The sequence below is a fragment of the Cibotium barometz genome, chromosome 10 (assembly GCF_041138505.1).
Source record: "Cibotium barometz isolate CiBa-2024 chromosome 10, ASM4113850v1, whole genome shotgun sequence".
In the NCBI taxonomy this organism is placed as follows: Eukaryota; Viridiplantae; Streptophyta; class Polypodiopsida; order Cyatheales; family Cibotiaceae; genus Cibotium; species Cibotium barometz.
The window spans coordinates 5,401,871-5,534,988 of record NC_141055.1 but is presented as its reverse complement, the minus strand read 5'-3'; the positions used below and the strand labels follow the sequence as shown (position 1 = coordinate 5,534,988).

The following is a 133,118-nucleotide window of genomic DNA, read 5'->3' as shown; positions in this document are numbered from 1 at the left end:
TCCCTACGTTCAAGATTCCATTAAGGATCTATAAAAACGCCACGTTCAGTATTATGAAGAGATAAATTTGTTAATGCAAAGAAGACTCAAATTGAGGGTGTTGGTAACAAAAAGTTTTTTTGGAATGGAGGTCACTATTATGTCATTAAAGAGCAACACAAGGAGAAAGTTTGGGTTATGTAACTTATCACAACACCAAATCATCCAAGTTTTACTGAAAATGAAAGAGCAACACAAGAAGAAAGTTTGGGTTATGTAACTCATCTCACAACACCAAATCCTCCAAGTTTTAGGGAAAATGAAAGCTCTTACATTATGTACAATTGATTTTGATCAAAGGCTTTAAAATAAATATGAAATCGGACTTTTGTACCTCTCCTTTTTTCTAAGCATGTTTTTGCCCTTATTGGGGTGTTATTTTTGTTACCAACCGAATGTATGATTATAGAGTTTTGCATAATCCTCTTGCTAGAAATCAAATCTAGCCATACTATAATTTCATGGTGGATCCAATTCACAGCATAAGAAATAAAATGCAAAAGATATCATGTGAAATCATCATGGATAACTTTTATTTAAAAAATTGAAGATAGCCAATTAAACATAAAAGTGTTCCAGGACACTTTTATGTGATGTTACCAAACTAGTGTTTAAAGGGGCCATCTACCATGAGGTCCAAAAGTTTCACCACTTATTAGGGCATTCTAAAACTTGATGGGGACCTTGATAGTGGTAACATTGAAGAGGCATTCTTTTTCCCCTTTACATTGATGTCCCGACCCCTTCCCACAGCGGCAAGTTGGTAAACTGGCTCGACTTCCCCTCTCCCATCCACTACATAATAGTCATAATGAAGCTCCATGGGTCCTCAAAGAGGTGTGGAATGGGTTTGACATCCACCTCATATTCTTGGTAATTAGGAGGCTCCTCAAAGATTACTCGATTAAGAGGTGTCACCCTTGGTGGAGGTAGTTATGGTCCTATTAGAGTTGACCAACCTTTTGAGAAATGGGGCTTAGATTTCATCGGGCCAAAAAGTACACGTGTCGTTACACATGCATGCTTCATTATGGTCACCACACTAATTATGTTACTAAATGGGCTGAAAGAAGAGCTTCAAGGAAATTAAATGCCATGGTAACGACTAAACTTCTTTATGAAAACATCATTACACGCTTTGGATTCCCATTTGAGTTAGTGAGTGATCAAGGTAAATACTTCATATGATGTCATCAAACATCTCACTAATTGCACACTCACAAGCTAATGGCCAAGTGGAGAGCACCAACAAAGTCCTTATTTCAATGTTGACTAAGATTATGGAGGCTCAACGCATTGATTGGGAGTCTAAGCTCACCATAGCTTTATGGGCCTATCACACCTCTCGTACAAGTGCAATTGGATGTACGCCCTTTAAGATGGTGTATGGACTAGAGGCAATAATGCCTTGGGAGTTCATGATTCCCAACTTGAGAGTGGATACTGAGACGCTTGATGGTAATGAACTAGCTGAATTGCAAGAGATATTCTTGACATAAATTACAGAGAGAGACATTTCACAAGTTAGGGTATGTTGAATGTAAGAACATGGATACAATGCACCATTCCTACTTAATAAGCAAAGTGGGTGGCCCATTTTGTGTGTGTGTGTGAGAGAGAGAGAGTTCTACTAATGTTCATTTGAAAAAAATGCCCTCTATTTTTTGGTATTAAAACTCCGACATCATGAGACAATGATCTCCTTATAGAGCCCACCATGTGCAATGATGCTCCAGGTCTACAACTATAGAGAGCCAACCTCCACTATCTTCCTTTACAAATACAAGGATATATTCAATACAAGTGAAAATCCTAGTTGTTCACTGCAACATGGCATAAACAGAGCTTATATTACAAGTAGGAGGCCATAGCTACAAGTAGGACCCATAGCTAGCAAGAAAAAAATATCCATTATAGAGATAGAATCCTAGTCCCATAAAACCTAGCATATAAAAGACACGTAGAAACCCTTTCGACTAACAAGAGATGGTAAATTCTTGATTGCAGAGTATAATACGACAACTTTTGAGGTTTAACAAACAAAGGAATATATAGAAACACTATATAGTTTTTGGAGGCCTAAAGGAGAAGGGAAACATTTCTATTGCAAAGTATAGCCCTAGCCATTTGATGTGCTCTTGAAGAAAGAAAAATGTTCAATATACAAACCCTAACCATTTTTAGTGTTTTGACAGGAAGACAAAGTTAGAAACCCGATCCATTTTCTATGGCCTAGCAAAAATCCCATCCATGTCTAGTTTTCTGCCACCAGGAATAGCCATTTTCAATGGCATCACAAAAGCCCTAGCCACTTCTTGGTTAAAATAAGAACTTTCAAGTACCAAGACTAGAACACAAGCCATTTTTGTCCTCCGACACTTTAATTTTTGGATTTAATACAACACTGATTACTTTTATAATTGATATTTTATATGAACAAGTTGTGTCATCTATTCATTGTGCTGATTATCCATTGTTAGTTTATTTCTAAAAATCTAGTGTGCAATTGTCAAGTATTCTACTAGGTTTTCCAAGTGGAATGTATCAAGTAAAGTATCCAAACCAAGCTAGTACTTTCCCTCTAGAGACTTACTTTCTATCCTAGTTTACTCTCCTAAGCTATGGCCACAAGGTAGTTGGTAATCTTGGATGTGATTAATGCTCTCTTACCCGAGGTAAAATCTAAATATCATAAAGAAGGTGAGGACTCGAAACTAGTCATAATCAACAACACTAACACAACTAACACAACTAACACCAATCGATATCAGCAAAAACAATCTTGCTTATCCATTATTCTCAACTCAACCAAGTTGTGTCCTCAAACATGCCACCAGCTACTTGTAACTATTGTAGCATAGATCATTAGATTAAGGACTGCTCCAACAAGATTGTGTTGGCAAGTCACAGACATGACCCATCATCACACCACTAAACATGATTGGATAAGTAATCAAACCCAAAGATAGATCTTGAAGAATCTAAATCCCACACCTTTGAATGCTATCACCCGACTATAAGCTCAGAATCAACATGTTCTTGAACAATGATATGTGGCCTTAATAATAGAGTCTAAGAAGAAGAAGGGCCATAGGAGAAAAAAGTCGATTAAGAAAGGGAAAACAAAAGAAACCAAAAACACAAATCTGGGAACGCATCAAGAGCCAGTCTTCAATCGGGACTTGGACTCCTTGAGTACAAGGGCCGATTCTAAACTTGGCAAGGAGATACCACCCAAAACCAGGAGCACGAGAACCTGTGATTCCTAAAGCCAAATCACACATGATGAAACTTGGCTCTTATCTTGACCCTCAGAAGGAGATTGAGCAAGTCCAAGAATTTAGTGATTTAATCAATGAGGGAGATCTTGTACTTATGTAAGGAGTCCACAACTAAAAAAAGAAACTAAAGTATACAAGAAAAGGACCATTTCTAGTCTGTGTAACACCTCAAGGTACCATGCATGTTGAAACCCTTGGCGGGGTTGAAATCGTAGGCTTCCTTAATGGCAGTAAATTCAAAAAAGTATTATAGTTCTCTTATCGAGAAAGCCTTTCTGCGGGTTGTACGTGATAAAAAAAAGTAGCTAAGGGAAAAGTGGAATTAAAGAAAGCTCAAGCTCGACAAGAAGCTAAAGAAAGCTCAAGCTCGACAAGAAGCTAAAGAAAGGAAAATATGACAACAGCAATGACAAGAAGCTATCCTTAGATTCGCACAAGGATTTGTGGGAGATGTTGAAAGGAGACACAAAGGAGCCCATAGCACCTCTATGAACGTTCATTCCATTGCCTAGCCCTTATGTTAAAGGGCTCTACAATGCATTACTTGACATGAGGGCTAGTCACAATTCAATTTCCTTCACTGCATGGAACCATTGAGAAAACCTCAACTCGTAGATACCTCTTTAAAGGTGAAAGGGCTCTGACATGAGGGCTAGTCACAATTCAATTTCCTTCACTGCATGGAACCAGTTAAGAAAACCTCAACTCGTAGATACCTCTTTAAAGGTGAAAGGGCTCTAACATGAGGGCTAGTCACAATTCAATTTCCTTCACTGCATGGAACCAGTTGAGAAAACCTCAACTCGTAGATACCTCTTTAAAGGTGAAAGGTATCCATGGTAGAAATACCAAGGTTCTTGGGCTACTACAAATAGAAACATATTGTAATAGCAACAAGCACTTGGTGGGAGACTTCTTGGTTATGCCTGCAAACATTACTTAAATCGATAATACTTGGTCGTACATGGATGAAGGCTGCTACTTGCTGGATGTATGATTGATTGGTCAATGGGGAGTTTTTTTGGGTGAAACTATGTCTAAACATTCTACTCACAAACCCCAATCACCTTGCACTCTTGTTGAGAGTCACAACAATGAGGAGGAACCTTCAACATCAACCAAAGCTAAGGAAACCCCCTCCACTTCATCGTCCACTATTCACGGAAATCTCGATTCCTTTACCTCCACATGGAAACACCTCCATGTTAGAAGGATGAACAAATATGACGGGCTAAAAAGTGACAACCCATATCTACCTTAAAATGGGTTCCCAAGATTTCTTCTTTTTGTACCACCTCAACCAAGCAAGCAAAGAAGGCTTCAATATAATAATCGGTGTGTAGGAAGTCCAATTTACAAGTTACTCCAAAATGGATACCTAAATGCTTATTGAAAGCTCAAGTTTAATACAAGGGTAACTGTTCTATTTGGATCCTAGAACATAAATGTATACCACTAGCCCCATTGCATACCGATTCCTCACATTCACACAAAGGGAAGAATATTGTAGGAGAACCTTCACCATCAACACCCAAACAAGTCTAGATCCCAAAGAGAAACCCTATCACAAAGGACAAGGTGATTTATGGGGAAGCTTCTACATCACAAAATTTTACAAAACCATTATTAGTTATCCAAGGCCAAACCCCATTAGTTTTCCTAGTGCGACCCACTACACAAATAGAGGTTGTCTTCTCGCATAAACTGTTAACTCCATTGCTCATCTATAAGGGAGAACCCATAAGCTCCATCCGGTCTTATAAAATCCTCTCACCGCCCTTAAAGTTTGAGATTGATATGCCGCATAACAAGTAACAAAGGACACTCCTAGCCAACAAACACTGGATGGAGTAAAGTTGGAAAGGATGGTTACATAGAACCTAGAATACCTTCCACCCGTGAAGTCAAGGTATGATAGGAAGCAAGAAGGGAGGATTTATGATGATATCATTACTTTTATCCCCAACAAATTTTATGTCCATATTAGGAGGGAGCTTGTTGGAAGAAGCTAAACCCATAACAATATGGATTGCACCAACATGTATAATGTTAAAATTACAGCAATGTGATGAGCTATGGTGGATCAAATGCTAGAATCAACATCATTAACAAAGTGATTAGATGATAATTAAGATGTGATTAGTGAGCAATTAACTAATAGCTTAATGTAGGCATGGATAATCAAAAACCAGCAAGTTCTCATTAGGCCAATGCCTCAATTTATAGAGTTTACATCCAAGCATCTAATCCCATTGATTTCTCCTTGATTCACTCCACCTCTTTTGCTTGATTCTATCCATCTCTTCACTTTTCCCAGAATATCTCCACACTTCCTAAATCTTCTCATGCTACCCTTTATTCTCTCCTAGTAGATTCTTCTCACCTTTTCACAGGTTCTCTCACATTTACAGATTATCTTTTACAGCCTCTAGCCAAGGGCTTGTTCCCGCACACACCCTATTCACTTGTATATTTCAACACCTCCCCTCAAGTGAATACTCCTAGCACACCTGGATCCTATACCAAGTTTCCCTCTTACTTGATAGTCCGCGACCAGTGCCTCAAGTCCCTAAACTCATAGTCCTTGACACACTCTCTCTCTATGTGTCCAAGGCTACTATAAGTGCCCGTGACCTTGACTAAAGTGCTCACACATACATCTACCACATGGCCTACATCATCGGTGGCTCAGAGGTGGTTTTAATTTGTTGGGGCAGGTTACATTGGGTTGTGGGGTTTCTCTCTCTCTCTCTCAGAAAAGATGATCTGACTCCTCTTCCTTAGGAGCCTTCATGAAGTTTACCGATGTCGTTCCTTCTCCACTGGGTTTGTTGTAGCAGTCTCTTGCCATGTGTCCTCGCTTTCCACAGTTGTGGCAAGTGAAGGTCCTTCCTCCTACTCTGCCTCTTCCTCGTCCTCGTCCTCGTCCTCGAGAGAATCCTCCTCAGGTGAAGAATGCTTTTTCCCTCCTGCTGTTGAGTCGAGCCATTTCTTCTCTTTGCCTCTGCTCTCTTGCTCTAGTAGAGCTCCTTCTATCTCGTGTAGCTTCAATTCAGGTACATTCTTTAGTGTTGCTACAATGTTTTCATATTCACCTTTGTTCACACTCTTCAGAAGCACTGCTAGTGCCTCATCATCTTCTACCTTTTTGCCAATAGCCGCGCCAGTTGTTGCTTAATGCTTTTATATCTTCTTCAAGTGTGTGATTAAAGGTTCACTTTCCTTCATATCCAATTTGTAGAATTTCATTAACAGATTTATCTTTAAATTTTTAGCTTGTGTGCCAAATAATTTATTAAGTTCATCCCATGCATCTTTTGCCCATTGTATCCTTGTAATGTGATGAATGATTTCATCCTTTAAACTGAGTGCAATAAGTCCCAATGCTTTTTCATTCCTGATCTTCCACTCATTTTTTCCTCTCACCTCTGGGAATTCATCTCTTCCCTCAACTAGCCCCCATAGATTTTTCCTCATGAGTAGATACATGGTTTTGGTCCTCTCCATTAAATTTGGCTATCTCTTGTGCTGTACTCATGAGTGATGATGTGAAGGGGGTCTTACCACTTGATCAAATTTCAAGATTCAAGGGCAGTGTCTACCCTTTTACAACTCAATCTGGTGTTTAAGAGATGATTACAAGAGATTTATCAGCACCAGAAATTACATTAAATCAAGGATAACCAATTTATTTGTACGGAATGGTTGGAGTATCAAACCATCTCCAAATTGTAATCTGAAGTTATAGGAATCTGTATCAGATACCTAATGGTTAATTTAAATCCTCAATTATATCAAAATATAGTGATTAGTACTCATTAATCATCGATTAACAAATTAATCCTCTGTTTTACGTGCAAAAAATAGAGTATGCGGGGAGCTCAGATCTGAGGCCTTAGAGTTCAAATGAGCTCAAATCCTTTCAAGGCCATCAATAGCAATTAGTCTAGTAGAGGATTAAGCCAAGAAACATAAGATTTGACCAAACATTGAATGCTTAATCTCTGTTTTACCAAGAGCTTAAATCTCACTATAGACTTGATCAAATCAAATTCTGACTTCACCAGCTTGTAGAGCATGCTTGAAAACCCCTGGGGCTAAGAGGAATTAGACCCACTGCAACTGGAGAAGACAAGATGTCAATTTCTTTAGAAAAAAGGCGCCTGCAAATCTATGAAAATCGAGAGCTGTAATCGGCGGTTTGCTGCGCTGACTTGATGGGCTGGAGCACAACTGAGTTAGCTATGTTGGGCTAGAAGCATTTGAGCTAATGTTGAGCCTACAAGGAGAGGGAGCTCCTCCACTGGCTGGGGGAGTAGAGGTTAGTTGAAAAAGAGGTGAAAAATATTAATTTTCTACTAATCCTAATTAGTTAGGTGATTAGCAAGATAATGGGCTCACAAATTAATGGATTCTAGGCTGGGCTCTGATACCATGTTAAAATTACAGCAATGTGATGAGCTATGGTGGATCAAATGCAAGAATGAGCATCATTAACAAAGTGATTAGATGATAATTAAGACATGATTAGTGAGCAATTAACTAATAGCTTAATGTAGGCATGGATAATAAAAAACCAGCAAGTTCTCATTAGGCCAATGCCTCAATTTATAGAGTTTACATCCAAGCATCTAATCCCACTGATTTAAATTGATTCACTCCACCTCTTTTGCTTGATTCTCTCCACCTCTTCACTTTTCCCAGAATATCTCCACACTTCCTAAATCTTCTCATGAAATCTTCTCATGCTACCCTTTATTCTCTCCCAGTAGATTCTTCTCACCTTTTCACAGGTTCTCTCACATTTATAGATTATCTTTTACAGCCTCTAGCCAAGGGCTTGTTCCCGCACACACCCTATTCACTTGTATATTTCAGCATATAACAATATAGTTTTTTATTTTTGCACATAAATTAGGCTTTAAATTTAATGAATTAGGTGAAATAGACCTTAAAATTGGTTTTGAGACATAGGGTTTACGTTAATTTTGACTCCTTACACAGAGAAATTGGGTTAGAAACAACAATTTGGGGTAGGATTTGTAAACCAGATTAATTTCTATGTTTTGTAAAAATTATGAGTTTTTGCATTAGTACTAATTATGCAGATTAGTCTAGCTTACTCCACTTGTAATTTGGGCCAAAAGTTGCAAGTCTTTTGGCTAGCGGCATTTAATGCATGCAAGCTTTAGGCCCCAAATAAAAAGGAAACCTTGGAAAATCCAAAAACCTTGACCACCCCTTTTCAAGTAGTTGTGGTGAAACCGAAAACTGTGAACCACAAACCGAAAACCGAAAATCGAAAACCGTAAACCACAAACCAAAAACCATAAACCACAAAAGTAAAAAGTAAAAAGCAAAAAAGTTAAAAAAAAAAGAGAAGGTAAAAGGGAAAAGGTAGGCCAACGGGCCCAAAAAAAGCCATTATATAAATTTTTTGAAAAGTGCACACACAAACTTGCTTATTTATAGGTTTTCGGCTATTTCGGTTAGTTTGGAACACTTTACACAAAATAAAAAAAAATTACAATTTCCAATCTTAACAAGATACCATGTGGTCGGCCTATAAAAAGTGCATGCACAACCCTTCCCAAAGTGTTTAGAACTGTTCGAAACCCATTTTGGACAAGTTTCTCTAACAAAAAAAAACCAACAAAACCAAACTTTGAAACATCCCCTTGTCCAAATAGCCTACAATGATATGCAGTTATGATCTGGGAGAATTTTAGAGACAGATTTAGAGGAAACCATTAGACTCTTATTAACCTATCTTTGTCTCAAGATCCTCTTTAGGAAAGAGATTCAATGTGGCACAGGGCCTGAGACTCTCAACAAGTAGTGATGCTTCCTTCGATATGGAATTGATGGGGAAGGGATAAATGCTAGAGCCACCACTAGCTTGATAGGTTGCATGACAAATTACTTCAGGGATTCGGCTTCAATTGCTACCTTTACACTTAACCAAGCGGCATATCAATTTGGGGATAGCTCCAAGGGGCCACACCTAGTGTTGCCTTACATGCATGTTGAAATCCCTGTCCACATGGGACCAATCTTGACCGAAAACCTGGTGCCTATAGACCAAAACCTCACCCAAACCTTACTACCATATGGCAGGACAAAAGAGGAGGTGCAAGAAGTAGAAGCCCTAATACAAGCTATTAGTCGAAAGAGGAAGAGACCTTACGCCAAGCCCAACAATGATTAGTAGCCCAAACCACATTGTAAGATTCCTCCCCAGCCTCTCAAGATGTCCAGCATCTTCTCCTGTAATCAAATCCCTCTTTAGAAATATAAAAGATCTTGTTTTTACCTGTTTTGGCCTAGAGAGAGAAAATGTTCTAGAGAGAGATTATTCAGATTTTGAATATTTTTGGATGGAAAAATATCTCTTCTTATTAAAATAAGTTCCCCAAAAACAAAAGTTCAAAAAGATTTTGAGAAGGTGCATTAGAAATCAAGTATAATCTATTCAAGAGGCCTTATCCTAGGGGTCTAGATTTTCAAAAAAAATTAAATTAAGGTTTTGAGGGGCCAATCAGATTCATCCAAATGTGTGGAGAAGATAAATAGAAGAAATAAAGAAAATCCCCTCCCAAAAATGAGTAAATACTCACATAAGATGAAGAGTGGACTAAGGACCAAAGGAATTACTAAAAAAATGGCTTTTTGACGCCTCACAATGGGAATTTCTCCCTCATGAAGGATGCGCCTACTTCACATGTGTGGTAGAGTTTGAAATTATCAAAAATTGAGGTATTTCATCTCTCCTCTCTCCTAATTCAAGTCTAGTTCCAAAAAGTAAGCTAAACTAACATAAAAATGGTCAAAAATTGACCAAGCTGATCTGGAAAATTCTAGAATCAGTTTGCTTGGTTAGAAGCTCACTTTTTTCTTTAAATAGAAGCCTCCCCCTTTGTTGAAGCTTAATAGTGTTTTATGCACTATTACTCTGCTTCTCCCAAGAGCCAAGAACTGTGAATTTCTTAATAATTCACTAGTTTTTGACCATTCCCTCTTCTAAAGAATTGGTGGCCACTCTTGTTGCAAACAAGAGTAGATCCCTCAAACCATCAAGCCAAAGGAAAGCTCCCAGAATTTCATGTAAGTAAGAAACCTTACTTTTTCTTATTCTTTTAATGGTTTTGTAAATTGTTTGTTATCTTAAAATGATAAACAGATGCTATGCCTTCTTGGAAAGGCTTTAACCCTCTCATTCTTAAAATCAGCCCTTCTTTATCCTAGTTAAGTGATCTAATTGTTGGAATTAAACTTTTCATATTGTTTCTCTCTTAAAAGTGAAAATTGATTAGTTTAGAGTGCTTAAAACCAATTGGGGATAATTTTTAAGTAATTTTAAGTTAGGAAATTTTTAAAAATGGTCAGCCATACAAAGGAGGTTATGGCAAAATTTTCTAAAAATTGGTGAAATAAGTTTTATCTTTTATTATCCAAAAAGAGTAATCCCCACCAATTGTGTATTCTAAAAGTGTAATTTTTATTTTATGCATACAAAGATGCATAAAGAAATTTATTTTTATTTCAAAAGAGTTATTCTAATCAATTTTCATTTTATGCATAGAAAGATGCATAAAGAAATTTATTTTTATTTCAAAAGAGTTATTTTCATCAATTTTCATTTCATGCATAGGAAGATGCATAAAGAATTTATTTTTATTCCAAAAGAGTTATTCTCATCAATTTTGACTTTATGGATAGAAAGATGCATAAAGAAATTTATTTTTATTCCAAAAGAGTTATTCTCATCAATTTTCATTTTATGCATAGAAAGATGCATAAAGAAATTTATTTTTATTGCAAAAGAGTTATTCTCATCAATTTTCATTTTATTCATAGAAAGATGCATAAAGAAATTTATTTTTAATTCAAAAGAGTTATTCTCCTTAAATTGAAATTATGCATAAATAGATGTGTAAAGAATCTTTATATCAAAAATAAGGATTCTCTTGCTTTCTAAGAATAGATGTGATGCGGATCAAATAGATGAGAATGAATGGATGGATAGATGTGATGAGAATGAGAGGTAAATAGATGTGATGAGATGGGATGCGAATCAGATAGATGAGAATGAATGAATGGATAGATGAGAATGAATGAATGGATAGATGTGATGAGAATGAGAGGTAAATAGATGTGATGAGATGGGATGCGAATCAGATAGATGGGAATGAATGGATGGATGGATGTGATGTGATGTGATGTGAATCGGGATGTGAATGAATGATAAGGGATGTGAATGGATGTGATGTGATGAGAATCGAGATGTGAATGAATGATAAGGGATGTGAATGAATGATATAGGATGTGAATGAATGATAAGCGATGTGAATGGATGTGATGTGATGAGAATCGAGATGTGAATGAATGATATAGGATGTGAATAAATGATAAGGGATGTGAATGGATGTGATGTAATGTGAATCGAGATGTGAATGAATGATAAGGGATGTGAATGGATGTGATGTGATGTGAATCGGGATGTGAATGAATGATAAGGGATGTGAATGGATGTGATGTGATGAGAATCGAGATGTGAATGAATGATATAGGATGTGAATGAATGATAAGGGATGTGAATGGATGTGATGTGATGTGAATCGGGATGTGAATGAATGATAAGGGATGTGATGTGATGTGAATCGGGATGTGAATGAACAATAAGGGACATGAAGGAATGTGTTAGCATGTGAATCAGGATGTGAATGAATGAGATGTGATGAGAAATGAATGTGATAAGATGCGATGTAAACTGGATAGATGTTAATGTATGTGAAGTGATGAGATATATGGGTAGATGCAAGTGGGTGAGATCTGATGAGGATAAATGAGGAAATAAGTGATGAGATAGAAAAAGATGTGATTAGATGAGAATGGGAATGCTTATGAAATGAGGAAATAAGTGATGAGATAGAAAAAGATGTGATTAGATGAGAATGGGAATGCTTATGAAATGAGGTGGATTGATGTGTGGATAATGTGGATTGATGTGCATGGATGTTTGAATGATGTGGATTGACATGTGGATTGATGTGGATGGATGTATGGATGATGTGGATTAATGTGCATGGATGTTTGGATGATGTGGATTGACATGTGGATTGATGTGGATGGATGTATGGAAGATATGGATGGATGTGTGGATAATGTGGATTGATGTGGATGATGTGGATTGGTGTGTGTATGATGAGTGAAGGATGTGGATTGAGGTGGATGATGTGGATTGGTGTGTGTATAATGAGTGAAGGATGTGGATTGATGTGAATGATGTGGAGGATTGGTGTGTGTATGATGAGTGAAGGATGTGGATTGATGTGGATGATGTGGAGGATTGGTGTGTGTATGATGAGTGAAGGATGTGGATGATGTGGATGGATGTATGGATAAGGTGGATTGATGTGTGGATAATGTGGATTGATGTGCATGGATGTTTGAATGATGTGGATTGACATGTGGATTGATGTGGATGGATGTATGGATGATGTGGATTGATGTGCATGGATGTTTGGATGATGTGGATTGACGTGTGGATTAATGTGGATGGATGTATGGAAGATATGGATGGATGTGTGGATAATGTGGATTGATGTGGATGATGTGGATGGATGTATGGATGAGGTGGATTGATGTGTGGATAATGTGGATTGATGTGCATGGATGTTTGAATGATGTGGATTGACGTGTGGATTGATGTGGATGGATGTATGGATGATGTGGATTGATGTGTGGATGATGCGATTGGATGTGATTTGATGTAGGAATTATGTGATGTGATAGGGATCGATGATGAAAATAAAATTGTGATAAGATGAAAAAAAGATGGGATCTAATGTGAAAGGATGCGGAGTAATGAGAAAAGATGGAAATATTGTTGGAATTGTATTTGTTTGTGAAATCTATTTTTAAATGATTGTTTTATGTCAAGAATGCTGGGGAAGTATTTTGACCATCTTGTGAATGAGGTCGTGGAGACCTATTTGTTAAAGTTGCAACTGACGGAGAGTCATTGGAGGACGTCTCGCGTAGCAAGGTCGGCCAAGGTCTTGACCAGCCTCGGTTTGATTAAATGGTGAGCTTCCGGTACAGTGGATGAGGGACCAAGGAAGCGGCCTATGAGTAAAGCGCTAGGTGACCTGCGAAGGATCCTAGAGAGCGTTGACCATACGGTGCTCAGGCTCTGGGTCGCCAAAGATACCCACAAGTAAATCGGGGAAGATATTGGAACAAGGAGTAAGAGTTGGTTTCTGAATTCGGGCATGGATCTGGTTGATTGACGTTGCTGGTCCTCAATGAGTCCAAGGCTCTTTTATATGGATCTGTTGGTTGATCTTGCTGATCTTCAACAAGGATTCCATCTAGATATTTTTATGTGATTATATTGTCGGGTACTATGAGCTAGGAACTATTGAAAAGACCCCTGAGTGAACAGGTGGTGAGCGTTCTGGTTGCCAATGATGCCATAGGTACAACGATGAAGGAAGGAATTGGAAACTAGGATTCAACTGGATAACTGGAGGATTATGATGAGTAACACTATGGTTTCATTAAATGATTGTTTTAAAGATTGTTGAATCTGTGAAAAAAGCAAGTTCATATTGGGTGTGTAAGTGGTGTGACTAGTTTTATGTTTGCATAAATATCTGGCTAGGGGGCCTGGGAACTCTTTTCCCTGGTACCCGAGACAAAACCTAACCAAACTCCCATTAGTTTGGTAACCATGGTTGCAGTAGTCTCCCTACAACAATGGCTCTATGCTTAGTTAATAAATCCATATTTTTTGCTAGGGCCACAGAAGGAGGAACCTTTACCCAAAATCCTCGATTTCTTACATCTTCCTCTATTTTGCCAATGCAACCTAAAGAAAGGGGGACATCCTCACAGATGACTAGACCAGTGACACCCTTAGCTCATATGTTATCGGTACCTATGGGAATTTTGATATGACCCCCCACCTATCGGACTTATGTTACTCCTCCGAGAGTGTGTTTTTTGAGGGAGCTTGGTGGAGGGAGTTTTTAATGGTAACTCCTCTCTTAAAAATGTGGACATTCTCTCTCCAATCCCTCCACCACTACCTCTAGCCCAGTCCACCACTACCTCCTACAACCTCCACCACCACCTCTCAGCCCAGTCTACTTTCTTCCCTCTAGTCCGATTTACCTCCTCCCTTATATATATATACATATCCCACTCTCTTCCCAATCTCTCTCCCTCTCCCACCTCCTTCCCCCTCTCACTCTTTCTCCCTTATCCACCCTCCCCCCCCTCTCTCTCTCTCTCTCTCTCTCTCTCTTGCCGTCTCTCCTTTCCTCTATCTCTCTCCCAACCTATTACCTTTCTCTCTCATTCTCCCACCCTCTCTCTCTCTCTCTCTCTCTCTCTCTCTCTCTCCCTCTCTATGCATATTCTCTCCTCGTCTCTTCCCTCTATCTCTCCCTCTCCCTATGCATAATCTCTCTCTCTCTCTCTCTCTCTCTCTCTCTCTCTCTCTCTCTCTTTGCAAAATCTGTTCTCTCCTCTTCCCTCTATCTCTCCCTCTCTCTATGCATAATCTCTCCTTTCCTCTCTCCCTCCCTCTCCCTCCCTCCCTCCCTCTTTCTCCCTCTCTCTCTCTCTCTCTCTCTCCCTATGCATAATCTCTCCTTTCCTAATTTGAACACTCTCTCTCCCTCTCCCTATGCATAATCTTTCCTTCCATCTCTCTCCCTATGCATAATCTCTCCTCTCTCTTGCTTCTGTCTCTCCCTCTCCCACCATCTTCCCTCTCTCACTCTTTCTCTCTCTATCTTTCTCCCACCCTCCCTCTCAATATCTCTCCTTACTTCTATCTCTCTCTCTTCCAACCTCATCCCTTTCTCTCTCTCCCTCTCACTTTACTTCTCCCTTTTCCACTGGGGATGGCCACCGAGGGATCTTGGTGGAGGGAGCTTTTCTTGGCTGTCCTCTCTCTCTACTTGAACAATCTCTCTTTAACTATTGCCACCACCATCTTCGCCCACCACTACCCAACTTAGCTTAGCCCACACCACCCTCTTTCTCCTTCTCCCACCCTCTTCCCTCCACCTCTCTCTCTCCTTCTCCCACCCTCTTCCCTCCCCCTCTCTCTCTTCCCTCCCCTTTCACTCTCCACCCTCCATATCTCACTCTCTCTATCCTTGTCTCTCTTTGCTAACACTCTATCTCTCTTATATTACCACTGTCCATTTCTCTCCCTCCCTTTCACTCTTCCACCCTCCCTCACTATCCTTCTCTTACCTCCTATCCTCCTTCCCTCTCTCTCTCTCTCTCTCTCTATATATATATCCTCCGCTCCCTCTCTATCCTTCTCTAACCTCTTATGCCCCTTCCCTCTCTCGCTCTCTATATCTTCCTCTCCCTCTATCCATCTCTTTGCTCACTCTCTCTATTCTTCTCTTTCTTTACTCTCTCTCTCTCTCTCTCTCTCTCTCTCTCTATCCTCCCCCCTCTCTCTCTCTATCCTTATCTTGGCTCTCGCTCTCTCGCTGTCTCTCTCTCTCTCTCTCTCTCTCTCTCTCTCTCTCTCCTTCTTTTTGCTAACTCTCTCTATCCTTCTCTCTTTTGTAGCTCTCTCTCTCCCTCTCTATCCTTCTCTTACCTCCTATCCTCCTTCCTTCTATCTCTCTCTCTCTCTCTCTCTCTCTCTCTCTCTCTCTCTCTATCCTTCTCTTTGCTAACTCTCGCTCTTTGCCATTTGTGAGATTGCTATGCACACACCCTAGGTACACCGCAACCCCCATGATTTTTACAGAGCATCTAGTGTTGTGAGATGGCTGAAAAAATTAAATGCTCTATGCAGTGCACGACAATGCTCATGGATTAGAAATAACAAGAGACAATACGACAAGGAGAGTAGGCTCAAGAATGCCATTACATTGGGACCAGTTTTGGTGATTCTAGAGATTTTCTTCACCAAAGACATTGCTCCTATGAAAGGAGCTTTTATATAAAACTGTTATGTAGCATCTTCATGCTAATAGAATCAATGCAATAAATAGTAAGAAAAATTACTAGTAATAAATTGATAGCCTAGAGTGTGGTTATGAAAATAGCAATAAATAGTAAGATATCCTTCTCTTGGCTCTCCTTATCTCTCTCTCTATCCCTATCTCTCTCCCTCTATCCTTCTCTTTGCTAACTCTTCAATCCCTCTCTTTGCTCTCCCTCGCCTCCCTCCCTCCCTCTCTCTCTCTCTCTCTCTCTCTCTCTCTACCTTCACTTTGCTCTCGCTCCCCCCTTCTCTCTCTCTCTCTCTCTCTCTCTCTCTCTCTCTCTCTCTCTCTCTCTCTCTCTCTCTCTCTCTGTCTCTCTCTCTCTCTCTCTCTCAGTCCTTTTTTTTTGCTCACTCTCTCTATCCTCCCCGCCCTCTCTCTCTCTCTACCCTCTTCTCTCACTCTTTCATTCCCTTTCTTTGCTCACTCTCTTTATCCTCCCTCCCTCTCTTCCCTTCTCTTTGCTCTCGCTCCTTCTCTCAGTAGCAAAATTGACCAACAGTAGAAGCTACATAGAATTACGCTCGATATTGTGACCAATAGTGAAAGCATTGAAATACCTGCTTGGTAGTTTGATTGATTGAGCACTCCTCAACAAGTCCTCGAGTACCACAAAGCTTTGTACTAAAATTCCCTTTCGGGATGAAAAATCGTGGAGGAGTGGGACCTGCCCATCTTTGACCCCTATGTGATGTATTGAATATGGATCCATAGCACTCATACATGAGCATGAATCTTTCATATTTGCATTGTTTCACGCTTACAACACAAGTGCATGAATGAGCACCAACCATCTCCGTCTTTACACAATGCTTCAGCTAGACCATCTTACTAATGTGTACATATAAACTGTTCAAAAGCCTCTTCAAATTCATAGCTTTCTTGAGTTTGGGGTAAAATTTTGAGCACTTACGAGAATTAACCATACAATCGGCCCAATTGGCATTCGTGGAAAACCTTGAATGCCCACTTTGGTTTCTGCTTGATTTATAGCCACCCCTTTCACAAGTTTCCAAGTGAATAATTCTGATTTTTGCTCATGTTAAAATTGAAACAACTATAAGAAGCTATAGCATTGACATTACCAAGCTACGAGAGGGAACCAATGTTATTTTATACCTCCAAGGTGAATGTCCATTGCATGCACTCGTAACAAAAAGATTCATGAACTACATTACGAAGAATGCCTCACTTCATAGAGTCAAAGATGTCATCAAGTTAGACCCCCATACCTTGACTAGTACCTACGACATAGAGGCAGAATTATCAATACACCCTTACAGCATCATGGTGCTCTATTGATAAGAGTAGTTCAAAATACATTAAAATGTAACGATGGTACTAAAAGGACTGAATTTTAAACCAGATGTTAGATAAATAAACATCACGTCAGCACTCAAGCAATGAAATTAGACTTGAAATTTCTAGCATGCTTAATTCTTGCCTTCTTTAACTCTCACATGATGACACAAGGACTGATAACACATCCACTAGCTTAAGGTTCACATGCATGGCCTTCTAGACTACAAAACTAGGTTCGTGCAACACCCATTACTATAAAACTACTTTTTCCTTACCACACTCCATAAATATTCGGTATTTTGATTCATATTTCTCAACCACGTTTGCTTCAATGATGAGCCACAAGCTCATAGTGGGGTAAGCTAGACAAAAATCATGCTTGGATGAAAGTGAAAAGAGCAGTGCAAATGGAAGGACGCACCAGTAGTCAATGCCTCAACATGTGGGAAGACCCAGGAATCGTTCAGGCACAAAGTGATCAAGAACAAGCCGTCATTGAGGAGGGACACTTGAGCACTCGTGATATCATGAAGGAGCCATCTTCTACACGGCTAAAAGCGCACATTAGACCGACTATCGACAAGTAGCTGCCATACTTAAGCCCCCATTAATCGTCTGTTTTTGTGAGTAAGTCCACCCAAAGTATGCCTCGTATTCTCAGAGCTCCTGCTATGTAATGCATTACTCTCTTACTAGCCTAATGTTGCTAATTGGTAAAATTGTTAACATATACTGTTTTCTCCCTCTTAATCATTTATCCTTTGCTTGCTCTCTGTGGATCATGGAGGTAGATAGCTCAAGTGGATCAAAGGTCCCTCCTCCTCCTAGCAGTTTAGGTGGATCACATGGGTCAGATACCATTGCATCCCCTATAGGGGAGCTGATGAATGTTAAATTTGCAGCAATGTGATGAGCTATGGTGGATCAAATGCTAGAATCAATATGATTAGAAAAGAGATTAGATGATAAGCAAATAACTGATAGCTTAATGTAGGCATGGATAATAAAAAATCAGCAAATTCTCATTAGGCCAATGCCTCAATTTATAGAGTTTACATCCAAGCATCTACTCCCACTGATTTCTCCTTGATTCACTCCACCTCTTTTGCTTGATTCTCTCCACCTCTTCCCAAAATATCTCCATACCTCCTAAATCTTCTTATACTACCCTTTATTCTCTCCTAGTAGATACTTCTCACCTTTTCACAGCTTCTCTCATATTTACAGATTCTCTCATATTTACAGATTCTCTTTAAGCCTCTTGCCAAGGGCTTGTTCCCGCACACCACCCTATTCACTTGTATATTTCAACACCTCCCATCAAGTGGATACTCCTAGCACACCTGGACCCTATACCAAGTTTCCCTCTTACTTGATAGTCCGCGACCAGTGCCTCAAGTCCCTAAACTTATAGTCTCTCTCTCTCTATGTGTCCAAGGCTACTACAAGTGCACGTGACCTTGACTAAAGTGCTCACACATACATCTACCACATAGCCTACATCGTTGGTGGCTAAAAGGTGGTTTTACTCTGTTGGGGGAGGTTACATTGGGTTGTGGGGTTTCTCTCTCTCTTTGAAAAGATGATTTCACTCCACTTCCTTAGGAGCCTCCATGAAGTTTGCCGATGTCGTTCCTTCTCCACTGGGTTTGCTATAGCAGTCTCTTGCCATGTGTCCTGGCTTTCCACAGTTGTGGCAAGTGAAGGTCCTTCCTCCTACTCTACCTCTTCCTCGTCCTCGTCCTCGAGAGAATCCTCCTCGGGTGAAGAATGCTTTTTCTTCTCCAGTTGTTGAGTCCAGCCATTTCTTCTCTTTGACTCTGGTCTCTTCTCTTTGACTCTGGTCTCTTTCTCTAGTAGAGCTCCTTCTATCTCGTGCAGCTTCAATTCAGGTATATTCTTTAATGTTGCTACAATGTTTTCATATTCACCTTTGTCCACACTCTTCAAAAGCACTGCTAGTGCCTCATCATCTTCTACCTTTTTGCCAATGGCTAACAGTTGTTACTTAATGCTTTTGTATTTGTTCAAGTGTGTGATTAAAGGTTCACTTTCCTTAATATCCAGTTTATAGAATTGCATTAACAGATTTATCTTTGCATTTTTTGCTCGAGTGCCAAATAATTTATTGAGTTCCTCCCATGCATCTTTTGCCCATTGTATCCCTCTGATGTGATGAATGATTTCATCATTTAAACTGAGTGTAATAAGTCCTAATGCTTTCTCATTCCTGCTCTTCCACTCATTTTCCCTGGGCATTCATCTCTTCCCTCAACTAGCCCCCACAGATTTTTCCTCATGAGCAAATACGTGGTTTTTGTCTGCCATGTGTAAAACTGCTCCCCATTAAATTTCGCTATCTCTTGTGCCGTACTCATGATGATGATGTGAAGGGGGTCTTACCTCTTGATCCAATTTCAAGATTCAAGGGTAGTGTCTACCCTTTTACAACTCAATCTGGTGTTTAGGTGATTACAACAGATTTATCAGCATAAATTCACCAAAAATTACATTAAACCAAGGGTAACAAATCTCTACGAAATGGTTGGAGTATCAAACCATATCGAAATTGTAATTTGAAGTTATAGGGATCTGTATATCAGATACCCAATGGTTAATTTGAACCCTCAATTGCACAAAAATACAGTGATTCGTACTGATTAGTAAATTAATCTTCTATTTTGTGTGCAAAAAACAGAGTATGCGCGGGGAGTCCAGATCTGGGGCCTTAGAGTTCAAATGAGCTCAAATCCTTTCAAGGCCATCAATAGCAATTAGTCTACTAGAGGTTAAGCCAAGAAATACAAGATTTGACCAAACAGTGAATGCTTTCCCTCGATCTAGCTCGATTAGCCATTCAGCATTCCTTTCGGCGTTGGACTTTTGAGTCCATCAATTCTGCTCTGTCAACCATTTAGTTGTGTCCGTTAGCTTGGCCTAGTCGCCATTAAGCCTTTGGCCTTCCTCATTTAGCATTCAGCTTTAGCATTCACGCGTTCAGCATTCAGCGCTTCAATTTTTCTCGATCAACCATTTAGATGCATCTGTCCGCTTTTCACGGGTTAGCAATTCAACCTTGGCTTTCAGCTTTTGCATCTATCAGCAACTCCCTCCATAGACTTTGCCTAGTCGGCCATTTAGCCATTTGGCTTCAAGCTTTCCATATTCAATCATTCACCATCAGGTACATACGAACCTGACACGATCTCTGGCTGAGTTGATGACAATGGATCTGTGGAGACGACCATGGTGGTACCTCTCCTCCTTGAGAGAAAGAACCAAACTGAAGTCCAGGCTGTCGGCTAGACTGCACAGTAGGGCTCTCCAGATGAGGCTGGATACCGGGGGTCGAGTACTAGCACACTGGTTGTAGGCATGTATCCCACTCTGGAAGCAAAGTTTGATAAGTTTTGAGAGGAAGGACGAGATGCCAAATGTGTAGAGTGTGAGTAGGTGTAGACAGGCTTGTCGTCTCCCAATGTAAGACCTCGAGTAGGTGTAGACAGGCTTGACTAGAAATTAAGAAAGGAAATTTTGGATCACTTCACTGTGGTGAATCTTCCATTTTTTTTTAAAAAGTAGTAACTTACAATGAAAGAAACATGGGCCATTGACTATTTCATAAAGTGCTCCAAAAAAATGACGAGCTATTTGAGAAAAATATTTGGGTTCTTTTTAATAGCTCAAAGTCATCCATTTCAAGTGAGTTACATAGATAAGATCATCAAAAATACATTACATGTTATGACATATGATAATCCCCCATGGTTTCTAAAAAATTATTATAGAAGAAATATATTTGACATCCTCTCAATGTTTATTCCAAAGTGTTAAGCTCTTATCTTTACCATGGTTATTTTATGTTTATAGAGGAGATATATTTTTCAACCTATGCACATTTATTCAAAAGTATTGAAGTCTTATTTCATTATGCTTATGTACCATGATTTTGTTATAATTAGTATTCTCTTTAGAAAAATAGTAGCACAAGGGGAAATGTGGGATTAATCTCATCTTGATTGCAAAAGCATTTGTGATATGGATCAATATATGTTATCATTATTAGTGGTGGCTAGGAGCATTAGAAGGGAAGACTTGGATCCAACCTTATAGTGGGATGTCAAATACCATGGGGATGATGTAGCAGTGGGTTTAGAATGATGCTTACCCATGTCCACTACCTTGTCCTTTAAAAGTGACACACCTTTTGCATGTCCTTTGAGTTTTAGGCTTCATTAATATAAAAACACCACATTAAGAGCCCCTTGGACTTGTTTCGTGGCATTCTCTTAAGAATGAGATTATAAGAAAATCCTTCTCATTCTTACACTTTAATCTTAACACATGAAATCTATCCCTCCTATTATCTCTCATATGGAAAAAGTTTAAAAAAGACAAAAGATTAAATGAGAGCCTAGGTCCAATCAAACATATATTAGAATGCAAATTCTTGAAGGTGCTTGTCTACACCAGCACATCTTGTGAAATTACATACTACTATGAATGAAGGTGCTTGTCGACACGAGCACATCTTGTGAAATTATGTACTATGAATGAAGGATTCCTAGACTTGGTAAATGTTGCTAGCTCTAATAGCATATGTAGTGGGGCTTGGCTCAAAGTCATGTGTAGGTGCTTGTTTACATAAACACACTTTGTGAAATTATGTACCATGAATGAAGGATTCCTAGACTTAGTAACTGTTGCCAACTCTACTAACATATATAGTGACTTGGCACAAAAACTTCAAGTTGACGTGATCTTTGAAACTCCCTTACCATGGAGCCGTGATCTTGAGATACAGAAAAGTTCAAAGTCATAGACATCCTCACTCTCTTGATGCAAAGTGTACCATATTGATGCTAGATGAAATTATTTAGCCATCATAATTTCTTTATAGAGTGTGCACCTTTTAGGGTGAGCCATGAGTTAAGCAGCACAATTGTTATCATTGTCTGCGAGAAGGGATGGTTCATCACAATACCCTCTTAGCATGTAAAATGGTTGTTTGATTTGATACAATCTTGTCCGCCCAAATCCTCTCTAGGGTATATAAAGGCCATGGCTTTATGATAACACACTCATGTACCTATCGCCCACACGTTGTTTGAATGAGCGTAGTCACCAAAGGAAACACTAATCTACGCCACCAACAAGCATCTTGTAAAGATCTACGGATACACACAGTTCTTGAACATTTTAAATCATCTCTGCAAAAGCCATTCTATTGAAGAGAAGGGTTAGGGGTTGCATTAAGGTCCCCTAGTATGCAACCGGAGGGTATTTAAGAGGGTGTGGATGTCTTTGGTGAAGAAAATCTATAGAATCACCAAAACTGGTCCCAATGTAATGGCATTCTTGAGCCTACTCTCCTTGTCGTATTGTCTCTTGTTATTTCTAATCCATGAGCATTATCATGCACTGCATAGAGCATTTAATTTTTTCAGCCATCTCACAACACTAGATGCTCTGTAAAAATCATGGGGGTTGGGGTGTACCTAGGGTGTGTGCATAGCAATCTCGCAAATGGCTAAACCTCACACCTATGTGCTCCTATGAAAGGAGCTTTCATATAAAACTGTTATGTAGCATCTTCATGCTAAGTAATTGCTAGCTAATTACTTACTAATGCCTCTTCAAATTCACAGCTTTCTTGAGTTTGCGGTAAAATTTCGCGCACTTACTAAAATTAACCATACAATCGACCCAATTGGCATTCGTGGAAAACCTTGAATGCCCACTTTCGTTTCTGCTTGGACTTGTTTCATGGCATTCTCTTAAGAATGAGATTATAAGAAAATCCTTCTCATTCTTACACTCTAATCTTAACACATGAAATCTATCCCTCCTATTATCTCTCATATGGAAAAAGTCTTAAAAAGACAAAAGATTAAATGAGAGCCTAGGTCCAATCAAACATATATCAAAATGCAAATTCTTGACGGTGCTTGTCTACACCAGCACATCTTGTGAAATTACATACTATGAATGAAGGTGCTTGTCTACACAAGCACATCTTGTGAAATTATGTACTATGAATGCAGGATTCCTAGACTTGGTAAATGTTGCTAGCTCTAATAGCATATGTAGTGGGGCTTGGCTCAAATTCATGTGTAGGTGCTTGTTTACATCACCACACACTGTGAAATTACATACCATGAATGAAGGATTCCTAGACTTAGTAACTGTTGCCAACTCTACTAACATATATAGTGACTTGGCACAAAAACTTCAAGTTGACATGATCTTTGAAACTCCCTTACCATGGAGCCGTGATCTTGAGATACAGAAAAGTTCAAAGTCATAGATATCCTCACTCTCTTGATGCAAAGTGTACCATATTGATGCTAGATGAAATTATTTAGCCATCATAATTTCTTTATAGAGTGTGCACCTTTTAGGTTGAGCCATGAGTTAAGCAACACAATTGTTATCATTTCTGCGAGAAGGGATGGTTCATCACAATACCATCTTAGCATGTAAAATGGTTGTTTGATTTGATACAATCTTGTCCGCCCAAATCCTCTCTAGGGTATATAAAGGCCATGGCTTTATGATAACACACTCATGTACCTATGGCCCACATGTTGTTTGAATGCGTGTAGTCACCAAAGGAAACACTAATCTACGCCGCTAACTAGCATCTTGTAAAGATCTACGGATACACAATTCTTGATCATTTAAAATGATCTCTGCAAAAGCCATTCTATTGAAGAGAAGGGTTAGGGGTTGCATTAAGGTCCCCTAGTATGCAACCGGAGGGTATTTAAGAGGGTGTGGATGTCTTTGGTGAAGAAAATCTGTAGAATCACCAAAACTGGTCCCAATGTAATGGCATTCTTGAGCCTACTCTCCTTGTCGTATTGTCTCTTGTTATTTCTAATCCATGAGCATTGTCGTGCACTTCATAGAGCATTTAATTTTTTCAGCCATCTCACAACACTAGATGCTCTGTAAAAATCATGGGGGTTGGGGTGTACCTAGGGTGTGTGCATAGCAATCTTGCAAATGGCTAAACCTCACACCTTTGTGCTCCTATAAAAGGAGCTTTCGTATAAAACTTTGATGTAGCGGCTTCATGCTAATAGAATCAATGCAATAAATAGTAATAAAAATTATTAGTATGAATTGATAGCCTAGAGTGTGGTTATGAAAATAGCACGAGAGAACGAACCAATGTTATTTTATACCTCCGGGGATGAGAATTTCCCTCAAAAACCGAAGCGATGTCTTCTCAACTAGAGCTAATAACTGAAAATCATCAGAATTCATGCCAGAGCCTGCTTAGGCAATGCCAGCAAATGCACTTCTTAAAGTTGCAATCTTGAAAACAAAAAGATGCATACTGCTACCATTATCAGACAAATACTTTTACTTACCACGCATCTTTCACACACCAAGTTGAGCTCCGCAACCAGCCGGCAAGTTCTTCATAGGATAAAAGATGAATGTCCATTGCATGCAGTCGTAACAAAAAGAGTCATGACCTACATTACGAAGAATGCCTCACTTCACAGAGTCAAAGATGTCATCAAGTTAGACCCCCATACCTTGACTAGTACCTACGACATAGAGGCAGAATTATCAATACACCCTTACAGCATCATGGTGCTCTATTGATAAGAGTAGTTCAAAATACAATTGCACGTAACGATGGTACTAAAAGGACTGAATTTTAAACCACATGTCAGATAAATAAACATCACGTCAGCACTCAAGCAATGAAATTACACTTGAGATTTCTAGCATGCTTATTTCCTGCCTTCTTTAACTCACATGATTACACAAGGACTGACAACACATCCACTAGGTTAAGGTTCACATGCATGGCCTTCTAGACTACAAAAGAACGAACCTTGTATACGCCATGCTTCATCTTTTTCCAACTAGGTGCGTGCAACACCCATTACTGCAAAACTACTTTTTCCTTACCACACTCCATAAATATTATGTATTTTGGTTCATATTTCTCAACCACGCTTCAATGATGAGCCACAAGCTCATAGTGGGGTAAGCTAGACAAAAATCATGCTTGGATGAAAGTGAAAAGAGCAGTGCAAATGGAATGTTGCACCAGTAGTCAATGTCTCAACATGCGGGAAGACCCAGGAATCGTTCAAGCACAAAGTGATCAAGAACAAGCCGTCATTGAGGAGGGACACTTGAGCACTCGTGATATCACCAAGGAGCCATCTTCTACACGGCTAAAAGCGCACATTAGACGGACTATCGACAAGTAGCCCCATTAATCGTCTGTTGTGAGTAAGTCCACCCAAAGTATGTCTCGTATTCTCAGAGCTCCTGCTATGTAATGCATTACTCTCTTACTAGCCTAATGTTGCTAATTGGTAAAATTGTTAACATAAATGAGATGTTTTGGACATTATGCCACAACAGACAATAATGTCATGCATCTGAGACAATTGGACTAAATATCACAATAAAGAAACTACATACATCAAAGATTCACCACACTAGTTATGATCTGGCCAAACGCTTTGATTTAAGCATCACGCTGAGTGCCATGATAACACAAAGTACTAGCTTGCACACTTGAGACTAACTCAGCGTAGTTAAGAGTTCCCCTGTCTCAAAGAGTAAATTGATGTCTACTGTATGCCCAAAAGCAGGTACTTCCGGCTGCCAATGGTAGATGGCCACTCAAATGAAGACAAGGAGACGTTCACACATCAAGGAGATAGCATTGCCCAACCTTTCACTAAATAAGGGACTCTGTACATGGCTCTAAGAAAGTGTACCTTCACAGTAAAGCTGCTTCTTTAGCCCTCAGAAGAAAACCCTGGCAAAGTAACTTGACTCAACCCATGACCGATGAATATATGACACCCTGGCAAAGGCGCTGCTGTGCTTCCTACAAGCCATGCTTATTTGACACACATGCTTTGAGACGACACCTCATGCTGCTTGTAACCATGGTTATTTGACACACATGCTCTGAAATGACATCTGATGCTGCTTGTAACCATGGTTATTTGACACATGCTTTGAGATGCTGCCATGACTCGTAATGATCTCACCATGATAGCAACGTAACTATGGGAAACTAAATACAGAAGCTTGCTTTCACCCACCTGAAGCCCACCACATCATATAGTTCCATTTACAGGTTCATGCAGGCATCATCCCATATCAAGATGAGATGTTAAGAACACAGAGCCAGTTTTTGGACACCTTGAAAGACAAGACAACATTTTCTGCCACCTGTGAATCACGCAAGGTAGTTGTAGATCTGTGGGTTGCTTTTGTCCCTCTCCAGATACTCTCTGTCAATCAGGCTCTCTATCCTTTTCTTCAAGTCAGCTGGCTTTATAGGAAATTTGAGCTGCAAAGCCCCAAACCATTACCACAAACACAACACAAGCATGTCAGAGAGAAGCAGGAGTTTGACAACTACGAGCTTTACCTGTTGGAAAAGTTCAGCTATCAACAATGTATGGCTGAGAACCTTCCTGGTCTTCATAATTCGTACTATAGCGGCATCTATCTGCATATTCAAACAAGACGGTCTTTTGGCAATCTTCCACTACTTAGTGATTTACACTTGGGAAAGCATACAACCCTCTACAAATTCAAAGATTCTTTCAAATTTATCATTGACCCTCCGCAAATTTATCCCAAATCCATCAATTGATCCTCTAGAAATTCGAGTAAAAACTCCCAAATCCTACCAATTGACCACCAATGCTCTACAATTTCTCCACATTGAAGTACAAAAAGACCCAACAATAGGTAATTTTGCCGCAATTATCCTTCAATAATCATAGTTAATCACTGGTTGAAGATTAATGTTTGTAGGATTAGGGTAAGCAGGCACCTGATACTGTCTATCCTGAAAGACCCTTTCGGTTGTGCTGGTGTTTTCCTCAACAGTCTCCTTCAGCTGAATAGCATTGACCTACAATTCTCACACATTCCCTTGCTTTAACAGCATGCATTTGAGAACCAAAGAACTCCCAAAACAAAGACATATCAAGATGCCTTGGCCTAACAACAATATATAAAAGCAACAGTTTCCATGTACTTTGATTCGGAAGAGTGGGGCAACGAAGTCCTCGTTGAAAAAAAAGGAGTCAGCATCATCAACATCTCTCCCTTTGGGTTCCTGCACATGCCAAGCAGCATTCTGATAAGGTTTAAGATTACTAACACCAACAGGCTTCTTTTCTACCACTGTAATGAATTCTCTGATCTTCTAAGCAAACACAAAGATCAAGATCACAACGGAGTACCCCACTGAGGAGGACCCAGGTACTGAAGAGAGGAAATGTAGGACATGAGAAGGAGATGGCTGGGGGGGGGGGGGGGGGGGGGGGCGGGGGTGGTGTGGGTGTGTGTGTGGAGGGGGAGGATGGAGACATGAAGACTGCACGCTGACAGAGACGTGCACAGACGGCCGAGGCCCCCCTTTCCTCCAATCCCGTAAACCCACCATAAGGGTGGAGGGATAAAGGGGGGCCTAGGGCTATTTGTAGCCCTTATACTAAGGTCTTAGACCTTATTACTTTGGTTATGGGATATACAGCAGCTAGAGGAGGATCGATTGCCAACCCCCCCACCACCCCCCCACCCCCATCGACTGACTTGGTTCCACGCTCACACTACAATAGCGCTTCGATGAGATGGCTTGGCTCAGAGGATTGCAGATGCTTGGGCTTAGAGGCAATGAATGCTTGGCTTGGCTCCACAACATGGCTCAGAGGCACATGGCAAGCTCAGAGGCTCAGAGGTGCATGGGCTTGGCTTGGCTGCCCTACACAACTTGACGACTAGGCAGGAACTTGATGGCGATGATGACAGAGAGCGACGCAGATCCCACTCTGATACCATGTAAGCTGACAGAGATACTGCAGGCCGGGGGCCCCCTTCCTCTAATCCCGTAAACCCACCATAAAGGTGGAGGGATAGAGGGGACCTAGGGCTATTTCTAGCCCTTATACTAAGGTCTTAGACCTTATTACTTTGCCTAAGGGATATACCCATTACATCTGGCAGCTCAAGGAGGATCAATTGCCAACAAAGAAAAGGAGATGGGAGTGGAAGAGGTAAAGAGGAGATGACAGTGGAGAGCTGAGATAAGAAGAGGGGAGGCAGGTTGAGGGGAGGGCTAAGGCATGAAAAGGAGATGGTGTTCCCAGGGGTTGGTGGTGCTTTTGCTGTGTGGGTGTGAAGGAAAAAAAGTGGGTTTGGGGCATATGTCCACATTTACTACTTGGATATTAGGCTTTAATCTTATTATTAAGTCTAAGGACACTATTAGGGATGCACACAAAAAGTAGGATAATCATAGCAGGGATTACTCCTATATAAGAGTTCTCCTTTTGTACTCAGATATTTATATTGTCTTTTCACATGATCATTATTATGTGTGTAGCTAGTTGTTTCATTTTCTTTTTCCATGATATAGTTCATGGAACTAGTGTAAAATTTTGGTCCTTTGGCTTTTGTAGACGTTAATATAGAACTCTCTCTCTCTCTCTCTCTCTCTCTCTCTCTCTCTCTCTCTCTCGCAGCATTGCTGTAAATGTTGCATCTCCTAGTGGCATAGTGAGACCGCTCGGGAGACTAGAGACTTGCACACACTTTGACCATCAAATGCATACTAAACAAAAGACGTGGGCCTACCATAACCCACATAAAATGGAAATGAAATATGCACAAGTGACAACACATTATTGCACCCCCTTGTAAATATTTATTACCAAGGAGTATTCCAAATGGTACAGACAGGCTATTGCTCGGCCAGACTATCCACATACAAGTCTTCACTCACAAGAAAAAAAGGGCAACTAACAATTGCCCAAAAATATCAAAATACCATTTGCTTGTCTTCTGCATCCTCACTTCCAACACATGAAAATATATCCAAGGATTGAATCTTCCAAAAACCCTTCAAATCTGCAGGTACATAAATACAGGGTACAATCTAGCACAACGAGTGTTAGTCCACAAGTTAGCCAAGCTTAGGTAAACCTGGGATTAGGAGATAACCCCACATGGGTTTGGGCTTATAAGGGAAGGCTATAGTTATACTCAATAATAGGGTTACTAGTTGTTATTAGGCCCAGGCTAAATTTATTGGCCACAAGTCGATATAAGTAGGCCCTACGCTCAATTGTGAGACACAAACGTAGTCATTTTGTTATGTACCTAACACTAATCCTCAAGATTAGGACCTAATTTGGTCAGGGTTAGGAAGCCCTAGGATTAGGGAAAGGCCACATGTAGGGTACAGGTGGCTAGGGTTCATTATTAATGACAATCCATGGTTACTGGCTATTTGTTATTTATAGCGGCAGTGGTCATTATCTAAGTGACTTAAGGGTTATTGTGATTCATTCAAGTCACAGAGTTGGCTGATGGTCTGTGCCTGGACCACACTCCTGCCATGGACATGGCCGTCTTGCCGAAGGTCCCTTAGGAGAGGCTCTAGTGATATGGGACACCACAGCCAACTGGCTTGCCCTATGCAGAGTAGAACCCTAGCCCTTGGCTCGGGGGTGATCCCTGGTGGAATCTATGGTTGGGAGGTGAGTTTACCTGCACCCTTCTATATGTACTAACCTTGTATGTTTAGCTTGTATATCAGGTGATGTGCATGATGACTAGGGAAGTAGGATGTCTTAGAAGCCCCGGAAACCCTAAAGCGCAGACCCTCCCCCTGCTTTCCTTTGGCAGTTGCGAGGTTGTTTTGCCTGTGTGCTGTGTTGCACTTAGGAACGCTGTGTAAGAGCCTGGGCAGCAGGTAGGACACCTCTGTTCTTGTCAGCAGTAAGGCTGTCCTCTCTGTACAGAGGTGGCTGGCTGGGACCACCAGCAGCAGTGCTGCGCACTGCTGATTGACGCGCACCTTGTGCAGCAGGTCAGCGAGCCTTGGGTCAACAGGGCAGCGCATCTTACAGCAAAAACTAGCTCCACGGCCAAAAAGCAAGGCCCTGAAGTTAGAAAAGCAAAAGCTAAATAACTTTGACAAAAGTTGAGTAATATTTTATTATTGAAGAGCAAAAAGGGAAAAGCAAAGAGTAAAAAGGCAAAAGCCAAGCATGGATAAGCTTTTGGCAAAAAGCAAGACCCTCTTCAAGTATAAAAGAAGCATGAGCCTCTCTTGAGCATCAAGTTGGAGAACAACCTCTTCATCTTTAAGGTGTTGCCATCTCCGTTGAAGCTTGGAAATCATCTTCTTGATCATGAACCAAATCATGGAGTTTTTCATCGTTGCCGGCTGATTCAGAGCGCCTTCATTGACTATAGTGCCACGTCATCATTTGTATGTACGACTGTACGGATCCGTACAATCGTACGGGGTTGTACGGACGTGTGCGGAACTGTACAGGCATGTGCGGACTGAAAATTTCAGAAACCCTAAAAATTGGTTTTTGGAGGTTTTTATTGCCCGAAAACCATTGAAACAAGTTTTATATCAGTTTCCTTGCCATAAAGAGCTTTTCCATGGTTTTTTTCATCGACAAGGCTGTAGGAGTTGTGAAAATTACTCAGGGGATGAGTGAGTGATTCTTGGAATTGGACTTGGATCTGGATCTGGACTCGGGTTTAGATCTCGACTTGAATTTGGATCTGGACTTGGACTTAGACTTGACCCTCGATTTTAACTTGGACTTGGACTCAGACTTGGATTTGGATTCATTGGATTTGGATATTAGATCTGGTACTAGCCCGGTGAGAGATACTTGTGGGTCATCCCCTTGGTGTGCTCGGCATCAAAGATCTCATGCCTAGACATAGACATCGACATCAACTTGGATATCCTACATCGGCATATCTGTTTGTTTTTTATTCATTGATTGTATTGATCCTGGCCAACATGCCCATGGATTGTTCTTGAATAAATTCCTGAAAGGGGGTGGGGCATGTTCCCCGCCAAGTGCAGTATATTGTGCAAGATCCCTATTCTCTTCTCTCTCCCCCCTCTCTCTATATCTTTATCTCTTTGACATGTGGTTGAGTATGTCACTGCATGCCTCGTTGGGCTTACACGGTCTATTGCAAGGCTTGTATTGATCCTGACCAACGTGCACATGGATTGTTCTTGAATAAATTCCTGAAACGGGGCGGGGCATGTTCCCCGCCAAGTGTAGTGTACTGTGCAAGATCCCTATTCCCTTCTCTCTCTCCCTCTCTCTCTCTATATCTTTATCTCTTGGATACGTGGTTGAGTCTGTCATTGCATGCCCCATTGGGCTTGCACGGTCTATTGCAAGGCTTCACGATACAGTTCCCAACTCTCGTGCCTGGAGTATCGGTAAGTGGGTAGTTTTGCATGTTTTCTCATCTTTTCTTGTGTGACAAGGGTGTTTTTTCTCTTTGATTTCTGAAATTTGGAATTGATACAGTTTCCTTGCAACATCACCTTTTTTATTGTCCATGGAGCCCACACTTCACTTCAATGACAACTTGTCGGACCATGAGGATAACCCTCAACCCGATGGGGAGCTTATCGAGGCTGAAGGTGTAGAAAAAAAAATACTTTGAGAAGAAAATTGCTAAACTCTGGGCCGCTGATATGCAGCAATTGTGGGATCAAGTGTCACTCCTACAGAGGGCAATTCTTGGATCAGCCACTACTCCGGGAACGGTTGCCGTCGTGCCTTCTTTCACATCGGATGCATAGTTACCAGGAGTTTCAGAAACGCTTGATTTGAAATGGGTTTTAAAAACGTTTCAGAAGTTTCATAACTTTTTGAAACGGCAAAAAAAAGTTTCAAACAAATATACCAAAATATATATATTTTTTTATATAGAATGTACAGTAGTACAAGAAATAAGTGTTTAGGTCTTAACTACTTAGCCTATTTATTTCAGCAGGCAGAATACTTGAAAAACATGCCTCATAAGAAAACACATTGGATTCATTATTATTCAATGTAAACAATGTTTCAATGCTACAAAACAACACCCATATTCATCTCTCTACAATCCACATTCCATACATGATACTGGGCAGCCAAGAGTCTGGTACTTCACTTAACACAATGATAAAAAAACGTCATAATAAAGATAAATCATGATGACTCCCAAGAGTCATGACAATCACACAATGTCCCACGGTCCACTAATCCAAAAAAAAGTACATAGATAAATGACTCAAGGCTCATCCTCTTGCCCATCATCCTCATCATCCTCTCCATCACGCTCATCCTCACTTTCACTACTAGTACCACTAGCTGAGTTCTCCTCAAATGCCTCATCCTCATGATCTGCTGGTGTCGCACTGGTACTAGCAACTGCCTGGGATCGTGTACCATGAGATGTGGCTGTAATCTCCTCATACAACATGGAATAGATATCTCTATTCTCCTGAGGGATGTCGGGGATCTCCTTGCACTTTGTGATATCTAGCCTGGAAATGTAACAGCTCCATCCTGCCTCTAGCTCTTCACTCAAGTACTCCTCCTCACTTCTCCAAAGAGGATGCAAAATGTGTGTAGCTGCGTGGATTGGCCTATGAAACCAATCCCAGCGTTGGTTCCATATCTCCCTAATATCTTGAACTCAGCATATGAGTTCAAAGTTGCAAGTGGAAAAACAAAAAGTAAGCAATGAGCATATACTTCAAACTTCTAAGTTCTATGATCTATCTAACTTCAAGAGAAAGAATAAGAGTGATACCTCTTAGGAGACAATAATGTACAAGTATTGAGGGCTTCTCCAATCTTGTCCATGAACTCATAGAGGAGCCCAATGGTACTCCCCTCCATGTCCGTCAGTCGAAGGACACTATACATGGGATCGAGTGTCTTGACAAGTGCCTGCGCATCATTCCACCAAGTCTCCCTCATGACCATATGAGCAAATGAAACTGACTTTGGTGCATCTTTGTCATCCCATGTTGCCCACTCACGACATACCACTGTGCGCATTAGGCCATAGTGCACCCTCACGAGCCTCTCCACCACAATGAACATGTATGCAAAGCGGGTTTTGGATGGCTTCAAGAGCTCTAGATCAGAATTGGCTCTATACATGCTCAGCACTTAAGGCCTTTTGGTAACAAAGTTCACCATACTAGAGGCTACAGAAAAAATGTTCCTCACCCAATTCAACTTTCCCACATCTTCTATCATCAAATCAAGCCTATGTGCAGCACAAGGTGTCCATACAATCTTGGGAAACTCTTCTTCAAGCATCCTTCCCATGGAAACACAATTCGACCCATTGTCTATTATCACTTGCACAATGTTGTCTGGGCCAATCTCTTGTATAGCCTGGCGTATATGCCTGAAGATGAACTCCCCTGTCACCACTGGCCCCGCCACAGAGACATCAATGGCACGAATAAACATAGTGCCTTTGCATGAGGAGACCAGAATGTTATGAACACTCCTCTTCTTCGCATCTAACCTGCCATCACACATCAAAGTACACCCATACTTTACCCAAGTAGCCTTAAGAGGCTCCATCTCTGTCTCAACTGCTAGCTTCTCTCTCCGAAGCTCTGTAGTACATAAGGCCTCATATGAGGGACCATCCCACTCACAACCTATGCATGAGATTGCTCTAATTGTTGTTCTTCATCGAGGAGTCCGCAAAATATTGAAGGACAATGCACACTACACAAAAAGCTTGGTTACCTCCCTTGTTGCCTCCTTCATGGCAGAGTTTTGAAACCCTGCCTTCACATGCCCTTTCTTCAACAAAGGTAAAGCTGTCATCTGTGAACTAGTGCTACCCCCAACAGTAAACGTCCCATGATATTGACTTTGCATGTCACCTACAGTAGAATCTTGCTCTTCCACAGTCATGGTAGTCTCTCTTAAATGCTCAGGATCCACGATCTCCTCAACAGAAAGGCCTACTTCCTTAGCCTTCCAAGCCTGAAGGCTTTCATAAATGTGCCTTGGTATGACCTTACAAGGTCCCACCCCATGGCCCTTTGTATGTGTGAAGTGTGCCTTCAACCGTGTAATGCTGCCACGATGCACTTCTGCACAAAAATTGCACCTCCATTTTCCCGAGCTTGAGCCTACATACTTGCTCTCCCATGTGACATTGCTCCACAAGGGATCCTGTGCATGAGGCATCTTGCAAAGTTGCAAGCAGCATATCACGATTGTGACTTAGTTCATTATACACAGTCTCCTTATGGTTACAGATACTGAAGTGACATGATTACAGAGGACCCCTACACTCGGATGGTCACGACTATTCGCTCTAGAGACATGCCTCTTCATCAAGAGCCACACTCCTTCGACGACTGGTCACACCCCTTCGCTCTAGGGTTGTAACTCTTCACCCAATGGTTGCAGCTATTCGTCCAAAGGATGTGTCTCTTCGCCTAGAGTCATGACTATTGGTCATGGGATGTGTCTTTTCATTCGTGTCTCTTGAACTCCTATATAAGGAGCCTGTTGTATCACAATTTCAATCAATCAATCAAACATCTGTGTTCAAGTCTACTTTCAGTTTCAGTCTTAATACACAGATAGTGGATGAAATACTAAGTAATAACAGTAATCCTCACAGTGGTATCAGAGCAAAAATTTTTCCCGGGCCTACGGTTGTGAGCCTCTCACCCTCTCCGCTCTACTCTCCTACCCGGCGTTGTATGGAAGCAGAAGAAAGATGGAACCTACTCTTACGAGTATGAGGTAACCCTAAAATCAGTCCAAACCCTAACCCTAACATCAGCCCGTCCAAACCCTAAAATTGGGTGTAGCAAGTGTTGAATGGAAGAGCAGGAGAGAATGCCCCATTTAATTCTACCCAATTTTGCCAATTTTGCTTGATTAAGCATTTTCCCAATTTTCTATCAAAAGAACAACGATGGGAAGCAGAGAAGCAGAAACTCACATCAAAGTGCTTGTAGTATGCTGTGCTCTACTGGAGGCCCTCATCGCATCGTTTCGGGCTGCATTTCTCTCCACGCAGGGTCGCCACCTTTCGATCTTGCCGCTTCACGTTTTTTTTTTAAAACGTAACGTTTCACATATAAAAAAAACCAATAGCCTTATGATTTAAGGCTTATACTAAGCCTTATTACACGTGGCTCTAACAGCCACGTAAAGCAGCCAGCACCTAACGGCCAGCGCCAGCGCAAGGAAGCCCGCCAGCGCAAGGAAACCCAGCCGCCGACCAGCGCATAAAAAAAAACAAAGGAGCACCCCACGGCCAGCGCGATCAGCACATTTTCAAAAAAAAAATGGCCAACGGCAGCGTGTGGTTTCATTTGCGAATTCTACCAGCCACTTCCAAGGTTCGCTCTCTCTCTTCCAGCGTTGGCCCATCTGCAAGCACCATCCTGCGCACGCAATGGCAGACGAAGTTTTCGATGTGCCTGTTCCGTATCTCTCGTATGTAGACGAGGTTCCCAAAGATGAACTGCCGGTGGATCCTCTCCCTTCACAGGAGATTATTGTCATCCCGGCTTCACCCCTGTCTGAGCCAGAGGTGATCATTATTCCCGATTCCTCGTTCCCCCACGCCGGGACCAGTTCCAGTTCCTGCACGAGTTCCAATTCCTGCACCACAGGCATCACATTTTGCCCCAGGATTATCTGAGTGCCGGATAGATGCGGTGAACACTGTTATGATCAAGAGATGGTCTCCATATTGATGGCTATAAACAAATCCTTGGAGCAGCAAAATGCACAGCAACAAGCTGCATTCCAGCGGTTTGAAGCCATGTTCCATCAACAACCAAAAGCTTGTATCGATGAGCTTCAACATGTTTCTCAACAAAAATTCTCTCACCCTCAGCATGGTTCTTCAGAGACAACTAGACACAAAGTATCTTCGTGCGAGCAACGCAAGCCTCAGCATGGATATTCTTGGAAATGTTACGGTTCTAAGCAAACAACTTCTTATTGGAATCATCAGCAAAAACAGAAGCAGCAACATGAAGCTTCCAAAGGATCACATCTTGGAAAGAAATCAGCCATATCAAGATGGGCTTACTTAGTGGCACGTGTGTCCGACCCTAGTCGAGTACTCGGTCGTGAACGCCGCGACGTTGGACAAGTTTCCCCTCGCGAGCAATGCCCTACATTCAAGTCCTTGCAAGCTCTTGGTGGCAGTGTTGAAGACTTACTCATTCTCACGTTGTGCAAGAGGATCCTTGAGAGGTCTAAGAGGCGCAAAAAACCTCAACCTCCCCCTTCTACATTGGAAGCCTTAATACCTGCTGAGAAAGCTGAAGATTCAGAAGATTCTTGTACATGTGTGACAAATACAATGTCCACAACTCCTTTTCTTGCCGTGACCCAGGCAGAAGCAATAGCCTCGTCACCGCCCGTGCAAAATGGAGTCTCTACCTCTGACCAGCTACCTGACGCCGTGGTGAATGATGCTTCTTCTTCAAAAATGAAGACTCCAGTCCTTACCTTCAGTGGTGCAAATGAATCTTTGGACATAACTTGTCCCGAGAACAACTTTCTGAGCAAAGAAAAGCATATGGAAGATATTTCTTCTCAACCTACGACAACACTTGAAGACTTTTGTGTTCCAGAAAAATCAACGGAATCCCTTTCAGACATCCAACAGGTGGTTGTCGCCTCTCAGCCGGAAAGCGTGGTGACACAATCAGATAATTTACCAATAGTTTCACTTGAAGCAGATAAAGATTCAATCTTTTCTTGGACAAAGCTCGAAGTTACCAATGATGTTAACAAAAGTTCTACTCAAGTTACAGATATGATTCTCATGCTTTTGGTAAAGATGAGACAAGTTGCAGATGCAGTTAATATTCAGTTTGGTATATGCAAGATTGTTATGGTCAACAATAATGCCATGACATGGGATCTAGCAGCTAGAGCTTTGGATGCAGAAGCAATTCAATCATTTCCCTTCTTCCAGAGTCTCAACAACTACCCCTAGGTTTTATTTTAAATGGGAGGGAATGTCACGATTGTGACTTAGTTCATTATACACAGTCTCCTTATGGTTACAGATACTGAAGTGACATGATTACAGAGGACCCCTACACTCGGATGGTCACGACTATTCGCTCTAGAGACATGCCTCTTCATCAAGAGCCACACTCCTTCGACGACTGGTCACACCCTTCGCTCTAGGGTTGTAACTCTTCACCCAATGGTTGCAGCTATTCGTCCAAAGGATGTGTCTCTTCGCCTAGAGTCATGACTATTGGTCATGGGATGTGTCTTTTCATTCGTGTCTCTTGAACTCCTATATAAGGAGCCTGTTGTATCACAATTTCAATCAATCAATCAAACATCTGTGTTCAAGTCTACTTTCAGTTTCAGTCTTAATACACAGATAGTGGATGAAATACTAAGTAATAACAGTAATCCTCACACAGCAAGAGAAATACCCTGTAACCTGTTGCCTGCATAGGTTGTGATAAAATCCCCATTTTAGTTATGGGAAAAAAAGCATGATATAAGCTGCAGGCAGTAGGCTAGAGCAACTTGTATTATGTATAGTTAATAGTATATTGTATAGAAACATAAAACACAATAGTATAGATTCTAGAAACATAAAACACCTAGGCAACTAGGCTTACCTTGAGACTTGGCACTGGGCAGTAGGCTTGGAGTCTGGACAACAGTCCTGACTCGTGAAGGTGAGTGGTGGATAGGTCACACTGCACAAGCTACAGCACTCAGTCGGGTGAAGGTGAACACACAACAGTCAGCCACAGCACTGCAGCAGTTGATCACAGGCTCCTCAACAGCCGGCCACGAATGGTCAAGTCACAGGCAGTCAGGAGTCGCCAATCGGTCGTGAACAGCACTCGTCGGGACTCGGCCGGCAGTCGCAAACACGGTGGACAGATCATAGCACTCAGGAGTCGCCAAGCAATCGGGTCACGGGTCACGGGTGGAGTGGTGGACAGCTTCAGTCGGCGCGCAGGCGGCGGCAGCAGCTCAAAAGTCGAAACGTGTGCGGCTGTGTGGAAGTACACAAAGTACATGTTGGGTGAAAATATGTGATAAGACCTTTTTTTTTATAGATAAAATACGCATTTCAAAGTATGAAACTTTTGTGAAACGTTTCAGTCCATTTCAAATGGATTGAAACGAGTTTCGTTGCTACTATGATCGGATGCTTTTGCACAGCGAGAAGGAAGAGAGGACACATGAGGTTGTAGACTCCTAGCTCAACCGGTGGTATGTTCACTTCGAGTTTCAGAAGCAAATAGTTCTTGAACTTCACAAGGTATCGCCCGGAAAGCTTACTGCCATGGTACAATTCACACATGGCAGACAAGTCTCCATGTGAGGCAACTAACAATGCAACCACATATGGCTTCCAGGACAATGCATCTGCCACCACATTCTTCTTTCTTGGATCGCGCATAATTTGAAAATGAAACATAGACAAGAAGTTTGCCATCCTCATATGTTTCTCCGAAAGCTTTGTTTGCGTCAAGACAAGAGCTGGCCGCTCTCTCGAAGAGAGGCTACACTAGGGGAGGGGACATAGTTGTCACGGTACAAAAATACGATACCATACGGGAATTTTTGGTACGATATGAAATTTTCGAATATTGTACGATAAAATACGGTTGTTGTTTTTTTACACTTACAAACTATGGAGCTTCAAGCTTGAATGTGAGGGAAGGTGGGGGGGGAGGAGTCTACAGTGCTTGAGGAACCACAACATGGAGATGTGTCTCTCCCAGTTGGATCTCCCAATTGTCTCCAAAAACGAACCTGCATGGGTAATGCAATACCAAACGTCTCCCAGTGTAGCATTTATGACTAAGGGACTGTTCTTGCACAAATATGAGCAGTGAGTGCATCTAGGGTGATAGGTTTGGGGACTCCTCTCTAGATCAAAATGGCCATGTCCAAATCTTCTCCCTCGTACATAACTTGAGGATCTGACTGTCTAGCCTACCTATACCAAGGATCTCCAAGTGATATAGCAAGATTCTCTCATCCTACCAATCAAGTGTACATTACCAGTCTACCTTGCCAGATTTTTTAGGTCTCTCAACAACCCCATATCGAATACTGAGTGGACACGAAAGTTATGAAGTATTGCGGGCATTTGGGATCTTCTTGAAGACTTGAAGCAGGATTTCTATTTTTTTTTTGCTGGCTGAATGTGAAAAGGAGCTTCCTTGATGCCTGGAGAGTTTGGATGCTGACCTGATTCTACACTTTTCTACTTAGTACCTCAATGTTTTGTGTGGGACTGAGACACATGTATTACTGGTCGGCTACCTGAGAAGGTTGCCGGCTTGCTGGAATTTTCCCACGACTGGCATTAAATGCCCAGTTGGCTAATTTATACTTGTTGGCTGCTGTTGCTCTCTGTCGGGCTGCTAGTCGAGCTGGTCGGCTGTTGGCCGACTGGTTGTCTGGCTTGCCCGTCCAAGTCTAGCTTGGCCAACTTGTGGTCAGAATTGGCCGACTATCGCCTAAGCCCACCAAAGGGCTGGCTAACTACCCTAGGTGTATGGCAAGCGTTTGGATACCCTTTGCAAGGCTAGCCCACATTGGGGCTGGCCTTCTCTATGAAATGAGTCTAAAAATACCTAATCATGCATCTATGGCTATGGCTGACATCTACATGCACCTGTATGATGAATTCTCCAAGTGGGTTAAGAGGACTGACACTTGACTGACCTCTAAGGCTCAGAGACTGACCTACATAGCTCGTGCCTGACTGTCCCTGGACTGAGGGCTCACAATGGGGTCACGGCATACGACAAATATTCCTAAAAAAAGGTGCTATTTCGGTACAAATGTTGCACTGATGATCATGCCAGTGCATGGTGCACCTGACATTCCCTCCTGCTTAACTTGGCGGTAGGTTCAGGGCTTCCAAGTAGTCAGAACTCTTCATCCAGCCAAATTGCTTCATGGGTTCCGTGGTCTTTAAACTTCGTGTAAAACTATCATATTCTTTGACCGGATCCATGCTTCCATCTGTGGAGGAGAATTTGGTCCGGCCCTATGACTTCAGCTTCGTCGATCATATTTGGTTGTTACTCTTTTGATATATCCTGCAATGCTGGACCTACATATGGCTTCAACCAAGAAACATGAAACACATTGTGTATAGTCCAACTTTCTGGCAACTTTAACTTTAAAGAGACATCACTTAACTTTTGAATGACTGGAAATGCACCGAAACTTCGGAATGATAGTTTGGGACAACGCTTTCCCACTTGCTTTAGCCGTTGTTTCATGATGCAAAGATATACCCAATCCCCTTCCTTAAAGTTGACATCTCGCTTGGATTTGTTGGCTTGCCGAGTATATACTTCCTGAACTTTGGCAAGGCGTATTGGCATATATGCTATGACTTATGCCACTTATGATATGAGTAGTGCCACATGTGAACATGGGCTAACCAAGGGCACAGGGCAAGGCAACATTTGGCTGCAAGATTCAAGAAAAATTTGGAGATTTTTCAAAATTTGCACAATTGCATTTATAGGACATTCAAAAAATTGGGGCTTTCGTAAAATCATTGCTTAATCACAAAATTGAAGCTCATTGGTTCACAAATTTGTAGGGCTTTTAAATCAGCCCATTGGTGCTCAAAAATTTGGGGATTTTCAGCATTGCTTATCTACAGCCTTCTATTCGGGCAAAACATTTGCACATGACTTTGTGGTTGCACTCCGGTGCGTTTGGGATTTTGCCTACAACTCCTTTTTTTACAGCATATTTGGTTGCACGTGCATCTCTTACAACACATGACTGGAAATACAACCGATATATTTGGGGTATTGTCCCAAGAGGACAAAGTGGATGGCAGTAATTACTCCCTATGGAGTTTCATGGTTCGAAATCTACTTGTGGCCAAAGGATTATGGGGTTATGTGTCAAGTGAAGATGTATACCCTGTTGACATAGCACCTAACACGCCTGGCCGTGGTGCTCAACAAGCAACAGTACCCACTCCTCCCTCACATGAGGGAAGAGATGGGATACTTGAGATGCCCAAGCAATGGCTTTGATTGCTTTGTCAGTAAAGCGATCAATCATACTGCATATTCGGTCTTCCAAGACCTCACGGCGAGCTTGGGATGTACTTGAAACCATGTATCAGGCAAAGAATGAGGCCAAGGTTACATTTCTCAAGAAAGAGCTTGAGAACTTGGACATGAATGAAGGTGATAGTATGGTTGATCATCTTACGAAGATCCAGAATCTTCAGGAGCAACCGCTCAACATTGATGAGGTCATTTTCGAAAAGGAGTTGGTTTTCAAGACACTATCGTCTTTGCCAGAAACCTACTTGAATTTCCACACATCACTCACTCTATCTATGCGGGGTAACCCTGAACCAATCTTGTTTGAAGAGTTGGTTGGTTTGTTGCTACAGGAGGAGCAGGATCGGAAGAACAAATCTTCCAACATGCGTGGTGATGGGGCTTTTGCGGTCCAAGACAAGGGCAAGGGAAAAGCCAAACACAATTTTCAACCAAAGGCTGATTCGGGACAGCCTTCACAAAAGGCTAAAAATGATACAGGCAAACCCAAAAAGAAGGACAAATGTCACTACTACAAGAAGCCAAGTCATTACTTAAATGAGTGCAAAAAGAGGCTTACAAAGGAGAAGAAAAAGGAAAGCGGCATGGCTGTAGATTCTTCTTTATCACCTGCAAGGAAAGATGATGCATCAGTAAATCTTGTGCAGGATGAGTGGACTTTCATCACTTGCAGTTATGATGCATCTTTGGAGCATATGTCTCTCAGTGTCAATGAAACACACGACACATGGTATTTTGACAGTGGTGCTTCTAAACACATCACCTCATGGAGGGATTTGTTTATGAAGCTTATGGCTACCCCAAAAGACAAGCGGGTAACATGTGCAAACAATTCTTCTTATCCAATTTAGGGTGTTAGTGAGGTGATCCTCACAACAGCATATGGTGCACACTTATGTCTTGCAAATGTATTGTATGTGCCACGGATTAAGAAGAACTTGCTATCCATCTCCTCTTTTGCTAAAAGAGGATATGCAGTCAACTTTGAGAACAACAGATACACAATGAAAGACCGTGAAGGTGGCTGTGCATTAGTCACTTCCGACACATTGTACCATGGGTTATATCAGCTTGATAGGTTTGACAAGAGAGAGCATGATGTTCATGTGGTTACCACTCTTACACCTACCATGTACGAGGCAGAATTGTGGCATGCTAGGTTTGGGCATGTGAATTATGGCAATTTGATGCTATTGCAAAGGCATAACATGGTGCAGGATATGCCTCATGTAGAGCTGCCACCAAAACATGTATGTGAAGGGTGCATATCAGGTAAGATGCACAGAAATGCATTCCCAAAAGATGGAACAAGGGCTGTCCGGAAATTACAACTTGTGCACAATTGTATGTGTGGTCCTATGCGGACACCATCTTTTCGAAAGCATCTATACTTTGTAACCTTTATCAATGACTACTCCACATTTGCTTGGGTGTATCCCTTGAAGGCCAAATCTAATGTATTTGCATGTTTTCAGCATTTTGTGGCACAAACTGAAAATAAAACAGGTTGCAAAGTGCAGACCCTCCATACAGATCGGGGGGAAAGGGGGGATACATGTCCATTGCTTTCAAAGCATTTATAGCAAAAAAAAGGCATAAAGCATCAATGTACGATGCCATATTCTCCTCAGCAAAATGGTGTTGCTGAGATAAAGAACAAATCTTTGATGGAAATGGCTAAATGCATGGTTAAAGGGAAGGGCTTGCCTCACAAATTCTGGATGGAAGCTTACCTCTCAACCGCTGAGGTACATGTGCATATGCTATACATCCAAAAACTCTAAAGTGATCGACTTTAGCTTTCCTTTCGTGCCAAGTCTCATATGGTGTGATGGTTTTCAATGCTTTGGTAGGGCATCTATTCAACACATGTGTAGCACACATTACTGCCTCATGACAAAGCAACTAAGTGCATATTTGTGGGTTACAACAGTGACAGTAACGGCTACCGTCTCTTTAATCCTTCCACACAAAGGGTTTTGGACAACAGAAACGTTGTATTTGCTGAAAATTCAAACCAGCCATTGGCTGAATTTTTTGGACAGCCACCTTCAAGCCCACATAACATGTTTGAAGGACTTCTCTTGTTGGGAATTGATGGCTCAACAGATCACCCATCAACTTTGCCCAATGGACAGCATTTGGGTGCTCAGCCAATGAATGAGCTCATTACACCTCAAAATGTGGAGGAAGCAGTGACGCAAGAGCGGACAGCAACGGAGGAGGCTAGAGAGTTGTGTCTCGTTGGCTGCTCTGAACTTTACAGGAGAGCAAACTTTCAACTCCACTTGGTAGCGAGACACGGGCTGGTTCACGTAATGCAAGAGAACATGCAGATGTTGCTTGCATGAGTACACTTTGTGATGCAAATGAGCCAGATTCAGTTGAAGAGGCTCATGAGAATGAGCATTGGATGCAAGCCATGCAAAATAAGATGGATTCTATCCATAAAAACAACACTTGGGATTTGGTAGACTTGCCTACTGGCAAGAAGCCCATTGGCACAAAGTGGGTTTACAAGTTAAAATGAAACTGTGATGGTACCATTGACAGGTACAAGACCAAGCTAGTGGCCAAAGGATATGCCCAATAAAAAGGCATTGATTATGATGAGACTTTCGCACCTACTTCTCGTATGCCCACAGTTAGATGTGTTGTTGCATTGGCTGCGAAGCGGATCTTCCGCTATCTTCAGGGCTCCCTAGATCTTGCATTGGTATATCCTAGGGGGGCAGCTTGCACTTACATGCTTACAGTGATTCCGACTGGGTTGGTGACCATGATACACGACAATCCACCAATGAAAATTGCTTCTTTTTGGGGCATTCATGCATATCATGGCTGAGCAAAAAGCAGCCCATTGTTGCCACATCTACTTGTGAGGCTGAGTACAGGGTAGCCTTTACAGCCACAGTAGATTGTGTATGGCTGCGGAGATTGATGACTGATCTTCGTGAGTGTCAGTAGATACCCACCACCATACTCACTGACAGTCAAGTGTGCTATAGCCGTGGCACGAAACCCAGTGTTTCATGCACGTACTAAGCACATAGAGATTCATTATCACCATGTCAGGGAGAGGATTCATGCAGGGGAGATCTCATTATCTTACTGCTCTACACAGGACAATGTTGCAGATTGTTCACGAAGGCATTGCCCCAAGAGAAATTTAAAGCTTTCCGCAAAGCTTTAGGCTTACTCTCCTACAGAGAGTGATCTGCTCAAACCTCGTACAGGTTCACATTGCCACTACAAGGGAGATTTATTGGCATATATGCTATGACTTATGCCACTTATGATATGAGTAGTGCCACACGTGAACGTGGACTAACCAAGGGCACTTTTCTCCCTTTGGGTTTTTCCCCTTGGATATTAGGTGTGAAAGGACACCACACTTATTGTATTATGATATTCTGGAGTCAACTCACTCTGTCCCACGTCTTTGTATCCTATCTACTTTGAGTAGCTATCACCATCTCTCTCACTCTCTTGAGAGCTTGCTGCTGTGTACATCTCTATGTGTATGTTCTTTGTTTCTCTGAAACCCTAACCCCCAACAAGGCGCTCCTTAACTGACTCCATGATTTCCAAGAATGTCTCGGTGGTTTTATTGGCCTCAAGAGATGGTTACCTGTCTCGTCAAAAGAGATGAGAACTGACGACCAAATGCTGCCTCATACGACGTCCGGCCAATACTCGATGAGTGAGTATTGTTTAGGATTGCCTGAACCAAAGGAAGATATTGTTCCCATTTCGACTGCTAGTCATAGCAGTATCATTTGAGAACGGCAAAGGCCAATTGATTGTATATTTCTGTTTGGCCATCTATTTGAAGATGGAATGAGCTGGACAACTCCAACTTAGTCCCAAAATTACCAAACAATGCTCTCCAAAAATGGGATTAAATTTTGAATCTCTATATGATGTGATAGTCTGTGGCAAACCACCAATGGGGTACCAAAACCGAGTGAACAAGCAAGCTATGTCCTCGGCTATGCCTGTCTGCTTGCATAGGATGAGCATGCAAAACTTACTGAGTCTATTAACAATTGTCATACACTGTGTTGCTAGATCCAACTGAGGCGGGAAGAGGACCTACGAAGTCCATACTAATGTCGTGAAAGGGTCCCTGACGAATAGGCAAAGGTTAAAGTAACCCTGCCCGTTTGGTATGAGGAACTTTCACTTTTTGACATATCTAGCATGATTGGACATGATGGTGACCTCTCTGACTTCTCCAACAGCAAAAGAGGCGGTGCGAGAAAGTTCGAGTGTCGCTATTGTGGAGTTGAAAGGGGTGGAGCCCCTAATCGTGTCAAAGCTCACCTTCTTGGGTTAGAAGGTTTTTGTATTGTCAAGTGCCCTAAGATTCCTCCCATGGATGTTGCAAGGATAGAGCGGGAGACTGCTGGTTTACCTTTTCCTTCTAAGCGAAAAACCACAAGTTGTGGCTCTTCTATTAGTGCTGCAGCATGTGCTCCTCCCACTACTGCAACCCACTCTCTATTTTCTATGCCACGAACTTCATTTGTAGGAAGCGGAGTTAGTGCAATGTCTTCCCCCCTCCCCCACCCCCCCCCCCCCCCCCCATTTCTTCCCTCTCAACATTCAGCAAAGGAATAGCAGCAGACATTGCACATATCTTGGCATCCACAAAGAAAGATATGTGGGTTATAAAACCACTAAAATACACTAGCACTTTGGCTACCTGCACTGCAGATGCGACCCATCAATGGCTCTCCAAGTGGGAGCAATGTTTTACTTTATGTGGCATCCCAGATGAGCACATAAGGATTACACATGCCACATACAACTTGCAAGATGTTGCTCACCATTGGTGGTGCAAAATTCCAACAATCAAGTGGTTCCAAGCACTTGGGAAGAATTTGGACATATGTTTATCAAGTGACTAAAGCGCGCTTATTGGCAAGGTTTAATGTGAAAAGCTATTATTAGTTATATTAAATTAAAATCGTGCTTTGTTGTTGTATTATTAGCCAATGCCTTATATAAGTTATTGGCTCATCAGTGACACATCCCCACTAGAAAGGACTCCCTAGGGGAAGGCTCAAGCTGACCTTGACCTTGGCTCTAGCCACACACCTGTTGACCATCTGGTCCTCCGGGAAGTTCTAGTGTGAACAGACCTACTCACGGGAAGGCTCAAGCCGGCCTTGACCTTGGCTCTAGCCACACACCTGTTGACCATATGGTCCTCCGCGAAGTTCTAGTGTGAACGGACCTACTCACAGGCATTTTTTCCCTATGACTTGACATAGGTCTTTTCCACATGTGAACACACTTATGTGTATTGGCACTTAGCCCTAGGATATATTATACTTGTACTCGCACATCTGATTATTATCAAGTACACACTTTCCAGCACCTCTCTCTCTCTCTCTCTCTCTCTCTCTCTCTCTCTCTCTCTCTCCTCTGTGTTTCTATCTCGATGTGTGTGCATTAGGGTTGTGCAGCCAGGTATCCTCCCCGACCCAACATTGGTATCAGAGCAGTGTCACCCCCTCCATTGGAACCTGTATCTTTGCAATTAGGGTTTTCTCTCTGCCCCTACAACTGCACCTCTGAATCTGTTCATTTTAGGATTTCAACAATTTAGGGTTTTTCATCCCATTTTAGGGTTTTTTTCTCTGAATCTGACCAAACCCTTCATACAGGGGACTCATTAGACCATTGCGAATTTGATTTTGGAGGCGTTTTCAAAAAACCCTAATTTTCAGCTCTATGAGCAAATCGTAAAATCAGATTTGACATCAACCGTGTTCGCCTCGCACTGTCGCATCTATCCGTACAGCTCTCAGCTAATTTCATCTGTCTGTACCTATCCGTACAGCAGCCCATACTGCCATCGTCGTACAATTGTCCACCTATTGTACCTGTTGTACCCAAGCGCCATACCTCTTCACTCTGAGCACATTTTCCCCTTCTCTGAAATTAGGCATTTTTACAAATTTCCTCTTCTCGAAATCTAAGATCTACTCCGATTTCACCTGTAAAATTTGGGGCTTTTCACACTTTTGTGACATTGACCACCATTTGCAAGCATTGGATCGACATTGACAAGGATTTCATTGGAAATTATCCGGAAATTTGAGGATTTTGCTCGATTTGGTGCTTTTCGAAAAATCAGTCTCCTCCAACACCAAATAAAACAATTAATTTAGGGCTTTTCGTATTGGAGGCCTGCTATTCGACATTGGGCTCGGAATTGAACCATTTGGTGGCTTCTGCCTTCCGGATTTGACATTTGGGGGTTTTCTCCATCGGATTCCACATGTAAATCATCTATCCCTACGCGTCATTTTTTATACATTTGCATGTCATACAAATCAGCAAGCTATTTGTGCCTATTGGATACAATCAATAGCAAGACATTTGCAGTGTAGTGGATATTTGCATTTGGTGTGGAACACAGTATCTTTTGCATGTTGAAATGGCAAGCAATGATGTATTTGGCATGCTTACAACTGAGGATAAGTTGGATGGCACCAACTATCCTATGTGGGCATACATGATTAAACATGTATTGATTGCCAAGAATTTGTGGATGTGTGTATCTGGAACAGAACCCAGACCCATTGCTCCTGCTACAGCAGCACAGGTTGTGGATGCACGTGATACTCCATCTTCAAGTGGTGGTGTCACTTTAGCAAACTTGCCACCTACACAAGAACAACTCAGGTGGGATGCAAAGGATGCTCACGCTCATGCATCGATTTTCCTCTCTTGCAAGAGATAAGTTATACCACATATCCGTTCATGCACTTCTGCAAAAGGTGCATGGGATGTACTTGCTTCGTTGTATCAGGTTCACAATGAGGCTCGTGTGGCCTATCTTACTGAGCATATGGAGGAGGGTGATTCTATGGACAAATATCTCACCCGCATCAAGGATCTCAAGGACCAACCCATCAACATTGATGAGATCATTCCAGATAGTTCACTTGTATCTACTGTACTTCAGGGGTTGCCGGAGTCCTACCAGGGATTTGCCACCACTCTTCGTCTACTCATGAAGGGTAATCTGAATTTGTACACCTTCGATAAGTTAGTGGCTCTCTTATTGCAAGAAGAGCAGTCTCGGTCAAACAAATCTACTATGCTTTCTACGGATTAGGCATTCAACGCCTTTGATCGCCATAAAGGTAAATCTAGGGCTTCATCCAGTGGTAAGCCTGAGGGCAAACCACCAGTCCATTCATATTCTACCTCCTCCAAGGAGGGCGACACCAAGAAGAAGAAGAGATGCAACTATTGCAGGAAGCCTCGTCATCTTATTGATGAGTGCAGAAAGAGAATTGAGAGTGAGAAGAAGAAAAAGCAGCAGGGCTTGGCTGCTACAGTGGATACTAAGGAAGAGACCAACTTTGCCCATGAGGGATATGCATTGGTTGTCGCATGGAGTTTGCCTGCTTCTTGTATGTCTATTTCAGTTAGTGATTGGTACTTTGACAGTGGTGCTTCTAAGCACACCACTTTATGCATGTCACTATTTGCTACATTGCAAGATTCTCCTCCAGGTGGCATAGTTATGTGTGCCAATGATGCCTCTTATGCCATTAAAGGCATCGGCAGTGTGGAGCTAACAGCTTGTAATGGAGAATTTTACTCTCTGTGACACTTTGTATGTGCCATGCACTAAGAAGAATCTTATCTCTGTTTCAACTCTTGCATTATCTAGGTTTAAAGTTCAATTCTCGGACCATTGTTGCTCAATGTATCACAAAAGAGACACAGATTCTCTTGCACTTTCTGGGACATTGGACAGTGGCTTGTATAAGCTTGATATGTATGACAAGAGTCCACACACTCTCATGATGCTATGGTTGCTTCCACTTCACGTGTGTGAGTGACACTAAGTTAGAGCATGCTCGGTTTGGTCACTTGAATTTTCCATCTCTTGTACGCTTGCAGAAGCAAAATATAGTACATGAGCTTCCTCCTATGCAGGTTCAAGTCAAGCATGTATGTGAGGGATGCATTCTTGGAAAGATGCATAGGAATTCCTTTCCTTTTGTCACGGGACCCTTTTGTACTTCTTAAAGAATTAATTAAAAATCTCACAAATTACTTCATAATTGAAACAAGGACTTGAATTGAAATTGAAAAATAAATAACTTAGCATAACACAAGGCAAAAGAATTAAAATAACATCACCATCAAAAGTAAAGGATAGAGAATACTACACAGAAAACCAGATTGGGTGCAATCTCCCCCCTCAAGTGTGTAGCTCCACTTCCACAACTTGAGTATTTAGAGAATTTTATTCACAAAAATAGCCCAAGGAGCTAAGAATAGATGAGTGTACAAATTGGGCTAAATTTCAGGTCGTCCTTCACTGTCACCATCGCCAAATCTCCTAAGATTGGTCGAATAGAGGAGAAGAGGAGAAATTTGAAGAGAATATATATATATATATATATATATATATAAGAATTTAACCCTTCTTTGAATCTACGTAGCACGCTTTTGGTGGAGAAGAATTAAAAGAAAATTTCTTATCCCTCCATTATAGAAATCATGTCCTGACCACTGTCCGGAATTCTGAAAGTAGGAGAATGCTTCTCATGTCTTAATCATCACATCCGTAAAGAAGGATCTCAAAACCATATTCAAATTCTCAAAATCACTTTTGAGAAACTAAACGTGGTTTCTCTTCCACAGTAGTAGTTTTGGAAGAAGGGGTGACATTAATTTCTAGTCTTTGATTCTAATCTCCATCCAAGGATCTATACAAGTCCCATAATCATTCAAATCTTTGGTCCAAAGATCTTCTAAGCTTTCTCTCCTTTACCTTTTAGTTTCTTCTGAGCATGACCTTCTTCAAGAATGTATACCCATACTCTGATACCACTGTCACGGGACCCTTTTGTACTTCTTGAAGAATTAATTAAAAAACTCACAAATTACTTTATAATTGAAACGCGGCCAAACACGACCAGGCGGCCAGCCACATGAAGAGAGAGACATCGAAGGCGAAGAGACAGAACGACTGTCTTTGCTGTCCACTGTGTGGGGGAGCGAAGACCAGCCCCAGGACCTCTTAAGGGAACGAAGACCAGGTGGCCAGCCACGACCAGGCAGCCAGCCACGACCGGCTCAACCACAGCCGGCGGCCAGCCCTGACGGGCGGCCTGTGGCTGCGCCGGTCGTGGCTGGCCGCCTGGTCTCTTCGCCCCCTTAAGAGGTCATGAGGCTCGTCTTCGCCCCCCCACAGAGTGGACAGCAAAGACAGCCATTCTGTCTCTTCGCCTTCGATGTCTCTCTCTTCGTGGCTGGCCGCCTGGTCGTGTCTGGCCGGCCGGTCATGCCAGGCAAGCCGCCCGCTCTTGTGGCTAGGCCGGCCGGCCGCCCGTCATCAAGGCATATGGCTGCGCCGATCGTGGCTGCACCGGTCGTGGCTGACCACCTAGTCTTCGCCCCCTTAAGAGGTCCTGGGACTGATCTTCTTAAGGGGGAGCTAATGTCATGTAGGCTGTAACGCCTGTGTGACCGACGTTAGACCGGATGGCCAGACGGGGCTTTAGCGTCAACGCCTCGGCCGGAGCGCCGAGAACGTGGCCATCCGAGGTTCAGTGTGGGAGAGGACGCCCATGCGTTTTATTCATAAAAATAGCCCAAGGAGCTAAGAATAGATGAGCATACAAATTGGGCTTGCTTTTCTCACTTTTGGGGTATTGCTTTACATATTTTTAATCATATTAAAATTCCTATGGTTTGTACATATAAAAACCTTTGCCAAAATATAATTGCTATTGGACCTTGTTACATAAAATAACTTTGTACACATTTGCACATATATTAATCTTATACTCACTGGCACATTCCATTAAGTTGAATCCTGCACAAATTAAATTAGACATATTTTTGTACGATTATTAATTCATCAAAAATATGATAAAATATATACCTGTAACACCTTCAGATGGTACTATGAGGACTGTCCGCCCATTACAGCTCATTCATAGTAAACTTTGTGGCCCTACGAGGACTCCATCTTTTGGAGGATATTTGTATCTCATTACTTTCATTGACGATTACACTCGTTTCTATTGGATGTATGGTTTGAAGGTGAAGTCAGGTGCATTTGCAGCTTTCAAAGATTTCCGTTCCATGGCTGAAAATGCTTGTGGACACAAGCTTGTCACATTGCGTACAAATTAAAGAGAGAATATTTGTCAAATGAGTTCACATCTTACATGTAGTTACATGGTATTTCCCATCAGTGTACCCGATACTCCTCAACAGAATGGAGTTACAGAGAGACGTAATCGTACACTTATGGAGATGGCACGTTGCATGCTCAAGAGCCAAGATCTGCCTAGTAAGTTTTGGCTTGAAGCGGTTATGTGTGCAAATTATGTGCTTAACCGTTGAACCATCAAAGCCTTGAAAGCTATGACTGCCTATGAGGCATGGAATGGCACGATTCCAGTAGTGACTCATATGAGAGTCTTTGGGTGTTTGGCATATGTGCATGTGTCCACACAACAAAGACATAAACTTGATGCAAAGGCAATCAGATGCATTTTGGTTGGCTATAGCAATGAGAGCAAGAGATACCAACTCTATGTGCAAAGGCAATTAGATGCATTTTGGTTGGCTATAGCAATGAGAGCAAGAGATACCAACTCTATGTGCCTGCTCTGCAGGCAAGATCATTGTATCCAAGGATGTTATTTTTGAAGAGTATGCATCTCAGGCTTTCTCAGCCCCTTCTTTCGCGCACAAAACAGCCATCAATTGGGCCAAAGGATGTGTTTGATACATTGTTGCCTTTATTCAATTCAAAGATAATGTGGAGCCCATACAGGCTCATTTACAGCCACCTATGCCTGCTGAAAAACAGCAAAATCAGCAGCCAAATTTGCCCCAAATTGATCCTAAAATGCCTCAAATTGATCAGGATATGTTGGGAGATGCTTTGGCACAGGAAGATGCAAATACTAGGAAGTCAAAGACTGTTCCTAGATGGCTGGTTGAGGCTTTGCATGATAGCAAACAATCTTCTTTTATGCCAGGTCATACATGTGCTGCCTCTCGCCATGCACATTTAGTACATACAGCTCTTGTTGCCATCGCATGTAATGAGGAGCCTCATTCTCATGTTGATGCATTGGAGAATGACAATTGGGTTGCAACCATGTAGTCGGAGTTAGACTCCATTGACAGGAATGGTACATGGGACTTATGTGACTTGCCTCCTCGCAAGCGTGCCATTGGCACAAAATGGGTCTTCAAGCTGAAGTGTAAGCTTGATGGTTCTGTTGATCACCATAAGGCTAGATTGGTTGCCAAAGGGTATGCCCAACGTGAGGGCATTGACTATGAGGAGACTTTTGCTCCCACTTCACGTATGACCACCATACGTACAGTCATAGCATTGGCTGCACAAAGAGGATGGCATGTACATCAGTTGGATGTCAAAACCGCCTTCTTGAATGGTGATTTAGTCGAGGAAGTGTATGTATCTCAGCCTCCTAGCTTTGTTCAAAAGGGTGCAGAACACAAGGTATGCCGCTTGCATAAAGCACTAGATGCCACATTGGGGACAATGTACTCATCCTCATTCTTTATGTTGATGACATGCTCATTACTGGCCCTGAAGAGGATGATATTTCAGCTTTCAAAGCTGATTTACATCATGCATTTTATGTCACAAATATGGGACATTTGCATTACTACTTGGGCATACAGTTTGTCTCAGTTGAGGGGGGGTATTATGCTATCTCAAAAGAGATATGTTGTGCAGCTCCTTCAGCTGTTTCAAATGTCGGATTGTAAGTTTGTTTCCACTCCTATGGAACCAGGTTTAAAGCTGTCACTTGAGCATGCTGGAGAGCCATTTGATGTTGCCACCTATCAACAGGTTGTGGGATGCCTCATTTACTTATGCTCTACTCGTTCGGATATTCAGTATGTTGTTTCCCAATTGAGCATGTTCATGCATTGTCCAAGCACTATGCATTGGCAAGCATGTAAACGTGTTTTCAAATATCTTAAAGGCACATCGAACTTTGCCTTATTCTATGGCACGTCTTCTACATTATGCTTGCACGCATACACACATAGTGATTGGACAGGATGCTATGACACAAGGGTGTCAACCAATGGTAACTGTTTTCTTCTTGGTGACTCATGCATTTCATGGCTCAGTAAGAAGCAACCTATAGTGGCCACTTCTAGCTGTGAAGCTGAATACAGGGCAGCATTTACAGCTACTATGGAATGTGTTTGGCTACGACGCCTATTAGCTGATCTTGGTGTTGGACAGCAGTTTCCTACCATCATTTATACTGACAGTCAAAGTGCTTTGCCAGTTGCACAAAACCCAACTTTTTATGCCCGCACAAAGCATATTGAGGTTCACTATCATTATGTCAGGGAAAGGCTCCATGTAGCCTGCCAATGCCACATATTGAAATTGACTTGGCTTATGTGCCTACACATGCCAATGTAGCAAATGGGTTTATGAAGCCTCTTTCAAGGGAAAAGTTTGAAGCTTTCCGCAAAGCTTTGAGCTTATAGCCGCTACCAGGATAGTCTACTACACCCTGTTTCCATTCACACTGTTCACTTCAGGGGGGTTTGTTGACGATTTGGTCCTCCGAGAAGTTCTAGTGTGAACAGACCTACTCGCGGACATTTTCTCACTATGACTGGACATAGGTTTTTTCCTTGAACTCACTTATGTGTGTTGGGACCTTAGCCCTAGGATATATTGTACTTGTACTTGCACATCTTATAATTATCAAGTACACACTTTCCAGCATCTCACACTCTCTCTCTCCTGTGTTTCTATCACGGTGTGTGCATTAGGGTTTTGCTGCAGGTATCCTCCCCGACCCAACAACACCTAGACAAGTACACTCCAGTAATCTCATATGCCATGGTTTGGGCATAATGTATGGTCGCGGTGTTCAAATAGCATCATAGCTCAGGGATGCTTCGGACAAAGTTATGGTTGTGTCACATGTGCGGAAGCTCTGTCTTCTTTCAGCCCTAAACACCTTTCCAAAGGAACACATAGATGCAAAACGCAAAGAGATGGAGAGAGAGAGAGAGAGAGAGAGAGAGAGAGAGAGAGAGAGAGAGCTGTATATTTAGTATATTCATAATGTACAAAAAGGTACACATTCTTGGTAGCCATAGGCTTGCCCTTAAAAGGTGATCTTGACTCTAAAGAGTCCCAATCTGGGATCCAAATCCCTAAAGGACTAAATGCCTAACACAATGCTTGGCTGAGCCTTTTATAGGCCAATGAGAAGTTTTACCAAATGGCCGACCTATTGTCGGCCAGCAGAAAAACACCAGAAAAGACTAGGTGCAGCTAACGACTCCTTCAATGCCTTGAGTACCCTGCCGACTCGGTCCTGATTCAAAGGGATCTTTTTTGGGGTCTTCCAATGTCCTACTCAAGCCTTAAAAGTTCTATTTATTTGCTCTGCCCCTTCAAGGATTAACACTCGGATTAGCATGTACATGTGCATGCACATGACATTCCGTTCTGCTAAACTTGATGTGACAGGATGCACCTTCATCTGGGACACCATCGATGGTTAGTGTCATGAACCATAGAGCTTGATTTCCACATGTACATAGGGGCCCATGGGCAAAAGGAGAAAGTGACTATAAATAGGACTTGGGATACATTGGTAGGATCTTTTGACACTTTTACTAATTTTGGTCATCTTGTACCTTTGGGCTCCATCTATGGAGATTTGGCCTTCCATGGTCAAGTTCATGGCTAACTTGAAAGCCATCCTCTTGGTGAGAGGTTGAACACACTTACGCTATTTGTGCATCTTCTCTTGCTACATGCACTTATAGATTTTCTCTCTCTTGTATATTCATGTCCATTTGATAACTAATCTCATGATTAATGGATACTAGATTCTTGCTTTGATGTGTTTGATTCAATATTTTGCTCTAGATCCATTTTATTTGGTATCAGAGCCTTGATTTTGATCCATTATCAAGGTTTTGGGCATGAGATTAGTCATTTTCTTGATAATTTTCTAAATTTTCTCTTGATTTCTTGGAGTTTTGGCTTAATCTTGCTTAATTTCTGCTTAATCTTTTGAGATTAGTGGAGGAGAGGCATCATTTCATGTGATTTCATGGAGATTTAGCTCAATTGGACCTAATTTGGACACCCTGGATCAATTATTTGGGACCGGGTACAAAAATTGAAAAAAAAAATTAATCACCTGTTAATCACGTTTATCTTTTTGTGCTTCTTTTCCAAGCTTTCCATAGCCATTACTTCTCATCTTTCCCCCGTTTTGCTCCCATTTGCTAGGGCTTTTGTTGAGCACACTGAGAGGATCATGGGGAGTACCAAAGTGATGGGGAATTTCTGAAATTTTTCACACATTTTCTTTCCCTCTTCCTCATCTTCTTGCCAAAACCCTAGATCCATTCCATTCACGCAGATTCTGCAACTCCTGAGAAGCTTTGAAGTGGCGATGGCATTTTCAACAACATTCTTCTCCATTTTCAGCCCGTTATGCGAGAAATCTACAGCTCGTGAGAAGCTTTGAAGGGGATTTGTGTGCAGCATTTTCGGCAGCGTTCAGGACAAAGGTCGTCGCCCTGAAGAGTAATTCGTGTGCTGTTCATCACGACTACAACAACAAAGCGTTCTCGGCAGCGTTCACAGGGTAAAGGTCTTCGTTCTGAAGAGAGATTCGTCTGCAGTTCAACGTGACTACACCACAGAGAGATTCGTGTGCTGCTGCTCACGAAAAAAAAGGCCGTCCCCTCTCCAGCACTGCCGGCTGCTGATACTCGAACTGCTACTGGTGCAAATTGTGGCCATTAAGCTTTGTTTTGTTACCATTTGAAGCTATTGCTTCAAAGCCATAGAAGGCTAGCACAAGATCCATTCCATTTGGCACAAGATCCATTCCATGATGATGGGGTAGCTTGAGCAGCATTGCACTTGGCATCCACATTCATTTTGGTGATTTCTTGGATTTTTTTTTATGATGAGGGCTTCTAATTGGAGATTTTGGATGGCTTGGATTCTATCTACATCAAGCTTCATCTCAAGGGAATGCTTCATCCACTACTTCTTCATAAACTAGCTTTATGTGCATCAAGTGGTAAGAGGCCTTCCAAGTTTCCAATCAATTTCATTGAAGAAACAAGGATTGTCATCCCTTTAAAACCCTAATCATGCACATGATGGTGAGCTTCTTGCCATTGAGGAGCAACTAGGGAAGCTTATCCATTATTCATTGCGATTCCATGGTTGTAATGATGACATCTTCATGAACTATTGAAGGGATATTGAAGCATTCAGACACATTACATCCCATTGATGATGTCTATGCTTCTATTGGCATAACCTATGTTGGTCTTATTCATGCTATGGGACATGCATATGGGATGGTGTAGAGATTGACTCACATACTCTTGATGGTTATGATGGATGTGATTCTATACAAACTCACATGCTCTTGATGGTTATGATGAATGTGATTCTATGCATTGGAAGAGCTTGATGTGCGACTGGAATCAATTGGTAATGCTACATTCAAATACAAGTTGATGCCCTTGAATGCCATTTGATGCCAATTACTCATAAGCAATGCTTATGGGAGTGATACCAATTGGATATTGATATCATTGGTATATGGTATTACCTCACTTGTGCTTATTGATTGATGTTGGATCTTTGGATGAATGGCGGACATTTGGAGCTATGTGGATAAGCATGAGTTCATGCATAATGGTTTATGAGTATATTGTAATGGGCAAGAGTCATGCCACATCCTTGTAAGTGATCCGCCTCATTTTCATATTCAAGCTATATGCACCTCACAATTTTTTCCAGTCACTTCAATTTCTAGAAACTAGATATGCTGGTGAGGGTACCCCGGGTGTTGGCGGAGAGGCCCAGGGGAGGAGCATGGCTTGAATCCACCATGCCGTGAGTGCCGTGGTAAATCGGTACGGTGGAGGATTAGGTGTGGAGGTGAAGACTTGGCCTTAACCCGTGCCTTGGTTCGAACTAGGTACGGGGGTGAGAAGAGCTTGGCCGGGAGATCGGCAAGCTTCAACACGCTACACCCACGATCATCAAGAGGTTCATGAAGCTCTCTATGTTTGTGGATGGACTCAATGAAGGCATGCGATTGAAAAAGTTTGTGCATGATCTAGATTCATACATCAAAGCGGATGTCTCGGCACAAAGACCAAGCACTATCAAAGAGGCTATGAGGTTGGCGGAGCTATATGAGCCAAAGTATAAGAGGGTTCAGTCCAATGTACCTTTTCATAAGCCATTTCATACTTCTTCAAATGTGGGGAAAAGTCTACCTTCTTCTATATCCACTTACACTTCCAAATTCCATACATCTTTTGGAAGTGGACAGTCCACAAGTGGAGTTCATAATGATGCTAAGAAGAGCAATGGGTTTGTCAAGAAGCTTCCTCAACCATTCAAGAAGTCTCAACGGATGGATGATCCTAAGATTGAGGTATTGAGGAGCAAAGGCCTATGTTTTAAATGCAAAGAGAAGTGGTCACCCGGGCACATTTGCAAATCAAAGAAAGTGGTGGCTATTGTGGCTGCATTTGACTCTTTCTTCTTTGCCTCTTTAGCCTTTAGCTTAGGGCAATTCTTAATGACATGATCATTTGCCTTACAATAGTTGCACCTGGTCTTTTTCTTGCCTTTATCAAGAGCCTTCTTAGACTTATTGTTGCTACTTGTGGAAGGAGAAGAAGTTGCAGACCTACTAATAGGAGAAGAAACAGTGGAAGGGGCTACCTTACCACTTCTTCTCTGCTGCTAGGCCATGAAGAAGACTTGGAGGGTCATTCTTTTGTCAAAGAAGAGGATGAGTTTCCTTTCGACCTCGGTGGAAGAGATCATGCATGCATTTTGAGGGATACAAGAGGAGTATCTTGCCAATGAGAGTGCTGCCCATATTTACAGAAAATTACAACAAGGAGATGGTGAAGAATTTCCTCATTATAAGCTTCGGAATGGTCTACTATGGCACAAGGATAAGGTGTATTTGGTTCCAACCTCATCCTACATTCCCAAGGTGCTTCATGAGATGCATTCTTCACCGCTTTCGGGTCATCTTGGTGTTCTTAAGACATTTGACAAAGTGAGCAAAAGCTTCTATTGGAAAGGCATGTGGAGGGATGTCAAGAAGTTTGTTTTGGAATGTGTGTCATGCCAAAGGAATAAGGATAGTCACCAATTGCCAAGTGGTTTACTTCATCCTTTGCCTATTCCGGATGGAAAATGGACTCACATTTCCATGGACTTCATCACGGGCTTGCCAAAGACGAAGCATGGATGGGATCAAGTATTTGTGGTGGTGGATAGACTCACCAAATCAGCTCATTTTATTGCTTCCAAGACTACTTATGGGACCTCTCACATTGCTAAGCAATTTATGGAGCATGTATTCAAGATACATGGTTTGCCACTCAACATAGTTTGTGATAGAGATACCAAGTTCATGGGCACTTTTTGGAGGACATTGTATGAGAACTTGGGGACTCAAATCACTCCTTCTACAGCCTATCACCCTCAAACGGATGGGCAAACGGAGTGCACAAACAAATGGCTCGAAGTGTACTTAAGGCACTATTGTCATGACATGCAAGCATCATGGGATGAATGGCTTTACCTTGCTGGATTTTGTCATAATTCAAGCAAGCATTTGAGTATTGGGATGTCACCTTTCGAGGCTCTTTATGGGTCTCCATCTATTGCCTTCCATGAGGATAAAATGGTTAATCCTTTAGCCAAGGAAGAGTTGGAAAGGATGAGACAGCTTCTTCAATTATGCAAGGATAATATGAAGAAGGCACAAGAAGTCATGAAGGCAAATGCGGATGAGCATAGACGCAAAATGGAGTTCAAGGAAGGTGATTATGTATTGCTCAAGCTTCCTAAGAGTCATCACAATATTCTCAAAGGGTCTTCCAATTCCAAGTTGGCACATAGATACTATGGACCATATTTGGTAGTCAAGAAAGTGGGTGATTTGGCTTATAAGCTTGACCTATCTCCTTCTACAAGGATTCATAATGTGTTTCATGTATCCAACCTTAAGAGGTTTGTGGGCTCTCTTCCTCAAGAGATTGAAGAGTTACCACCGATGGATGAAGAAGGAGAGATTATCTATGAGCCGGAGAGGATTGTGGACAAGAGGACAAGGGTTTTGAGGAACCGGAACATTGATGAATTCCTTGTAAAATGGAAGCGCTTGCCCATAGATGAGGCTACTTAGCAATCAATGGAGTATGTTCAACAACATGGTTTACTTGATGGAAGTATTCCTTGATCAAGTGGCATGATTATTATGTGAAGAATGGGCATATCATGAGATTTTATATGTGCTGTAATTTTTGGACAGCTTTGGTTGGATCTATTGTTGGGGTTACCAATCTACTCCAACACACTTGGAAGATCATTTGGTTCGATGACAAATATGTGGGACCCTTTTAGGTGCGGCTACGCATCATTTGCAGCTCATTTTTATGGAGGTTTCATGAAGAATTTCAAGGGAAGTTTCATCGACAACATGGCTGCCATAACAGTCCTACATGCTATTTTTGGAGAAGTAGTTTGCCGGCTTCACTACATTTGGTTTCCCTATTCCAAATGTATTCGAGGCACATTTTTAAAGACCTCTCTACTTCCCATGGGTTTACATTGAGATTGCGATTTAATTGTAAATATCTTGTATGATTTTGAGGACAAAATCTTTGGAAAGGGATGGTTTGTCATGAACCATAGAGCTTGATTTTCACATGTACATAAGGGCCCATGGGCAAAAGGAGAAAGTGACTATAAATAGGACTTGGGGTACATTGGTAGGATCTTTTGACACTTTTACTAATTTTGGTCATCTTGTACCTTTGGGCTCCATCTATGGAGATTTGGCCTTCCATGGTCAAGTTCATGGCTAACTTGAAAGCCATCATCTTGTTGAGAGATTAAACACACTTAGGCTATTTGTGCATCTTCTCTTGCTACATGCACTTATAGATTTTCTCTCTCTTGTATATTCATGTCCATTTGATAACTAATCTCATGATTAATGGATACTAGATTCTTGCTTTGATGCGTTTGATTCAATATTTTGCTCTAGATCCATTTCAGTTAGAGTTGCTGAACCTGAAGCTCTGATACCAATGTCACATGCACGGAAGCTCTGTGTCTTCTTTCAGCCCTTTACACCTTTCCATAGGAACACATAGATGCAAAACACAAAGAAGAGATGGAGAGAAGAAAGAGAGCTGTATTTTCAGTATATTCATAATGTACAAAAAGGTACAGATTCTTGGCAACCATAGGCTTGCCCTTAAAAGGTGATCTTGACTCTGAAGAGTCTCTATCTGTGATCCAAATCCCTAAAGGACTGAATGCCTAACACAATGCTTGGCTGAGCCTTTTATAGGCCAATGAGAAGTTTTCCCAATTGGCCGACCTGCTGTTGGCCAGCAGAAAAACACCAGAAAATACTAGGTGCAGCCGACAACGACTTCAATGCTTTGAGTACCCTACAGACTCGGTCCTGATCCAAAGGGATCTTTTCTAGGGTCCTCCAGTCACCTGCTCAAGTTCTGTTTATCTGCTGCCCCTTCAGGGATCAACACTGGGATTAGCATGTACATGTGCTTGTACATGACAGTTGGATGATCCCTTGAGCTGCTCGGGAGATAAGGGACTGATTCAGTTGGTATCAGAGCCATTCAAGCACTTCATGCCTGTGATCTGCATCCTCAGGTAAACGTTGCTTTTTGCTGCAAGTTAATTGTTTAATTTATAAATGGAGATAGACACTTTTGGTCTTGAGCAATCACTTTTTTCTGTGAGGATGAATTGTGTGCATAGCTGTTTTTCTTTATGTGCGCTGATTGGATGTAGGTCTCGAGCACTGTCCCATGAGTTGTGATTTGCTTGCTGTTGCTGGGTCCTCATGGTTGCCATAGGGATGACTGTACAGTGTAGTACAGACGACACTCAGGCCTGGGAGATTGGCTGTTTAATGCTGATTGTCCTCCTCTTTCCTAGTTGCAACCCAAGCAAGCGGTTGTGTGGCTTAAGTTTGCGCTGCAGGAACAGAACTGATGTGTCCACACAACAGCACAGTAGCCCCATCAGGTCAAGAGCATGCTATCCACCTTTGCATAGAGAGGGTTTTCGACAACACCTAGTTTTTTTGTGGGTTCCCCTTTCTGTGGGTACATGATAGGGCGGACAATTAATATTTCTTGTTTGAAATCCCCAAACCTGCTGTTGGTGGCATGGCCCATATTTGGGCCAAGTGCCTAGGCCCACCACATGGGTAGGCCACCCACTGTGGGCTGGCTGACATACACCAGCAGGGGGAGAAAAAAAAAGGGGGGGGGGGGGGGGGGGGGGGGGGGAGTGTCAAGTGCAGGGGTGATGGAAGAACTAAGAGACGAAGACATGATGCATGCAGGAGTTGTTGGTGGGCTTGTGACTTCGATGAACAAAGTGCATACCTTTGACAGGACTCTAACTTTTCCACAAGCTAAGGACTGAAGAGTTCTGCGAAGCTCTTTGTCCTCAATGGCAGTCGTATCTTTGATTTCTTGAAAACTGAGCCTGTCCACAGTGTTGAAGAGCATCAGCACAACTGTCTGCAAACACACAGTCAAAGACCAAAGAAACTTGCCCTTAGAAACCATTACAAAAATAACAACCAGGAAGCTAGAACTTAAAGGTTAGAAGGCATCGATGCACACCTGAAAGAGCGAAACAGAAAGCTCTTTCTTGCCTTTTGGATAGTCAGCTTTCAAGACACAGTGGCCCAGCGAGTTTTGCCACATCAGCCTCCGCCCACTGTGCTTGCTGAGGTAGAATTCTTTGAAAATGTCCTGTTAACCAAATATATATGTTAAAAGTGTGTTTGCAACACCGAAACCTACTGTTTTCTGGATTAGGCAAGAGATCATATGCTCACCTGGTAAACGTTCAACTCATGAGGTAGCTGGACTTCCATAGGCGGGTAAGTAGGCCAGTACCTTCAAAAGAATGCTGTCCTTAGACTTCAAGATTTGATAACTAGTGACATATCTAAGGGTCTTCACACACATAACCCCTGCAGGTGAAAAGGGGAAATCTCACCAGCCCATCCCTGATGGGCAGGGGCCCTGCCCATCTGATGGGCCAGGGATAAGCATGTGTCATAGCTTAGCTGACCTTGTGTAGCTGTGTGGATAAAGAAATATACCCCAAAAATAGGCAAGACTGAGCATTACCCTGTCGTCAATACATGTACACTCATTTCAATGCCCGAAGGTAGCTTGCTTCTGGCTTGTGAAGACTGCTTAAAAGACTCGTTTATCTCCTTAGAGAGCTCAATGTCCTGAGAGAAAAATCCAAAGGACATCATGACTCCTCGGACACTCATTTAACAGCGGAAGAGACTGACTGTATACAAAAAGCAACTGCAGCATTGAGCTTCAGACAACTAAGGCTCTTCTGGTAGACCTTAAGCTCACCTTGAACATGCCTTCCAGCTTATTAGTGAATTGACTCCCACATTCTGTTTTAAGCTGTGTGAGACAAAAGGCCCTTCAGAAATTGATCAAACAAACGAAATGGCTTAAAAACATCAAACCAGTAAGAGAATCTCAAGCACAGCATCATTGCACTCATGCTCACCTTGGAGATCATTGATTTTTCAGCATCAATTGATGCACTTTTCCCTAAAAGAAGCCTTTTCGCAAGGTCCTTCTTGTAGAATGCTTCAAAAACATCCTTGCCCTGATGCACACCAGGCCAAAATGCCAGCCTGTCAGCAAGATGCTCGTCATCCCTGAGTTAACTGAGTCTTAATCTCCCATGGCAAATCGTAAAAAAGTGTCAATGCATTTCTTACTTATTATCAATCTCTGGCTAAACTGGCCTCTTTGCTTATTGCACATGCACTCAGACACATAGGCACACGTGGACTGAAAGGCACACACCCACACAAGCTGCACCAAAATGCAGGCGCGCACACACGGGCATGAAAGACATGATCACACATAAGCACATGCACAAGCCTGCAGCACCACATATCATTATGTTTGCTAAGTATCTGACCTGTATAAACCGAAATAAAATCAGCACCCTGTCCAAGGTGTTTTCCAGCTCCTCTTCAGATGTGCCTTTGTTGCCAGCCCTCAGCTTGCCGTCTATGAATTTTGCAATCAATTCTGCTGGACGGTTCTGCATTGGTTGTTTATAATTCCACGGCATTCACACACAAGGAACTCCATATCAAAAGCATAACTTAGCCTTAAAGTGTTCAACATTGGTGATTACTGAAGCATACACTCATCAAAATACCTGCCGTAAATTGATGAGGTGCTCAAATGCATCCTTGATAGCATTTGCAAAAGCCTCGTTTTTGGAAAAGCTTTCCTCCCACACCGTATCAAGTCGAGCTTTGAAATCCAAAAGCCATGACACCATGTCTTTGTCTTTCTCATCATCCATGACAACATCATGGCCAGAGGCCTTGATGTAGGCACTTAATGACTGCTTAAGCAGCTCCAATGCACCCACCCTCAAAAACAAACCGTGCATCCGTTGAAGGTCTGAAACACGATTTGCATCCATCAGCATGCCGAAACCCTGTTCAGAAGACAGTTTTAAACGTCAATTGAAGACAACCAAAACGTACACGGACGCAAAACAACCTTACCAACTAACCTTGTCTAGAATAGCTGATGTGTGTCTGTCAAGCAGTTGCTTCTCTGCCGTGGCAACCAAAGGTTTGCGAGTGCTCGCATCCAAATAGAGTAGGCACCGATCATGCTCTTCATGTAATCTTACCTGTAAATGTAGACCTTAAAAAAAGGATTAGAGACTATTCCTCTCAAAAGCCCAACCTATTATTGAAAGGCCAAGCAAACAACCATCCAAAAATCCCACCTCCACATGCTTGAGATAATCAGGCACATCAGTCTGTTGCATAAATCTAGTGCCTTCTGCGGCATAGAAGTCTGCTGTGCAAGCAAGAAAAGGTTTCTCGAAACTTTCCATATAAATAACCAAAGCACTAAACATTCGAAGAAGATGTTTTAAGAGAGTACGATCAACCGTCTCACCCATCCTGTTGCAAACCATCCACGCACATAAAAATGCAGCCACCGAATACCATGGGCATGTCCACAAATCACTCAAAATGCATAGGTGATAGCATACCTTTCTTTCTCGATCAGCCTCAGTAAACCGGTCACAGTTTTGTGCTCCACTTCTGGACACAGTGCTAAGTGCTTGCGGAACAGCTGCAGCCCCATGTCCCAGAGAGACCTTGCATTCGAGGTCTGTATGACGTATGTTCGGTCCAAATACAGTGCTATGCTACGGATCATCAGCATCTGATCACAATGATCATGCCAGCACTTCCCCACGAGTGAAAGGAATACTACTGCATCTGGGCTCTGGCCGACTAGAGACTGCAGTTTCGCCGCAATATGCATCTCGCATTCTTGTTGTAATCGGTTGTAAAGATTGCCTGCCATTTTGTGCAGGCATAAGTCCTCCACAGCCTGCATGAATTATACCCACCAAAAATATATATATACACATATATATCAATGCAAAAAACTGATGTAGAAAGCCGCATGAATTATACCCGCCAAATATATATATATACACATATATATCAATGCAAAAAACTGATGTAGAAAGCCTGAGTGCATTCACACCCCTAAATGTCAAATATAAACTCGCTGATGATTTGGGTTCAAAGTGCCTAACCCGATACAGTTCCTCTAGACTGCATGATACAGGTTGCTTTAAATGGATGGCAGTCACAGCCTCTCTTATTTTAGCCCAGGTTAGCTCTTCAAAATTTGTGGGAAGCTTCGGCTTGTCTACATAAACAGAAGACAAAAAATATGTTGATATATTACCGAATTGATGCAATGATCCAACCAAAACTACGATACATTGGGATTGTAGGATTGTTACAGTAATTCTTCTAATAGGGATGCTCTTTGAATCTAAGATTAGCCTTAAGAGATCAATGCTCCACCATGTACCCAAGTTTTACCAAAGTTTAGGCCCCTCTGATAAGGAGAGGCCCACTTAAGGAGTCCAAAACCTGGATCAAAGTCTGGACACACAACAAGAATTACACCAACAACATGAAGCTCCATCAGACTAACAGGAAAAAGAACTTTTCGGCACCTAGACTGCTGTCCTTATAGTTTCTCACCATCGTGTTCTTTTTTTATTAAAAAAATTTGCGTTGTCAACCTTGTAACACGGAGAGAGAGAGAGAGAGAGAGAGAGAGAGAGAGAGAGAGAGAAATGAAATGAAATGAAATGTTATATTAACGTCTTCAAAAGGCCAAAGTGACCTATGAGACCAAAGTTACAACCAGAGAGAGAGAGAGAGAGAGAGAGAGAGAGAGAGAGAGAGAGAGGCGGGGGGGTGGCGGTGGGGGATATCTACTAAAGATCCAATGGGCCTATGAGACCAAAGTGATACAATAATGTCCATGGCATACCTCAGCATGGAACAAAAAATAAAATCGAGCAAATCAAAACTCTCACTGGAGTGATAAAAAACTGTCCATGGAAATCTCATCATGGAATACAAGGAACATGAAACATGAGAGGAGCATCGGCCCCCAATAGATGGTATACCACACTCCAAAATATCAAGCATGGGGCTACTGAGTATGGCCAAGAGGTCTCCCTCAGCTACGTCACGTGGAAAGGTAGCTCAATGGCGATGGAGCATGTCGCTGATCAGGGGATTGTGGCCGACGTTCGGGGGGCAGAGACGCCGGGCATGCTGGAATGTGGAGTCCCAGTCAAAGATAACTCCTCTCGGCAGGTACACATGAAGGTAAAGCAGATACAATAGCTAGTACAGTTGGGCAACAGGAACATATGAAGTACAGCCTGTACAGTCCCAAAAAATCAGCCGATACACAAGGTACAACATGGATGAAGTCAACAGTAGAAGCAACCACCTGACCATCAATTACTGGACAAAATGGCGCTTGCAGATACAACCGGTACGGATGGACAGACCGATGATGTCAGCACCATACAGACGTACGCAATCATATGGGCAGTAGTATGGAAGCAAGAAAATGGTGCCCCAACCTTAATGTCAGGGGTCTGCTTCCTAAACACTGGCTAATCCATGATTAATTCTAACTAGGTGTCACAGCAGGCAAAAACTCACCACACAACCATAGGCCTACATCGGTAGGCCACTCTTGAGCCTAGAGGCTAAGACATAGATCCACACCAGTCAACCTGACATCCCATACCACCAAGGCCTTCTTACTAAGGCCTTTGCCAAGCTATCTGCATCATCATGCTATGGACTTCTCACTCATGGCCCACATACTAACCACAATACACAATAGTTCCACTCCTCAAACAACCCCCAGCTTATATAGTGGATCCTATAGCTATAGAGAGCTATAACTTATGGGGTTATCATTTATGAGCCTTAACCTCTAGAATTAGTGTGCATTCCTAATCCCAAGGTCCCCTAACCCCCAGATTAGGTCCACTAACCCAAGGTTAGCATCAAGTACGTAGCTTACTTCCCCTCCTCAGACATTTACATTCTTGTGATGAAAGGAATCTATGTTTCAAACTAGCTACTAACTCCCAAGTTGATTCCTCCTCAGCCCTATCTTTCCACTTAATCTTATAATCAAGGATCAACTTATTCCTAAGCCTCCTTTCTTTGAAGTCAACAATGAGCTCACGTGGAAAATAGGAAAAGTCCTCAACATCTACAAGTTCCTAAGGTGACACAATGTTATCCTCGCGGCTCAATTTCTCCTTGAGTCTACTCACACGGAAAATTAGATAAACTTGTACATTCGGATGCAATTCTAGTTTATAAGCAACCTCACCAATTTTTTCTAGAATCTTGTAAGGTCCATAGTAACTAGGAGATAATTTTGCAACCTTTCCCGTCCGCAATCTCAAAAGTCTTCGGTACTCTCAAATACATAAGCATTCCCTCGAAAAACTCACTTGGTGGACGCCTACTATCAACATAAAACCGTGCCCTGTCCTATGCACTCCAAATAGCATCTCTAGCATAGTCTAGCATTTCCTACATGATGTCAACCAAGAAATCTCTAACCGCATTCCTACGATCACTTGAGATCTAAGTTGATATCCATACATAAGCATAAACGGACTATAAGCAATAGCCGAATGCTTAGCACTATTGTAGGCAAACTCGACCATACAATGTACCTCTCCCGATCATATGGTTGCCTGGCGACATATGCACGAAGCATATCCTCCAATATCTCATTCACCCTCTTTGTTTTTCCCATCAAACTGAGGATGATCCAAAGAACTCATACTCAGTGTAGTTTCCAATTTTTTGAAAAACTAACTACCACAAGTGGCCAAAAAATTTGGAGTCTTCGACAACTGACTATATCTAAAGGTGAACCACGCAATCTCAAAAGCTGGTCAATAAATTGTTGTGTTAATTAAGATACCTTAGTCGGTAAGAGTCTAACCATCTTTGTCAATCGATCAACAACTACCCAAATGGGAACATGTCGTCTGCTGGTTCAAGGTAATCCCACTATAAAGTCTATGAAATTATTCTACGGAATTTCCAAAGGATGTAACAATTCTCTAGTTCGAAGGTGCTCAATCTTACTCACTTGACATTGAGGACATTTTACCATCGTCATGGACGTATGCCTTCATCTTAGGCTAGTAAAACATTCATTTTATCAAATCCGTTTTGTACCCTCATGACATGCAAACAAAATTTGCCTCCTAGTCTCAGCACTATCTGGTACACAAACTTTCTCATTTCGGAATAGCACTCCATTCCGAATAAGAAACTGACTACCAGCCACCCTCACAAGTGGTATATTCCCTAATTCATGGTCTACATTAATGGAGCTTCCATGCTGCCAACACTGACTGAAATGCTTGTCCATCTCACATAGCCCTCTTACGGAATTATACAAGTCAGCCCTTATGTCGATGGAACTCAAAAGATTCACCTCCCCAATCCTACTCAAAACATCCACAACTCGGCTTAAGCTTCCCTTTCTGTATTTTATTTCCATGTCAAAATCCTGCATCAACTCTACCCATTGTGCCTTCCTTCCTCTCAACTCACGTCTATCACAAATTTACTTGAGCGGCTCGTGATCAATCTAGACAACAAATTTGGAACCATATAAATAATGTTTCCAAATTTTCAATGCAGCATAAAGCTCTTTCTACTAAGTAAGATACCTCTCCCATGCGCATCATCAAGCTTCTTGCTCTCAAAAGACACAAGTTTTCTCTCTTGGAATAAGGCAACACCTATCGCGTAACCACTGGCATCGGTGTCTACCACAAATGGTTTGCCAGTATAATTCACCTTCAACTTGAGAGTGCAAAAAGCCTCATAAAGTCTCTCACTCCAAGTAGTACGACTATTGGACTTACATCCACGTCCTTTGAGAAGGTTCGTAAAAGGAATGGTTAAATCAAAATATTCTCTCACTGAGTTCCTCACAGATAAAGAATCCACACAGCATGTACAAATCCATGTCTCCCACGAGCAGCAAGTTCTCTAAGTATTTGTCATAGAGCATATTCTTCATATCCAAGATTTAGGATTGGGGGATTATCTAGTACAAAGAATCAAGCACCTAGAACTTGGTCAAGGCGCCCAAAACAAATCCTTGGACATAGAGATAGTCATTTGAGCCTAGTTCTCGCTTGGGAAATGGGCCTAGTGATCCCCCAACGATTTGGGGAAAGATTAAGCGTGTAAACATGCTTTTAGAAGGCTATCCGCACTCCTTTAGAGCATGGAAGGACAAGTTATAAAGTGGGTTTTAAAGGTGCTCGCATTCTCTTATTATTCGATGGACAAAGTACCAATCGGTGGGCACCCCATGATGAATAGTGGCTTTCACATGTTTTATGGCTGAGTCTTGGTGTTTAGGCACCCAAGAATGTGCGCAAGGTCAAGATTGGGTCGTGGGCTATATGGATGGGTACCTTATAGGTGTTGGGTTTACAATTTGGTAAGTTGGTAGGCATGGCCAAGGTTCAAAAATAACATAAGAAGCCTCACGTTTTCTTCATCGCATCACTTGGAAGGGCTTGTTTTGCATTTCCACCACAAGCTGCCTCTTTGCTTAAGTGTTATGTACTTGATGCTAACCTTGGGTTAGTGGACCTAATATGGGGGTTAGGGGACACTGGGATTAGGGATGCAGGCTGATTCTAGAGGTAAGGCTCATAAACGATAACCCCATAAGTTATGGCTATTCATAGCTATAGGATCCACTACATAAGTGGGGGTTTAGTTGAGGGAGTGTACATTATTGTGTATTGTGGTCAGTACCTGGGTTGTGTGTAGATGCATGTGTACCCTCGAAACCCCTCCTATCCCTTGGTGGTCTCTGTGGAACCTGTGTTGCAGACTATTGTGTAGATCCCATGTGCAACAGAGGCTTGATTGTAGGTCGTACAGAGATGGGACAGGTGTCTGTACTGTTTCGCAGAGGCGGGCTGGGCAGGTGATGTGTGCGTAGGTGTGTATTTTAGCACACGGGCTACCAGGTGGCACAAGTCACAGGCAGCTGTACAGTAGGGTACGCACATGCCTGAGCAGCCGTACAACGGGTAACAATAGAGGACGACAACAGGGTGGTGTGAGGGAGAAGGTGCACCCGAATTAGCGAAAAGGGGAAAAAACATGCACACTAGATCGCCTGTGCAATAGAGGCTTGGTTGTAGGTCATACAGAGATGGGACAGGTGTCTGTACTGTTTTGCAGAGGCAGACTTAGCAGGTGAGTGTGTGTGTAGGTTTCTATATTTTAGCACACAGGCTACCACGTGGCAGCCATACAGGTGGCACAGGTCACAGGCAGCTGTACACTAGGGTACCCACATGCCTGAGCAGCCATACAACGGGTAACAATAGAGGGACAACAGGGTGGTGTGAGGGAGAAGGTAAACCCGAAGTAGCGAAAAGGCAAAAAACATGCACACGCATTTGTTTTTTTGTGGAAAAAAAAAACTTAATACGTTTTTAAAAGAAGCCATGCACTATTTTTTTAAACAAAAGCAAAACCGTGTATATTAGTTTTTAGAAAAACGTTTTTTAAATAAAAGCTTACACCTTTTAAAAATGGACCTCTTCGTGTAAAACATTTTGGAACACAAATGATTTGTGACAAACGTTTTTCAGCAACTCTCTTTGGGGAAAAACACATGTAAGCTTTTTTCTGTTTTTTCCCCTTGCCCTTATAAATTGAAGCCCGTCCCTCCTAATCTCCTCATTAAGAATTTGTAGATTTTGAAGGCTTGGAGGATTGCTGATTTTGGGACTTTGTACTTGGTCACTTCTCTCTTGGACTTGTGGTACAAGAGTTCATGCTTTCTGACACAAAAAACTTGCCTTTCTTTTCTCCACTTCCCTTCTCTTCCATATCCATTGCATCCATAGCGACTCAACTTTGATGTGATTGATTGTCATGAGGATTGACGAAAGGAAGGTATAGCGGAACTCCAAAGGCTCAACATGCGCCAAAGGAGGTGGATGTAGACCCTGCACGAATTTGATTTTGAAATCAAGTACCGCCCAGGCAAAGAAAATGTGGTAGCAAATGTCCTCAGCAGAAAAGCCTCCTTGCTTGCAATTACTCTAGTGTCAAATCCCTTGATTATTGAAGCAAGAGAGAAGATCATGCAGGATAGATTCTTTGGCTCTATTGCTACCCTAGTTATGTAGGAAAGCAAAACTCCACAGGAGTTGAACCAAGTTCAAGGGTACAGCCTGGATGATGGAATTATGTATTATAATCGCAGGCTATGCATTCCCAATGAGTTGAAGTGGAGGCAGTGAAAAAAGCCTATTTTGATGTTGAGATGTCCAAGCTTTGGGAGGAGATTCGACTTTTGAGGGATCAACTCGGGCTTGTCCAGCAGGTTGTGGCGAACCCCTCTCCTTCCGTGACCCCTAGCTCGATTGCCCTTGCTTTCACTCTCGATATCTTTGCGGTTGATAAGGAGGAGCGGACAAAAGCTTTTGTTGATTCATGGCTGAACCGTTGGGACATTCACTTTGAGTTCTATTCTTTTCCGGACAACCATAAAATTCAGATGGTTCAAGGCTTAGGCCTTGACTTGGTGGAGGGATATAAGGTAGAAACCTTACTTCGTAATGATTTTTAGGCCGAGTTTCGGGTTGCATTCCTGCAGGGTGAAGATGAGCTTGATATCATCTGTCACTTTTCCATCGGCATACATAGCGGTTCTTGTAAAACAACCAACCATCTTGGATGGTATAGTGACCTGGTTCGGACTGAAGGTCCAATCTATATTGAGTCTCGAATTCCTCATACTGTGCCTTCATACTCTCTAAATCTTTTCCCTGTATTTCGAGCACAGTGGACTCCTATAGATTATAAATGGTACCATTGCGACTTAGAGCATCCGCAACGGGGTTATTCTTGCTAAGGATGTATTCAATAATACCTCCGGAGTCCAAACTACTCGAAGATATGACTCCATCTAGCTTATCTATCGCTCCATTGGACACTAGGCATGGTTTGTAACCATTTGAGTGCCTGATGATCTGTTTCAACTGTGAATTCCCTCTCATAAAGGAAAGGTTTCCAATCCTTAAGCATCATCATTACCCCCAATTCTTCTTTGAGTCATTCAATTTCTGGCTATAATATACCAACGCGCACCCTTCAATTTCCGACTATAATAAGCCACTCGATGCCTTCCTACACAAGATCAATGCGATGATCTTCCAATCGTACGGGTCGCAACTCATTAGGTAACTCATCAGTAAAACAATCATTGTACTCTTGCAAGAATTTCAACCTATCATTATTAAGTATTTACATGCACATTATTTTCTTCAACATGATCCCGTACAAAAATCAAGTACGCAAAAGCACTCTTTTCATTACTTTCTTAATTTGTACATGAGATACAAGGAGAATGGTATCACCCTCTTCACCAACATCAATCACATGCTCTTGGCCTTTGTGCATGAAGGTGATCATGTTGGTCTTGTAAGCCTTGCACGGATCAATGCATGTGTGCCAACTTCCAAGGCTTTCCAAGCAATACATCACAGCCATTCAAAGGCGCTACAACAAAGTCCTCATGATCCACATAGCCTTGAATATATATGCGTAACTTGCCAATAATAGGCATAGCCTACACTTCTCTACCAACAAAGGCAACCCCTCCTTCAATTTGAGGACGTCCTCCACTTCAATACCCAAAACAGCTACCATCTGTGTAGATATGAAGTTCTCAATTGCACAATCATCAAACATGAAAAAAGCAAGCTGATCCTTAAGCTGTTTCCAAGCTTTACATACAACCCTATCTTTGCTATCATGTGAAGTGTTGCCCTGCACATCCATAACCATATGCACATTGGGCTTTGATGCATTCGCATTATCACGCTTCTTCTTGTTTGGGCATGCATTTGCAATATGCTCAGTGCTACCACAAGTACAGCATTTCCCCTCGCTTATATATTGCTTTTTCTGCTCAAGAGTCAGACCATAGTCTCTCACTTGGAAGGGACACTTCTTGGTAGACTTATTTTCAGCCTTTGGACCATTTTTATCTTGGTTTTGGTCCTTTTTAGTTGGTTGTCCATTATTTTACAAGTTTTGGATAACCCTCTCTTCGCCTTGAAATGAGGGTTTAGCCTTATTGGATCGAGTCAACTTGAGGTCCAATTGCTCAGTGGCATTGGCAGCTACGATTCGTTGGTGTAAGGTGTGACCAGGATACATTTGAAGTCCCGCTTTGTACACGGATTGCAATCCCGATTGAAACCTTCTCTTCCTTTCCGCCTCGGTGACATGCATAAATGGAGACACCTCCAAAAGCACTTTCCAAAACTTTTGCACATATTCTGCTTCACTGTTTCCCCCTCATTCTGCTTCACCCCAATCCCACTTCATTGTTATCTCATTCAATGCATTGGGAGGCAAGAATTGCGTATAGAACCTCTCCTTGAACTCTTCCCATGATCTAACAGGATTCGGTGAGACCTTCTCCATGAGCCACCAATGGGCAACAGTGCCTTTCATGAACATGCTTACATACCGGATCATGGATTTCTAAGTGAAATCCTCATCACTAAAAGCAATATCAAACTAGGCAATAAAAGCAAGTGCCTTTGATGCATCATATTCCCTATCATATGCATCAAACTTCACAGATTTGTCTCCGGCTTTAAAGTCACGAGAATTTGATGCAGTAGCCTGCATCTCAACATGTTTTTCTACATGTTTGTCCATTGGGACAGCCCCTGTGACTGGTATCATGTTAGGAACAAAAGGTGATGCATTAGGCATAGATACATATGCCCTGTAAGCATGAGGCATGGCTGGCTCCTGAACACACATTGGTGCGTTTTCACCAATGCTTCTCCCTCACGAGCACACTCGAAGGCATGAGTGGCATGAGAGATACGCAGAATACCTGCACCAACAAAAAATTACAGCCCATGTTGCATATATTGTGCATGCACATTTTCAGTCGGCAATGGCATTTGACATACATTTTGACCACTGCCATAAACATCGTATCCTTCACGGGCTACATAAGGTACTCCTACATGGCGTGAAGTTGCTGATGGTTCCTCTTCAATAACTTGAGGATTCATCCTCTTAGACATAAGTTCTTGTTCAGGCACTTGTGGAAATACCAAGGCATGTGGGATGGTTGCCTTTTCTACCTAGGCATCCTCGGTACGAGCCAAGTATGCACGTGCTACATCCCTCCGTTGCTTGTGCAACTCTTGAGCAATCATTGCCATTGCATGATCCATATAAGATTCAGCTTTCTTGGCCTTCAAACGATCATGTACCAAAGGATCCTCACGGCGGTAGCGCTTCAATTCTTCTTGTTGTGCATAAAGAAGAGCCTACATATACAAGTAAGTTCAACCCTTTAGGCTATGGTGGCCGAGAGACATGTGAAGATCCCGACACTCCCCACGTTCCCAGTGGACCGTCAGTTGGACGGGAGCAACTACAGCATTTGGAAGGTGATGATGGAATCTTTTCTGGAGTCTTACGACCTCGCTGATTTTGTCGTTGTTGGTGTTCCACGGCCAGAAGTAGAGGAAGGGGAGTTACCGTCAACCCGAAAGGACCGGGAGGCCCAAACACAGATGTGGGATCGTGTCAACGCCAGGGTCCGTTCGTTTATTTTCCTCAACTGCACACCACAGGTAATCAATCATGTAAAGCACATGACGCTGGCTAGAGGTATATGGCAGCATTTGGCCTCACTTTACAACAGGGTATCGCCCATGAAGAGGATTTCCTTGGAAGTACAGATGCGGGTTATGAACCCTGCAAAGTCGTCGACAATGCGGGAGCATATTAACAAGCTGCAGGCTCTTCAGCAGGAAGTTCTTCAGGCTGGGAAGGAGATATCGTCAGAGGACATGGCCATCACGTTGCTGTCACATTTGCCCTCTTCGTACTCAGCATTTTACTCCTCTTTGATTACCAGTGGCAGGCTCAGCACCATCACGTGGGAGGAGCTTGTGCCCATGGTCCTGGACCAGGAGGAACGATTCACGAACCCTCCTCAGGGTGGAGGTTCGAAGGCCTTAACTGGCCAACGGTCGAAAGGCCGTAACTCGGGCAAAGGGAAGGCTTCTGAGAAGAAGTCCGACGCTGACCGCGAGAAACTGAAGGCAGAGAGGACCTGTAATGATTGTGGCGAGAAAGGCCACTATTGGAGGCAGTGTCCCAGGCGGAAGACCGAGAAGGGTGATGATTCCTCAGTAAAAATCATGAAGACTCCGGCTTTGTGCACCCGGAGGTGCTGGACACCGATGCTTCATTTTCTTCAGGCAGGGAGGAGATTGGAGGACTCTTCGCAACGGATACTCGGGAGTGGATTCTCGATAGTGGTGCTTCCACGCACATGACTCCTTCCCGTTCCGGTTTACAGGATCTCTGCAGGCTTTCTGGTCATATTCTTACAGGGGATACGTCCACTATCCCAGTTCACAGTGAGGGCAGGATGGAGATAGTTCCCGATGGCAAAGGGGGGAAGCATTCCTCCCAGGTGTTGTATGTTCCGGCACTCGGTTTTAATCTGTTGTCAGTGCATCAGGTTTGCAAGACTGGCGTACGGGTGGAGTTTGATGAGCATTTTGTTGCTCTCCGGGACAAAGCAACAGGCCAAGTGGTTTGGGAAGGCCGAGTTGAGAATGGAGTTTACAGGCTTTCAGCACTCTCTCTCCCAGGTCCTCAGGTTTGTGATGAGTGGAAGTCTGGTAATGGCCACTTAAGTGTGGATACGCTGCAGGTGCGGGCTTTCCGGGACCAGATGCGCTTGTCATCCTCAGCACTAGGAGCATAAGCGATTCCAGTTTCAGCCATCTTCTCTCAGTGTTTTCCTCCTACAGCAATAGGCGCATCAACGCATGAGCATTCAGCCATCTTGCATCAGCAAATTGCATCAGTTCGGCATTCAGCCTACAGTCCACCTTGCGTTTTCTGCATCCACACAGTTTTCAGCATTCATCGTCTCATCGTTTTGCTCCAGCCACTTGGTGAAGGTAAAACGCAGCATTCATATTCATTTACAGCATTCATACTCAGTCTATAACAGTCCCAAACAGCCCCTCTCTCAGCCTCAGCTTTGCATCCCATTCTCATTCCATTGGGAAGAGTGCATGGGCTGACGATTGGACATCTTTGGTGCTTCTACAGCAATGTACAGTTCAACCCAACACTTGGTCTTCAGAGGTCTTGCGTTTGGTTTATCGTCAATCACACCGTCAGTCTCTTTAAGATAATAAAGCAAATACTATCTCGATAACGGGATAAGGGGGCCCTTCAGTGGGTGATTCGGGACCCCATACGGTGTGCAGTTCTCATCTCTCTCTCTCATATCTCTTTAAAGTTTGAAGTCATTAAAGTGGATTGCTAAACTCGCGAAACTCAGGATACAGAAGACAGTGTGAGCATTTGTGTGACAGGATCCTCCAATACGAATACTTCTGCTGCATGTTACATTGGTATCAGATTTAGCTTGTCCACACACACCGTATCCTAGCGTGAGGGCATCCTTGGATGGTCGGATTGCGTTCCGGCACGACCACCGACTTCAACATCATGTCTACAGAAGAGAGTACCCATCAGCCGGAAGATGTCTCCCTCGAAGGAGACCTTGCTCTTCTAACTACAGCAAACACCATAGCTCTTCTTAGAGCTCAGAACCAACTGCTCATGGAGCGTCTCCAACTCTTGGAGGCAACAGTAGCATGTTCTCCTCCGCCTCCAGCAGTCCCCGACTACATCTCCCTCTTCTTTCAGATGGAGAAGACGAGGCCCGAAGGAGAGAAGAAAAAGCAAAAGCAGAAGCAAGAAAACAACAAGAAAAAGCAAAAAGACGGGACTATGAGGAAGCCCAACGCAAGATCGACGAAGACCGGCATCAGGCTGAACTCGTCGCTCGGAAGCACCAACGAGAGCTTGATCGAGAACTTATGTTACCCGAGCACCAAAGGGAAAAGAAGGCCATTCATCTTAGATACTAGCACCTCTCTTCAGCATCCCCCGCCTCAGGTGCCACCAGCCAGCAGTCCACAGCATCAACTATCGTCATTCGCAGTCAACCAAATTTCAGTAAGTATGATGGTAAGTGTGATCATTTGGGAGTTAATCAGTTTATTCATCAATTTACTGCTCATTTTCCATTAGCTAGGATCACAGATCCTCAGGATAGAGTCCGAGTAGCGGCCCATCTCACTGGTGAGGCAGTCACTTGGTGGCAGCATTGGTCTAATCTTTATTACAGACCAGACCACAAGTGTCCCAGCTTTTAGCTGGGATACATTTGTCCATGACTTGAAGACCAGATTCCTCCCGCCCCAGTACATGACCGGTCTAGCAGATGAGTTCTATGGACTTTAGACAGAACGGATCCCAGTGCTTCAGTTTTCCGGCAAGGTTATTACTTTAGCACAGCAGTTAGGGCTATCTGCGCAGGCCAAGATGGAGCAATTCATTTGTGGATTGGATCCTAACATTCGGTTCACAGTTCGTAACTTTGAACCCAGTACATATGACCGGGCTTTGACTCTCGCTCAGAATGAAGAAATGAAGATGAACGGAGGCAAGCCCAAGTAGTCATCCCAGTCCAGTACCAAACCCCAGCAGCAGCAATCCGCTGCACAGCCAGGGAAAGGTAATGCATCTTCTAAAGATGCTAAGAAGGATGGCAGTAATAGCTCCAGTTCTGGGGGTAAGAAAGATAACGAATCTAAGCCTAAGAAAACCCCCGATGAAAAGGCTAAAGCAGGCATTACTGGAGGCTATCTTCCTCCAGAGGAGCAAAAGAAGTATCAGCCAAAAAACAGATGTTTTTTCTGTCACGTCATAGGGCATGGTAAGAAGGATTGCCATAAATGGCAAACGGAACAAGCCGCCAAAGCTCCTTCTGCCACAGCCTCCCCAACTCCTCCAACCCCGCCTACTACCACCAATGCGGTTCAACTTTTACTGTCATGGCCCTGTGAAAATGGAGCAGTACAAGTGTGGGCATGGTGGTTGCAGAGTCAGAATATTTTATGATTCACATGGGGGGTGCCCGGACAGAGTTTAAGATGTGTGGACATCCCTAGGTGTGAAGGGGGGAACTAAAAACATTAAACTTTAATGTTTATTAAAGTTTGCCCCTAGGCCTTAGTGGCCCTAGGAACTTATTAAAGTTTGGGGCCCTAGGGATTAATTTGGGGGAGGAGTGTTTCTCTCTCCTCTCTCTCTCTCTTCCCTTTTTGGGGAGTCGTGTAGCAAAAGTGGAAGAGCCTTCATGCGCATGTTCTCTAGCGTGGAAAAGCACAAGGGAAGGAAGAGGCGACTGCTGGAGATTGCTGGCTGCTGTTTTCACTGTGCAAACCAGCCATACAGCCCTGTACGGACAGGCTGCAGGCTTCTTCTTGGTCCACGCTTCACATAGGACTTGCTGCTGATTCCTTTCTCTGCTGGATACCCTGCGCACAGGCCAGTACAGGCTGTACCAGCAAGTACACAGCCCGTACCCTACTGTACGACTGCCGTACAGTGTACGGACAGTCAGGTACAGCAAGTACAACTGCTGTAGGCGGCGTAAACAGGTGCTGGACAGGTCTGTGTACTCAGATTCAGGCAGGTACAAGAGTGGACAGCGGACTGTTTGTGCAAGTACGACTCTTGGCACGTATCCCGAGGCGGTACAGACGGGTACTGTGCTGATTTTCAGATCTGTAATTTCAAGGACAGCATAAGAGTGAACATCAGGAGGAAGATACAGGCAAGTACAAGCACACGTGTGAAGCAGGGTTGTGGATACAAGTGCCTGCAAGTACAGATTGGTGCTGTTGCTTCCTCCAGTGTTGTTTCACGAGCTGAACTTGGTAAGCTCTGTTTCTGTTCATCTATCTCTCTTTCCACTGCTTGATGTCTGTTGCAGATATGTGTTATCTGGCCCCTTGTGAGAGGAGGGGTATGGCAGATTGACAAGGGTTGAGACAGAGACTGGACAGCACATGTATGTTTGAGCTGAGAAGATGTATCATGCACTTGAGTTATGCCAGATGTATGCCCATGGCTGGCCTGCTTAGTGATCTTGGCTGATCAGAGGGAGGCACAGTGTGTTGTTTGAAGACACAGATCTGTGTGCATAGATCCTCTGTGCCGAGAAGGATTTGTGGGCCGTCAGATTGGACTTACAGGTGTAAACTCTTGGCTGGTCTTTGTGTTGTACTCAGCCATTCATTTTATTATAATTGAATAAAGAAATACCGCAAGGGGCGCCAAGCTTTGGGGCCAACAGGTGTCGCTGTGTTTTCAGATTTGGGCACTCTAGCTCCAATCTGTGTTTTGTTTCTCATCTAGACTACAAGTGGACGGGTGATTGCTTCTACCGCACTCTGGTTTTCTATCAGAGGCCGGTTTCAAGGTTCCGTCCCCGGGACCAATCATCAACTTTCTGAAGGGGGTGAGCTCGTGGTTGCTTTGAAGAAAGCCATCGCTGAAAACTCAGCAAACATGTCTGATACAGAGGAAGAGTACTTCTATCATGAAGAAGAAGAGCAAGAGACTTCTCCTAAAAGAGATGTATCTAAGGATATTTTTGCAGGAGAACAGGCTGCAGATGTTGAGCCTTATGAGGATGTAACACAGCCAGAAGATGTGCATGGTAAAGAGGATGATGATGCTCGGTTCAAAGATCGCTTGGCTAGTGTTATGGATACTTTTATGGAGCTCACACAGAGCGAGAGATTTGCTGAATTTTTGAGATCTCGCACAGAGCCCCAGAAAAAGAAGAAGAAGGTTCGTTCGAAGAATCTTCCTCAGGGTCAGAGTGGTGCCATCCCACAGGAACCATCTTTTGGCCGGTTTCCGAATATGCAGCATGCTTATGGTGCAAACTCTCAGAGTTCCTTCTATGGACAGCCACCTATTCCTCAGCAGAACATGCATCCAGGTTATTTTGGTGGTGGCTCGGTGTTCCAATCCATGACTGGGGGTTACCCTCAGGGAGGCATGGGTATGTATGGGCCTTTTGGAGCCAACTTTCAGCCTGGCATGCAAGGGAATATGTATGGTGGTATGCAGTCCGGTATGGCTGGAAATATGTTTGCAGGCATGCAACCTGGGATGCAAGGCCATATGTTTGGTGGCATGCAGCCAGGTATGCATAATGGAATGTATGGAAACATGGCTGGAATGTATGGTATGCCTGGCATGGGAATGGGAAATGTTGACCCAATGATGGGTATGAATGTTGGGGGCAGCAATCTCACGAAACCACTTCCATATGATAATCTAACGCCTATGGGAAAGGCGAAGGATTACAAGGAAGGGGGAGCTGCAGTGAAGTTTGACACTTTCAGTGGGGCCAAGGATAAATTGAAGGCACTTACCTTTTTACAGCAATTTGATGCTGCTTTTTCTGGTGGGAATTACACAGAGTCTTCTAAGGTGAGGAAAGCTGCCACTTTTCTCAAGGGCAATGCTTTGCAGTGGTGGTCTACTCTTCTTTTGCAGGGCATAGCACCCACTACATAGGTCCAATTCAAACAGGTTTTCTCTTCCGTATGGCTCACATCTACATTTGAAGTGGATGTTATGACAGCATGGCACAAGCTGGATGCTTCAAAGTGTGATAGTTTGGAGGATTATAACAAGAAGTTTTGGGAAGCTCTACTCCCAGTGACTTCTTATCGTGCCGTGCCATTATCTGAGCAGGTAGAGAAGTATTGTTGTGGGCTGCCCAAGGAGGTACGAGATTATTGTATAAAGACAAGAGTAACGAACATGTCACAGATGATTGAAAATGCTATGACAGCTAATGCGTTACTCACAGGTGGTTCATTTGGGTTTAAAGGCAGTAAGAAATTGGGCAAGAAAGCTGAAAAATTTGGGCATGCTTCTCGTGATACTAAAAGGTCTTTAGAGACAAAGTATAAGAAGTTGCCAATGCCCAAAAGGACTTCTGAGGAAAGACAGGCTTTGAGAGATGCTCAAAAGTGTTTTTACTGTACTGAAGAGGGGCATATGTCATTCAATTGTCCCAAAAGAACGTCCAAAAAGGACCCTGACAATAAAGGAGAGCCCAAGCCAAAGAAACCAAAGCCTTCTGCAGGCTTAGTTCCTGATCTTGTGGGGGAGCAGCTAGGTGGTGAAGCTACAGAGTTGTGCAGGGCATGGAGCAAAGTGAGAGATCAGAATGCTTTGATCTTCTTTGACACAGGTGCTAGAGCCAACTTCATTTCACCAGATTTGGCTGGCCGATTGGGGATTCGCGCAGAGGAGATGGGGCTGTTACATGAGGCAAATATGGCTTGTCCAGGGTATGCAGAACCCGTTACTCCTATCATTGGGAAGCTTCGGCTTCATTTGCAGGGTTATGTGGACAGCGAGGAGTTCTTCATCATGCCTTTGGATGGCTGTGATGTTTTGTTGGGGATGCCATGGTGCCACAGGGTACATGCGGTGGTGGATACTTACAATAGGAAAATCACTCTGACTCATAGAGGGAAAGAGCATGTATTGGATGTAAAACTCAAAGGGGAATCTGTTCCTATTGTATCCGCTTCGGCGATTTCATCAGTAATGAAAAAGCATCTTTCCGCGTACTTGATTTATGTAAAGGATGCACAGGATGATGAGTCTAAGTCTAATTTGTCAATGTTAGATGAGGACAGGGCTGATTTCTTAAGTGGGTTTCAAGACTGTTTTTCCGAGTCATTGCCAGGAGAATTACCTCCTGAGAGGCCAGAAGATCATGCCATAGATCTGATTCCTGGTAGTACTCCACCGAATAGACCGCCGTATCGTGTTAGTGCAACCCAACAGGAAGAGATTATGAGTCAGGTGCAGGAGCTTCTAAATAAGGGGTTGATTCAACCTAGCTCATCACCCTTTTGCTCACTTGTGCTCTTAGTGCAGAAGAAGGATGGTTCTTGGCGCATGTGTATAGATTACAGGGCGCTGAATAAGAATACCATCAAGAATCGATTCCCCATACCGAGGATCGATGACATCTTGGACCGCTTACAGGGCTCCACAGTTTTTAGTCGTATTGACTTGAAAAGCGGGTATCATCAGATACGCATTAGACCCGAGGATGTGCATAAGACAGCATTCCGAACCACGTTTGGGTTGTATGAGTTCTTGGTTATGCCCTTTGGTTTGACAAATGCGCCTGCCACATTTAACAGAATGATGGACAGGATTTTCAGGCCTCATAGAGAGTTTGTGGGCACATTCTTTGATGATATGATTGTGCATTCACGAACTGAGGAAGAGCATAGAAGGCATTTGGCCATTGTGTTTGCAGAACTCAGAAACCATAGATTGGTGGTTAATGGCAAGAAGAGTGAGTTTTTCTTGCAGGAGATACATTTCTTGGGGCATATTGTGTCTGGTCATGGAGTCCGTATGGATCCAGCAAAGGTGGAAGCAATACTTAATTGGCCAGCTTTGAGGACCGTGCATGATGTACGCAGCTTTCTAGGATTGTGTTCCTATTACAGGCGTTACATACGGCACTTTGCTGAAATTGCTTCGCCTCTTCATGCTTTGACGAAGAAAGCAACTCCGTTTAGATGGGCTGATCGGGAAATTACAGCATTCAAAAAGCTCAAAGAAAAGCTTACTTCGGACCCAGTATTGGTGTTACCGGACCTCCGAAAGGCTTTTGTTGTCCAGTGTGATGCATGTGGAAGTAGCATTGGTGCAGTTCTCATGCAAGAGGGACATGTCATAGCCTATGAGAGTAGAGTTCTGCAAGATGCCGAGAAGCATTTACAGGTGTATGAGAAAGAGATGTTGGCTGTAATTCACGCTCTTTCTACATGGAAACACTACTTGCTTGGGGCTGATTTCACTGTGCAGACAGATCATCAGACCTTGCGTTACTTCCTCACGCAGACTAAGCTTTCAGAGAAGCATATGCGTTGGGCAAACTTTTTGTCAATGTTTCACTTCCAGATTGTGCATGTGGAAGGCAAAAAGAATGTAGTGGCAGATGCTTTGTCACGCAAGCCACAGGTCTCTGCAGTTTCACTTGCTTATCATCATGAGCTTGATGAAATGAAAGAGCAGTATGCCCATGATGAGGACTTTGAAAGGTTGTATGATCAGATGTCTGAGGGTCAGCGGCATGAGCATTATACTCTCAGAGATGGGTTTTTATTGATGCATGGCAGACTGTGTGTTACCAGGCCATTGCGACTCAAGGTTATGATTGAAAGTCATGCTCCACCGTATGCAGGTCATAGAGGTATTGACGCCACGGTCAAAGCAGTGGAGACTTTCTTTTATTGGCCAACTTTGAGAAGAGATGTTGATGCCTTTGTGAGGCAATGCATCGTATGTCAGAAGGTAAAGTTTAACCGTCAGAAGACACCAGGGTTATTACAGCCTTTACCTATTCCGGATAGACCTTGGGAGAGCATTGCCATGGATTTTGTATTTGATCTTCCACGAACACAAACGGGAAATGATGGCATCTGGACTATCATATGCAGGTTCAGTAAGCAGGCTCATTTCATTCCCGTGAGGAAGACAATTAAAGTGGATCATATGGTGAAGTTGTTCATGGCGAACATCTTCAAGTATCATGGCTTGCCTACGTCTATCATTAGTGACCGTGATCCACGGATGACGAGTTTGTTTTGGAGAGGGTTGTTTGACAACATGGGTACAACTCTCAAGTTTTCATCGTCATTTCATCCACAGACAGATGGTCAGTCAGAAGAGGCTAACTCTACAGTGTTGGATCTTCTCAAGTGTTATGTGTCAGAGCACAAGCAACAATGGGAAAAGTATCTTCCTTTGGTGGAGTTTGCATATAACAACACTGTACATAGCTCGACAGGCAAGGCGCCTTTTGAGATTGTAGAAGGCGGGAAGAAGGTACCGCCCATTTTGCATACAAAGGATAAGATCTTTGAGGCTGATCAGTATGTGGAAAGCTTGGATGAAGCTTATCGGAGAGTTGAGTTGGCCCTCCAGAAAACTCAGAAGAAGCAAAAGAAAGCCGCAGACCGTCACAGACATGATTTACAGTTTGCATTGGGTGATTGGGTTCTTTTGCGCTTTGAAAAGGCTAGACTCAAGAAGATGAAGGGTAAAGAGCGCTTATTCCCTAAGTTGAGCATGCGATATTATGGGCCTTTTCAGGTTTTGGAAAAGATTGGTGAGGTAACCTATCGATTGAAGCTACCAGATCACTGGAGGATTCACAATGCTTTTCACGTGAGTCTTCTTAGACCTTTCCGTGGGGATGTGCCTGAGGATGTATCAGATGAGGCTCAGCCGGAAGTTGAGGAACTTGATGAGGTTCTGATTCCAGAGCAGATACTGGCACATAAAGAAAGGAAGGTACGAGGTAAAGTTTCCCGTCGCTATCTTGTGAAGTTCAAGAACTATTCACCGATGGATGCGAAGTGGATGGAGGAAGGTGACTTAACAGATTCACCTCAGGTTTTGCAGCTTTATCTCGATGCCTTTGAGTTAGAGCCGACTCTTTGTTGGGGTAAAGGCGTTATGCCCACCCTTATAGTGTGTACAAGCCCATAAGTTATAGTACATAGTACACTTAGTACTTTTAATGTACTAAGTGCACTATGTGTACTAGTGCAATATACATGTGTGATAGGGGAGTCACACACTCATGCCTCATGAGTTGACTTATCCCCACAACTCTCTCTCTCTCTCTCTCCCTTGTGCTTCTCTGTGTATGTCTCCCACATGACCTAACCCTAATTCTCCCATCAACTGGTATCAGAGCCTGAACTTCCAACAGAATTTGCTGTAGAGGAGAAGAAGGTGCAGGCGTTGATTTCTCTCCTGGCTTAGGTAGCAAATCAAGTGTGCTGCTTGTGTTGAACGCCAGGCAAGGCGAGCTCTCTGCTTCAACCTCCACACCAGGTGCTACAGCAAGGCGCTGGTGGCCTTAAAGTGTAACAAAGGAGCCTTGGTGCGGTGAACGTGGAGTGGCGATTTGATCGGCTGGTCCACAAAGCGAGCGAAGACAACGTTGGCGAACAAACGCTGTTGTGTAGACTGGCGCTAAGCGAAGACGTCAGCGGCCAGAGCGAAGGGAGCCCGTCGACGTGTATGCGGTGCTAGGCGCTAGGCGAATACGTCAGGCGGGCGTTGAGCCATTGGCGAAGGCAGCAGCCCTAGGCGACCCGTAGCGTGGCTGAGGCAGCACACGTCCATACTCAGGCGGACACGGAGGCTGGCGAGCGAGTAGGAAGAGCAGCGGAGCTTCACAGGTTCACGCGCTGCAGGAGTACTAGTCGGGCATCGAGCGGGAGAAACCGTGCGTTGCCGACTCGATAGCACACTTAGTGCCCGTCATTCATCCGCTTATACTACGGCTACACACGACACTGCTTAGGTGTCCTTTCTGGCTGCCATTGCCCGCAACAGTCACCTGTGTAAAGGCGCCTCTCTTGAGCCCGATACACAGCAGCTCTTGTGCTCACACCTTGGGCATCTATTGAGCAATAGCCAGCTATATCTGATTCAGCAACAAGCTCCTGGCACGCCTAGTGGGACACGAACCCACAATCCCTTGAACTGTCATTCGCCTGTCATCCAATGCCCGACTACAAAGGTCTGCATGAACAGCAGCATCAGCATCAAGCATCAGCACCAAATTCATCAACCCGCCTGCAAATCAGAGAAAAATCAAAAAATTACAAGGTATTTTGCTTCAATTTTTTCTTGGGATTTGCAATTGAGCAGGTACAATCATCAATTGAGCAGGTACAAGTGCCGAATCGCTCAATTTTGAGCGAAATTGGCAAAATTGGGTGACATTGGTCACAATCAGGATCAATTTGCAGGAAATTGATGTCGAAATTTGGGGTTTTTGATGTAATTGTGCAATTAAGCACTCATACATGCTGTATGATGTGAAAAATCGCACATTTGGGCAAAATTGCAGCAAATTGCAGTGCAAATCAAGGGGCTTTTGTGCCGATTTGGTTGATTTGCATGCAGGCAATCACATTTGATGCTGTGGATAATGTGTTGATGCCTTACAAGCACTCAATGTGCCTGTAAATCAAGGGGCTTTCATGTATTTGATGTATATGTGGCCAGGGGGAAGCATCGTGAACACTCTGGATGCCTTCATGTGCGTCAATGTACCATGTATGATCAGAAATTGATCTGTAAATCAAGGGGCTTTTCAAGTTTTTATGCTTGTTGAGCTTGGCAAAGCAGCAGGCAAGACATTTATGCCTTGAATCCTCAAAAATCAGCTTGCAGTCAAGGGGCTTTTGCCCAATTTCTGTTTGGGACTGTTGTATGAAGTGTACAGGACTGTAAAAGTCTGATTTTCACTCATTTGGACAGCCAGGAGAGCATTTATTGCTACTGTACCTGCTGGTACAGATTTGGCACAGCTTTGTGCATGTTTTGGCATGGCTGTACACTGTTTTGAGTGACCAAAAGGTTCAATTTCAGCTGCTGAACTTGCCGGTACAGGTTTGGTACATCATTGGTGAGCACTTAGTACTGCTGTATAGTACTTTGAAAGGGCAAAAGAGCACATTTAAGGTGCTGACCAAAATCTGCAGCAACCAGATTTTGGTGTTTTCATCACATAAAGTGGGAGAAAAGTTGCATTCTTGCTTCCGCAGTGGGAGATAAAGCTTGGGAGAATAACTGTGAGCACTTTGTGTGCTTTTGGTGCAGTGATTGCACATTTTGCAGGGAGTCAGGCATTGACAAGTTGCATTTTGCTATGGCAACCACAGGTGAGAGCTCTTCATTGCTTCATATCAAGAAGCTTGAAGGCTCGCATAATTATGATATTTGGCAAACCCAGTGCTACAATGTGTTGCTCCAGAAAAAGCAGCACAAACCTATCAAAGAAAGGGGTGTGATGCCCGCTTCTCTTACTGCTGAAGAGTGGGAAGATATGGATGAGCTGGCAAGATCTACTATCATGTTGTCTGTGTCAGACTCTTTACTTTTCAGCATTCGTGAAGAGAAGACAGCTTGGGGAATGTGGCAGAGATTGCAGGACTTGTATGCCCAACAAAGTGCCTCAAGCAAAGTGTATTGGTTGAAGAAACTCATAGGTCTTCAGATGAAGGAAGGGGCGTCTATGACAGCCCATCTAAATGAGTTTAATGGTATTGTCAGCCAGGTCATTAATCAAAAGTTGGCAATGGACGATGAGTTCAAAGCCACTTTTCTGTTATGCACTTTGCCAGAGAGTTGGGACACATTCAGGACAGCCACTAGCAATTCGCATGCTATGCTGTCATATGCAGATGTTGAGGGTGCTCTTCTTCAAGAAGAGATGAACAGGAAAAACAACTCTGTTGGAAAGTCCAATGCAATGAATGCACGTGGGAGATCCCAGCAAAGGGATAAAAGCCAAGAAAGGGGAAGGAGCAAGTCTCGCTCCAAAAAGGATTTGGAATGCCATTATTGTGGCAAGAAGGGACACATTAAAAAGCAATGCTACAAATGGAAAAATGATCAAAAGGAAAAGGGAAAAGGCAAAGACAAAGAGAAAGATGAAGCCAAAGATGTAAAGCCAAAGGGCAAAAGTGGAGTCAAGATTGAAGAAATCAATGTGTCACATGCAGGTGGCAGTGAGGATGAGGTCCTATTTACTTCTTCACTTGATGCCCATTCACTTCTTACAGGTGGTCATGGTATGCACTCATGGATCATTGATTCAGGTGCCTCCTTTCATGTCACAGGTTGCAGAGACTTGTTTGTCAGGTATACTGCTGGCAATGAAGGAGTGGTTTATTTGGGTGATAACCATGCATGCAAGATACTTGGCAGAGGTGATGTGAGGCTTGTATTTTCAGATGGCTCACAGCTTATGCTCCATGATGTCAGGCATGTGCCTGAGATCAAGAAGAATCTGCTTTCTACTGGACAGCTTGATGATGCTGATTATGTTACCACATTTGGTAGTGGAAAGTGGAAAATTAGTAAGGGCTCACTGGTTGTTGCCAGAGGCTCTAAGGTGGACACTCTTTACTTTATGCATGCAGGTGTTTGTCACCATGCTAATGTAAATGCAACCGAGCTGCCGGAAATTTCTATGTGGCATAGCCGGTTGGGACACATGAGTGTCAAGGGAATGGAGCAATTGTCTCGTTTGGGTTACTTGTCTTCTCTAAAGTTTTCAAGTTTTCAGTTTTGTGAGCATTGTATATATGGTAGGCAACTACAGTGCCCCCACAAGAAAGCTCTTGGACAGAAAGATGCTCAGTTAGAGCTTGTGCATACAGATGTATGTGAGATGCCTCAGCTTTCTTTGGGAGGGGCAAAATATTTTGTGTCTTTTATAGATGATGCCACACGCAAGGTGTGGGTTTATCCTCTTCGTTTGAAGAGTGATACATTCTCAGTGTTTGAGAAGTTTGTTGCTCTTGTTGAGAATCAAACTGGCAAAACACTGAAGGCTTTGCGTTCCGACAATGGTGGAGAATATATGTCCAAACAGTTTCAGGACTTTTGTGATGCTAAAGGCATCAAGAGGGAGCTCTCTACTCCTTATGATCCTCCACAAAACGGGACAGCAGAGAGGATGAACAGGACCATTCAGGAGAAGGTCCGTTCTATGTTGTCACATGCTGCATTACCTCATGGTTTTTGGGCTGAAGTTGTTATGACAGCCGTTCACCTTATAAACAGGTCACCTAACACGAGGCTTGGTGGGAAAGTGCCAGAAGAAGTATGGACAGGGAAGCCTCCGTCATACAAGCACTTGAGAGTGTTTGGTTGCGTTGCGTACGTGCACATACGCAGGGAAATGCGCACCAAACTTGATCCTAAGTCTCACAAATGCATATTCCTAGGATATGGTGACAGAGGTGAAATGGGGTATAGACTTTGGGATCCCATGAATAGAAAGATCATACGCAGCAATGATGTCATTTTTGATGAAACATGCATGTATAAGGAGCCTGCAAGGCAACAGGAGCCTGGCAGAGTCATCTTTGATGATGATGGACATCATGGACAACAACAAAGGGCTGTAAATCAGCCATTACAGCAGGAAAACCAACCCTTAAATGGTGCTGAAAATGGTCCAAATGGACAGCCAGAGATGGCAGAAGATATCCCTATGGATATACCACAGTTGGAGGAGATACCGGGCATGATATTTCAGCCTTATGGCATGGAACAGGAGCCACCAATGGGTGATATGCAGGCTGGACAGCAACCTGCAAATGATGGTCATTGGGTACGGAGGTCCACTAGACCCTCCAGAGCCCCTGATAGGTTTGTTCCAGGGGTTGACTACTTGATGCTCACTGACTGTGGGGAGCCCTCATGTTATAAAGAGGCTTTACAGAGGGCAGACAAGGCTCTATGGGAGCGTGCCATGAAGTCAGAGATGGATTCTCTGCACAAAAATGGAACATGGAAGTTGGTGCCTTTGCCTGCAGGCAAGAAGGTTTTGCCATGCAAGTGGGTATACAGGCTCAAAGTTGCACCTGATGCAAAGCCAAGATACAAAGCCAGGTTAGTGGCTAAGGGCTTCAAGCAGGAATATGGTGTGGACTTTGATGAGATCTTCTCTCCAGTGGTCAAAATGACCACACTTAGAGCTGTGTTAGTTTTGGTTGCGCATGATGATCTGGACTTGATTCAGATGGATGTGAAGACTGCTTTTCTTCACGGTGATCTCCATGAGGAGATATATATGCAGCAGCCAGAGGGTTATGCAGTGAGTGGAAAGGAGAACCTTGTATGCAAGCTGAAAAAGAGTCTTTATGGGCTCAAACAGGCACCAAGAGAATGGTATCATAAATTTGATACATTCATGAAATCACAGAAATTCAGGAGAAGTGACATAGATCACTGCTTGTACACCAAGAAAGCTTTGGATGGCAGTCTATTGATCCTCATCTTGTATGTTGATGATATGTTGATTGCCGGGAAATCTCGTAAAGAGATGGATGCCTTGAAGCAGAGGCTGCATCAAACCTTTGATATGAAGGATTTGGGTGATGCTAATCACATCTTGGGTATGCGGATACTTCGGGACAGAAATCAGCATGTGTTGTATTTGTCTCAGAAGGAATACATTGGCAAAGTCTTGCAGAGGTTCAATATGGACGGGGGGAAGAAGACTAGTACTCCTTTGCCTCCATATGTGAAACTCAGTGCTATGGACAGCCCACAGTCAGATAGAGACAGGGCTGATATGGCCAAGATTCCGTATGCTTCAGCTTGTGGCAGTCTCATGTATGCCATGGTTGCTACTAGGCCGGACATTGCATTTGCAGTGGGAGTGGTTTCTAGATACATGGCCAACCCTGGCAAGAAGCATTGGGAAGCAGTGAAAGGTGTCATGAGATACCTGAAGGGCACACAGGATATGTGCATTTGCTTTGGCAAACAGGATGCATTAGTGCATGGTTACACGGATTCGGATTATGCCGGTCATCCAGATAACCGGAAGTCTCCTACTGGTTATGTATTTACATTCACAGGAGGTGCTGTGTCATGGATATCCAGGATGCAGAAGTGCACTGCCTTATCTACTACAGAGGCCGAGTATATTGCAGCCACAGAGGCTTGCAAGGAGGCATTATGGCTATCTCGATTAGTGGTTGATTTGGGTTATACAGGGGATATACCATTGTTGCATTGTGACAGTCAGAGTGCCATCCAGTTGGCAAAGAACCCTGTCTTTCATGCAAAGACGAAGCATGTGGATGTGAAGCATCACTTCATCAGAGAGGTGATAGAGAACAAGCAAATTCAGCTTGTTAAGATTCACACGGATGACAACCCGGCTGATTTGTTGACAAAGAGTTTGCCTCCGGAGCGGTTTGCTCATTGCAGACACTTGATGGGCATTGGATGAGGCCAGTTTCAGCCTTGATATGGCCTTGTATATTATCATGTACATGCTGATTTTTTTTCTTTTCCTTTACTTAAGGGCACTTTGCCTTTAAGTGGGAGGTTGTTGGGGTAAAGGCGTTATGCCCACCCTTATAGTGTGTACAAGCCCATAAGTTATAGTACATAGTACACTTAGTACTTTTAATGTACTAAGTGCACTATGTGTACTAGTGCAATATACATGTGTGATAGGGGAGTCACACACTCATGCCTCATGAGTTGACTTATCCCCACAACTCTCTCTCTCTCTCTCTCTCCCTTGTGCTTCTCTGCGTATGTCTCCCACATGACCTAACCCTAATTCTCCCATCACTCTTACTGTGGCTCATTCAGGTTCAGCAGAGCATGGTCTGGAGCATTACCTGATGCTCAAGAGGGGGGTAGCACCTCCACTCCCTTGATACAGACAGGCTCAGATGACATCTAAAGGTCACTTGGTGCAGTTTTTATCTCACCCGAAGGTACTGAGGCTGACAGTACATCTGTTTATGGGACTTCTATGATATATGTGTACTAGTCACATGGAGATTTTTGTGGATATGTATGGTTCACAGTGGTATACAACTTGGACTATTACTATGCCATTGGTTTGAAGTGAATATTGATACATGTGTATGGCTCAGAGAGATTGGGACGCTGATCTTGCCATATTGTATATTTCACTTTGGATATTTTGATGCATCACCAGAATGCAATCGAGCACGCTTGCCATTTTTCAAGAGGGGGGTATGTCATGGCCCTGTGAAAATGGAGCAGTACAAGTGTGGGCATGGTGGTTGCAGAGTCAGAATATTTTATGATTCACATGGGGGGTGCCCGGACAGAGTTTAAGATGTGTGGACATCCCTAGGTGTGAAGGGGGGAACTAAAAACATTAAACTTTAATGTTTATTAAAGTTTGCCCCTAGGCCTTAGTGGCCCTAGGAACTTATTAAAGTTTGGGGCCCTAGGGATTAATTTGGGGGAGGAGTGTTTCTCTCTCCTCTCTCTCTCTCTTCCCTTTTTGGGGAGTCGTGTAGCAAAAGTGGAAGAGCCTTCATGCGCATGTTCTCTAGCGTGGAAAAGCACAAGGGAAGGAAGAGGCGACTGCTGGAGATTGCTGGCTGCTGTTTTCACTGTGCAAACCAGCCGTACAGCCCTGTACGGACAGGCTGCAGGCTTCTTCTTGGTCCATGCTTCACATAGGACTTGCTGCTGATTCCTTTCTCTGCTGGATACCCTGCGCACAGGCCAGTACAGGCTGTACCAGCAAGTACACAGCCCGTACCCTACTGTACGACTGCTGTACAGTGTACGGACAGTCAGGTACAGCAAGTACAACTGCTGTAGGCGGCGTAAACAGGTGCTGGACAGGTCTGTGTACTCAGATTCAGGCAGGTACAAGAGTGGACAGCGGACTGTTTGTGCAAGTACGACTCTTGGCACGTATCCCGAGGCGGTACAGACGGGTACTGTGCTGATTTTCAGATCTGTAATTTCAAGGACAGCATAAGAGTGAACATCAGGAGGAAGATAAAGGCAAGTACAAGCACACGTGTGAAGCAGGGTTGTGGATACAAGTGCCTGCAAGTACAGATTGGTGCTGTTGCTTCCTCCAGTGTTGTTTCACGAGCTGAACTTGGTAAGCTCTGTTTCTGTTCATCTATCTCTCTTTCCACTGCTTGATGTCTGTTGCAGATATGTGTTATCTGGCCCCTTGTGAGAGGAGGGGTATGGCAGATTGACAAGGGTTGAGACAGAGACTGGACAGCACATGTATGTTTGAGCTGAGAAGATGTATCATGCACTTGAGTTATGCCAGATGTATGCCCATGGCTGGCCTGCTTAGTGATCTTGGCTGATCAGAGGGAGGCACAGTGTGTTGTTTGAAGACACAGATCTGTGTGCATAGATCCTCTGTGCCGAGAAGGATTTGTGGGCCGTCAGATTGGACTTACAGGTGTAAACTCTTGGCTGGTCTTTGTGTTGTACTCAGCCATTCATTTTATTATAATTGAATAAAGAAATACCGCAAGGGGCGCCAAGCTTTGGGGCCAACAGGTGTCGCTGTGTTTTCAGATTTGGGCACTCTAGCTCCAATCTGTGTTTTGTTTCTCATCTAGACTACAAGTGGACGGGTGATTGCTTCTACCGCACTCTGGTTTTCTATCAGAGGCCAATTTCATTTACCTCCTATGCATCCTATGCCATCCGTGGTATTTGATGCTAAGCAGGAGGGTGAGAACGATGCTGCACAGAAAAGCTTCATCCAAGCTGCTCTGCCCAGGACCGACAGTTTGTAGTCCTTTTCCATAGGGCAGTTCTGAAGACGCCATCTCTCCCCAGTTGGCAAACAAAATGAGCTCCACATTAGTTCCATATCATCTGGATGTGGACGGGTTTACACCTGATCTCCGCATCCACATTTCTCAGAAGGCACAGCAATTTGCCTTTGATGTTCAAAAGGCCTCATTCCAACGAGATTTCATTGTCTCGCCTTTGTTGGGGTGTGACATGATCTTAGAAATTCAATGGTTCCGTCAGTATGAGCCTATTCCTGATTGGGAGCAGGACACTTTTACTATGTGTAAAGGTTTTCCAGAGCCTGTCATGATTCATGGGGATAGAAGCATTCTTGGTATCCCATTGATTTCGCATCTCCAGGCCCGACAAGCTATCCGCAAGGGAGTAGAAGGAGCACTACTTTATGTTCGTGCTCAAACAGCCTCTACCTCATCGGCAGCATCCATCTCATCTTCAGTCCCTCAGTTAGCAGACCTCCTGTCCAAACATCAGGACATTACGCTTAGGGACGATCTCCCGCCCAGTTTCCCACCCTCTCGCCCTGAGGACCATCACATTGATTTGATCCCTGGATCGGATCCTCCTCCTAGGTTTCCCTATCGTCTTTCCAAGACTTTAGAGGACCAGTTAGAAAAACATTTATCTGAGCTCCTCTGAGCTAGATTCATTCGGCCTTCTTCCTCACCATTTGCTACACCCATCCTATTTGTCCAAAAGAAGGACAAGTTTGCACGCGTTTGTGTAGACTACAGGGCATTAAATAAACTCACCATTAAGAATAAGTTTCCTATGCCAAGGATAGAGTACATTTTGGAGCGTTTAGACAGTGCTTAATTTTTCACTAAGATCGACCTCAAGAGTGGTTACCATCAGGTCCGCATTTTTGAAGCTGACATTCCAAAAACAGCTTTCCAAATAGAGCGTGGTCACTACGAGTTCTTAGTCATGCCTTTTGGGCTTACAAATGCACCCGCAACCTTCAATAAAATGATGTCTAGGATGTTCGCAGTCCACATTGGGAAATGTGTTTTCATATTTCTTGATGGTATTCTCAGCCACTACGGAGCAGCATGAGAAAGATGTGGAGAAAGTCTTGCAACTTTTGCGAGATAATGAGCTCTACATAAACGCCAAAAAGTCTGCCTTTGGTGCTAAGGAAGTTCAATATTTGGGCTATATCATCGGTTCCGATGAGATTAGACTGGATCCATCAAAGGTTCAAGAAATCTTAGATTGGAACATTCCTAAGACCGCCCAAGAAATCCGTTCTTTCGTAGGTCTTTGCCAGGCCTATAGTACCCATGTCCATTAGTTTTCCAACCTTGCAGCACCTCTTACCGACTTGCTCAAAGGGGTGAAGACTCGCAAGCAAAAAGTCTCAGTTACAAGCAAAGCGCTTGATGCATTCCGTGCACTCCAAAAAGCCACCTCAGAAGCGCCTGTATTAAAGTTAGCATCTTGGGATGAACTTTTCGAGGTCATTACCGATGCAAGCAATGTAGCCATAGGTGCAGTTCTCCAGCAGGACAATAGACCCGTGGCATACTACAGTAGAAAGTTGGATGTCGCCGAAAAGAATTATTCAGTATATGACAAAGAGCTTTTGGGTGTGATCACAGCGCTCAAACATTGGAAGCCTTTACTTTATGGATAGGTTTTCACAATAAAAACAAACCACCAAGAACTTAAGTGGCTTCAAACTATGCCAAGTGCCCAGTGGAGTGATCAACAAGACAAGTGGAGTCAACTCTTCCAACAGTTTGGAGAAATGATTGAATACATCCCTGGTAAGCATAACCAAGTAGCAGATGCTCTTAGTCGAAAGGCCAGCATCCAAGTAGTCCAAGAATCTACCATTCTCGAAATCACAGGGAAGGACTTAGATAGCATGAAAGACCAATATGTCGACTCCCCTGAGTTTGGTACTCAGTACATTTTGGCCCTCACTTCTGAGCCTGGCCACTATTCAGTACAAAACGGTTGGTTGTTCTACAAGAACCGTCTCTGTCATTCGAGAAAAGCGAGCGGCTCTTCTCCATGATGCCCCTTCGTTGGAGGACATAGGGTTATGAACAGTATCCTTGAGAAATTAGAACGGTCCTTTTATTGGCCAAAAATGAGGCATGATGTATATTCACATGTTTAAGCCTGTAAGATTTGTCAAAAAGTAAAGGTTCCACATACAAAGAAGTCTGGTTTACTTCAACCTTTGCCTATCCCCGACGGACCTTTCATCGACATATCTATGGACTTTGTAGGGCCTCTAGCGGCATCCACCGTATATCGGAACACTCAATGTTTCACTATTGTGGATTGCTTCAGTAAATTCTCCATGCTCATCCCATGCAAGCATACGGCCACAGCCAAGAACGTAGCTCGTTTGTTTCTCAAGCATTGGTACCCAATTGGTGGTTTACCTAGCATCATTACATCAGATAGAGATTCCGAGTTTACCTCGCATTTTTGGAGGGCATTATTTGAAAACTTTGGAACTAAGTTGCAGTTGTCTAGTGCATTCCATCCGTAGACAGACGGCCAAACAAGAATTTATAACCAGTTGGCCTTTGATGTTCTCAAGTCATATTGTCATGACCAACAGTCCAAATGGGAACATTATCTTCCTTTGGTCCAAGCTATCTTGAACGACACTCATTCATCCAGTGTTGAACGGAATACATATAAAGCAGTCTTTGGTTGCCGTTTCTCCTCTCTTTTGACGAGATTGGTGTATCCATCTCTAGAGGCTAGTAAAACCACGGAAGCATTTTCCGAGATCATTGAGTCACTCAAGGACCGCTTGACCAAAGCACAGAAAGCCTATAGCAGACAGGCAAATAGGTCTAGACGAGATGTCCACTTCAAGGAAGGGGATTGGTTCTATCTGCGTATCATGAAACAAAGATTGAAACAAGTGGGCAAGCGTTGTCCCAAGCTTTCATTCCGTAGTTTTGGACCTTTCCCAATAGTTAAGTATGTTGGACCAAAAGTGAATGATGTTTCAGACGAACAGCAGCCAGGCGTGGTATACGAAGCAGAAGTCATCGAGCCCGAGCAAATCCTTCTTCATTATTGGAAGCATGGTTCCGGTCGACGAGTACATCAGTTCTATACGAAATTCCGAGATTGAAGTACCCACGAAGCCGTATGGCTAGACGAGGAATTCTTTCAAGAGTACCCCCAGTTGTTGGCGGACTACTTGGAAGCCATGAACCTGTCGCCAAGCTAAGCAGGAGAAAATGTCACATGCACTTTGCACTGTAGTGCATGGTGACAAACTGACTCATCATCATCAGTGCAACATTGTAACAGTATTAGTTTCATTCAAGATGATATTTATCGTACACCGTGACCTCATTGTAATCCTCAGTCTAGGATAAGTGAGGCACGAGCTACGTAGATCATTCTCAGCCATAGCAAGTCAGTCAGCCAGTCTAAGTCCCTTAACCCACTTAAAGAGACGCATTCATGCATATACAGTCAGTAGAAACCTTAGGGTTTGCATCAGAAAGCATTCTGCAGATTGCACATCATTCATCCATTGCATCTAGACCATGGCAAATACCCCAGATATCATCTAGTATTTATCAAGATATTTACTAGGATTTTTCTAGTATTTTTTCCATCATTTTCAGCATTTTACACATCATTTAGGCATTTATGGTGGAAATGAGCAGTCGGCCAGCTGAGTAGCCAGTCGACTGGCTCATGGTGTCCATATAAATAGAGTACTTGCATATTCAGCCATTCATTCATCATATTCAGCAAAGGAGCATTCAAGCACTTGTCATCCTCAGCACTAGGAGCATAAGCGATTCTAGTTTCAGCCATCTTCTCTCAGCGTTTTCCTCCTACAGCAATAGGCGCATCAACGCATGAGCATTCAGCCATCTTGCATCAGCAAAACGCATCAGTTCAGCATTCAGCCTACAGTCCACCTTGCGTTTTCTGCATCCACACAGTTTTCAGCATTCATATTCTCATCGTTTTGCTCCAGCCACTTGGTGAAGGTAAAACGCAACATTCATATTCATTTACAGCATTCATACTCAGTCTAAAACAGTCCCAAACAGCCCCTCTCTCAGCCTCAGCTTTGCATCCCCTTCTCATTCCATTGGGAAGAGTGCATAGGCTCGAGATTGGACATCTTTGGTGCTTCAACAACAGTGTACAGTTCAACCCAACACTTGGTCTTCAAAGGTCTTGCGTTTGGTTTATCGTCAGTCACACCGTCAGTCTCTTTAAAGATAATAAAGCAAATACTATCTCGGTAACGAGATAGGGGGCCCTTCAATGGGTAATTCGTGACCCCATACAGTGTACAGTTCTCATCTCTCTCTCTCATATCTCTTTAAAGTTTGAAGTCATTCAAGTGGATTGCTAAACTCGCGAAACTCGGGATACAGAAGACGGTGTGAGCATTTGTGTGACAGGATCCTCCAATACGAATACTTCCGCTGCGTGTTACACTATGCATGCTGAGATGGAAAATCTCAAGAGACAACTACGTGAGAAAGATGCCCAATTGAAGAGCTTGCATGAAGACCCGAAAGTTGTGCAGGTATTGGATGCACAAAGGCACTAAGCTTTTGTGAATGATGCATTGGAAACTATTGCACTTGAATTGGATGTCAAACCAAGAGAGATGGCACTCTTTTTTCTCATTGATCAAGGTGATGTGGTGGAGGGAAAAGAGGGTGAGCTTATGTGCAAAATGCCACCTCGTGCAAACCCTCTTGGAGCCGCTTCCGCAAAGCTAAAATCTGCAATTCAACAAGAGAGGGAAGAGGTGACAGTAATCTCTCACCATGCCTCCACTATTCATGGAATCCCATCTCACAGGCATGCTTCTTCACTATTAGGTACACATGGCAAGTAACCGACTCAAGAATTGGACCGTTATATTCCTCATGGAAACAAAGGCAAAAGAAGAGCCAACATTGGTGAGGAGGATGTGCATCATAGCAAGAGGGCCAAAGAGTTAAAGGTAGGAGACAAATCTATAAGATTTGAGAACTACCATAGCGAGTATGACTCTACCAAAGCTTTATCTTTCATCTCCCAGTTTGACACGAAGGTGAGAAAAACTACTCCACCTATCAAAAGGAATTGCTTGCAGTAGTCCATGCCTTGACCATTTGGAAGCATTATCTCTTGGACACTACTTTTGTGGTCAAGACTGATCACCAAAGTTTGAAGTACTTTCTTACCCAGAAGAAGTTGTCACCTATGCAGATGAGATGGGCAAAATTCTTGTCCATGTTACACTTCACAATGGAGAGCATGAAGGGCAAAGACAACTTGGTGGCTAATGCTTTGTCCAAAAGACCTAAAGTTGGTGCCATCACTATTGGATACCACACCGACTTCACGGTAATGCGTGATTTATATGCTATAGATGCAGATTTTACCCAGGTATGGCATTGTTTACAAGAAGGAAACATTAAGACGCCTTTCTCAACAACGGAAGGTTTCTTAATAATGAAGGATCAGCTTTGCATAGTGAAGGAATTAAGGCAAAGGGTCATGGAGGAATGCCATGCACCTCCTTTTGTTGGACATTGGTGTATTCTTCCTACCACACAAATGTTAGAAAGATATTTCTATTGGCCTTCTAGGAGAAAGGACATTGAGGCATTTATTCGTGAATGCATCACATGCCAAAAGGTGAAGTTTGATCGAGGCAAGTCACAAGGCTCATTACAGACTTTGCCTATTCCAAAAAAACCATGGGAAAGTATTGCCATGGACTTCATCACACGCTTGCCAAAGACTCCAAAGGGGAATGATGCCATCTGGACAATTGTGGATAGATTCAGTAAAATGGCTCACTTTGTTCCAGTGAAGAAGACAATGGGGACTGAACAAATGGCTACTACATATTTGGCCCAAATTTTCAAACATCATGGACTTCCAAAGACCATACTAGGCGATAGAGATCCAAGGACTACTAGCTTGTTCTGGAGAGCCCTCTTTAAGAATGTAGGCACTAAGCTTGATTTTTCTTCTTCTTATCACCCCCAAACAAATGGTCAAAGTGAGAATGTCAACTTACAACTTTTGGATCTTTTGAAATGCTTTTGTACTGAAAATAAGGCAACTTGGAGAAAGTATTTGCCACTTGTTGAATTTGCATATAACAACATTGTACATTCTTCTACTAGAAAAGCGCCAATCAAAGTAGTCTATGGACAGCCGCATTTGCTGCCCATATTGCAAACCAAAGAGAAGATCTTTGCAGCTGATAAGTTTGTTGAAGACATGGACCTCATGCACACTCAAGTGCACCACGCCATAGAGAGATCTCAAGCCAAACAGAAGAAAGCTGCCAACAAACATAGAAGAGACACTAATTATAAAGAAGGTCAGTGGGTGCTTCTCAAGTTTAAGAAAGCACGCTTGAAGAAGAAGAAAGAGTAAGAGAGTCAATTTATTAAACTCTCAAACAGGTACTATGGACCATTCAAAATCAAACAAATGATTAATGATATAGCTATTCGTCTTGAATTGCCCTCTCATCCACCTGAAGAACATGAGCAGACTATAGAGGTATTACAACCTAAACAAATTGTCTATCATAAGGAAAGGACCCAAAGGAAAGCTGTGTAATTAGACCCATTGAAACGAGTCTTTTCTGTGAAAGCATTTCTGGACAAAGAAGCATGGAGGGAAGGAGATGGTGGGGTCCAGGATGGCTAGTACCCATATCCAGAGTGTAGACGGTTAGGTGGCACTCCAAAATAACCACTAATACCTGGCACAGGTGTAGGACCTAGCGAGGGTACTCCATAAGAAGGGATATAAGGCTAGGCACTCGGTGCAGGTGGAATACTTGGCCCTGAGACAAACCCTTGAGTAGGCACATAAGCTGGTACTCGTGTAGTGCCTGTGATGGGTTGGTAAACCACCTCATACCCCGTAATGCTGGGTGGCAACACAATGCTACTCGGCATAGTGCCAAGAGATCCTTGTGTTGGGTAAAACCCACACGCAGGGCCCTATGGAGATGCGGCCTGTAATGGCTACATGCCAACACCAGCAAGAAGAAACATGGGTTGGGTGGGAGGGTTTTGTGCTTGTGGTTGTGCAGTATTCCAAAACACATTAGGAGCAGGAATAGAAGGTGAACCAGAAGAGAAAACAGTGTTACCTCCTTGTATACCAGTAGTCTAAGAGCGTATGTTGCTCCTAGACCCTTAGTCCAAGGATCGAGGGTAATAGTTGGTACCATATGTTGAACCTGTGATGCAGAAGAAGAGACCCAGGTAGTGTTAGGCACATAAGTACTCAAAGATACATACGAACCTAACACGGCCCCGACTGAGTTGATGACGATGGATCTCCGAACGACCATGGTGGTACTTGTCCTCCCTCAGAGAATGTCCCAAACTGCCAAAGTCCAAGCTGTCTGCTAGACAGCGCAGCAGGGCTCTCCAGATGAGGCTGGATACTGGGGTCCAGTACTGGCACACTGGCTGTACGCATGTATCCCCCTCTGGAAGTGAAGTCTGATAAGCTCGGAGAGGAACGTTATGGTGTAGAGGGTGAGTAGGTGTAGACAGGCTAGTCATCTCCCAATGTAAGACTTTCAACAGGGCTCTCCAATGAGTAAGAAGTCCCATACTCTATGTGGTCTAGATCTGAGTAAGGAGAGTCAACTTCTAGTGACAAAGGCTAGTCCTCCGGAATCATGGGTAGACGATCCATGCTGTGTGCTCTCAAGGTCTTCAATCCCTTTGCTCACGATAGCTCTGATACCATGTGACAAAAAAGAGGAAAGGACCAAATGTACGAGAGATCTAAGCAAATCAACACAGCATGAAATGGATGAATGAGTGTAATCCAATACAAGAGGCCCTTTGATGATAGGTGACTCTGAGTAGTAGACCGGCGAAGAAGCAAAGACAAAGTCGGTGTAAGGGGTCGGTCGGTGATGAAGGCTCGCGTCGAGGACAGCAGTGGCACTCCATGAGGATGTAGAGGTAGAAGGCTGCAACCTCAGGACTGAAGTAGACGCAGGTGTGCTGCTGAATACTGATGGAGTAGAAACGCTGCAGGAATAGAGCCGATGATGAAGATGTGCACGTAGATCGCCGGGCTTCTGCTGTGGTAGAGCTGACGGCTGAAAGTGATGCGCAGGGCTGAAAACGCTGCTGAATGCGTTAATGAAGGTTCAGTTGGTGTAGACGATGATCAATATGTTGGTTGATACAACCGGACTGCTGCAATGATGGAGCCAATGCCTGCTGATGACGATGGTTGATCTATATGTGATGAAACGCTGCAGTTGGATGCTGTGTGGGCAGGGCCGCCGCTGCAGGTTGATGATGATCACGATGGTGAAGATAGTGTTTGATGAAGGCAGCTGCTGTGTGCGTTGAGCCAACACCTGCTGATGTTGTAGGATGCACAGGAGATAGAGCATTGGCTTGTGGATGCGCAGGTGGTGAAGCTCTGGCTACAGTCGCGGTGACATAGATCATGGGTGATGGTTGGTGGCCGGCTTTATATAGCGCTGGCTGGCCCTGTCGGCCAGCCCAAACGACTAGAACAAAAAGGCTTTTTTTAAGATGAATAATGAGGGCCTTGGGCACCCTTTTGTGCGGCCTTTAGGCCTTTTGGGCTGGTAGTCACATACCTTCTCTACATAATGTCTCCGCACGTCATCACTTAAATTCACCACACCACGTTTTTGCTAGCATTAACTAAAGGATACCCTAGCATTGGGCACATATTCTTCAGCAGTGACATCATCTGCTTGGCTGAGATCATGATTTCGGTACTGCTTGACATTTTCCCCATGCACACATACAAAGTTATGCATTTGTATCTTCCTACATGTGCGTCTATATGCTTATTGGTGTTCAGAATTATCATCCCTGTTAAGAAAACAGCACTTCTAGCCTGAAGAAGCTATGGTGCTGGACTCTGTTTCCAGGTCTGTGTCTGTGAATTTGAAGTCACTTCATCGTGTCACTCTTTGCATTAAATGCCCTGACAAGCTAGTCCGTTGACGTAGCTGTGAATATGTCATAAACCTAAGATAGCAGCAGTGGAGACGAAACCAGAAAGAAGAGGAAAAGACCTAACCTTTGAAGGGCTTGATGACTAATCGCTTGGGCTGAGGAGGGGTAGCCTTTTTTCGGGACAAGTTTGCTGCTGTCCCGGCAACGGCACCAGATCCGGGGAGCCCCTCGGCCTTCATGTCCATAAGGATGTCATCTGGGCCGTTGTCTCCCGTGGGGTTGAAGAGCTGCAAGCCGTTGGATCTAGGGTCCAGGCCCTCGGCGAAGGCTTGCTGTTTGGGCTTCTTGCTGCTGGTAATCATGGTGCCGCTGCCCTCGCTGCTGCCGTTGATGCCCCCGCTGCTGCTACTAATCTGACTTCCCGGCCGCTTTGAGTGAGACATGAACCGGTCATGCATTGCAGCTCCCCCCGCTCTGCAGCACCGACTTTGCTCGCCCTCGCATCCCTGTCGCCTCCTCTCTCTACCTCTCTGTATGTATATCTTCCGTCTAGCTAAGGAAAACGCGTCTGCACAGAAGGGCGCGCCCGCCGCTGGAGGACACTGGCTGTGTCAATGGCGGCAAAGCTGCAGAGGCCTATTTTTTGGTGTGGGGGCGTTTTAGATTCTCGGCACCAGGCAGTCAGGGACGCTCCATGTGTTTCCACGATCACCCAAGTGCTCCAGCATTTCTGGGTGTCCAAGTACCTACAATGTACCAGCTGGGCTTTTGCTTATATGGGCAACTTTGCTCTACTTAGGCCATCTTCCCATGCCCAAGTTATCTGGGCTACGAGGAAGTAGAGTAACACTAAAACTAGGCCAAGATCAAGTTTTCTTCTGGAACTAGGCCACTCGGATCAATTCTCTTCATGTGAATGGAGATCTCTGGCGTGCATTTATTGCTTTTGCAACTCAGTTAACTGTGAGAAAAATGTATGTCTTAAACATTTAAATCTTGCTTCTAAGTAGATTTGAACCCAATGCCTACTACTTAGAAGGCATTGGTGCTACCATTCAAGAAGCAGGGTGCTCTATTTTTTTTTATATGTGAGTGGCAATTGAAATTAGAATCCATTAAGGTAGATACGAACCCAATACCTCCTGCTTAGAAGGCATTGGCGCTACCATTAGGGTGCTCTATAAAAAAAATTATGTGAGTGGCAATTGAAATTAGAATCCATTAAGGTAGATACGAACCCAGTACCTCCTCCTTAGAAGGCATTGGCACTACCATTCACCAATGCTACCATTCAGGAAGCGAGTGCTCTACATTTCACGAATGTCTGCTGATGCATCTATGCATTCTTTAGTTCTTCACAATGTTCTTTTCCATATAGGTAAAACGAGATAATGAGCATTTTTTACACAAGGTGTCCTAGCTACAAGTGCTTATATTATACCTTCTTGCTTGAAATTTCTCCATTAAAAGCATTAAATTATAATGGTTTCACACTCATGCAAGATATTTGCACCTCATCAAGTCATCATTAAATTACAATGGTTTCACACTCATGCAAGATATTTGCACCTCATCAAGTCATCAAGGAAGGATAGGAGAACAAGTCCATGTCTCACTAATGCACATTGCTACAAAAGTGTTGAGGTTTTTACACCTTCATGGCAATGTTGAGGTTTGGCAATTAGTCATGAGTTTGCCTAAGGTGCTCATTAAACTACAGGCTATTGCAAGTTTGCACACAAAAAGATTGGGTTAACCAAGCTATGTGGACACTACCACTCTATAGGAAAGTGAAAGATACACTCTATCACCTAAGCATGCAAGCAATCCTAGTCTCTATCATGCACACTAGTGAAAATACAAGAGCATCACACATGAGAATAGAAGAGAGAAGAAGACACTTAATTTTAGATAATGGAATTGTCCCTTTCTTGTTAGTAAAAGTGTATTTTCTATATGGTCATTTTCCTACATGTGGGTAGTGTCTAGGATGCACATGGTTAAAGATCTTGTTTCGGCTCATAAATATGTCAATTTGGAGGCCGCATACTCATGTGTCATGAGTGTAGATTACATGTAATGAATTATATGGTGTACTATAATGTATATATGGCATATCATGAACAATATTTATTGTAGATTTGTGACATGAGTTTTATATTGTATATCACCTCCATGAGTGATACATTGTGTCTACAATATCACCTCCATCAATGATACATTGTGTATCATATATGTATCACTAGTTAGTTGAAATGAGGGATCATGTGCCCATAATAAAACCAACACACTATCTGAGTGAAATATATGTATTACTAGTTAGTTGAAATGAGGGATCATATGCCCATAATAAAACCAACACTCTAACTAAGTGAAATACACACCTTTATCTTTTCATTTGTCAACATAATAACCAACTTATAATGTCTAGCATATCCATTAAAGAGACTCATTCTTAAGCCTTACATACAACTTTATAAGTCAAGATGTTTAGAGGTAATATTCTATTCCCAATGCAAGTATAACTACTCCTTGCTTTTAGAAGCTAGTAATAACGATTACAATCATGAAGTCCATAATAGCTAGAACAACCAACACTAAAGACCTCATCAACATAGGAAGCAAATGCTAGAATCATTTACTATACAAGAGCAATCACACAATAAATATGAGGTGCAAGAGAGAAGGCATACTCAGTTTATGACAGCAATGAGAAAAATATTAACAAAATCATTAACTTAGGATACCTAAAATATACTTGAGAAGAACATAAACAAAACAATAGCATTAACTCAGGATGCTTAAATATACTTGAGAAGAACATTGAAGTAGCATAAATCATAGGAGTCATGAAAAGTATTGATCCTTGACAAAAAAATAAGATATTGTGAGTCTACTTGCATGAAGGCAAAATATTTATGAGTCTACATGCATGAAGGTAAAATATAAGGTGCAATGAAATACTCTCTCATTGATGGATGTATTGAAAGTAAAGCTTCAACAAAAATAAGATATTGTGAGTCTACTTGCATAAAGGCAAAATATTTATGAGTCTACATGCATGAAGGTAAAATATAAGGTGCAATGAAATACTCTCTCATTGATGGATGTATTGAAAGTAAAGCTTCAACAAAATATTAAAAATTTGGGTTGCCTCACTTATAGGTGAATAACGTGTTCTTATATGAGCAGTGTGAAGAGTTGACTTGAGTAATCACGGGTGAAACTGCATGACTAATGTTATGACTAATTAACATTAGTCATACACCCTAATATGTCTTGTGTGTAGCCTAGTTTCCTTTCCTTCATGCATTGCTACAAACCTGACAGATTTTGGACCATGACTGTTACGAAAAGCCACAACCTCGAAACGTATGCAAGAGAGAAGACTAGATTGGCTACTAATAGTCCCCCAAGTGTGCGAAAAAAGCATCCCCACTTGGGTATTTTTATAGATTTATTCCACCAAAAATAGATACAAGGCTAATTTTTCCCAAGCTTGCTTTGCAAGAAATCTTTACAAAAAATGATTAAACAATTTTATACAACACTTCTCCCTTTGGGACAGCAATTGTCCTCAATTGTGTAGAATAACAATAGGGAGTCCTTCAAAAAGTCTAAATCTTTGGAATTGCTCACAAAGAATTCTGCATCGGGAGCTGGATTGGACTGACTCATAACTAGCTCACACACCACCTTGAAGCTTGCATACATAATTGGGTTGGACTCACTCACAACTACCTATTATATGCATTGAATTGGAGTCGCTTATATATGCATTGAATTGGACTCACTCACAAACATCCATCCACATAGGACTGACTGGATTCACTTATAATCATCTAGCATATGTGTAATTCATAAACAAAAATTGAAAGGAAAAGAATATTTTAGTAGAATGAAGTAGAACACTTTGAAATCTACAAAAATTCTAAACACTAGAATGTGGAGATGAATAGATTAGAAGAAAATCTTAAAATAGTAGGAAAAAGTGTGACTAAGGAAAAATAATATTTGCTTATAAAATAATAGATTGGTTTCTAGAAAAATGAAAACTTAAGACAACATGTGACAGCAAAAAACTTTTGATAGAAAGATACAAAAGGGACGTATAAAATTAGAGCAATTTTTTTTTGATATTCAAGAACTAATAACAATTGAGAAATTAATCCTACTTTAAAAATTGATGAAAATCCGTATAAGAGAGAAATTAGAATGAACAACAAATGCTTCTATTAAATAAATAATACTTAGCTTACATATTTTTGAAAAAAAATCAAAATCCTTGGTTGAAAATATTTGTGTAGGGTCTTTCCAGTGTCGTCCTTTGATATATTTTTTTGCCAAAGTCGAAAATCCTCTTCTTCGTTATTCCTTCTTTTTTATTATCTTCCTTCTCTCTTTCATCCTTCCTTTCTTTCTTTCCTTCTCCTTCTCCTTCTTCTCCTTTTTCTTCTTTTTCTTTTTCTTCTTCTTTTCCTTCTAGTGGGCTGTTATGGTGTTGCCACATCATGGGTTTTAATCCCACATAGTGTTTTTTAGTATGTTGGGAAGAGTATATAGGGGAGAGTGTGTGGCCCCTTTATATTATCCCTTAAGAGACACAACACTTGTGCTTCTCTCTCTCCTTGTCCCACCCTCCCTATGCATAATCTCTTCTTCCCTCCCTTTGTCCCCTGTCTCTCTTTCACCTCATTTCTCTCTCTCTCTCTCTCTCTCTCTCTCTCTTCACATGACTTTGCATAGCATTAAATGTGAGTTTATTTTTCCACATTTGTATTTTTGTGTTTGCATGACATTACCTACTCTTTATTATCCTTTTACATGTCAATGCATGTATGTGCCATTATAATATACATTGCATTGTATGGCATGGCATTGCACGTGGATGTTATTACATGTGCATGTCATTGCATAGTAATTCTTGCTCTTTGCATAGTGTTGCATGTCATTGCATGCCTTTACATGTAGTAGTATGTCATTTGAAGCCTTTGCATGTAGTAGTATGTCATTTGAAGCCTTTGCATGTGACCTTATATCATTGCATGCAAGTACAATTAACAAGGTGAATAATGTATACAATTATAACATACAAGATAATTTCACTCAAGGCATAATATCTAGTATGTCTTTAGTACTATTTCATGTGACCTTATATCATTGCATGCAAGTACAATTGACAAGGTGAATAATGTATACAATTATAACATACAAGATAATTTCATTCAAGGCATAATATCTAGTATGCCTTTAGTACTATTTCATGATAAAAAGTGAAGAATGTAAATTTATTAAGGTCAATAATTTTTCAATTATGATTGAGGTCATGGCACAATTATTTGATAGGAAGAGGGAGAGAGAGATCGAGAGAGAGTGAGAGAGAGAAGAACATGACAACATTAAATCCTAAGATCGAAAATACCAATTTCAATTACAAACAAAACCAAGTTCATTCACATACAGCTTCGAAATACAAACTCTTCTATCATAAATGGTATTCAAATCATGATAACAAACCGAAAATTTGACAAGGCAATTAATACAATAGACAAGGCGATCTATAGTTGAGATCACTTTATTCCATAAAAGTTATTACATCATCCTCTCAGGCTAAAGACAACTATGTACTTTGTTTCTTGACTTTCCAAGTGGCAGATTTCCCAAGAGCGAGAAGGAGATGTATACTCAGGTCTGTAAAGTGAAGCAATTAACCATGGTATGAACTATACAATTAGATATTTCAATTTATTTTAAATATTATTTCTTATATCTTTTTGAATCGTGAATTCTATTGTGAAGCCTAGAAGTCTAGATGACAAATCACATTTTCAAGGCAAGGGCAAAGGTCTTATGAAAGATGAAGGAGATGTTATGATAAAGAGGATAATGATGATGATGAAGGGGCAAAAGTGCCAAAGAAAGATGCAACAAAGGAAAAGGGAAAAGGAAAGGCACTTCAAGAAGAGGACGACTCTACCTAGCTTGGGTGACCTGACCCTAATCCAAATGAATTTGCCAGGTATGATTTTACTCATTGACAATGATAATGTAATATATTTGTGTGGTGCATGCACTTACAAAATGTATTCTTTGTAGGAGTGTCTCGTCGTACCACGATAGTAGTCCTCGATATTTCGAGTGAACATCAAAGTGCTAGTTTCTCTACCGTTATAGAAGCCTCGGCGTTAACAGGTGTAATAATCAATTGTGACCACATGTGAAAGGATTGTAAAGGTGTGTCTTTTATATCCTGTAATGACAATTGATGTATAACTCTACTCAACATGGTGTGGCAGGACATCATTCTACAAACATGATTGCATTTGTTGGGGATTCTTTGAAGATAGGCCATACACTTCTGAGCCAGGAATGTCCACAAGAGTTAGAACATGTCTTTGATATATTATAGAAGGTAAACGAGGGAGACAGGACCTTTACTATTAAAGGTGTCAATACAATCGCAACGTGTGATTGTATTGTAGTGAGGTTGCCCACATGAGGTTTTGTTTATGGCTACCCCGATGACATTGTCCCACCATGGAATATTTACACATGTGAGTGATGAGATGATTTTCCCTTCATTAAGACCTTATGTGTTGTTGTGCATATGTTGCGTTTATGTTATGCTTACATTTTTTGTGTATGTCATTTTTGTGTATGTCATGCTTACGTTTTTTGTGTATGTCATTTTGATGCCACGTAGATGGAGAGGAGCATGCATTGCTTTAGATTTGTGAGACCATCTTAGATGACATTATCATCGGTACTGTGTATCAAAGTGGCAACCATTATCACTCATGCCGAGCGCTCTGGCTTCTCCTTCAATATCCTGGTGAATGTGCAATGTACAACTCAGATTGGAAAGGCCTTTGGACAAGAGGTAAGCAACACTAACCATAGAGGTTGCCATTAAGCATCACTTTTTGCTACAAAAAATCATCTCATACTCTTGTGCAAATCATCTCATACCCTTGTCTGCTACCTTCACAAGAATAGTTGGACAAAAGTATACACAACCTTTCTCACCTGATTATATCATTGATCCTTGAAACATGATGCACTGGGGCAGATGCCTAGATAGGACAACATGGCGACGTATGGAGTTAACATTTTTATGCTCTAAAATAAGAGCGTTACATTTTTTGATGGAATTAAGAGAGATGTTTTCTTTGCAGGTGGATCTCAGTATGGAGATGACTTTTGTGAGATAGCCTATTGAATCGTCATGTAAAGAAAGGGCAAGTGATAGTAGAGATTTATGCTGGATGTGGACATTGTGCTACCGTAGCACAAAAATTAGGCATAAACATTATTTGTATTGATCCCAAAGAGGATGTAGTGGAGGGTGTCTTGATGAAGATTTCATTGTAGCACAGTAAACATATTTATTTGTGAATATTCAAGTGATTGGGTTTAGCAATTGTTTATGATTGTGTCATGATATTATTTTTCATATTAAAAAAGAGAGAAAGAGGGCGAGAGCAAGGCATGTTGGGGTTTTTCAAATAAGACATCATTTCCCTCTGCAATAATGTTTATGTACAACATATTGTACAAGCCAATAAAGAATCGATATTTTCTGTATTGTGTGGATGAATAAGGTAGTGAAGCGTTTGCAGACTCGAGGATATGTACGTAAAACATGAGTTAAGTATGCTGTGTTGAGAAATAAGAAGGAAATATAGAGAGAGTGAGCAAAGAGAAGAACATAAAGAGTGATTGTGTGTGTGTGTGTGTGTGTGTGTGTGTGTGTGTGTGTGAGAGAGAGAGAGAGAGAGAGAGAGAGAGAGAGAGAGAGAGAGAGAGCGCACAAAGAGAAGGGTAGAGAGAGAGGGAGGATAGAGAGACCGAGCAAAGAGAAGGACAGAAAGGGTGAGAAAGAATGCGAGCAAAGAGAAGGGTAGAGAGAGAGACAGAGAGATGATAGAGAGAGTGAGTAAATAGAATGATAGAGAGAGTGAGACATGTAGAGGATGGAGAGAGCTACAAAACAAAGAGAAGGATAGAGAGTGATCAAAGAGAAGGATAGAGAGAGAGCGAGAGCGAGAGCCGAGAGAGAGAGAGAGAGAGAGAGAGACAGAGAGACAGAGAGAGTGAGCAAAGAGATGTATAGAGAGAGAGAGAGAGAGAGAGAGGGAGAGAGAGGAGGATATAGAGAGCGAGAGAGGGAAGGAGGATAAGAGGTAAGCGAAGGAGAGAGAGAGAGAGAGAGAGAGTGAGTGAGAGGGAGAGGGAGAGAGAGAGACTCATTATGTCTTCTTCTAATGTCCCCAACTATACTCTCAAGGATACCCTTATAGGGTTTGCAAAGATTCGTGCGCCCGAAGTCAGGTGGAGATGCGAAAGAACATCTGAGAATCACGACAGAGGCTCGTAGTCTTTGGAGCAAGATGCTAGCGGATAAGCCTATCGATTCCAGAGATTTGTATGTATGGAATATGAAGATTGGAAGTGCTATTGGCACTTGGCGGAGTTACAGGTACATTGTTAAAGAGAAAGAGGAGTCCCTTCAAGAGAGGAGTTAAAGAATAGAGTAGCCCATAAAACTGCATAGGTGTAGGAACCCTTATGTAGTTATGGTATGTCTTTTATAAACAATATTTAAGACTGTAGCCCTTACACAAGTACATAGTTGTTTTAGGTCTTTGCTTGCAAGGATGATGTAACAACCTTTCTGGAATAAAGTGGTCTTTCAACTATAATTTGCCTTGTTATTTTTATTAATCGCCTTGTCAAATTCTGGGTTGTTGTGAGGAAACAATATGTTTGTTGTCTTGAGGAAACAATGTGTTATCCCGATGAGATTTCTTTGGGGAGTAAAATTATCTCTTGCCTACAACAATTGGTAGCTATATTATCCTATTCAATTTTGTATTGTTTATTGTTTTTCATGACATACTCGCTCTTCCCCCAGAAAGTAAGAAAAGATGCCTTCATTATTGGGGTGTAGGATTCTGAGGGAAGATGCCTTTATTATTGACATTAAAAAAGAAGAAAGGTATTCTTTTTTGTTTGGTTCAAAAGAAGAGTACACCTTTCCCACTACTATAAATATACATATAACCTCTATACAACTTTGTTAACCACCATTTAGCTTAACCTTCTTAGTAGAGCACACCACCCACAACCCTCCTTTGTATTGTTTGTGATGGCCTCATCAAATATTAGCATTGAAGTTGTTGCACGTATTGCTAGGGAGGCCACCAATGCAGAGGTCAAGCGAAAGACCATAGATGGTGCATAAGCATGGAAAGCTCTCACATCCTTACCACTTCCTGGTAGTGATGATAATATTTCTTTAGTGCGCAGAGTAAAGTGGTGGGATTAATTGCTATATGGTGAGCTCATGGTTTTATTGATGATGCGTCTGTGCATCTCTTGTTAGAGGAAGTGCAAAAGGGAACGACCGCCGCGAATGAACGCCATTCACTTACTTTGTGCCTTTACCCTGGAGGATAAGCGATGCCCATAGAAGTAAAGATGGTAGAGAATAACAATTATGATAGAAGAGTTGTATTTGAAAGTTGTATGTGAAGGAATTGGGTTTTATTTCCAATTGGAAGTAGTAACCTCGATCTTGAGGATGTAATGTTGTCATGTTATTCTCTCTCTCACTCCCTCTCCCTCTCAAATAATTATGTCATTACTCTCTTTCCCTCTCTCTCTCTCTCTCTCTCAATCTCTTTGCTCCTCTCTCTCTTGATGGTGAAGGAGAGGGAAGGAGAGTTTATGCATAGGAAGAGTGAGGGAGAGGGCAAGGAAGGAGAGAGGGAAGAGGGTGGGAGAAGGGGAGAGAGAGAGAGGGAGGGAGAAAGAAAGGACGAGGTTGGGAGACGGAGAGAGAGAAGAGGGTGGGAGAGGGAAAGGGAGAAGTAGAGTGAGAGGGAGGGAGAAAGGGACGAGGTTTTGGGAGAGAGATTGAGAGAGAGAGAGAGAGAGAGAGAGAGAGAGAGGAAGGAGAGATTATGCATAGGGAGAGGATAAGATAGAGGGAAGAGGAGATGAGAGATCATGCATAGGGGGGAGAGAGAGAGAGAGAGAGAGAGAGAGAGAGAGAGAGAGAGAGAGAGAGGGACAAAGATATTATGTAGGAGAGAGAGAGAGAGAGAGAGAGAGAGAGAAGAGGAGAGGAGAGATGATGCATAGGGAGGGGGAGGGAGTGAATGAGCAAGAGAGGGTTGATAAAATTAAGGAGGAAACAAAAGTGAGCCATTCATAATGAAAATACACTTGATTGCATTGATATATTGCTTATATAGCCAGGAGAGGTACACTCTATGTGACTTGATACAAGTTTGGATGACATCATTGATGAGGTAGCATAATCACAAGTGGCTAGCAAGGAGGTGATTCTAATACATTTTATCATATGTGATATATCTTAGGGAAAATGATTGGATTATTTCTAACACCCCCCTTAAGCCAAACATTTTACTCAATACATGTACTCTTCTCCATAATACAATCAAGGTCATGTAGGATAAAAGACAAGGTTTTATAACCCAAAAAGAAAGAGTGAACTAGAAAGCATAGGATTCATCATCAAAATCAGGACCAACAAAATTCATTTTTTCAGCAGTGGGTGGCAAGATTGGCTTTTTCTTTACTCTTCTTTTTGTCTTTAAAATAACATTTGTGTGGTGGATGGTTGGTTTTACCACCATGCACACAAGGGTTATTAATAAAGCAATTCTTTATGAGATGGTTGGTTCTTCCACAAGTAGCACATTTCTTGTAGTTGTTAATGACAACATATGCTCCTCCCGAAGTGAGATTATTGTTGAAGTTCACCTTCTCCTCCTCCTCATGTATTGAATTGAATTGATTGTACTCTTCAAGGATACAAGATCCCTCTCCCCCTATGCCGCAACGATTTCAGGGGTGCTACCAGCGGAAGTAGCACTTCTTACGTAGGGTAGAGTCTCCCACTCGAGGCCTTGCCCATGGATATCTGGACAAGAGACTAATCCCTCGATTCTTCCAAAATTGAATCCGTAAAAACTTCCCTCACCTAGCAAACATAGGCGATTCCACCGGAAAAAATCTATTCTAACGTAGTTAAGAGCCTTAAAACTGACCAAACTTATTCGATCGAACTTGTAAGACACATGGTCAGATCAAGGAAGAGACTTGCACTTGGATCATAGAGACCAATGCTTTTTTCCTCATCCACGAGGCACAACCGTTGATTCTTTTCCATAGAACAAGGGTTATCCGAGATTTTACTTCAACTATCATAATATAATAGAATTGAGTCTCATTTTAGGGATCCATCAGACTAGCCTAACCCCATCTAATCCCATGGGTTAGCCAACCGCCCAACCATTGTAGTGATAGGATCCATTTAAAAATTTGGTTATGTTTTGCTTCGGGTACTAGGGAAAAAAGTTCCCAAGCCCCCTAACCGACGCTTCAAGCAACTTCAAGATAGTCACACCACTTACATACCCAATATGAAATTGCCTGTTTCACAGATTCAGCTATCTTTAAAACAATCTTTTAATGAAACCATAGTATCACTGATTATAATCCTCTAAAATATTTAGCTTGAATTCTAATTTCCAATCAATCCTTCATTGGTGTACCTATGGCATCATTAGCAACTAGAACACTCACCGCTTATTCACTCAGGGGCCTTTTCAATAGTTCCTAGCTTATAGTGCCTGGAAATATAATCACATAAGAAAAATCCAGATGGACTCTCCACCATTGAAGATCAGCAAGATTAACCAACAGATCTATATAAAAGAGCCATGGACTCATCCTTTGAAGACCAGCAAGGCCAATCAACCAGATCCATGCCTAAGTTCAGAAAACAACTCTAACTCCTTGTTCATCGATGTACCTATGGCATCATTGGCAACCAGAAGCTCACCGCATGTTCACTCAGGGGCCTTTTCAATAGTTCCTAGCTCATAGTACCTGGAAATATAATCACATAAGAAAAATCGATGGACTCTCCACCATTGAAGATCAGCAAGATTAACCAGATCCATATAAAAGAGCCATGGACTCATCCTTTGAAGACCAGCAAGGCCAATCAACCAGATCCATGCCTGAGATCAGCAAGATTAACCAACAGATCCATATAAAAGAGCCATGGACTCATCCTTTGAAGACCAGCAAGGCCAATCAACCAGATCCATGCCTGAGTTCAGAAAACAACTCTAACTCCTTGTTCATTTTTTCTCCCCGACGCACGCCTGGGTATCTTTGGTGACCTAGAGCCCGAGTACCGTATGGTTAGCACCCTCTAGGCTCCTTCGCAGGTCACCTAGCGCTTTACTCATAGGCCGCTTCCTTGGTTCCTCATCCACCGTACCGGAAGCTCACCATTTAAATCGAACCGAGGCTCGTCAAGACCTCGACCGACCTTGCTATGCGAGACGTCCTCCATTGACTCGCTGTCAGCTGTGTTGTAACTTTAACTCTTAGGTCTCCACGACCTCATTTACAAGATGGTCAAAATGCTTCCCCATCATTCTTGACATAAAACAGTCATTTAAAAACAAGTTTTATAAATACAATTTCTAACAAACTCTCATCTTTCCACATTGTTCCACATCATTTCTCGTTATTCCACATTCTTCTACATCAATTCACATTGCTTATTCCATATCCAGTCATATGTATTCCCATTGTCCTTCATCCATTCTCATCCAATCACATCATATTACATCTCATCACATCACGTCACATCCATCCACATCACATCTCATCCGTTCACACCTATCCAGGTCCACATCACATTACATCACATCTCATCCGTTCACATCTATCCAGGTCCACATCACATTACATCACATCTATTCACGTCACAACATATCTACATCACATGTCATCCATTCATGTCACATCACATCCATCTATATTCATTCAAATCCACTTCACATCCACATATCATCACATCACGTTCACATCTATTTACATTACTTCGCATCCATTCACATCTACCCAGATCCACATCACATCACATCTCATATATCCACATCATATCTAACCAGATCCATATCACATTTCATCCATTCACATCTCATCACATCACATTCACATCTCACCACATCCATTCACATCTCATCACACCCCTTCACATCTCATCATATCCACTCACATCTCATCACATCCATTCATATCTCATCACTCCCATTCACATCCATTTACATCACATCACATCACATTCATTCACATCTCGCACATCACATTCATTCACATCTCGTCACATCCATTTACATTACATCACATTCATTCACATCTCGTCACATCCACTCACATCTCATCACATTCATTCACATCCATCCATTCATTCACATCTCATCACACCCATTCACATACCATCACATCTCATTCTCATCCATTTACATCCACATCCATTTACATCACATCACATCCATTCACATATCATCACATCTCTTTCACATCTCATTCACATCTCATCACATTCACATCCACATCCACATCCATTTACATCACATCCACATCTCATCACATTCACATCATCCACATCTATTTATATCACATCACATCTCATCACATCCACTGATATCTCATCACATTACATTCACATCTTATCACATCACATTCACATCTTATCACATCACATTCACATCTCATCTCATCACATCGCATCGATTTACATCCCATCGCATCGATTTACATCCCATCACATCCATTTACATTCATTCCAGATCCACATCACATCTTATCACATCCACTTTTAATACAGTTTCTCTACTTTAGATACTGATAGGACTTTTCTAAGTTTCTGCCAATTGCTTGACCTAGTTAAAGGTACTTTTTATTGATCCCATTAAATCTAAGTATCAGAGTGTTGTTGAAGGTTTAAAAAGAGAAAATAAACATAGTAAAAACTCAAAAAGAGCATTTACGTATTATATTTTCATTCCTTAAGCTTTATTAATGAGAACTAATTCTAAACTTCCATTTACTCATTAGATCCCCCAGGGATTCCAGATTTCCTTTTCTGAATAAGAATTATCCAAGTTTTCTCGATGGATATTTTCACATTCTTTCTCAAATTTCTCAATTAAGATATATTCAATATTCTTCTTTTTTAATAATAGATTCGTGGGATTTACAAAAATCAATTCTATCCATATTTCTCAATAAAATTAATAATACTCAAAATTCCACTTTTGATAAATACTCATAATTTGAATTATGTCAAAACTTCATTTTTTAACATTTAATCGTTTGGATCTCGAATATCATGGGAATTTCTCTTTTTGCATAAAAATAAATTTACCAAAAAGTCATCTTTTCTCTTAATTAATTATTTATACATAAATACTAAACAAAATATTTTCCATGAATATGATGAAAATCATTCTTTTTGCATAGGATGTCTAATCCTAGAATATGGTAGAAAGTCCTCTTTTAGCATTATGCATAAAAATAAGATATGTATTATTTTTTTAAAAATTTACCGTAGCTTCGTTGTTGCTATTACTAATAATTCTCAATTTTTCCTTAAAGAATAAAAGCTTGTAATGAAAATATGATAGAAGTTCTTCTTTTATGCTTAAAATCAAACTATGTATTCAAATCATAAGTTTAACCATAACTATAAATATAATTATGATTATACCACTAGATTAAGTTAATTTAGACATTCCTCTTTTTTCAATTTACTAGGATAATCCTTTTCTCATTTAGAATGAATTAAAGTAATCTTTATTTACGCATAAATAATCTAAAAAGGATTAACCGTTATTTTCACTAATCTAAAATCATAAAGATGGCTACTTTTTTTTTTTAGAGAGGTTTTTTGAGAGAGAGAGACTATCATTGAGAAGCATCCTTTTCCAAGAGATTTAGCCATAAAGATGGCTACTTTTTTGAGAGAGAGAGAGACTATCATTGAGAAGCATCCTTTTCCAAGAGATTTAGCCATAAAGATGGCTACTTTTTTTGAGAGAGAGATTTACCCATAAAGATGGCTACTTTTTTTTGAGAGAGAGATTTACTTAAAGAAAGCATTACAATTAAGCATAAAGATTAACTTAATGCTAATTAAACATTAAGAAACTTAGGGAAAGCTTGATTTGAATAAAAACTAGCATTTTGAAAGCTTCTCAAGCTTGAGAGGGGTTGAGAAGAAGAAAGTCATTGAGATAATTTAAAAAAACCATATAAATCAATTTTACCTCCAAGTTTGGCTTAATTCTTTATTTAGCATTGAAGCCCCCAAACCAATCAATTGGTCCACAAAGAGGAGAAGAGCAACTTCAAGAGTTGTTGGAGAGAGAGAGAAGCTCCAAGCTCCCAAGAGAGAGGAAAATTTAAGGGATAATAGAAATATGATTATTTTAAGATAATACTAGCATGATATAGCTCCAATATGAAAATACAAAGGAATGAGGGTCTATTTATAGGTGAGAGAGGCCACTAACCAAGTCTGACTAGGTTCTAGAATTTTCCAACTTCAGTTTCACTCAATTTGGATAAGATTTGGACCAGTTTGGCTCCCTTTTTGATTTAGTTTGATCCAGGAGAGAGGAGAGATAAAAATATCACATTTTTTTGAATTAGAAAACCCCTCCACACATGTGAAAAAGGCGCCTACCTCAAGAGTCCCCGTTTCCTTACCAAGGTGTCAAAAATGCATCATTTCTCTAAAATATCTCATTTTTTAAGTATTATCTCTTAATTTTTAATTAATAAACCTTGTACTTAGTCCAACTCTTCATCTCATGTGAGCATTTACTCGTTTTTGGATATTTTCTTTTATTCTTTTTATTTATCTCATCCAAACACTTGGATTAATCCAATTGGCCCATTGGAACCTTAATTAGACCATAATCTAATTTTTTTTAAAAATTTGGACCCTTAGGCTAAGGTCCCTTATACCATTTTCAATTAATTCCTAATTTACATTGGAAAGTTTATTTTGAACTTTTGTTTCAGGGGAATCCATTTTAGACATTAGGAGGATTTTTATATATAAAGATATCTCAATTTTGAATTACCTCTCTCTTGATATTTTCTCTCTCTAAGCCAAGACAGGGTAAAACAAGATCTTTATTCCATTTTAGAGAGGGGAATAATTACAAGAACAGAAGGGGAGGTTCTTACACCTTTACATCTCAAAAGCTGGAGGAAGAAATCTTACATCCTATCCCATTTAAAGAACGCAAGATGTCCTCATCTCGCAGATGAGGATAATCTCTTTCATCTTCTTTTTCTTTAATCACTTCCAGTGTTACTGCCTGGGAAGTGGACGGCCGATCTAGGAACATCTCAAAAGCTGGAGGAAGAAATCTTACATCCTACCCCACTTAAAGAACGCAAAGATGTCCTCATCTCGCACGTGGAGGATAATCTCTTTCATCTTCTTCTTCTTCAATCACTTCAATTACTCTAGAAGGAAGGAGCTGGAGTCTGGAATCTTGGTCCCTGACTTCCCTGCCCCGAGAACCTTCATCCAAAAGGAGTTGGGCAATCCATACTGCGATTTTCAAATCCTTAACAATTATAGCATTTCACTTCTTTGTTCAAGGGTGTAACTTCTGAAGTTGAATTCTAGGGGATTGAGTTCCGAGAAAAGGACCTTTCTTCTATTTTGGAACTTCCCATATCCTGAGATTGACCTTGTTGTCTCTTAGACGGTGAAAAGTTAGAATCACCTTTTGGAGCTAGAAATCTTTTGAAAGATAATGGTGGGATTAATCCTAATGATAATGCTAATGATGACAAAAAATAGAGATGACTGCCAATGTTTTATAATACCATAGCAAAGAGATAGGATTCCCTTACAACTTATTATGTCTGTCAAACCATTTGCTAAACGGGGAATGGACTTTGTTAGCTTTAGCCTTGTAGGCAACAAGCACACAAGCGTGCAATTATTCTCTTAATATTTGTGAAAAATATGAAAAAATGTTGTCTCTCCATTCCCATGCTTCTTGCTTGACTTCATTACTCAAATGTGTTTTTAGGCAACCAATGGCACTAGACAATTATGAGAATGGTTAATGTTGAGCTTCTGGGCTTGATTTTTGATATTCTCTTCTCCCCTCAAGCTGATTTCTATGCCAACTCTCTCCCTCCTTCTTGATGCTATTCGATAAGATTAAGCTCATGTATAAATGGTTTTAGGCATTCACAATAATTAAAACAACTACTAGAACAAGGGTTTATATGACCCAATGTGTCACCATGAGATGCACCTATTATCTTTAAAAAAATGAAAGATGGAACATTAAGACTGAATTGATTATAGAGGGTTGAATGAGCTTACAATAAAAAATAAGTACCCCATTCCTAGGATCGATGAGCTCCTACACTGATTACATGGTGTTAAATAGATCGAAAGCTATGATACTATTAGATCAGGAACAAGAATCAAGATATTCCAAAAATAGCTTTCACTACTTGATATGGGCACTATGAATTTATACTAATGTCGTTCGGATTAACTAATGCACTTGTTACCTGCCTCATGCAAGAAGTTTTCAGAGAATAATTGGATGATTTATCCTAGTTTTCTTTGATGATATTTTGGTGTATTCTAAGAACATTGGTGACTATGAGACACATGTGCAAAAGGTCTTAGAGATTCTAAGAAAACACAAACTCTTTGCCAAAATGAGTCTTCACAGACCAAGTAGAAAATCTAAGTTTTTGTTGTTTCTAAGAATGAGATATTTTCTAACCCTATCAAAGTCTAAGCAGACTCAAGGAAGTTAGGGTAACATGGTGGTACCGTATCTTTATACCACAGTATGCTCAGATAGCCTCTCCACTAACCACTTAGCTAAAAAATAACGTCCCCTTTCAATGGACCCCAATGTGTCAAAGTGCCTTTGAGAAGCTAAAAGTTACATTGGTAACTAGCCATGTGTTGTAGCTACCTGACAGTACGCAAGCCCTTTGAGGCAGTCACACTATGCAAGTGGATTCACTATAGGTGGTGTTCTCATAATGCCCAAGTAGTGGCCTATGAGCCCAAAAAACTAAGGCCATATGAGAAAGGAACTATGTCATTCATGATGTAGAGCTACTTGCAATATTTTGTGCACTAAAGTTATCGAGACACTATCTCTTAAAACAAAGGTTTACTCTTATAATAGACCATAACAGCTTGAAGTGGATCTTCTCCCAAGTTGACCTTAATATGCACCAAAGAAGATGGATGCAAACTTTGTAAGAGTTTGATTTTGAGATCAAATACATGTGAAGAAAGGACAATATGGTTGTAGATACACTCAGTTAGACACCCTCCTTATTTGCAATCACTATGGTCACTAACCCCCTGCCAGGAGAAGTAAAGGAAAGGATTGTCAGGCTAACTTCTTCTCACCCATCATTACCTTGCTTGAGAAGAAGAGCAAGACTCCACTTGAATTGAGGAAAGTTCAAGGGTATAAGGTGGAAGAAGGATGCCTTTATTATAATAATTGGCTATGCATTCCAAATGTGGATGAACTAAAGAGGAAAATTGTCAGAGAAGCTCATGAAAGTTTGATTACAAGAAAATTTTGTGAGAAGTTCATGACAGTTTGATTCTTTGTGGAACACCTCAGTTAAGCGCGCTTGCACAAGAACACAATTATGACGGGTAATTCTCGGGAAGTGGGAGGCTCCATGTTTCCAGCATGGTATCAGAGCCTAGGTTGTGATGCTGAAGCTAAGACCTCAACCAAGGTGTGGCTTGAGGGGGGGTGTTGGCGATGTAATCCACACTTCTTCTAGAGAGAACCAACTCACATGGTGAGACTGTGGCTTGAGGGGGGGTGCTGGAGATGTAATCCACACTTCTTCTAGAGAGAACCAACTCACGTGGTGAGACTAGGTTTGAATCTTGGCAAGTTGAGGTTTCTACAAATTGGATAATCGGAGGTCACCTAACACCTTAAGGTTTTGGGGTTTGGATGGCTAGAGCAAATTTGGAACACCTCAATTAAGCGTGCTTACACAGGAACACAACTAGGATGGGTGACCTCTTGGGAAGTGGGAGGATCCATGTTTCCAACAAACTTGAGTGCACATATTAAACTCGAGCTGATTTTGACTGCCCGGTTGAATCTGACTACTTGGCTGATTTCGACTGCTCGATTGAATTTGACTGCCCATCTGAATCTGACTGTCTGGCTGATTTTGAATCCACTTGCGCAGGAACAACTAGGATGGGTGACCTCCTAGGAAGTGGAAGGATCCATGTTTCCAACAAACTCGGGCACACATATTAAACTCAGGCTGAATCCAACTGCCCGACTGAATCCAACTGCCTAGCTGATTCTGATCTCCTCAAAAAGTTAGTGGAAGAATGTGAATACAAGGGTAAAGTGATTAATCTACCCAAGCTTTGTGTCAAGAATTCTATTTATGAATTGATAAATGGAAAAGGGATGGAGGGGATGGAACAAAAGTACGATGTAAATGCATGGACAAAACCACAAACACAAACCAGATCCAACAAAACATTTATTTTAAGAAAAAGCTTTTGTGGTGAAACTTATCAATGTATGAATGAAAGATGTTTGTTCCTTGCCCGTTCAAAGGTTCCAAATAGACTTTATTGGAAAGGGAAATTATTGAAGTCTCCTCCAAAGGGATCTTTGGCAATGGGTAGTTTTGGGAACTTGGAGTGCTTCTTTTGTAAGCATGTTCCTATGTGTGTGGGGATATGCTCAATGTGTGTATACTACTTTATTCCCAAAGACTCTTCCCATAGCAGATTGTTTATACAGCGAGGGATGCATACACGTGAGGTACCAAAGGGGATGTGTAGAGCAACTTTGAGAAACACGAAAGACCTTGTTGCTTGAGTAGTTAGCATGCACCACAATGCAGGTCCAATAAAGATTCATATGATTATCGCTAGGGATTTAATTTTGAAAGCATTTATAGATGAAGATAGAAAGGTGGGAGAACACATGTCTGAGATGGCACAAGATCTCCAAGGATTGTTGAAGCTTAGCAAGTAAGTGATTCTTAGTACTTTTACGTATTGTAGTTGGAAATTTCAAAACACGGTGTTTATGGATATATTTGTTGTGCAGGCTTTATAAAGCAAATGGTCACGTAGAGTAGAAATACTAAAATCAACCACAAGGTGAAGGGATAGAAGCAATCTTGGAACTGAAGAGAAAAAGTAATTTTGCATTCTTCCATAGTAGTCGTTTTCCCTTACAAGCTTAAAATCTAGATGAGAGGTGTTTTATATTTAAGATGTCAACAATAGGACCAGGCTCAGGGGTGGACATTATGGGTCGAATGGATGTTGACGGTGATGGTTTGTGACACTCTTGGGTTTTCTTTGACACTCTCCCAGATCTTTGCAGCTTTTCATTCATGGCTTCCATAGCCTTCTTTACACCAGGTGTTCTCATAGCTGGGATCCCAAGCTCCTCATCAAGGCTCATATCTGAGCCACTAGACTCTCCATCAACATGAGAATGCCCTGCAGAAATGTCAGGCATACCAAGGGGCTCAACCACTTTCTCTTTCCCTTTACGTGATGCACTAATCCCATTTGCAGGACTGGTATTATAACGCAGCCTGCCACTCCATGGTCTATCAACAGACCCACTAGATGAGGACTCTCCTGGTCCACTCAAAGACTGTGATTGCTGACCTGCATTCTGTGCAACCACACTTCCACTCACATCAGCCCCAATAGCTTCTTTTTCAGCAGCATACCAGCTGCTCATCTCATCAAAGACAACATCCCTGCTTACCCTCAACTCACGTGTAGCAGGGTTATAACGCCTGTATCCCTTTTGCTCAAGGGAATATCTAATAAACACACATTTTTCAGCTTTCGAATCCAGCTCAGTTCTCAGCTCATCTGGCACATGCACATATGCAATGCATCCAAATACTTTCAGATGAGACAAATCTGGTTTTCTACCACTAAACCTCTCCTCTGGAGTTACATCATGTATGGCTACAGTTGGAGTCCTGTTCATGATGTATACTGCTGTAGAAATAGCCTCAGCCCAATAGCTATGCGATATATTTTTCTCTTCCATCAATGCTCGCGCGATCTCAGCAATGTGCCTGTTTTTTCGCTTAGCAACTCCATTTTGCTGCGGAGTGTATCTGCATGTAAACTGTCTCTGAATACCATTCTTCTTCAAAAATTCAGAGAATTCATTGGAGAAGTACTCTCCCCCTCCATCTGAACTTAGGCACTTTACATATTTCCTCGTTTGCTTTTCAACCAAAACTCTGAAATTCTGAAAGTGAGTGAACACCTCACTCTTCTCCTTCATGAAATATACCCACACTTTCCTTGTGTGGTCATCAATGAATGTCACATAATACCTGCAGCCTCCCATAGACATGGTCTTCGTAGGACCCCATACATCTGAATGCACAACATCTAGTGCATTTCTGCTCACATATCTATTATGTGGAAATACATGCTTTGTTTGTTTTCCAAATTGGCATGCTTCACATATTCTCTGCATACCTTCCACTTTAAATTTTGGCAGCCCTGTCACAATTCCTTTTGTCTGCATAGACTTCATTCTCTGCACATTCATATGTCCAATTCTTTTATGCCATATGTCTGTGTCTGCAACAATTCCTGAACCATTTGCAAACATCGCAGCACTCATTTCAGGCATGTCTACATTCAACATAAACATTCTGCCCACTCTGTTGCCTTTTGCAACCAACCTGCACTTGTCTTTAAAGTCTTCAACATAACAACCATCAGGGTTAAACCGAACCTGCAAACCCTACTCAATCATCTGGCCAACTGAAACCAGATTCTTTGTTATGTTCGGAACGTGAAGTACATCTGCAAGGTACTTCACTTTGCCATCCTGCATAGACAATGGCACATCTCCAACATGGGCAATTGGATGAGCAGTGTCATCCCCTGTTTCCACAAAACCTGGTCTTTCCAGGTTTTTCATCTCCTTGAACCACTCCCCATGACTTGTCATGTGGTTCGAAGCACCTGAATCCACATGCCATACATCATCTTTTTGTGCTGCATCAACATTTTCAGACATATGGCATTCACGACATGCTGCATAACAAACAACCTTTCATTATCCTCATTATTTCTGCTTAAGGATACATAGTTGTTTTGCTGCACTTTCCCATTTTGCATGCCAGCCTGCTTCTTATAACATTCTACCTGTACATGTCCAGGCTTACCACAATAATAGCATTCACGTGCATCATTATACTGCCTTTGCCAATTTTCACGGCCTCTTTGACTCTCCCTGCCTCTAAATTTGCCTCTTCCACCTGCGTGTTGTTGTTGTGTATTCTGGGACTGTTGTTGTTGCTGCTGCTGGCCATAATTCTGATTACCTGTTCGGCCACCTCCTTGACTGCGTCCATGGCCTCCTCTACCTCGTCCTCTTCCTGAACTTGTGTAGAAAGCCTGTTGCTCTGAACTGTTTTTATTTTGTGAAGATTGTTGGTCTTCACCCAATCTCTTCTCTTCTATAATCAACATAGACACCAAATCTGTAAAGTTGGGAATGTTTTCCCGAGTCTGAATAGACGTCTTAAACGCCTTGTATTATGGCCCGAGACCACGTAGACAGACCTCCACCTTATCATCATCATCTACTGACACACCAATAGATGCAAGGGATTCCACAATACCCTTTATCTTCAATGCATAGTCATTCACAGACATGCTCTTTTTCTCCACAGTATGAAGTTGATTCTTCAACTGTATCTTATGTGCCTTGGTATTTGTTTCACAGAGCTTTACTAAGGTGTCCCACGCCTCCTTGGGGGACTTGGCATCCTGAATGTGCCCAATCATGGTGTCCTGTATACTAATGGAGAGCCAATACATAACTTTCCTGGCTCCTTGGTTCCAGTCTTTAAACTCTTTCACATCTGCAACAGTCGGATTTATGTCCGATATCTCTGGTGCCTCTTCATGCTCACCTTCTATGTAGTCCCAATAGCCCTTTCCCATTAGGAAATTCGTCAACTTGAACCTCCAAGTATGGAAGTTATTCTTATCAAGCTTCTCAGCCACAATCTAGGTTATCCCATCATTTGACATCTTGGTAAACACACAATTTTACCAGAAACAGCACTCTGGTTTGTCTTGCACAAACTGCTGTATTTTTTGCAGCGGTATTTTAGTACTTTCCAATGTCCCAGTGACTTCAATGTGCATACATACACCCAATGGCAAATGTTCACCTCTTTGCAGCACCCACAGTGTCTACACAGTCAATCTGTTTTCCTGCAGTTCTTAAAACATAGTTCTGCAGAGAATCGATGACTTACCCGCAGTGCTCGAAATCGCCTGCTTTTTGAAAACGGAGGTCTAGACGCACCCGAAACGCATTTTCGGTCCAAAAATTGTTGTTCGATAGGATGTCTGATAGGACAGTATAGTTGCCCTATAGCTTTACTCCCGCGAAGAAAGCTCCTCAATCAGAGATCGTTTGCCGGTGTCTCTCGTAGAGCTCCCGACAAGGGTGTAGTCAACCAACACAAATAGGGAAGAGTAGTTGAAGCTCTTACCCTCGTACCACTTCCTGTGGTTCTCTTGCTTGCAGCTCAGCCCTTAGCACAAACCAGACTCTGATACCATGAAAAGATGCAGGGGGGAAGAGAGCTTGAGCTCTTGCAAGCACACACACACTCACAAACCCTAATAGAGAACACACAAGGTGAGAGGCTGAAAATCTTCTTCTTCTTCACTCAACACTCAACACACCATATACAAGATATATGAAAGGTACTCAACCAATACATACACGGGTTCTCTATAGTGTGAACCCAACTAAATGAGCTGGCGCTATAACTATGCCAGTCTCTAGAATGGTTGTCACACAGCCTGTCATCCCACTGGCCGCATATCACCCAAGATCTCACCAACCATGCCAGTGGTGTAAGTGTGGGGCCTATCTCCTAGGCGGTGTGTGAAGTTTTTGGGGAACCTCAAACTCAACTTGTACATGTGTACATGAGTGATGTTCGTGTTGTGATAAGGTCATGGGAGCACCCATTGACTCAGTGTGGGTGTTGTGGATGCGGCAGTCAGGCTTTTGGTTTTGATGGAAGTGTATGTGCAGGAAAAATGATCAGAACTTGGAAGCACAGGCTTGTCCAGAGCGTAGTTTGGCTGGAGATGATATCAGCTGCTCGGATGTTTGGATATGTGTATGCGTCTCCAAGGATAAGCGGGCACTCGAGGTTGCAATTGAAGTTGGTGGAGGGCATGGGCAGAAAAAAGTGAAAAGGGCCAAGGTTGCCTTTGCTTTGGTGTGAAAAGGAATATGGTGGCCATCTTTTAGGTAAAATGAAAAATAATACATTAACATGGCCAATAAAGCATAGCCATTTGGATGTTTGCGCTGCAGCCAGCGAGGAGCTTTTCGAAATTGGCCAGCACATGAAGGCGCAGTCCAGAAGCTGGAGAGGAGAGAAAAAGTCGATGGCGGCCTTGTTGTTTTTGGGGGGGAAGCGCAAGACAATAAGGAGGCCCCCGTGTGTTTTTGGGTGGCTAGCTGCAGCCATAGGCGCAGAAGACGTGTGGGCTGAAGGGTTGTGACAAGTGAAGGCGGTTCGCCATGTGGAGAGCTGGGGGGGTCTCCTTGAACGGAGAGGTGTCAAGGCGCAGGACGTGGTTGCTGGGAGGGCCAGCTGTGGAAGCCTTGGCGACGGGCTGGTGTGAGCGACGCTAAGTAAGAGTGGAGCGCAGCTGCAGACGAAGAAGGTCCTTGGTGACTGTGAGGAGACGGCCACTGCTGCAGCTACAGTAGGTAGCGCATGAGGCGCCAAAGAACGAGATGCTGGTTGACGGGCTGAAGCGCAAGGAGCGCAACTGAAGGTGCTGATCTGCAAGAGGGTGGAGCGATGCCTGTGGGAAAGAGACAGAGGTGGTCGTGTGGGCTAGCGTGGACTAGGCAACGTTACAGGTGGTCGCTGGGCAAGTGATTGGACAAGAAGACGTGTGGGCTGGCGTGTGGAGGTCGCCTAGGTGCTGGTGTTGAGGAAAAAAGGTAGAGAAGTGGGCTGCCACAGAGTAGAGTTTGTGGAGCGGTGGCTGAAGCAAGTGAAAGAGTATAGTGGAACCAGGCAAGCAGGTGTTTGTAAAGCTGCTGGCGACAAAGAGGGAGTGGCTCTCGGTTTTCTGGTGGCTGGCAGTGGCAAATAGAGAATACGAGGAGAGGGAGCATGGGTAAGGATTGTTTTGGGCTGGCTGTTGTGAGCAACAGTGAGTGCCTTGCTTTGTATTGGACACAGCTGGTGGCTAGTGAGGACAAGAGGTTGCTTTGGGTTTTATGCTTTGAGGACTGGCAGTGTGCTGGTGGTGTAGGAGAGAGACCTTCAGCAGCTGAGGTGTAGTGCAGAGAACGAAGAGGTCGGTTGCAGAGAAGCAAAAGAGCGAAGGGATTGGGAGCAACCAGGAGCTGGAGTGGGCTGATTGCGAGCGGGTGCTTGATGAAGCTGGTGTCTGGGATATCTTGGATATCCAATTCTGTAAGATGAAGGTCTTTTCTGAAATATAAGTCTTGTTCATGCTCTTTGGTCTGGTGTTCTGGTGTGTTTGCATGCGTGTGTGGAAGTGTGGCATTCTATAAAGGCGTAAACAGCTTTACCGCTTCCGTGCCATCACTTTTTGGTGCCTCCACAGAGGATGCAGATTTCCTCTGGTTTGAGAAAGAGAAGAGGGGCTGTGTGAAGAAAGATTTGGAAATGGCTCAGGATTTTCCGGAGTATTGGGGATTGCCACAGGAAAATGCAACCAGGTTTCTGGAGAAGATGGAGTTTACAGCTTTGATGAAAGATAGGGCAACCCCGGAGATCCTTTCTCGGATTTTGACTTATTGCTTACAGGGTGATGCAAAAACATGGCTACAGATGTTTGTGACTACTCACAGGAACATTCATCGACAGGATCCTGAGTACTGTGTAGTCAGAGCTGCATTTTTGGCACAGTTTGTCCATGTGAAGAGTCCGAATGAAGTGTGGAAGGAGTTGTGTAACATTCAGCAGAAGGATGGTCAGGATGTGGATCAGTATTTGATTGAGTTTGGTAGACTGTGGAGTCTATGGTGTGAGGCTTTGATTCCTGAAGTACCCCCGCAGATGATTAAGAGGGAGCGGTTTGTGGCTGGTCTGGAGCCAACGATCCGTCTGAAGGTGGATCTGAAGAACCTGGATAGCTTTGAGGAGGCTGTCAGAGTAGCTCGTGAGAAGGAGTGGAAGGTGAAGCGTCTGAGGCAGATGGGAATGCAGGAAGAGCCGAAGAGGTTTGTGAAGATACTAGAGATTGAGGGTATGCATCCTGGAAGAAAAGCTGCTGTTGTTCCTAAACAGGAGGATTCTTTGAAGAGGGAGGTTCATGAAGCAGTGGAGCTCATGAAGTCTTTAAGCTTGAATTGGATAGAGTCTACAGGAAGAGGACGAGGCATAGGTGTTATGGGAAGGAAGACTGATGCATCATCTGGTTGTGAAGGAAATTCAGCAGACATTGGAAGAGGGAGAGGGTATCCGAGTGATGTGTAGTGCCGGAATTGTGGTGAGTGGGGTCATATGAGTCCACAATGTGAGAGACCAGCCAAAGCTAATGGTGGCATATATCAATTGTCTATGGGAATGAATAATAGGGTGATGGACCCCAATATGCAGATGAAGGAAGCAATTCAGCCCAATGTTTGTGAAGCCCATAAGGTCACATTTGCAGAGCAGGATATGGGACAGATCAACCTGTTGGAAATGGAGAAGGGTGAGGTTTCTGGAATCAACCCTGAAGAGCTTTCAGAAGGTGAGGAGGAGGAGGATGAGGTTATTGATGGTGTTGTGGATTGTGAAAGTGATGCTAGTGCTGTGGAGCCTAATGAGTTTGAGCATGGATATGGTTTGGATGATCTCTTTGATTCAGAAAAGAGTAATGACTTGCAGGTGCCAGTACTTCAGCCAGTCAAGGTAGAGTGTGATGATCAAGGTGTTACTAATGAAGATGCTATGGATGAAGTGCAAGTGGATGATCCGGGTGATGAGTTGGATATTGTAGCCTGTGAGAGTGTGGATGATGAGTTGGACTGTGTACTTGATAATGCACTGGATGATTTGTTGAAGTTGGCTTCCTTGGAGAAGATTACTTGCATGCCAGTTGTGCAGGAAGGGAATGATGGTGTGACTAATGATGAGTTGGATGCTACTTTGGATGATGGTGTGATAGACTTCGCAGGTGCGGATGCTGATCATAAGGTGTGTGTTCCTTGTCATGCCCAAGAGAATGAGTCGGTTGTCAGTGGTGAGGATGCATGTGAGGCTATTGTTGTTGGTCAGGGGGACCAAGATGCTTTGCCTGGGAGTTTGGGGAGCTTGGACTTGGTAGAGATGCCTGTGCAAGATGTGGAGAATCTTGAAGGATCGCCAATGGTCTTGAAGCTGGAGAAACTGCAGGAAAGTGACAATGATGAGTCTGCAGTGCATGAAGTTGCTATGTGTGATGTTGATGGGCTGAAGGGAAATGGGTAATGGTGGACACACCACATGTTGATGCTCAGCATATGGATGAGTGGTTTGGTCATAGTCTTTGTTTGGCAGTTTGCCCAGAGGAAGGGTTGGAAGCCAATGATACAGGTTGCAAATTGGGTGACCATGAGATGGAAGTTGATGATCAGATGTTTGTTATTTCGGTATATGATTATGAGTGGAACTCAAATGTGTCAGAGGGGAGTAGAGGTGAGGAGTGGTTATCTCCATCACAAGGTTATGTGAGCTGGTATGGAGGAGGAGATACAAGGGTATATATTGAGGATGCCATATGTGAAGAGCCTAGGGGGTTGCTGAAAATGGAAGACTATGACAGGATGTATCAACGGTTGTTTGACAGAGGAAAATGCTTGAAGGATTGGAAGATAGATACACCGAGGTTTCTGTTTGATCCAGGAGGATAAATGGTTTCTGTTTGTACATCTGCTGGACATAAATGTCTCAGCAGAAAAAGGGGGGTTGCTAAATATGTGTGAAGTTTTTGGGGAACCTCAAACTCAACTTGTACATGTGTACATGAGTGATGTTCGTGTTGTGATAAGGTCATGGGAGCACCCATTGACTCAGTGTGGGCGTTGTGGATGCGGCAGTCAGGCTTTTGGCTTTGATGGAAGTGTATGTGCAGGTAAAATGATCAGAACTTGGAAGCACAGGCTTGTTCAGAGCGTAGTTCGGCTGGAGATGATATCAGCTGCTCGGATGTCTGGATATGTGTATGCGTCTCTAAGCGGGCACTCGAGGTTGCAATTGAAGTTAGTAGAGGGCATGGGAAGAAAAAAGTGAAAAGGGCCAAGGTTGCCTTTGCTTTGGTGTGAAAAGGAATATGGTGGCCATCTTTTAGGTAAAATGAAAAATAATACATTAACATGGCCAATAAAGCATAGCCATTTGGATGTTTGCGCTGCAGCCAGCGAGGAGCTTTTCGAAATTGGCCAGCACATGAAGGCGCAGTCCAGAAGCTGGAGAGGAGAGAAAAAGTCGATGGCGGCCTTGTTGTTTTTGGGGGGGGAGCGCAAGACAATAAGGAGGCCCCCGTGTGTTTTTGGGTGGCTAGCTGCAGCCACAGGCGCAGAAGACGTGTGGGCTGAAGGGTTGTGACAAGTGAAGGCGGTTCGCCGTGTGGAGAGCTGGGGGGTCTCCTTGAACGGAGAGGTGTCAAGGCGCAGGACGTGGCTGCTGGGAGGGCCAGCTGTGGAAGCCTTGGCGAGACGGGCTGGTGTGAGCGACGCTAAGCAAGAGTGGAGTGCAGCTGCAGACGAAGAAGGTCCTTGGTGACTGTGAGGAGACGGCCGTCGCAGCTGCAGTAGGTAGCGCATGAGGCACCAAAGAACGAGATGCTGGTTGACGGGCTGAAGCGCAAGGAGCACAACTGAAGGTGCTGCTGCAAGAGGGTGGAGCGACGCCTATGGGAAAGAGACAGAGGTGGTCGTGTGGGCTAGCGTGGACTAGGCAGCGTTACAGGTGGTCGCTGGCAGGTGACTGGACAAGAAGACGTGTGGGCTGGCGTGTGGAGGCTGCCTAGGTGCTGGTGTTGAGGAAAAAAGGTAGAGAAGCGGGTTGCCACAGAGCAGAGTTTGTGGAGAGGTGGCTGAAGCAAGTGAAAGAGTATAGTGGAACCAGGCAAGCAGGTGTTTGTAAAGCTGCTGGCGACAAAGAGGGAGTGGCTCTCGGTTTTCTGGTGGCTGGCAGTGGCAAATAGAGAATACGAGGAGGGGGAGCCTGGGTAAGGATTGTTTTGGGTTGACTGTTGTGAGCAACAGTGAGTGCCTTGCTTTGTATTGGACACAGCTGGTGGCTGGTGAGGACAAGAGGTTGCTTTGGGTTTTATGCTTTGAGGACTGGCAGTGTGCTGGTGGTGTAGGAGAGAGACCTTCAGCTGAGGTGCAGTGCAGAGAACGAAGAGGTCAGTTGCAGAGAAGAAAAAGAGCGAAGGGATTGGGAGCGACCAGGAGCTGGAGTGGGCTGATTGCGAGCGGGTGCTTGATGAAGCTGGTGTCTGGGATATCTTGGATATCCAATTCTGTAAGATGAAGGTCTTTTCTGAAATATAAGTCTTGTTCATGCTCTTTGGTCTGGTGTTCTGGTGTGTTTGCATGCGTGTATAGAAGTGTGGCATTCTATAAAGGCGTAAACAGCTTTACCGCTTCCGTGCCATCAGCAGGTCATCAGTGTCCACCGCCTCACTGGATGAGCTCGATATCTCAACACTTATATATATATACATTACTTTGATTTTTGGAAATAGGTACCAAGGAGAAAAGGAAGGACCATTCAATGTAAAGACATTACAAGGAAGCAAGTTTTCATTGTGCAACGACCATCACATAGAGATAAATGGAGATAAATGTATTTTTGACAGCATATAGTTAAATCAATCATAACAACATTTTGTGTTTCTCAGAGCAATAGAAACTAAGACAAATTTTCTAAATTTTCTTATTGGATGTTTACAACATTGATAGCATGTTCTTATTTTTTCCTACGAAGCGTGCTATTGGGTGTGGGAAGATTCTTGTTGTTGGGGCGATGAAGCTTGTCATTGAGGGGGTGCTTGCTCTTCGGGGCGCTCTTGGGGTGGTTGCTCTTCCAAACGCTCTTAGGGTGGTTGCTCTTGGGAGCTTGCTCTTCTAGAACAGAAGCTTGCTATCATTGTGGGGTTGAAGCTTGACGTTGTGCAATTTGCTATTGTTGGAAACTCGAAGCTTCCAAATTGACGTCTTCAGATCCATCAGATTTTGGAAGCCCGACAACCAACCTGTCGACTTGTATTCGGGGGTACTGTCGGCCGTGGTCTTGGTCGCGGCCGTGGTGGAGGGGGCACAAACGCAACACGGATATTAGGCAGCCTGCTATGAATGTTGATAATAATATGCTCAATGGCCTCTTCCCTAAACAACCCTAAATCCACATCGGAGTATTCTAATAATCGTGGATTCTACAAAAAGCCAAAAAAAATAGACATGTGCTGTCAAAGAATGATAAAGGAAAGTAAGATATCATTAAAAAAAAGAAGCATGCCTACATTTTCTGCGAGCAATAAGAGAACTAAGTGTAGCAGCAACTTTGCGTTGTAGCACACCCTCCGACCGCAACTATGGCCATCCCGTTTGCGGCGGGACTCTGCATCTCACAATCCTTGTGTGTTCTAGTAGTGTGTCTTGGATTATGGCCTCGAGAGCAGTTATTAGCTTTTTAACCAATCTGCACGAAACAATACTATTGTCACACAATACTAAAAGTTTTTTAACTACTTCTCTCTCTCTCTCTCTCTCTCTCTCTCTCTCTCTCTCTCTCTCTCCAACTCGTTATACGATATATAAATAATGATTGTGTGGACTTACTGTCTC

The 133,118-nt window shown here is 42.6% G+C and overlaps 1 protein-coding gene across 1 annotated transcript; it reads right to left on the bottom strand.

Moving 5' to 3' along the window:
* Positions 1-26,065: 26,065 nt before the first annotated feature.
* LOC147634468 (cullin-4-like) lies at positions 26,066-103,128 on the bottom strand. Its single transcript, XM_086803550.1, has 17 exons — positions 102,428-103,128; positions 65,380-65,495; positions 64,822-65,168; positions 64,549-64,729; positions 64,327-64,449; positions 63,961-64,248; positions 63,715-63,840; positions 63,292-63,393; positions 63,129-63,182; positions 62,886-62,992; positions 62,588-62,648; positions 62,370-62,501; positions 62,127-62,264; positions 27,693-27,773; positions 27,486-27,566; positions 27,075-27,155; positions 26,066-26,993 (listed from the first exon to the last, which is right to left on the bottom strand). The coding sequence occupies exons 1-17, from the start codon at positions 102,759-102,761 to the stop codon at positions 26,880-26,882; spliced, it is 2,466 nt and encodes an 821-aa protein (XP_086659676.1). The 5' UTR covers positions 102,762-103,128; the 3' UTR covers positions 26,066-26,879.
* Positions 103,129-133,118: the final 29,990 nt, after the last annotated feature.

Excerpts from the sequence above, each read along its gene's own strand:
- LOC147634468 (XM_086803550.1), bottom strand. The coding sequence starts at position 102,761 with ATGCATGACCGGTTCATGTCTCACTCAAAGCGGCCGGGAAGTCAGATT. Across the intron at positions 65,169-65,379 it reads GTCTAGAGGAACTGTATCGG|GCTGTGGAGGACTTATGCCT; the intron begins GTTAGGCACTTT and ends TAATTCATGCAG. Across the intron at positions 62,502-62,587 it reads ATGAGTTGAACGTTTACCAG|GACATTTTCAAAGAATTCTA; the intron begins GTGAGCATATGA and ends TTTGGTTAACAG.